The sequence below is a fragment of the Maniola jurtina genome, chromosome 12 (genome assembly GCF_905333055.1).
Source record: "Maniola jurtina chromosome 12, ilManJurt1.1, whole genome shotgun sequence".
Lineage (NCBI taxonomy): Eukaryota > Metazoa > Arthropoda > Insecta > Lepidoptera > Nymphalidae > Maniola > Maniola jurtina.
The window spans coordinates 714,538-852,817 of NC_060040.1; the positions used below are offsets into that span (position 1 = coordinate 714,538).

Below are 138,280 nucleotides of genomic sequence, written 5' to 3' on the forward strand. Positions count from 1 at the left end.
ATCCAAAATGGCGGAATTTTTTTTTCCATACATTTTGTATGGCGAATATTGAATGCCTCATTCTCCTAGAAAGAGACAGAAAGCGATACATTGATGTATGGGAGATATGTTCGGATGCGCGATATGAGTAGGGGAAAATTATGATATTTCAGAAAAACAAGATGGCGGCCTATATGATTTTTGCAACTCTATTGTTTTTCGACCGATTTCGTTGAAACTCGCAATCTTGGAAGAAAGTAGTAAACGATTAATGGAAATAGTGGAAAAATTTGGAAAAACAAGATGGCCGCCACACAAACTTCGTCGGTGTCTATCTCGGAGGGTATAAAAGATGAAAGACTGGTTTCTCGGCAAAAGATGATCAGGATCCGAAGGTCTACTCGGTGGAACAAACTCTGCATGCTCGCGGACCACTTTAGTGGTCCGCGCACCCACGCACCTCAATTACCCCGTTTTTAACCTCAACTACCCCGTTTTTACAAAAAATGATATGGATGTCGTTTTCAGAGTTTTCCGGCGTGCTGATTTTGATAACGACATTTATTTTGAAATCCAAGATGGCGGACATGCACTTTTTAAGAAAAAAATTGATATGGGTGTCGTTTTGTGGGTTTTTGTGGTGAATTGTGTATCTTTAATAAATAAATTTGGTTAAATATAATAAAGTTAACATAACCACGTCACGTGAGCTGCTTTAGCAGCTCGCGCACCGAGCAAAACACTAGTTTAAGTATACAAAAGAAACTATTAATAATACGTTACTTCACATATAAAAATTATTTTCCTTTTATTGACTTAGGAATTATTGTATGGTGCTAAGAGGTTGATTTTTTCTCAATAATTAACTATTTTACACAAAATAAATATATCTTATGTTGGTATATACGAAATGGAGTATATTATATTAATAATTTAGTAATAGGAAATAAATACATTTGAATTGCATACTCTTTATTTTAGTCGAAATACCTACACAACACAAATCTTTGATTATGCAGTTGTCTGACCGCCGACGATTAGCGAGAAATGAGTTTGCGGGCAACGAGAAGGTAGTGTGTCGTTGGGATAGTTTTGTCACTGGGCTATGAGCGAGTGTGCGAGTGCGACGGGTGCATAATCGCCCGTCATACATTAATTATAATAAATCCCTGCGCAAACTGCGTGGGCGTTTGGACTGCCAAGAGAGCGTCGCTCAGCGAGTTTTCCTTTGATAGCCCTATCGCTGCGACAAACTAATGTAAAGAGAGTTCTCGCGGCAGTGTGCACATTCAGCGATTAATTAAATTAATACATTTTATCTCTTTATTGACACGCAATCATAGATCGATTATACGTTTCTTGAGCGAGAAAAATAGTCGATAGGTAGTCGCTTCCTCGGCGACGGTGGGACAACTACCTTAGTGAGAAAATTACTGTAATTCACCAATTCTTTTATTTTACACTGTGATTATTCTAAGATAAGAATCTTAGTTTGAACATAATTTTTAATTTGGTTGTATCATCATTATGTTAGGCTATTAGTGATGATCACAATTACATTGTGTGTACACTTATTTACTCACATGTACATAATATATAGAATGGTTATAAATTCTTGCATTTATGTGACTTGTATCAAAATTGTCTATAGTTTAGCTTGTATATTAATTAGTGTTATAAAATTCTAACAAATTAACACGCTCAAATGGTGCAGTTTGGACCAATTATTATATTTATATCAATATCAAAAATACATAATAGTAATTTGCACTTTATCATATAATTAGGTTTAATTTCTTACTATTGGTACCGACTGCATTTTTTTTCTGGGATTACACAGGTTGGTTATCCCACTTCTGATAGCGGTAACTTTATGACAAGCTTTCATAATTAAATCGTTATTTAATATACGAAAACTTGTTCAAATCGATGGTACATTTATTTATAATACTAACTTTCTACTAACTACGGGTTAATTTTATATTACAGAAGTGAGATAACTATGAGTCTAATATATCTTAATAAAACCTAGTAGCATGACAGGTGGTTAAAATGCGATACGGTTACCGTCAGTATTGATACCTTCATGTTTAAGGTTTAAGGTAAGACGGTCAAAGTTTAACAGTAACCTTAATGTAACTTTGACCACTTGTCACGCACTTGTTTCTTGGAGATAATGAAACATGTTCAATTCCATAATCTACGAAATCAATTGCTACTAACTTATACGGGTATAGTCCAAAACTATATTTTCAGTTTGCAAATAAAACACCCTGATTTCAGAATATAGTACATACTTTCAAATATAAATATTACCTACCATACAAATTTTAAAATTATTTATCAATAGCTGCGCTAAATTGTAAATAAATATTATATAGCTGTAAGATTTAGAAATACTACAAATAGATCTGATATTGTGTTTGCTATTTTATAATTACGCAAATATAATATGAAAGGATAATAATATATCTAAACACCAACTGTTGGTTTTTATTTTACTTATAAAAGAACACATTCTATTTTCACTCTTCTCAAAAAATGAAACTATCACTTGCTTCAAAACAGGTAAGTTAGTACCATGGACCAATGGTTTATACTATCTCTATGGTTAGTACTTACTTTACATAAATATAACATTTGACATCTAATTAACATTGCTAGAATTTGAACATCAAATACTTTAGCGTAAGAGTGAAGTCGACCTTAACTGCCTTGTTTTAAAGCTCATGTTCGTCCATACATTCACACGTAAATCTACTTACAGCCGGCGCTAATCTGAAAAAGCATAAAACCCGGCCAAGTGTTCGTCAGACTCGCGCACTGAGGGTTCCGTAGTCGGGTATTTTTTCCAACATTTTGCACGATAAATCAAAAACTATTATACATAAAAATAAATAAAAATCTGTTTTAGAATGTACAGGTAAAGCTCTTTCATATGATACCTCGCTTGGTATATTTATCTTACTTTGAAATATGAAACACATTTTAATTTTTTTTTAATGATGTAACTAACACATTTGTGTGTTTTGTTTCCATGAAACTAAATGATGTGAATAATGTTGAGTTTGATTCGTTATTAAAAATTACGTTACGCCTCGGCTCTCCTTCTGCGGGAGTGCATTGCGCTTTAGTTACATTTAATGTAAAAACGTCAAAGGTCAGTATTTGCAAGAATCTCTATTTATACAGTCTTTAAAATCAATGAACATTTGGATCATGCCTGTAACACTAACCTTCTAAACTATGTAGATAGATATGTATTAATGCTTAGTAAATAAATAATACTTAACTGTCGTTATAACAAATCGCCAGCGTGTATCATGTAACCGTGTTGTATATTTTGGATTTTTGTCTTATTTCATGTTTCTATTTTAATAGTCATCACCAAACAAATCATTACAAAAAGAGTTAAGTATATGTATTTGAAACCAGTTTGTCAAGAGATGTTGTATTACAGTTGACGTCTTAAAAGAACTCTGACCTTTAACATGCGTTGTAGGTAATTTATCAATATATTTGGTTGCGTGGCATGGTGGAGGAGCCTATGCTGCCGCGCGATTGCGTTGTCAATCAACCTAGCGCTTCGCGCGATGTAGGAAAGTTCTGTACCCATTTGCACTCCAAAGCTCATTTTATCCGCCAACTGTATTTATACATTTAACATTATTTTAGGTCGGGAATGCCATACAACTTGTTTACTGACAATGGTACACAATTCGATTCTATGTAAAACTATAGAGACTAGAAAAGAGGCATTCTTTTTAGTTTAATTTTCTTTGCTTTCATGAACATCATTTGATTATTACTGAGGTTTATTTTTTAGTCTGAATACAGTTTGCCGATTTGATACCATTGTGATTACCAGACAATAAATATTTATATTATACATAAATTATTATTTATTATTCTAAGCAATTCGGTTCATTGAATTATTAAATATACGAAAAGACATTAAATTGAACAATTTGAGTTTTTGAAACTAACCTGTAAAGACAAAAATTATTTACACTCAAAAATTGTAGCTTAAATGTAAAATTGGCACTAGGGTTGGTAGTTAAAAAAATCTAATCATTAAATTAATCATATAAATAAAAACAAAAACACATCTCTTGATAAACTTTGGTGTACCTACGTACGCAAAAATACTCTATATTATGCAAAGACATCTGTTACACCGAAACTTTAAAATTTATATTTCCTTAATATTGTTTTCTATAGAATTCTTTAATCTTTATAGAATTCTAAACAATTCATGTGACGTTCGGTGTGACGATAGTCTGATACAAGATTTATCATGGTGTTGATTCGGTAATGCACATTTAAACTAAACTAATTTGACAAAACTAAAAGTACATACGAGTAGAACCTACGGCACTAGGTCAGAGTGAACTAAAGTGAGGAAACTCGGTTTTGATCTGGATCCTGAATCGACATATTCTGTCAAATATTAGGCTAGGGGTGACGTGAAATCAAGGAGACGTCGTCGTTCTATAGCCTCATCATCATCAGCCTGTGGACGTCCACTGTTGGACATAGGTCTTCCCTACAGAGCGCCACCACACCCGGTCCTCAGCCTTCCTCATCCAGCCACTTCCCGCCAGCCGCTTATATCATCAGTCTATCGTGCTGGAGGGCGTCCCACACTACGCTCTATAGCCTGCCTAGCCTCGAATGTAGGTAATATTTGATGCCTGCAGTGTAGGTTTTATAAGTTTCCTGACTGACGCGACTATGTATTTTTAGTTTTGTCAATTTAATTTAGTACTTTACACAACTTTTGCTGGCGAAAAGAACAGCATTATTTTGATTCCTACATACTGAGAATTGTTAACCTTTAATTGCACCTTTAAAATTTAATTAACGTATCATCCTTACAGCAAAAAACGAAAATCACCTCTTGATTTTTTAGGCACGCTTAACAATCGGCTTTTCAGTATTTGGGCTTAAAAATAATGCTATCCTTATCGTAATGTTCGCTAGGAAAAGGGACAGAAATATTTAGTCATTGCCAATTTGGTATGCTAAACCGAATCAATACCACTGTATGCCATAGACAAGAGATTGTGCCCGTTTTGTAAATAACCAATAGTAGAGTGTGTAAGCAATAATAGCATTTTAAATTTTCAAATAAAATCACTTTGTGAATAATTTTATATTGTTTTGTTTTCTTTCACTTCTTGAAGTATGATTTATTTTTGTGCAAAAGGCATATCAAAGTTTTATTTCCTATATTATCGCAGCCAGAAATCGAACTTGTAACGTAAATATTAAGTGTTTAAAGAAATAAATAAACCTCTATTTATTTATAACAATTTATTAACTTAAAATTAAACTACTTACTTATCAGTTTAATACTATGTTCCAATCTATTTAAATTACAAATGCGTGTAGTTAAATAACAAAAATAATTAAGTTATAGTTTAAAACAGTCTATAGAAGCAGAGATGCAAGTTATTTTCCACACAAAAAAACTCACGATCATAAAGGTAAATTCAACAACCTCATACTAGGAACTAAACAGGTTTTTCAAGTTGAATTGGGTATTTTCCTACTTTTGAATTTGATAAATATTATTACTTTATTATAAACTAGGATAAAAATAATGACGTACGCTGAAAAAAATATTAAAATCCAACAAAGATTTACAAAGTTACAGGCATTTTAATTTTGGAGTGGGAGGGTCTTCTATCTCTTTCTCGCAAAACGAAAATTTGTATCAAACCGCAGGAAGCTACTATGGCATTAGTGACGGAGTGACGTCAAAATGCTATATCGCTATCTCTGTCTAATCAGAAATATTTAAATGCTTATAACTTTTTTGTTATTTGATCGATTTAATTAGTTTTTTTCAGTATTCGTCATTATTTTTATCCTAGTTTATAATAAAGTAATAAAAAAATTGGAGTAAAATACCCTATTAAAGCAAAAAAAAAAAATACAGTCTCTTTTGTCTATGTGATGTCCAGCTGGTCGATTGCGGAAAAGCTACATCAATCATTATTATTACAAACCCAATTCTCAATTGCTATGTTTGGCTGAATTTATAGTATTCTAGTTGCAACAATGCTACAATAGCCAATTGTGAGCGAACATCACCCAATCAGACTTTAGAGGTGATTGCGGTCGTGACACTGTAGTTGTCACCGTAATCGAGCAGCAATGTCATACTAATTTTGACAGATTCATAGAACATGATATTAACTGTTTAGGATGACCCTCTAATTCTAGTGTGTAGAATTATTTTTACTAACAATGACTATAGAGGCTCTAGAGAAACTTTTCAAGTTAACGTTAACTTGCGTGAATATCATATAATATTTATAAGGTACGCCAATGTACCTGCGCAGAAATCTTGTTTTTCAATGGCGCGAAAATATCTGCGCCAATCATTGCGCGCGTCCGTGCGCTATTGGTTGTTGCCTACGCGCCATGTTTTGTACGCGTGAATTATGAGTCTCTGTTGTTCTTGTGTTTAAAACTTTAAATCTTAACGTCAAACTATAAGGTTTGTATTTCCTTGTTGTATACTCGGTTTTAGTCGGCGTTAATTGCCACTTTTGTGCGCAAACAAATTTTGCCGATGTGACTTATTAAAGTGGTATTAATGTACAGTTTTGACAGCTATACCTACGCACAGTTAACATGGAAATAAACCTCAGGGTTACACACACAGTTACATTATTTAGGAATATACTTCAGCAGTTTGACCTCGTGCGTCAGCCAGATAGCTAAGGTGAGGAGAACTAGCGAGCCAGACTGGTGGCTCGCGGCGAGCGGAGTCGGGACGTAGTGCAGTAGTGTGAGGATGCCGAGACCCACCTGCAAGTTACCAGGAAGCCTTTATTCCACTCTTTATATAGGCACAAAGTATGGAGGTAATAATGACCATGGTAAACTGGTCTGGTGGGAGGCTTCGGCCGTGGCTAGTTACCACTCTACCGGCAAAGCCGTGCCGCCAAGCAATTTAGCGTTCCGATGCGATGCCGTGTAGAAACCAAAGGAGTATGGGTTCAATGAAAACTGCCATGCCCGTTAGCCCGCTTCCATCTTAAGACTGCATCATCAGTCATCACTTACCACTAGGTAAGATCGCAGTCAAGGGCTTACTTTTATCTGAATAACAATAAAAAAAATCAAGAGATATCACTGAAGCAAGAGTGAAATTTTTGGTTTTACAAAAATCTAGAAATAAAATGTTCTAATACTAACCTGTAGCCAAGCCATAGCCCCCACGCCGTTAGCCACCCGCCTAGCCACCGGCGACAGTGGCTTCCCGCGCGCCACCAGCCACAGACAAGTGGCAGCGATCAGGGTGCTAGTGCCCAGGACTCTATGGTCGAACTGCACTGTAGTGGGGTTCTCAGTAAAGTTGCGCAGCGCGGGGGAGAACGCGAGGATGTCGTCTGGGAGCCAGTGGTCGCCCATTTTGGGGAACGAGTTGTACACCAACCCTGCGTCGAGACCGGCTACGAAGGCTCCTACAAAACAAATTAGATGCCTTCTTGCAGGCTGAGATCTACAGAACGCACTTTGGTCAGACTTAAGATATTGTTAAAGCAAGATACCGTTATACCGCTGGCATAAATCTGTCTCGTTTTAACCGAAACTTAAGTATAGACAAAGTCAAAGTGCGTTCTGTGGATTTCAACCTAAAAGTCACTTAGATCCATTTTTATCGATTTTGAGTTTGTAAGTTCAAAATCCATACTAAAAACTAAAAACTATAAATGCGAAAGCGTGGCCTGACTGCTAGTTTTTACGGCCCATCCTTTCGACGGAATTTAGTACAGAGATAGTGGAGTCATTTAGTTGAAGGTGAACCATACTTTTGACATGACAGTTCACACAAAGCAAATAATATGACAAATGAGTCCTCAAAATGTATGCATTATATCTAATGTTTTGCGTGGGTATAAAGAATTTATTCATCTATCTCTATTGGCAACAAATCAAAGTCGCGACACATCAGTCACCCAGACAAGTAACCAAAACCAACATACCGGAGACAGCAGTGAAAAACGCCATAGCTTTCACAGTATGCGCAAACGCAGTCACACTGCGCAGCTCCCTGATCCTCTGAAACGTCGCCTGTACAGGGAAGGGGCGAAGCACTCGCAGGGCTCCAGCCAAGAGGCCTGAGTATAGGATGAAAGCCAGACTGAGGTGCGCCGCTAGACGGTACTGGGATACTCGGGGCACGTCCGATGGTCCCTGGAATCTGTCCTCCAGACCAGATTTCACCATGTACCAGCCCATTAGACCCTGGAAGAATTAATATACAACTTTACATTACTAACACTTTTATAAGTGACTCGTGCTATCTCGCTAACACGGCGCGTAGGCAACAACCAATAGCAGAGGGACGCGCGTTATTGGCTGAGATATTTTTGCACCATTATGCCATACCGCACAAGCAATTTCAACCAGGCGCATTGCTGGAGCAAGTCAAATCCTTTTTAACCGACTTCAAAAAAGGAGGAGGTTCTCAATTCGTCGGAATCTTTTTTTATCATTCACATAATCTTCGATTGTATATTATTTAGGATGTTTTTATGTACCTATAGAGTATGTAGATTTACCTGCGCGGCGACCAGTGCGCAGTAGCCTCCGACCCTGATCTTCATGGCTTTGTCCAGAAAGCCCCTCGCCCAGAAGAACGCCGCCGGCAGGAACACGGCGGCGCCGATCGCGCGCCCCCACGTGCGGTGCGCGTACTCCATCCACCAGATCCACTTGAACTCCGACAGAGTTATGTTCGTGTTCTTGCTGGAACATGCCAACATCCCCTGCTGAACATAGGCCTTCCCCGCGGAGCGCCGCTACAAACCACCGAAACATCCAGACTCACCAAAATGACAACTAAACTAACAGCATTATAGATAGCTACCTCAAAAAAGCTACTATTTATTTTCAAACTCGCTTATTCCCGCGACTTCGTCCGCGTGGATTACTCAAATTTCAAACCCCTTTTTTGCACTTTTAGGGGTTGCATTTCCAAAAATCCTTTCTTAATGGATGTCTACCTCATAACAGCTATCTGCATGCCGAATTACTGCCCTATCCGTCCAGTAGTTTGAGCTGTGCGTTTCTTGATAAATCACTCAGTCAGCTTTTTCTTTTATATATTTAAGATTTAAAAATATGGTCAAGTGCGTGTTGAACTCGTGTGGAGGGTTCTGTACCATGAACATGAGATTGTACGCACAATATTGAGTTTATCATGTTATTTTAAGACCATACACTCCATACCTATAGATTATTCTGGAAGAGGGACGAGGATGAGAAGAACCTATAGATAGGTATTAGGTACTGACTATTTGTACTCTGGGAACTGCTGGTACTTCTGGAACTCGCTCTGCCACTGTTCCTCTGTCCTGGGCAGCTGTTCGCCGAGCAGCCTCCACGTCACCATGGACAGCCCCGACTCCGTCAGGCGAGTCACACCACCTGGATGAAGGAAACATTTTGGTAACTCGAAAAACTACAAAACCGTGCAAAAACGCCTTCAGCACACCGACGCATTCGTAAGGCCTGGATTGGATGCGTTTTCGTACGAATTTGATTTGTACGACGACACATATAAACGCGAAAGTTTGTAGGTATGGATGGATGTATGGATGTTTGTTACACTTTCATGCAAAAACTACTGGACTAATTTGACTTAAATTTGGATTGTAGATAGATTATACCCTGGAGATGGATTAACACATAGGCTACTTTTTATCCCAGAAAATCAATGAATTTCCAAGGAATTTATAAACACCGATATCCACGTTAACGAAGTCGCAGGCTTCAGTTAGTAATAATATAATTTTGCACGAACAATCCTGGCACCTTGCTGAAGAGTTGATTTCCAGGATAAAAAAGTAGCCTATGTCCTTCCCTGGGATGTAAGCTAACTCTGTACCAACTTTCATCAAAATCGGTTAAACTGTTGGGCCGTGAAAAGCTGACAGACAGACACACTTTCTTTATAATATTAGTATGGATTGTTATTGCTCAAACTTTAGGCTATTTTTATAAAACTGAATTTCAGACTTCTTTAAGCTTTTGTGCTGATTATGAATCAGCCATAGTTACTTTAAAGTTTTGAGCCACTATTTTCTAACTAATCCAGCTAATGCCTATTTTTTTAAATACCTACTTCAAAATCCCTGTGACTATCATTCTACAGCAGACTGCAGTCCAAATTAGTTCCCATAGACTACTTCATCATTTATTATAGTGATAGAAAGGTCAAATGCAAACTTAAACAGATGGAAAGGTCATTCAAAAAAAATCTTTTTCTTAAATCAAAACAATCTGCGATTAAGTAAAATTTCTTTATTTCCAAATGTAACATATTAAAGCATTTTATTATATTTAAATACAGATTTATTCTTACTACTGGCTACTGTGCTATTTCTAAAATGCCCAGCCAGAAAGGGATTATGCCTACACATGTAACTTGTGATTAATGATATCAAATCTATACATATAATAAAATTGTAGAAAAGTGGTGTCTGTACAATGGAAATATATAAAAAAAAGTAGCAGGGGTTGTTATTATATCGATGTTGAACCCGAAATTGTAATCAATTTTTTTTTGTCTGTTTGTCTGTTTGTCTGTGTGTTTGTGCACGCTAATATCAGAAACGGCTGATTCGATTTAGATACGGTTTTCACTAATATATTGTAGTAAGCTTCACTTAACATTTAGTGTTTATTTCATGTCAATCGGTTCATAAATAAAAAAGTTATGTCAATTTAAAGAATCACGGCTAATTTTTTTAACGTACAGAGTACGTACTACACGCCTCGCGCCTGAGCGTCCGTGCTGCCCGAAAAGTCACTATTCCACGCGAACGAAGTCGCGGGCACAGCTAGTAAATGAATAATTGACTAAAATGACATCACATTTCACTATTTCATACAAACCCCCATACTACGCACACATTTTGATGTTTGATAAAAAGGTTAGTTGGCTTTGCCATTCATACTTAGGCAAAATCTTACAACGCCCCCGCTTATCGGTGCACCTAGGCTCCCTACCTTAACGCCGGTACAGAGTGAGGGACCAGAGCTACTTGCTGCCATTAGTACTTGTAACCACTACGTGGACAATATAGTAGACGCAGTACACAAGCAGCAGATATCCTGCAGCCATACCTAGCACCACCGCGGTGAACACCATGCCACTGCATCCCAGCAGCCAGTACCCAACCAACTTGTGGTTCTTGGGCTGCGGTGATGAGGAGCAGAACCGCGCCAGAACGCCGTTTGACTTGATTAAGTTGCTTAGCTGAAATAGAGAATTCCTCAATGACTTTAGGATGGGTTCAAAACTAGTTGGGCTTTTGTCGATTAAATATGTAAGATAGCTGTAGCAATTTATACTTATGATTTTAATCTTATTTTAAGACATTATAATGACTTTATAATGCTACTCCGGTTTCATTTTTTCTTAAAAACAATCTATACTCAGATTTTCCTTATCTGACTTAAAAGATACACAAATTACAAAACCTTTCTCAGGGGAATAAATTCTAATTGATCTTGACAAAATTTAGAACAGAGATAGCTTAGATTATGGACCCAGGCAAGAAACTTTTCAATTTCGTTTTTATTTCAATCAGAGTTTATGTTAAATTCAAAGAAAATATTCTCAATCAAATCAATTTATTACTCTAAAGTTTAACTAACCTTATTCCCTCTCCCAACTCCAACATTCTTGTAACATCTTACAGGTGTGATCAGCTGTCTAGAGACCAGCCTCCCGTGTAAGCTGGTGTTGGACACCAGGAGTTTGCTTGGCGCTGATTTCAGCGTGCAGCGGCTTAGGTGCAATATGCTCAACATTGTTGATGAGTCACTTTGAAAGAAAATAAAACTATCAAAGTTAAAATTAATGATTTAAGGCCTTTTAGGCTTATTTCGTGGTTTAAATGACATAATATACCTAAGTAACCAGGATACCAAGTACATGCATGACCACCGAGATAACCTAGCGCATTTATTTTAAGTGATTAATCCAGGAAGAAAACAGTAAATAAAGTATATTAATTGACTACAATCAATATCGATAAAGATATTCCCTAGTCAGATAACGAAAAAATTTAATCAAAAATCAAACAGTAAACATTAGTTACGTTATGTTGCGAAATAACAACTCACCTAATCAGCGGTTTTATGGCAAGTTACAATTGTTTAATAATATATTCCTTGTGATGTTGTTTTAAATAAAATAAACTTATTACTATACCATATTCGTCTTTATTTTATTGAATTAAGACTTTTTCCGAATCAAAACAAATCACTAATCAGCTGTGAATATCTTTTTTTTTATCTCTCTCGTCTGGCTTTACAAAGATAAGCCAATGTCAAGTTTGTAGTTCTTGTCTTCGTTTCTTCTCTATGGCTCTTTGTACTGCGGCTTAAGTTTGTAGTTAGTTATTTGTAACAAGTTAGATAAACTATACAAGTATGGACCCCGTCTGTGCCGGCGCTCGCCGACATACGCACGGCACCCCCTTAGAGCACTTTCCAGTCAGTTTTAACAAGAAAAACAATCCAAAAAGGCAGAGCACGCCCGCCAGCTAACACCAACACAGACGATGTCTAGCTGTGAATACTGAATTGTGAAAAGTAGGTAAGTAATCTGTGGAGCAAACTTCAAAATCACAAAATCCTGACAAGCTGACAAGTGACAAAGACAAGGGAAGTTTTTGATTTTTGACGTATACCATAGACAAAGTTTTTTTTACTGATAGATCTTTTATTCAATGATCTCAATTAGTTAGTTAGTTTTACCTAACTAAATGCTTTAAATGATAAAAAATTCGACACAAAAATTACAGTTATTTTCAAATGATCGTTCGATATTTATGTTTCCATTTCTCTGTAATCGTTAGACAATGCTTTGATGTTGTATAAAGCGTTTTTGAATTCTCCTTCTTCAAGTCCTTCTCCAACGAAGTGATGTACGAATGCTCGTTTCGCGTACATTAAAGAAAACTTTTTGCAAAGACGTTCCCACGCTATGCGAATGGCTGAAGAGTTGGATACCATTACCACTGCTCTTTGTAATGCTGCTAAATCTCCACCGGGAACTGTTGAAGGGGGTTGATAATTTACACCAATCTGAAAGTAAAATCAATGTTGTTACTTAGGTAAACTTAAATCTAAATAGCGGTGATAGTAGATAAGTAGACAAGACATTAACATTCTAGTCCGCAGGTCGGTTATTCAATTTCGGGCACGCACCTCTAACTTTTCGCAGTTATGGTCGTTTTAAAGAATACCTATAAAAATATCACTTGCTATGACGACTAAGAAAAACATGAGTTTTCCATGATTTTCTTAAAAGTAATGTGATTTGTGAAGTCTGCCAATCCACAAAAAAAATTGGTTGTCTGTAAAGTCGGTTTACTGACGATAGTTGAACGTGACAACAAAGGCCTAACGTAACGCCGTACCTAACGTAACGCCGCATGAGTCATGTTTTTTCGTGCGTGCAGCCGGCTGTATCGAATTATAAGACGTTGCCACGTCAAAAACCCTTCTCATTCCGAGAGGAGAGCCATGATTAGTAGTGAACTGGCGATGAGTTGTGGCAACTTTGATCAAATGTAAAATTAACTAAACAATAGCTTTGGTACAGTTCCCACCTTAAACCCTGTTGGAGACCAAGAAACAAAGTGGACGGACCGTAAGCTTTTAATTTGATTAATAGCTGAATTAATATCGTTCGGATTAACATCTCCTCTGAACAGCAAACAACATGCCATATAATTTCCTTTCCTAGGATCACATTTAATCATTTGGTTAGCTGGCTCAAAACAGGACATCATCAGCTGATGCGTGGTCATGGCTTCGTGAAGAGATTTAGACGGGGAAACAAAAGGGGCAAAAGTCACAAGTGGAAAATGGATTCTCGGATATGGAATCAGATTTGTTCTGAACTCTACAAGCTCAACATTCAAAGAACCTTCGAATCTTAATGATGCCGTCATACCAGATACTACCTGAAAAAAATAAACGCACTAGTGAGGTAAATTATTAATGGCTGATTTTGTTCCAAATACGAGTAAATAAAACAGGAAACTGCTTAACCTGAGCAATCAGTCTGTTCAAATTTGTGTAAGTCGGTCTCGGTACATCTAGAAGTCTTGCTAAAATGTCATATAAAGCTTCGTTATCGAATATGAAGCAGACATCTTCAGTATCCATACAGGCATGTGTGGTCAGTACTGAATTATACGGTTCAACTATCACTGGTGATATTTTTGGCGCCGGATATATCGCGAATTCAATTTTTGAAAGTTTCCCGTAATCCCTGGCTAGACCATCGAGCAAAAGGGCCGTAAATCCTGATCCAGTTCCTCCTCCAAACGCTCGGAATATTATAAATCCTTGCAAGCTGCTGCATTCTTCTACAGCTAATCTGACACGATTCAAGGCTAAATCAATCATTTCTCGACCAACACCGAAGTAACCACGAGCAAAATTACTAGCTGCATCTTCTTTACCAGTTAATAGGGAGGATGGACGAAATAGATTTTTATATGTGCCGGTTCTTATTTCATCTGTAGGAAAAGAAATGAACTATTTTGAGATAACTACCTAGTTACATATTTTCATATTATAATTAACAGATAAAGTATTAAAGTGACTACAGAAATACCTATTGGAATTGGTTCTAAATCAACCATTATCACTCTAGGAACCATTTTACCAGCTCCAGTGTGACTAAAGAAGGATTCGCAGCTGTTATCGTCACTGGATACTAATATTCCATCAGGTCGTATGCCATGTTCAATACAGTACAATTCCCAGCATGCATTTCCCACTTGGACTCCAGCTTGACCTATGTGAATTTGGATTACTTCTTTCTATAAAGTATGAAAAAAGATTTTTTCTTAGATTTTGTGAATGAGACAGGTCGAGATGGCAATCGGAGTATGAGGCGGAGGGACGCCCCGCACACCCCCACGTCACTGGCGCTCGCCCACACCGGGTTAACGCGGGAGCTGTGCGGGTATGCAGGGCGTCTCCACCCCAATTGCCATCTCGACCTGGCGCGTACTATAGTATGTAGGTAATTATTTCGACACCTCCCACGTAAGTTGTTGTAAGCCACAAAATTGCCATTTTGCGTTTTTTACATAACAATGTCTATTTTTATGTATTTTATATGTTCAATTAAAAAAAATCCTAAAAATGTTGTTTTTTAAAGTACTTATGAGGCGTATAATGTTGTATGTTTCAAACGAGGACGACGTAAAATAGCATATTGACCTTTACAACGTTTTATGTGGGGTGAAGTCGCACGTTTACGCCTCGTATGTAACAGATACAACAGATCACGCCGGACTTCAGATGAAATGTTTGTAACTCAAGACACTGATATGTCACGGTTGTGTTTACATTTTTTTATTTCATTATCGTATTTTAGTAACTTAATAGTGATGCCAAGCTAAACTATTGTATAGATTACATACAACAATTTACGTCGTTGAGGACACCCAAAACAGTATTGTATGATGACATACAACCGTTTACGTTGCAGAATTATAATAAATTTTGTGTTAAGTGATACATACAACATTTTACTTCGGCATTTATTTCTCAAAATTTTGTTGTATGATTACATGCTATATTTTACGTTGCTATGACATTGTTTTTTTTCTTACATACGACATTGTATACAGTAAAACTATGTTAAAATTTAGTTTGATGGCGACGTAAACTCATGATAGTCAATAAAATAACTAATCGGCTCATCATACCACTAGATTACTATATAATTAACAAAAAAATCACTACTTCAATATATAATTTCAGAGCCTACCTTTCCAATAAATAGGTTGGTAGAACCTGCCAGGTGGTGGAGTCCAATTTTTTTACGGCCTATCGTCCAAAAATAACAAATATTTTTTATGATTTTAAAGCTCATGGCCAGAAAAAGGCCAGAAATGATACTGTAGTCTTCAGCAGATGCACCTTCCTACTGGCAGATCTCTATTGTACAAACACGTGACTTATGGATCTTTAATTTCGTTTTAAAGATACCATAGAGCGGAAGAGGAACTCAAAAGTATTCACGAAAGATCTGTCTGCTAAACAGGGCATGCTGATACGACAAAAAACTGACAACACCTCATTTCAGCTAAACTTGAGCTCTTGAAATAAGTGGAGAAGTTCTATGGACAGTTATACACAATACAACACAAAGACTTGTTGAAAATTTGGCTAAAGATCCCAGAGCTAAATTGACGGGACACTATACCCAAGATATCCCAGATGCCAGTTTATAGGAGATAAGTATGGCTCTCAAACAACTCAAGGATAAAAATTCGCTCGGTGATATCAGAATCACAGTAGAATTCCTGAAAGCGGGTGGCAAACCAGTACTTAAGGCCTTTCAGCGATTTTCCAATCTTTTTCCAAGGGATTTTCAATCCCGTCATGGCGATAATGCCGTTATAAAAAATAATAAGTAATGGTTTATTTGTTGCAATGTGGGCACAAAAGGTTAGTGAATCTTATATTCAAATTAATCTAGTTCATTGCATAACGAAATTACAAAGTTACAAACATTACTCAAGAAGATTCATAGACTCATTTCGCTGCTAAGCCATGTCTATAAGCTGTTGTTATCGTAAGTCATTATGAATCGTCACAATAATAAGTTCGATGACTTTCAGCATCCCTAACAAGCTTGATTCTGAAAAAGCTTAAGCACTATAGGTCACATTCATAAGCTGCGACATGTTATGCATAATATAACTGAAGGCTATTATAATAATCTGCCACTTTGCTAAGCGTTTGTAAACTATGAGAAAGTTTTTGATTTGGTGGAAACTGGGGCTGTATTAAGGTCGCTATTGAGATGCTGAAACAACTGCCTGTTCATACAAATGCTGAAATTGAATCCTGTACGAAAACACCATGTCAGTCGACATATAGGACCAGACTAGGCCAGTCCAATTGCAGTGACAGGTTGCACATTGAGACGTAATTCTCTGAAACTCTTTACCACTGCTTTGGAAGACGTCCTTATGTTTAAGCTTGGATTGGAATGAACTTGACATTAACATCAAAAGAAATTCACCTTCGATTTGTCGATGACATAGTCACTATGGCAGAAACTCTGGGAAACCTCATTAGGTTTCCCAGTTTCTACATTTACAGCTTAATGACCTTTGCAAAGTTTCACAACAGATGGGCCTGAAAATGAACATGAGTAAGACGAAAATTGTGTCTAATTCTTATGTCTCGGCCCACCCAGTAATCGTTGAGGGCTCTGCACTCGAAATTATAGAAAAGTGTGAGCCTGGAACAGGTACCTGGACCAGGTAGGTAAGTGCAATTTCAAGAAACAGGTCAGCCAACGAATCCGACTCGGCGGCAGTGTACGGAAACTAAATTAGTCTTCGAACAGTGCGTTTTACCAGTGATGACATATTATGGATCCGAGATAATATGGTCACATATTATAATGGAATTCATAAGAAAGTTCAGAGTCACTAAGCGGGCAATTAGATAGCTATATTTGAAGTTTCTCTACGTGATCAAATCTGGAATGTGGATATCGGTAGGAAAATCAGAGTAACCGGCATAAATGGGTTGCGAAGCTGAAGTGTAAATGGCCGGGGCACATAATTCGAAGGACCCATAGACGTTGAGGTCCCAAGGTGCTGGAACCTCGCACTGTAAGGCGCAGCGTTGACAGACTCCCACTAGGTGCACAGACGACATCAAACGAGTCACAAGGAGCCACTGGATTCAGGTGGTGCAAGACCGTGGCATATAGAAGTCCCTACAAGAGACCTATGTCCAGTAGTGGACTTCCATTGGTTGGAAATGATAAATCGGACTACACATACTACTATTTTTTTTAATTTTATACGACGTACACTGTTGTATTTAACACATACGATGACACTCAACCCGTTTTTTTCAGCGTAATTTGTTGTAAGTATATTATACAACATTTTACAAAGATGAAACACGCCGTAAAATGTTGTATGAACAAAATCTCAGAAATGTGAAGTATTTCTATGAATTATCTTTCAGAATATGTTAAAGTACTGTAAACTATAACTAAATACCGAATTTCACAAAAATATATTGAAAAATGGAGCTTTAATTTCAATTTATATCTTTAAAACGCTCTACTGAAAAGTTGTAGTTTTGGGGATACAACAACTTACGTGGGAGGTGTCGATTTAATTGGTAAATCAATGAAACTTACTTTACCCATTTTTTTACGGAGAATTTGAGCTAAAATTAACTAGAATTTAAAAAACATGTTTTACGAGTTCGTAAACTAGTTACATATTTTATTGTTGTGATTTTTACTGATTAAAATCCATTTTAATCATGATAGTGATTTTAATAGTTTTATTTATTTTGTAATGTGTTAATATGACATGACTGATGAGCAAGGGATAGTTTTGACGTGGTTTTGACATCAATAGTGTCATCAATCATCAATATTATTTTAATTATAACTTTAGTAAACAAGTTGGCTGACGAATTTGAATTTCGTTGAAAACTTTCTGTGACTTGTAAGTTAATATTACTATTCATTCAGATATTTCATTTTAACTTATCATATTATCTAAAATAAGCTATAATTGTCTAAATGATATGCCCGCTCTCTGTTAAACTTGAGTGCAAAGCATAAAGTGCAAATAAATATTATTCATTGATAAACGTGAATCTATTATTCTAAAGTTACCCACATTGACCAATGATTAAAATCACAGATTAGTAATAAAATTCAAAACTGACAGACGGCATTACTGACTGACATTGACATTATTTATTGTCTATGGCTCGTATTTCATTTTGGATGGGATGCACTCTATAAATTCAGTTTTTTTTGGTTTTTTGTACTGCAATTGGTTAAAATAGTTCATAAAAATAATTTCAGCAAATCAACATTGAAAGTTTGATTAGGAAAGTTATTTATGGTTAGAAAACATACTGTTGAATTGTTAATTTGTGGGAATTATTAAAAACAGATGTGAGATGGAACTAATATCGAAGTAAACAAGTGGAACGAATTGTTTATTTTTAGCTTTTATCTATTTATACTGCTGATAAGAGGTACAGCTTCACACAATCTTAAAGCCGGTAAGTGTGAGAAAAGATGAATTTCGCTGGAAAAGTAGTTATTGTTACTGGTGCAAGTTCTGGAATCGGCGCCGCTACAGCCGTATTTTTATCGAAACTCGGCGCTAAGCTATCACTGACCGGACGAAATGTGGACAATCTACAAAAGGTTAATAAGGATTGCGAGAAAGCGTCATCTACGTTTCTAGTGCCTGCGGATTTGACGAAGGAAAGTGATATTGAAAAGATAGTCAAAAACACAGTCGATCATTACGGAAAAATCGATGTTTTGATCAACAACGCCGGCATAATAGAAACTGGAACCATCGAGAACACTTCTTTAGCTCAATACGACCGCCTTATGAACACCAATGTACGCTCAATATACTATTTAACCATGCTAGCTGTACCACACTTGATAAAAACAAAAGGCAATATCGTAAATGTATCCAGTGTGAATGGTATCCGATCTTTCCCTGGTGTGTTGGCATACAACGTGTCTAAAGCATCAGTCGATCAATTCACTAGATGTGTGGCTTTAGAATTAGCTTTGAATGGTGTAAGGGTTAATTGTGTGAACCCTGGGGTCATTTTAACGGAGTTGCAAAGACGTGGGGGGTTAAGCGAGGAACAGTATGCAGCATTTCTGGAGAGGACAAAAGAGACCCATGCTTTAGGCAGGCCTGGCAAGCCTGAGGAAGTTGCAGCAGCTATAGCTTTCTTGGCTAGTGATCTAGCCAGCAATATTACTGGTGCAAGTCTTCCAGTAGATGGTGGACGTCATGCTATGTGCCCTCGCTAAAGATATATTCTTTAAGTACTGTAATGTACTTACAAGTATAATGCGTCCAAACTAGAATAGGAAAGCCAACAACCTTTATCTATCAACTGTCACTTTAAAAATACGATTTTCAAGGAAAATAATTTGCATGATATGTAATAATCTGTTTCTACATCTATACTCTATCCATAGAGAGATGTTAGTATAAGTCTCTCTCTTTTACACTTGTCATTTGTATGGGATTCCATACAAAAACAAGAAAATCAGTGGGTGTTAACCATTTTGTGTCATCAACCAGTCACCAATGAAACTATGCTTTCTGTACTTACTCTATTAGAGAAGCTAAGTTATCAAAACTGATTTGAAATTCAATTCAAAAACAGTTTCTTTTGTGACTGATTGGTGACTCAAAATGGTTAACACCCACTCAGTTGTCTTTGTCATTATTTTGTGTGAAATTACATAAGAGAGAGAGAGCTCTTTTTTAACTAACTTTTCTCCATGGATATAGAAAAGTCTTATCAAAATGTACTAAATTTAAGATATACCAAATTAATATGGCGGAAATTCAATCCTATTCTTAGTATGGACACATTATAATGTATTTAACATTGTTCGTGCCATGAAAACTAAAGTGCCTTTATTTTTATATTAAGTGTAATTAACAGAATACGTTTTTATACTTGTTGTAAGGATACACCTTCGAAGTTGTTTTACACTTTTATAGCATTTACTTTCATTTGGTTTGATATAATATTATTATACAGATTTAAAAATTTAAATAAGAGTCTATTGTAGCTTTTGTTTTGTTTTTTTTAATAAATAAAGAAAGGATATTTTAAATATGGATTTATCATTATTTGATACAAGGTTGTTTATTAATGGGGAAAATTAATCTTTATGATTTACCTAAGTGCAAGAAAAAAAATCTTACATTTTTATTGAGCAAGAGCACTATTGCATAAAATAAATCATAAGATTAATTAGTTTTATACATAAAAGTTTACAGGTCATAGATATAACACTGCAGGTCATAGATTGCTCTTTTCAAAGATTTGATTTATAATCCATACTATTAATATTACGAATGCGAAAGTGTGTTTGTCTGTCTGTCTGTCTGCTACCTTTTCACTGTCCATCAGTTTAACCGATTCTGACGAAATTTGGTACACGGTTAGCTTATATCCCTAGGACGGACATAGGTTATTATCCTGGAAAATCAGAGTTCCCACGGGATTCCGAAAAACCCATCCGCTAAAGCAATTTGAAATTTGGTACGAGGTAGCTTGCGTGCCTGTTATTGGCATAGGCAACTTTTTATCCCGGAAAATCAAACAGTCCCCACGGGATCTTTAAAAACCTAAGTCCACGCGGACGAAGTCGCGGGCATCCTCTAGTTGTAAATAAAAAACAAATTGAGAAAGAAAAATCTTTAATTGTATAAAGTATTCAATTAGATATCTAACTTAAAAGTAATTATCACATAGTCTTATCAGTATTGATTGTTGTATTATGAGATAGTGTTTAGATCCAAACCAGTCTTGTAACTTGATAACAGTTGAAAACAACTACATCATGTAGAATTCTATTTTAATTTGAACAAAAATGTTATTTTAGACCTTTCTTATTGTATAGTTCACGAAAGCATCACTTACGCCATAGTAACATAGTGCGACATTTGGCATACCACGCTGCATTTTTTTTAAAATAAAAAATAGCGAGCAAACGTGCAGGTGGGTCACCTGGTGTTAAGTGATTACCGCCGCCCATGAACATTAGCAGCACCAGAGGTACCGCTGATGCGTTGCTGACCTTTCAGGAATTTGTTGGTCCGCCCTTGAATAACCCCATGTTGTAATCTAGTGGGAACACCGCCGATGGGAGTTGATTCCACAGTTTTCATGTGCGTGGAAAAAAGGATCTGGCACAACGTGCGGTCGATGTGCACCAGGCACCCAGGTGGCGATGGTGAAATATTGCTTGCGGTGGCGCGCGGTGCGGTTGTAGAAGAAGGAGGGTGGAATGGGTGAAAACTGAAATTATTATAATTACCTACCTATAGCAATGGCTATAGTCCATCACACCTGGCATATGTTCTTTGTTGTTGCCTTGTAATGTTTGTATTGTGGCATGCCGCATTGTTGCATGTTGCCTAGGTTAAAGCCTAGTGCCTAGTGCTTCATGCAGTTTCTTGTATTACAGACCATACACAAGTACGCGCGCACCATACCTACTACGCAGCCGCAGCTAGTATGGGCTGTGCGATAGATATGTTTTGGTGCACTAAATATATTATAACGGTTGTGCAAAAGGAAATCGCATTATTTTGAAATCTGCGCGTGCGATGCGAAATTGCAGGTTTCAAGGAAATTATAACACTACGCACAAACCACAACCGACGACCTTATTACAAGTAGGTACCTATAATAAAATTTTAATAGACTTCAAAAAAGGACGAAAATCTTTATATTTTTATGGTAGGTAGGTAACAGGTGATCGTAGGCACACTAAGACCGAACCTGACTGATGATAATGCATGTGAGAGTTTGGGCCTTTGGCCAGAATTATTGTCTAATACCTATCGTACCTATGTGCCATCCATTATTATTAGCCTTATTAAGGGACCTAAGGGCCTGCCAGACGAGGAATTAGTCCTTGGCGTACTTTTCTTGTCCGTTACAATAGATCACTCAGCAGCTCGATTGCGGTAGAATAACGGCTACAATGTCACGATCGCAATCACCTCTCATTGCTTGACGCTCGCTCGCTATTGGCTACAATGCATTGCTGCAACAAGAATAGCATTATAGCCAATAACAACAATTGCGATTGTTATAATGATTGATGCAGGTTTTACGGAATCGAGCTACAAAACTGCATCAGTACATACGTCGAAGTACCTACTAATAGGACAACTCAAATAAAAACGGTTTCTATTTCAACAGATTATTTTTTGTCCTTCGTGGAAATAGTTCGTCGTCTGCGCTGGTCCTTACGTACAGGACACATTTGCACGGTACCTAATTTTAGGTAAACACATGTCCACTGGGTAGTCCTAAGAGAAACAAAAGAAGCCGAGAAAATAGTTTCATCATCGCGAGTTGTGAGCGAAGAGTCTAAAGTTCTATTATTCTTACGTGGACCATACACGATAAGGTTTACGTCGAGTTTTTTTTATTTACAGACTAGCACTCTGCTGCAATCAGACCTGCTAGCCAGTGATGATGGTGCGCGCTCGTCCAGAAGTTTCCAATTCACGCTTGACCTAAAAGGTACCCATATTAAAAGTGGAAGGGAAAACTGATGCCGGAAGGGCGTTCCATATCCTAGCGGTTCGGATTAGAAACTAGGAAGCGAATCGCAGTTTGCAGTGGATTTGAAGCGACGTCCATTCAATGATAGCGATACACCGTCAAGTTTACTGGGCGCCGCTTCAAGTCCGATGCAAACTTGACGGTAAACTTGATCGTGTATGGTCAGCGTGACAGTTCTTCGTTTGACGTAGATACTACAAGCATTTTTTCACCCAACTAAAAGGAAGGGTTATGATTTTAACAGTCTAGTACAGATGTCCTATTTCACGAAGACTGTTTGGCTATGTTTGGATGAATACACACATACACGTTTTAATGTGCGTGGCGCTCAGTGTCACCCGCGACGCGGTTTACGTCACGCACACTACAACCATGCTGAACGATCATCGTGAAGTAGAACATCTAAGTATCTCTATATGCCTTGTGTTTATTACCATGATAACATGGTTCATACTATGATGGTGGTATGTGGTGAGTCATGGTAAGAGCAGCTGGTCGGCGGGCACGGCGGCGAAGAGCTTCTTGGTCTCGTCCACGCAGGCGGTGATGATGGTTGAGAAGGAGGTGGGTGCGATGTCGCGGATGACGGGCTCCCAGTGCTCGTTGATCACCGCGTGGATGGTGTCCGCTGGAAAACCATACATTGGTTATGGTGATATCAGGTGGTTCACTTTTTGTCTATTTCTGTCTGAAATTATCAAATGAAACGCACACAAAATGAATTAAACACTCGATTGAACCGCCCCTGCTCGCACTGTGGTACCTACCTACGCATTTAAGGTGGCTTTACGCCACAATTTACGAAAACCGTGCTTATATTATGTAGCTAGGGTAATTTGAAATTTCGTTACGCATATTAAGCATAGTACACTCGTGAAAAAATACGTAGATAGGTAAGTTCAACCTACTAAGGTGCGAACGGATTAAAACAATTTCAAAGAATTCTGCGGAATTAAGTTTACCATGTTTGGACCAGGGGAAGTTTACCACCTTCTATTGGACTTTTCTGTTAGGTAAGTATGTACCTACCTAAGTATATACCTACTTTGTAAAAAGTATTATAGTCACATTTTATGCAGAATAAATGTAGGTACCATAAGTAAGCATTGAAATAGTTTTAGGATTATGTTATGTTTATGAGTTATAATATGTATGAGTTATGACTTATTGACTTAGGTAACGAGTTAGTGAAGGTTATTCATACCACTCAGTAGGTAATTCTACTTAGTAGATAGGTAAATGATGCATTTATCTAAACTTCCGATATTAGATGTATTTGTCGAGTAAGCAAAGGTAATTGAAAATATGAGAATGGGCGATGTTATGTAGTAAATAGTAGGTAGAAGAAATATATATAAACTATATAGAGGAATAATGTAAATTCATAGAGTTATTTGGTAAAGAGTTGGGTAGTATTATTAGACAAACTATTAGCAAGCTGAAGTGGCAGAGGGCAGGTAATGCCTCTAGTAGAGGCGATGGCCGTTGGAGCCGGAAAGTTCTTGAGTGGAGACCGGGTATAAGCAAGCGTAGTGTGGGACGCCTTCCAGCACGATGAACTGAAGATATAAAGAGGCTGGCGGGAAGTGGCTGGATGAGGAAGGCTGAGGACCGGGTGTGGTGGCGCTCTATAGGGAAGGCCTATGTCCAACAGTGGACGTCCACACTCCAGAGGCTGATGATGATGATGAGGTGTAACATGTTGTAGAGTACCATTTCACTGGAGCAGCAGTTCATCAGCAGGCACGCCTTTGAACAGCTTCTTGACTTCTTCCACGCAGTTGACCAGCACCTGGTCGATCGCCGGCGGCGCTATCTCCTGCATGATTATACTCCAGTTGTCGTTTAGGAACCTGAGTGTGGTGTCGGCTGGAATGATCACGTGTATGTTTGTTACTGAGTAAGTATCACAGAAATATATCGAGGATATCTTCTTGGTAAGGGAATTGCGCAGACGAGCGACGAGGTTCTTTGGGGTTCTGTACCCTCAGTACAAAATTTTACTTGTCACCAATTTTAATAGTAATCGAGAGTCGAAACAAAATAACATTAAAGTAAAATGGACTTAATTGTGGCTTGATTTAAAGTCAAAAATTCAGTACCGTTGATTCTGATTTTCGCAACGTTTCCGCTTGGAGCGCTGGCTGTAAATATATTATGTAAGGGCACTGTACCTCAATAGGAAAATTGAACCCTCAGGATCCCTTCGTTGTTTGTCCGTCCGTCTGTCCGTCTGTTTGTCTGTTGTGTCTGTCAAGAAACTTACAGTTGGCCATGGTTGATGTGGTACAAGGACTATGCTCATTGCTCTGCGATTCTACACCTTTGAACATGTGTACCTTATATTTTGTAAACGACTCCTATTAGTGTTGTCTTATATGAAAATTGCGATGGTGAAGACTGAAGAGTAAGAAACTTATAATGTAGGGTTTTCTCGGTCGATGTGTATAAATAAGTAGATCAGAATATTATGTAGGTAGATTATACATATTATTTCCATAATAAAGGTAGGTAGGTATACCTACGTATTAAGTATTTAATCTATATTTTTCTGCTAATAATCATAACATAGGTAAAAGATAATCCATAGGGCAAGGGCGGCATACCTACTACTCGTAGTCATGGAATGGAATTATTTAACTAGCTAAGTAATTGACCTTTGATTGAAGGTAAACTAATATTATAAATTTTAAATTGATTGATAAAATATAAGGCTTTGAAAAACAAATAAACGTATTAAATGGGCCCTGTAGATTACTTTTTAATTTTGACAAATTTTTACCAATAAGCCAAAAGAGCCAAAAACTGAAAGATTTTTTTCCTGCCATAAAGCTCCATTAACTATATAATTGGCAGCTTTATTGCTAAGCTATTATCTAGCCTATAAGCTAATAAGTGCTTAATTATATTATTCTAACTTAAGCTTCTACTTATGAATAACTAGGGGATGCCCGCGGCTTTGCCCGCGTGGATTTCGATTTTTTTAAATCCCGTAGGAACTCTTTGATTTTCCGGAATAAAAAGTAGCCTATGTCCTTCCCCGGGATGTATCCCAAGTCTTTACCAAACATTAAAATCGGTTCAGTGGTTGGGCCGTGAAAACGTAGCAGACAGATAGACAGACACACTATCGCATTTATAATATTAGTATGGATTTCTAAATCTAATTTACAGCTGAAAGATGACGGACCATTGTGCCTATGCAAAAGGATTTGGGACTCCACCGCATTATTGTCGGCAGAAATCATCAACACCATGACGTCCATCGCCAGCCCACTACTGAGGACGGGTCTGCTCTCAGAGTGAGAAGGGGTTTGGCCATAATCCACCACGCCGGCCAAGTGGGGATTAACTGTCGCGTAGGTACTATATTATTATGTAAGTGCTACGACCTTAAAGGTCACCCGCAAACATCAAGGGCGTTGTCTTACCCACTGTATGTATTTACACTGTGACCAAGGTAACATTACCTAGCTCCTTGTTTCCGTTAATAAACAGGTTGGTGAACTTGAAGAGTGCGCGATTATTCAATTATTCTCTTCAGTGGCCGGCCATGGTCTTGTATGACATTTATTAGGTAATAGATACCTAAGCCGACGCTTCACGCTTGTGGCAAACAACAAACAGCAAGCCTTGACAAACACCATAGCGTCGACTTAGAGTGAAAACCTCGAGAATGCATTTTTGCTCAAATTTATTTTATTGCGTTTCTAGGAAGAAAAAACCTCGCAACGCACATCCTGATCTGACTAATTTGTTCATTCGATACTCGTAACGCCATCTATGACATTAAATGAGAAACTCGTAAATACTCGCTTCTGTCAGTTTGGCGTGAAAACCTTGGAACGAACGTTTCGTTTCTTATTTAAAAAGGATCACAGTTCTGGATATAAAAGCGGGTTAAATTTCCATCTTAATTAATAAAAAAAACATAATAGATGCCATACGAAAATTTTACAGCACGCAGTTTTTTCTTCCTCCTGAAAAGTTACTTCTTTTACACTTACGAGGTTTTCACTCTAAGCCGTCGATAGATGGCTTGCCTGCTAACTGGAACGCTCTAAAGCACTGGCAAACGCTTGCTGTTTGTCACACGTATTTGGCGTAGGCATAAGATTACTTACCTAGTGTTTCCATACTGTGTCCATCTTGTGCTCTTGCCTGTGTGGTCCGTCACAAATCGCAATCCAGTGGCCATTCACGGTTTCGTACGAAGACGATCACGATGATAAGGTTCTAAGATTATTTACCTAGGTCCTTGTTTCCATTGAACAGGTTGAGGAACTTAAACTGTACACTGTCCAGTGTCCATCTTGCACGAGTCCTTATGGTTCGTTACAATCCAGTGGGCATCCACGGTTTCGTACGAAGACGATCACGGTGACAAGGTTCTTAGATTATTTACCTAGGTCCTTGTTTCCACTGAATATGTTGGTGAACTTGAACTGTGCACAGTCCATCTTAAGAATAAGAATAAGAATAAGAAGTGTTTATTTGCTAGAATATGGTATAATATACAAGTACATTGGTCTTAAATATTATGTGGAACCGCATATTCTGCCAAGCATGGCGTGCAAAATTAATTGAATTTATTTAATGTAACAAATGTCAACTTATTATTATATTGACATGTCAAATTATTATTAATTATTGCATTCTTGTACGAGTTCTTGTAGTTCGTAACGATCCAGTGCTCGTTCACGGTTTCGTACGAAGACGATCACTTACCTAGGTCCTTGTTTCCATTGAACAGGGTGAACTTGAACTGTGCATAGTCCATCTTATACGAGTCCTTGTAGTTTGTAACGATCCAATGGCCATCCACAGTTTCGTACGAAGACGATCACTTACCTAGGTCCTTGTTTCCATTGAACAGGTTGGTGAACTTGAACTGTGCACAGTCCATCTTATACGAGTCCTTGTAGTTCGTAACGATCCAATGGCCATCCACATTTTCGTACGAAGACGATCACTTACCTAGGTCCTTGTTTCCATTAAACAGGTTGGTGAACTTGAAATGTGCGCATTCCATCTTATACGAGTCCTTGTAGTTTGTAACGATCCAATGGCCATCCACAGTTTCGTACGAAGACGATCACTTACCTAGGTCCTTGTTTCCATTGAACAGGTTGGTGAACTTGAACTGTGCACAGTCCATCTTATACGAGTCCTTGTAGTTTGTAACGATCCAGTGGCCATCCACAGTTTCGTACGAAGACGATCACTTACCTAGGTCCTTGTTTCCATTGAACAGGTTGGTGAACTTGAACTGTGCACAGTCCATCTTATACGAGTCCTTGTAGTTCGTAACGATCCAATGGCCATCCACATTTTCGTACGAAGACGATCACTTACCTAGGTCCTTGTTTCCATTAAACAGGTTGGTGAACTTGAAATGTGCGCATTCCATCTTATACGAGTCCTTGTAGTTTGTAACGATCCAATGGCCATCCACAGTTTCGTACGAAGACGATCACTTACCTAGGTCCTTGTTTCCATTGAACAGGTTGGTGAACTTGAACTGTGCACAGTCCATCTTATACGAGTCCTTGTAGTTTGTAACGATCCAGTGGCCATCCACAGTTTCGTACGAAGACGATCACTTACCTAGGTCCTTGTTTCCATTAAACAGGTTGGTGAACTTGAAATGTGCGCGGTCCATCTTGTACGAATCTTTGTGGTCCGTCACGATCCAGTGGCCATCCACAGTTTCGTACGCGTACTTGATTAAGATGTTGAGGTTCGCTGCGGACAGACATTAAAGTGAATTATTTGTGTTACGCACTTAGCTTCGTTAAGTTCAAGGTCCGTATTTAAAACGGATGGCTTGCTTGTTGCTAGGTAATTATTTATTTTGTTAACAATGGTATGACATTTTATCACGTAAAAAAGAAGTTTATTAACTTAATTTTTGTGTTTAGGTTTCCGCACTGAACTCGTAAATGAACCCTTGTGGTGCGACTTAGGGCGTCCGTCTGTCTGTTGCACCTGCGTATCTCAGTAACTGCTATCGACTTAAAATTTCGCAAAAGGCAGCTTCTCCTAGTTTAAGTTTTAAGTTGACATTACAAATATTCACTCGTAAAGGAACTTATCTAAGACGGAAATATTTAAAAAAATCCCACTGTCCTCAAACGGGGACATCTGAATAATTATACTAGTATTTTTATCAATGACAAGAATACCTACCTAAGTACCTAACCATAAAATCGGTGAATACTCACTGATCTTAATCTTGGCGTCTCCGTTGCCCCTGATGGGCAGGATCAGCACTTGTCCGTCCATGTTATAGTGCGCCTTCAGTGTCACATTGGCTGTGAAGTCAAGCGCCGCTTTGCCCTTGTCTGGTTGTATCCTGGGAAACAGCGAATCATTTTAGTTAAAACTAGTGACCCGCCTCGCCTTCGCACGATAGCAATCTAGAATGTAGATTATCCATAAACACAAAACTTTATTAAATTATACATATAAACCATGCTCTTGAATCACTCTATCTATTGGTGAAAACTGCATTAAAATCTGTTGCGTAGTTTAAAAGATGTAAGCGTACATACAGACAGCGGGAATTGACTTTATTTTATACTACTTATGTAGAGAAGAAAGAAAACGTTTGATTTTGTAAGCGCAGTTTTACTCAAGTAGAGTTGGAGACCTCGCTTCACTAGATACTCGTAGGTATGCATATTGTGGGAACTTGAATGCGAAGCTATCAATGGTTTGCAATTTCCATGCAACTTAGTAAATAATAAGCACAACACAATGACAAAGTTGCATGAAAATAATCGATTAGGTATATCATTTTTTGTTTTCTCCCTATGTTTTATATGCATCACATATCTAATAATAATTTAGGTACCTAAGTTTATTTGTATATTCGACTTTTACTTTATTTCCCCTTATTTTTTTTTATTTTCATAGCAACATATTTGTATTACTTATTTTAGTACGTACACTTTGTATGAAAATTAGAATTCTCTACCTATTACGGTTCACGAGATACAGTCCGCTGACAGACAGACGGATAGACGGACAGCGGAGGCTTAGTAATAGCACATATCGTAAAACTGTGGTAATAGGGTCCCGTCGGCACCGTTTGGGTACGGAACCAAGCCCTAAAAACTATCAACTTACTTATAAGAATTGATTCTAAATCCCGCCAACCCGGTCACCACGGTATCATCGAAGGTGATCTTCAGCGCGGGGTTGTTCACCACTATGCGCCCGAGCTCCACGGGGTCCAGGGGTTTGATTCCCAGCTCGGGTATGCCGTTCGCGAACTTGGCGCCCGCTGAAGCTATGACCTTCTCCACACATTGGTTGAGGTTGGGGTCCGATGCAGAGCATGCCTTCATGAATGACGCTGTAAAGATACAAAAAAAACATTACGATACCTACTCTATCTGTTGAAAAGCGATAGTATAGCGCTCTCTGTGTTACGTATCTAAACCCATAAACAAGAGACAACAAGGACTTCGTCTGTGTCGGTGTTAGCTGGCGGGCGTGCTCTGCCTTTTTGGAGTGTTTTTTTTTGTTAAACTGACTGGAAAGCGCTCTAAGGGTGTGCCGTGCGTATGTCGGTGAGCGCCGATACAGTCGGGGTACATACTTGTATAGTTTAACTAACTTGTTACAAATAACTACAAACTTGACATTGGTTAATCTTTGTAAAGCCAGACGAGAGAGAAAAAAAGAGACAACAATCTCAATGGCCATTAATCAACCAATCACAAACATGTTTTTAAACATTTGAAATTCAATTATTCCCAGGGAGACAGGTTCGAATCCTGCCGGTTCCGAAATTTTGCTATGTAGGTACGGTCTACTTATTTTCAAAGCATTTATTCTAAATAGGTAACATTTTTACTCTTTTGGATGGTCAGAATCGTTAGATTTCTAAGATACTAGAGCGGTGATAATTCATTACGTAAACTTAAAACTAAAGCTACAAGGGTTCCAAACGCGCCCAGGTCTGAGAAGAGACAAACTACAACAAACTCAGCGGGACATGTATATTTCAAAATTACTTATTTAGAAAAACTCTATGAAAGATGGGGGCCTCAAAACAGCTGTTCTAGTTGGCTACTAAATTAAATACGGACGGAAGTACAATACGTAAAGTTCCTTGCATAAAGAAATCGTTAAAATTATTTGTTTTGGAGTCTTGGTCTGGCTGCCACAAGTACCTACCTACGTAATTTAACTTCTTTAGGGCAATGGACGTCAATTATATGCTAAGTGCATACAGCCATTACAAGTTACAACGGTCATAAATTGCGTAACACAGACAAGTGCTAAGTGATGATACGAGTAAAGTTAATTGTAACTAAGCTCCTTTTATTGCTCTATTATGAGATTTCCTTATAATTCACACGCTAAGGTTGATGGATAAGTGTTCAACATGATAATGGATTGGTAATTATTATTATTATAAAACTGTCTCGTGCTTTTTATAATAACTAAAGGCTGAAACAAACAGAACGCGAGAAGTATGCTGTTAAACTTACAAGGAAACTAAGTATGTAGGTAGGTAAGGTACTAGGTAGGTATCTACATGAAAATATTGTTCACATTCAATACATAAGTTGTGCTTCTACAGTCAGATTTTTGAGAAAAATAAATAATTTTGGAACCACAGTATAATATACCTAAGTATACATACCTACTTACTTATTTGTCTTTGATTGGGACGAAAATCTTTTTTACACTCAAAAAAAAGGATTGTATACCTAATATTTTCAGGGCTCTTGTATAGGTATGTGTAGTTAAATATAATATGTGAATTACTTTATTCCAATCTAACTTCTACATGCCTGAACAGATTTGGATGTAAGAAAGTATCGGATATAGTTAGAATTCTTACATCAACCCGATTTACATACTAACTTTTAAACTTTAAAGACAACCTTATTACCTAACTTTTAAACTTTAAGGCCAACTTTATTACCTCCAAAAGCTATATAGTCGCTGATCATTCCTCCCTGTGTTGGGGACAATTCGCAGATAAACTTTAAGCTTTTAGAACTCTCTCTCTTTTACGGCTTTCTCTCAGAGCAGAATAGAAATATTTTTACTCAAATAAACTTTTATTAGTATGTCCCTACTCTTGAATCGCCAAATGCATATACCCCTGATTCGGAATGCCTTGCTTCATACGGTTCCTTGTATTATAAACCGTATACATATTGTACACGCGCGTTCTGTGAGACGTCCTGCCATACAGTTTCCGTCGCGCCGCGCTGCCGCCTCGCTTGGTGAGTGTTTCAGGTTTCAGGCTTAGTTGCATTAGCAATCACGGTGTGTAAATGACACGTGCAATCTCGATCGCAGTGTTACAATGCTTCCTTCGAGCGCGGCAATGGCGGATTTATGCTCGACCGAATAATAACCGATGCGTTTCATCATCTTCAACCCACTACTGACAATGGACACTTCTCTCAAAATGAAAAGGATTTAGGCTTTAGTCCACCACGCTCAATAGCATGCTCCAGATCATTAACCCAACATAGGCTGCGTGTGGCCTAGTTGTGACAACGCATAATAATAATCGATTCCGATTGTTAAGCGTCGTTAAATCAAGTTGGTAACTGGATGGGTGACTGACTTTTGGCTAATCTGCTTCCTTTTGCAATTTCTCGAATTTTTTCGAGAATTTTTCGAATTCTCGGTCTCAGCTATTATCTATCACTAACATCTGATAATAACTGTAAAAAACCTAAGAGTCGAAATCTCATTCTTTTAGTCGAGCTGTATGCGGAAGGATCTGGGAATCCACAGCATTAGAATTTTAAGAAAACTCCTATCATTATATTATGATTAATGGAAAGCGGTTATGACCTTCAGCAATGAGGAGTACGACAAGTAAGAGGCTTATAGAATCTTCAAAGAAATCATGAGAAAATTGATCTACCTAAATTGTGAATGGATTATTACCAGGGTAATCACTATCTTCCATTTTATAAATGCGAAAGTGTCTTGTTTGTTAGTTTATTGGTTTTTGGTTTATTCTTGAATCCCGCCGCAGCAGACCAACGGATCCTTATTTTTTATCGTGAGGAAAATCCGTCAGGGATACCACTGGCCACGAGAGAGCACAGTGGTTATGTCGGACCCTTACCAACCAAAAAGCTCACGAAATTTCATCCCACCGCTGACGACGGAGCACGTAATTTGGCACGCGTTAGATATTATAACATAGACATAGCATTTTCGAAAATTCAACCCTAGGGGTAAAATGGAGGTTTGAAATTTGTGTGGTCGCGCGGATTAAGCCGCGGGCAAAGGCTAGTCATACAATAAGGAAATTGTGAAAATAATATTACATCTAGGTATGTAGATGCAGAATAGAGTTCCTGTATGAGGTAATTTTTTTATTCATGTTAAAGTAGGATTTTGCAGTTTTAAACAATAGTTGCGTGTACAGAGTTAGAGTGATTTTACATAATAATAGTAATAATCTGATCTTATAGAAATACTTGGAATTTTTTTTTTAAATTGCTTTTGGATCTTTGGAATGCCGGACTACATAGAAGAATCAGCAAGAACCTCGGCGGTTGCTCTTTTTAAAGATTCGAACAATGTTACGCTACGGTTGCTACGGTTCTCAATTCGGTCCATATTTTTTTTAATTTCTAGACTTGCTTGGCTATAATCAGACTTGCTGGCAAGTGATGATACAGCCTAAGATGCAGTGCGCTTGCCTAGAAGATGCCTAGTCACCCTTCACTTGAACTGTGAAGGTACCTTATAAAAATGGAGGAGAAAACTGATGCCGGAAAGGCGTTCCATATCCTAGCGGTTCGAATCAGTCTCCTAATTCAAACTCAACGAGTGTAAAATAAAGATTCAAATTCATTATCATCATCATGTTCAACCCATTGTCGGCTCACTACTGAGCACGAGTCCCTCTCCCAATGGTTTGGAATGGTTTGAAAAAGCCGTTTAGCCAAGTGCTGATTGGCAGACTTCACACATCAAAATTAATATGAAGCTAATACAAAAAACTTCTTTGAACAAAAAAGGCGTCAACTGCAAAAAATATTGTTTTTGAGTTATCTCCTAAAGACGCTGTGATTTTCAAAAACTAATGTCTTAAAACGTAGAATCAAGGTTTTTAGTTTATTCTTACATTTATTAGAGATAACTCAAAAAAAAACTGCATTTACTCACATCTAACTACCTACTTTTTGGTGAATGTGCACGCATAGGTAAATGGAAGGGGGCAAGACCGTCAGCAATGACAATTATACGGGGCAGATCGCATTGTCAATTTTATCACTTAAAATCAAGTAGTACCTACTCATACCTACTCAGATTTTTATCAAGCAAAAACAAGCATTGCTAAGAAAGTGAATTAGGTCAACCTGTTCAAACATAGTCATTATGGTAATTTTAAAGTTTTTCATAGATAAACATGTTTTATTTAAACCGGATTTTATGAGATTTAGAGCTTTACGGTTATAAGCAAAACTGTTTTTAACGGTTATTCAACCTAAAAGTCTATAAAGAAAGAAATATTACTATTCTAATTGTGTTTTATTATTCTAAAGCTTTTTGAGTGCTTTAATATTTTTATCAGAAAATCCTTATTTATTATTAAACTGTATTAGGGTTAGGGTAAGTACCTAATTACCTATACCCTAACACCTAAGTAATTGGTATGTATGGTATGTTTTTCAACAATACCTACCTACCTAGGTACCTAAGTCCTCAAAATAGGGAAATTAATTAAGTACAAAAAACGAAATGAAATCCTTCATTAATTAATTGAATTAAGTATATTATTATGTTCTTAATATTCTATCTTCACTTGCGACATTCTAATTATTTTAATAAATTAATATTTATTTAAAATAAATTAATGATAAAATAAAAATAAAATTTTAACCAAAGTTATTAATCAAAATAAATAACAAAATTATAAATAACTAAATTAAAATATTAAAAAATTATATTTGAAAAAAACTCACGCAATTTCCCCGCTCTCGCACTTGCTACAAAAGCGACAATCGCCAAAAAGCACAACACACGCATTTTGAAATTAAATAAAAAAGTAATAAACTAAATTAAATAAAGAGACTTAGCCTATTTCGGTGAACGTCAAAGTATCGACTGCGCGCTGTCAGTCGCCGGCTTAGATTTATATGTTGCGCAAACGCATGACTTATTTTCGCTACAAAAAAGTCTCCGCACATCTAATTAGCTAGGCTCTACATTTTTTATACTATTAGCGAGCAAATGAGCAGGCGGCTCACTTGATGCTAGCTAGAAAACCACCAGAAGAATCCTTGCCGACTTTTGAGGATTTTTTACCCGCCACATGGGAGTCAAAACTTTTTCTGTAAATACTTAGAGGTGTTAAAAAACTGCGCTTGCGCTTTTATCTGTAGTATTTGATGTCACCGCAGTTTTCTTATTTGAAAAGTATGTACCTACTCTCAAACATAAAATTTTGTGATGGCTAAATTATGGTCGTTTCAGTTTTATTAAAATCGTTTCTTCAGTACTAAGTAAAACTAAAAGTTATATAACTCGCTGCGCTTGTGCTGTCAAATTGACAAGCATGTTACTGACCAACCAAGAACTCCGTTAAGTTCGTTTACTTGCCAGCTGTTTATGGACTACTGGGATTTCTTTTCTCACTAGTTCTGTGAATAAAAAATTACTCTCTTGCACAGGACTACTTACCTACTGGGATTTTTTTTTTACTATTTCTGTGATTTATTTTGTCCAAACTACTGGGAATATTTTTTTTGATAGTTCTGTGAAGCAGACAAAAATGTTTTGGGTTGTCCCCATAAAATGGTTCATCGATTCCCGGCAACCACCTTGTCTGGTGGTAAGGATGAAAGTTTCTAATACCTACATAAAGTGTGATAATAGGACAGCAAAAGTGCATTTCAATTCAAGCAACTCCTTAGAACACTAAAATCCCAAGGTATAGGTTTTAGTTAACAATAACTGGGTAAGATCATATTATTAGGTAGGTACAAATAGAATTGACCATATTATAAGATGGTATAGTTATTAGTTTTCTTTCTTTCTTCTTTCTTCTTTCTGGGCTAGTTTCCGCACTTAAACGTTTCCGTCTGTCGTACTATTAGTTATTAGCTTATTAAGTACTTAATTTTGCGGTAATTAATTTGATTTTTTTATTGTTATCTGAACGAAAATAGACAGCAAAAACAACTTAACAAAAAATACGAAAGAAAAATAAAAATTGTGTTTGTGTGTTTTGTTGTGCTGATTCCAAAAATAACATACCTACTAGGTGAATCGTTCTTCCGTAACGGTATTCTATAAGAATAGCACTCAGATTTTTATTTTTCAATTTTATGTTGGACTTGCTGACGCCCGCGACTTCGTCCGTGTGGATTTAGGTTTTTTGAAGTCCCGTGGGAACTCTTTGATTCTCCGGGATAAAAAGCAGCCTATGTGCTAATCCAAGATATTATCTATCTCCAATCTGAATTTCTGTCAAATCCGTCCAGTGGTTTTTGTGTGAAGGAATAACAAACATACACACACACATACACACAAACTTTAGCCTTTATAAATATTAAGTGTGATTTTCTGATTGTCAAATTACATTAATTGTGTGAGAAGTGGTGATAATTAATTACGTTAACTAAAGCTTTTTGCAATTTGCTATAGCGAATCTGTCAAAACAAAGAAATCTGTACAAAAGCAACTCATAGTATGCGATATGCACCGCCCGCCCTCTAAAGAAGCAGGAGAAACAGTATACCTAGTGTTAGGGCGGGCGGTGCATAGTATCGCATACTTACTGCACGTTGTACACCAACAGATTTCTCTGTTTTAGCGGATTATAGCGAATTGAGGTTATCCTACTTGTAGTTTCTTGTATTTCAATTTTATCTCGTTTACATATTAAGGTAATCGCAAAACAAATAAATAGTATTTTTTAATAGTTCAGTATGAAGTTTTATTTTTAACCCCCGACCCAAAAAGAGGGGTGTTATAAGTTTGACGTGTGTATCTGTGTATCTGTCTGTGGCATCGTAGCGCCTAAACTAATGAATCGATTTCAAATTAGTTTTTTTTTTGAAAGGTGGCTTGATCGAGAGTGTTCTTAGCTATAATCCAAGAAAATCGGTTCAGCCGTTTGAAAGTTATTAGCTCTTTTCTAGTTACTGTAACCTTCACTTGGCGGGGGTGTTATAAATTTTTAATATTTTACACTTGTATTATTATTCCGATACATGTAAGTCTTTGACTGCAATGTGTGATAAGTGATGATGCAGTCTAAGATGGAAGCGGGCTAACTTGTATGGGGTTTGAATTTTTTTTAACCCATATAATATTACCCTTTGTTTTCTACACGGCATTTTAACGGTACGCTAAATCGCTTGGCGGCTGGGTTTGGCCGGTAGGGTTATAACTAGCCACAGCCGAAGCCCCTCACCAGAAGGATTTGACATTTTTTGTTTTACTGATAATAATAGGTCGTAAGTTATTAGGTACGTTAAATCTGTTCTTAAATAATTGAAATAGGTACAACAATGGGTCAATTAGATGATGTCGCCAAAATATAATGAAATTAAAGTAATAACCGGCAAAAAGCGTAACGACTCGAATGCAAAGATGTAGCCTACCTACTTAAGTGATTTACGAATGAGTTATGACAAGCCTATTTATTAATAACTAGATAATGCCCGCGACTCCATCCACGTGGATTTCGGTTCTTAAAAATCCCGTGGGAACTCTGCTTTTCCGGGATAAAAAGTTGCCGAAGTCAATTTCCGGTGCGTAAGCTACCTCTGTACCAAATTTCATTTAAATCGGTTAAACGGATAGACCCTTAAGAATCTCGTAGGAACTCTTTGATTTTCCGGGATAAAAAATAGCCTATGTCCGTCCCCGGGATGTAAGGCTAACTCTATAAAGATTAAAATCTATTTAGCGGTTGAGCCGACATCATATTAGCGATATAGTATAAGTAGCTAAATAATATACATAATAATATGTATAATGCATACAAATTGAGATCACACTCGTCATTTTAACTTTGAGTCTCAACTATCATGACAAAAGTACGATTTTATTATTTTAAAGGTGAACAGTACTTTTGACATGAAAATCCACACTACAGTTATAATAGTGATTGAATTCTTATTTTGTACGGACTATATCTGCCTATATACCTAACTAATAATAACTGCACTCTGGTCTCTATTATACCTATGATGTACATATGCGTTGACCCCAAGGAAAATTAGCATAATATAATAAACTGTGTTGTGGATTTTCCCTCTCTCAAAACTTTTTCCAACTTTGACTGAGAGTATAAAATGCATTGAATAAAATTGCCTGTTCAACCAATTATTCTATAATTTGCATAGGTATTATTATCCTTACTTACTTACTAGTAATAAATAACCATTGATGTAGGAGGAATATAGATAACCCATTGCATGTTGTGAATTTTCCCTTTCTCAAAACTTCCTCCAACTTTAACTAGGTTTAGGGTAGGTAGGTTACTTCCGTTCAGGTTTTGGAACGCGGAAGAGTGTTTCTACGGGGTGGTAAGTACCTAATCTCACAGAAGGAGTCGGCGAAGCGCATGAGTGAGGATAATGTGGGCCATCCGTCAAAATTCAAAAAGAAATCCAAAATTCAAACTGTTTTGATGCAAGTAAGAAACCAACTTCTGAATTGTCAAAAGCATCTACCACTGGTTCGGAATGCGTCTACCGTCGCTTCGTAGGAGGTTCGGATCGTCCATGATCGCCGCCTACCTCATTGAAAAGGGCTTCCGAGCGATATAGCCTGTCATCCGAAAAGAAACTCTTTTAGGGTTCCATACCTCAAAAGGAAAAACGGAACCCTTATCACTTTGTTGTTTGTCTGTCTTGTTCTTCGCCCTAGCATACATAGCCTTCAGTTTTTAAATACTTGTGTTAGATGGATTTGTTGATGTAGACACGTCCTAACCCTATCTGACAGTTTTCGATGTGTCTATGCTTTGGTAACTCTATGGACTCTCTGGTGACGTTTGACAATGGCGGGGTTTTGTTAAATATTTGATAAGTAAAGCTGTACCTATATTAAATCGTTTAATTTGAGTTTACCTTTAACACTAGGTATATAGGTACTTATTTGTTTGATGCACTAGGAGTTACCGAAGTCATCATCGGTGTTTATGAACCAATATTGACAAGTTCAGCGTTAGTAATACGTCTGTTTACTTTTTACTGTGGACACGTCTTGTGTATTTCCGCGAGATGTTTTTGATGGAATTTAACGCCGTTTTTAGGGTCCCCTAGTAAAATAAGAAAGCCTCATCAAAGTCAAATTAATTTATTGTATTATACATTACTTTTCTGCGCGTACAATAGTACCTACAAAACAAATGGTTAAAATAAGTTATAAAATAAAATTATCATTAAAAAAATTCAAAACAAAACCGACTTCAATATTAACAAACAATACTGTAAGCTCACTTATCACTTTTAGGTAAACTTATATTAGGTACATAAAGAATTACATTATAAATATTTAAAATGTAAAAATAATAATTATAAAATATCTGCTACGTTTTTAATATTGTTGTGTAGAGCCTAGAGGCGGCATTCATTGTGGAACGACAGAGCGCACGGACGTATTGTGATTGTATTCTGTTAAAGCTGTGAAATATACAAAGTGAAAACTAATGTCGAGATTTATTTAAAAATCCTGATAACCTGAAGCTGTGGCTACAATACAAAGTAATAAAAAGAGTTAATGCAGTTCTTTAAATACTAACATTTTTTGAAGGCCCTCCGAACAGGAGGCTGGAGTTTTTTAACCACTGAGTTAAATAACAACCGGGATTACCTATGTATTTATTTAATTTACAGCCACATTCTAATTATTGCAAATACCTACAGCTATATAATTATTTTATTGATGAATTGATGATTGAGAGAATGCTTTTGTCTTCAGGCCATTCACTCCGCTAAGATCATAAAGCCACTGTCAAATCGAAGATCGTCAAATCTTTCTAACTCCGGGTACATTAACCTTTCAATCTATACTTCTATACTATAATATATAATAAATAAAATTGGAGTGTCTGTCTGTAATTTTGAAATAACTACTGCATATTAAGGTCATATGGTTATTTGAACGATACTATAACTGAATCACACGTTTTTTAAATTTTTGTCTGTCTGTCTGTCTGTCTGTTTGAAAAGGCTAATCTTGGGAACGGCTGAACCGATTTTGACGGGATTTTCACAGACAAGTAGAGAATTGACCAGGGTATAACATAGGCTACTTTTTTAACCGACTTTCAAAAAGGGAGTTGTGTTTTTCTACCTATGTACACCGAAATCTCCGAGATTTCTGAACCGATTTGCGTCATTTCTTTTTTAATCGATAGAGGAACTTGAGATAGTCATACCTATTCATCATAGATTTTTTTATGGCCGTTACTTTAAGTTTTGCTTTTAGAAAGCAAACGGCTTGAGAGATAAATCACTCTAAATGTTAAAAGAATGGTAGAACAAAAAAATAAAGAAATGAAATAAATTAAATACTGAGAAATACGTCTTAAAACAAAATTTCTTTGAGCCTATCCATAAACAAACAATAAATTAGCTTAAGTTTTTAAAATTGCGTTAGGGTCGGTCATAAATTTGATAAAGTCGTCAATTTTAACTTAGAAATCTTTGTAAGTGTAATAAACAATGCCATATATTGCAACCAGATTGCGCGAAAGTAAAAAAACACCATGGGAACATGAGAAATAATTGTGAAGCCAAAATCGGACCATTCAGGAACACCGAGGTGTGTCAAAAGGCGGAACTTTGAAACACCATTTCTTCTGTCCACCAATAAAAATTCAGGGGTGCGCAGGAGACAATCAAAAGACGAATCAGATGCTCTCGTGTGTTTTTCTGTTACAGGAAGAGGGAGAAAGTCGAAAGGTAGAGAAGGGAGACGATATTAGCAAAAGGACAGTCGTCGAGAAGGATTCATTCGGGCCCTCAGCCTTCGAGACTCATCACTCTATTCGAGATTATTTCGACATTAATTTCGATATTTCAAAATTAAAGTTTTGAGAAAAGAAAAATTGTAAAATTGAAACAATAATTTTAGTATTGTTAAAATTAGTAACTAGTAAAATTTGATAGTGTAAAATCTTAATTAATCAGTGTGTGTTTTGAGCCGACAGAAGCTGATATTGGGTGACGTATTATATTTTGTATTATTTTGACTAGATTATTTTGAAATCAGCTCCACAACCCTAGTTAATTAAATTAATTGATTGATTTAATTAGAAATGAATCCAGATAATGTATTACACACTTTGTATTTTATATGACGTAAATCGGGGATCCACAACTTGGTTTTAGCAGAGGTGGGTTCTAGAAATTTTGTTTGTAATGATTTACATAATCCTTAAATTATGAATACGAGGCTATAAAAATCGTATCTATACTCTAGACCGCACAATGAGTTAACTCCACGTTTGAACATAAAATTAAACTTCTTAAACCAAAGTGGTTAAATGAGACGAAATAACTAACTGCGGAGCTGGGATCTGAATATATCTAGATTGATTGTATAAAACTGTGTATAATGTGTGTCCTTAAAATTTACTTTATTATAGAAATAAGAATTGTAGATAATATCTCTATTAAATATGTGGGCATGTGTGTATTTTTAGATAAAAATGATAATATCTAGAGCCGAAAGGGTTTTTTGTTCTGAATATTTGCTTTTCCCTTTCAATAATTAGTATGGCTTAGGAAGCAAGTATTCGGCCGGGAATTGATTAATGTAATAAAGTTACTTAATTCCCAGTCTAAATAATAAATTCAGTTTCTCTTCTTTTTTTCTAAATACTCAACTGTATGAGTAAATAAACAATTATTTACCAGAAATAAATGCACTTGGGTATAACTATCATCTTTTATTTGCTATATTTAGATACATTTTCCTAGACATTTAATAATGGAGATTCAATTTGTTTGGAGGCTAGACTATCGTATTGTAATATTAACAAAGCCAAAGATACAAAGAAACCATGTATCGAACTAACTTGAGCTCCAATATTAAGATTTTCTCATATGACCTATTTACCAATCACAATTTCCTATTATTAAGTAAAAATTAGGTTAGGTTTTTTTTCAGCAGTGCACCTATTTATAATACTAGCTCTTATTCAGCATTAAATAGGGATTAGAATTGAATTAGCAGTCTAATGCAGTCTGATGGAATGACTCTTGTCGTTACAATTATTGATTTGGTAGAAAAAATCACTCAATAGCTAAAATAAGGTGGTGTACTAATAAACTACTAGCTACCGCGGTATCAACATAGTCTTCATCAACATGGACAGCTTTCACCGGCTCACTACTGAGCGCGGACTTCATAGAGAACTCTCAGACCTGTAGTTTTCCTCACGATGTTATTCTCTGCACTAAACAAGTGATGTTTTAAATTAATTGTAATGTATACAACTACGAAAGATTTAGGAATAGTTGCCAAAGTTTCGAACCCTGACCTTCTAGTAGATAGAGAAATGACTTAACCACGGTGCCATCGCGGTTAATAATCATTTCAAGAAATGTACGAGAGGCAGCGAGCATCGATGGCTGCGAGCGGACAAAAAAAAAGGGCAGGTATAAACCTTTTTTTTTGTGTGTCATTGTTACGCCGAGGTTTTGGGAGATCGAGCGACGACACTGTATTCTGGTAAAACCTAGGGACATTCGAAAGCATAATTCGGGAGAATTATTAATTTGATATCCATGACTTATAAAGTCGGATTTAATTAAAAAAAAGGCACACGGTCGATTAGGTGGCTCCTGGCGGCAGAGTTCCGGCACACCAACACACGCCATGTCTTATAAGCAGCGACTTCCCGACTTCTAAATTGGCCAATTTAGACATAATATAACAAATGAATATATATACCAAAATATACCATGGTAAGGGGCGAGCCCAGAGCTCATTGAAAAGAACCTAGGTTTCCGTACCTAGGCAATTGAAAACGCTTCGCAGCGAAACAAGGGAAGTTGACTGCAGCCCCAATAGAAATGTTTAAATGCCGAATACCGGCGCAGGGATTCCCCCGTGCTAGAAGGAGCTCTGGTCAGTAGAAGATGGCCGAATCGGCATATACATGTATCAACCGACCTTTCATTCAAGCCAGAACGTATAAATTAAACTTTTTTTTTCCTCCTCAGGTTTTTTCTCTTGAGAGAGTAGAATGAGTCAAAATAATAATTCTATAAGATAAAGTTCTTCTTTTAAACCGCGAAAGTCTGGTAGTTTGATTGGGGACGTCTACATTGTCCACCCGACGTATTGTGCCTGCCAATATACTTGGCATTACGTGTATTAACATATAACTCCAAATGCTAAAGGTGTCCCTGAGTTTAGCCGTTTTATTTATAATAATTTCCTCATTATAGCCAATCACCAAATATTAAACAGAGACGATCCACGTACCATCACAGAAATATGATGCCGAGTGACCAGGGATCTATGTACGTATTCGAAATAACGATATGACTAGATTTACATTAACATAAAAATAACACAACGTAGAAATTGTGATTGGGTATTTGAGGGAGAAAAATTTATAAACTTACATTACTATTTATAAATTATAAGTTTTAAGGACACACTGCATGTTGTTTTATATATATATGTTGTACATTTACATTTATTTATGTATAGGGGGAGCAGGAGCAGAAATAAGCTATGTGTCTTATAAATGTACAATTTACAGGTTTTCAGAGAGGATATTACAAAGACCGAGTTATTTATCCCGTGCTTATTTCTTAGACTTAACAAATTTTGCTTAAAGTCTGGGAATTCATATAATCAAAGCACTTCGCGCATGTGGTTGCAAATTATAGCAGTATTGCACTATTATTCTAATTACAACTTTGCATATTACTAAATTTTACACGGAAAGTAAAAAATTAAAAATATTTAAGATAGTACCAAAGTTGGTAAAAGAAATAGGGTCAAATTGAAAAAAAAAAAAGATGTCTTCAGGTAGGAAGGGACGTAGAGCAAAGCAAGTAGGTGCGGGGCAAAGCGATGTTAGTACCGTAGAATCGAGCGAGCAAACAACGACCTTAGGGAATGCTACATTAGAGTTGATTTTGAAAAAAATCACCGAGTTCGAAGCAAAATTACAACAGTTAAATTCAAATACCGGTTCAAATGAAATCGCGAGCGTTTCTTCACACGAGTCGAACGGGATTAATGAAAATGAAAAATCTGATAGGCAGGGGTCAAATCTTGAAACCGCGAGCACAAGTACATTATCTGAGACCCGGAATTTATATGTTGTACAGCCGTCAGTAACTAAACCAAATTTCGACGGAAAACCATTCACTAACCCCATCGTTTTTCTAAAACGATTAAAGAAATATATAAGGGCGGTAAATGGATTAGATCGCGAAATAGATATAGCGTTAGGTTGCATCTCGGGGCATGCTCGGAAGGTTATGGACTTGTATTCGAAGGGCTGGACTACGTTCGCTGACTTCGAGATTGATTTTAGACGAAATTATTGGACCGAACAAATTCAGGAATCTATAAGATATAAATTGATTAATGCGGTATATTCAAGCGATTCGGGAATGTCGATGTCCGAACATTTTGCTGAGCAAGCAGAATCAATGCAGTCATTAACTATTGCGTTTAGTGAGAGAGATTTGGTCAATTCTATTATGCGACATTATGCTATAGATATACAACGATTATGGTTTACTAGAACAGAGGAAGTTAACATCATGAACGGAGCGAAATTTCTTCGAAACATAGAGCAAAATATTGTTGAAAAACCCAGGCAATTTACGAGAGGTACTGTTAGTAATAATTACAGAGGTAGACGATACAATGAGTCACCATCGAGACGACCTATTGTAGCAACAATGTCAACAAGAAGTTGGAGAGCTAGGGGAAATTCGACGAGGGGACGCGGCTATCGTGGTCGATTAGGTTCTAGGGTTAACTTTAACAGGCCTACGGTATCCGAATCTAAACAAATTAGGCCGGCTATCACGTTCGTGAAAGAGGGCGAGAATCTTACTGTGTCTAAGAATGTGGGGGAGGGTTCATCAAAAAACTAGAATGCCCAACACAAACGAGGTCAAGTCAGTTAGTCTTGTGTGGCACGGGCGTCAGAAAGACCTCAGATCACGAAGGGACAGGTGTAGTCTATAGAATCTTAATTAATAGTGGATGGAAGCCAGGACAGAGTTTGGGGACCGGAGATAAGGGACTTAAACGGTTGTTAACCCATTATAGCCTGAATTATTTTAAGGTCTCAGAATTGAGTTTTTCTTTGATATGTTGTTCTTATGTACCCTCTTAGTCATATCTGATCAATAGAATTTTGGTTCAAGCCTTACTTCTGGAAATAACCATGGATGCCGCCTGGCACCGCTAGGCTAATACCTTGTCTTTTCAAAATGTCTCATAAATTCCTTTTAACTGATTGTTACCTAAATATTTTAACACAATTTGATAAGAATTATTAAGGGATATAGTCTTTTATATTTTAAGGTTAAAAATTGATTAAAAGTTCCAGTATATTATATGAACATTTATATTTATTTCCATGAAATTACGTATTGTTTGTGTGAAACTGTAGGTTGCAAGCCGCACAGAGCCCCACGTTGCATTTATTGCACTACAGCCTAGTCTGACTATGGCAAGACTCTAACCCACACTTGCGTCGTGACCCACCGGGTACCAATAAATGATTCCTGCCGTCATAACGTATGCTGTCAGAGACTCGATTGCCAGTTCTGGATGTTTTGGAAGCTGATGGACGGCCAGCACCTCGTGGCTCAGATCTAGATGCCAGTACCACTTCACATCTAGCATTGAGTTGCCGACCTGTGAGATTATTTATGAAACCACCCTCATCTTCGTCGGCCGAATCTTCGTCAAATAGGATTGCAGGGTCTGGAGGTTCAATATAAAGCAACTGAGGCTCGAGTTCGTCGTCTTCTTCAAGTATGGCAAGTGCCTCATGTAATGTACAACCCCTGTTGAAACAAAAATGCCATTACACATGGTAACACATAAAGATACATAATTTAGATTTGTAGTATACATAATATGAAAAGACACGATAACGACCTAGCGGTTCCGTACGGCACCCGTATCTTTTAACTTGTTAAAAACAAAAAAGTAAAACAATATACAACAGTTTTATTGTATGAGCAAGTCAATGAAAGGCTTGGCATCAAGTTTAAATGCTTAAAAGTATTACATTACTCAAAATAATTAAAAATATGGTCCACTTACTTGAACACTGCATCCATTATTGGCAGATATTTTACAACACTGATTTACCGACGCTCGTACAGGTCACAAAAAGCGTATGGGTCAAAACAAACTAAATGAAGTGATTTCTACCTCTCTCAAGCATGGCATAAACAACAAACCACTTGATTTTACTTCTTATTACAAGAGCAGGGCGCAAAAAACTAAACATATGAAATTGGGTGTCAAGTGGCACCGCTAGGCTATAATGGGTTAAGAGGCGGCGTTGATTATAACGAGTATAGTAGTCAATTTGAAATTAGGAGTATAGGAATCTTATTGGAAAACCAGTTTGAAAATGTAACAGAGTGTAATGAGTTAGGCGTGACTTGTGAAACTTGTATGAGGAGAGGTTTGAATGTGTACACAATGTATCATGAATTAGATGAACAAACCGATGTGAGTGTTGATTATTCTTTACCTAGGTTACCTGAAGTATGTGTTAGATTGTATGGAAGAAGTATGAGTGCACTCATAGATACGGGAAGTCAGATTAGTGGAATAACTAGGGAATTGTACGACTCTATTCTAAGAGAACATGGGACATTGCCAGAGATCGCTATTCCAGCAATTCAAATACAAGGCGCGTTTGGATCGCGAAGTGAAAGCACAAATCGGTTAGTGCTAATAGAGTTTCAGTTAGGTAGTACTTTAGTTGAAGCACCTGTACTAGTTATGCGACGTCTTCCTAGGTCATTGATACTAGGATACGATTGGTTAGAGCGGGTAAAAGGAATAGTGAACTGTAATGGTGAACACACTTTGACTATTGAACATATGGGCGTTAGGTCTTGTGTTAGGCTGAATTCGGACTGCAAAATCGAAAGGTTAGGGGGAGAGACAAACGCAGCCACGATTAATTTAATATTAAATCAAAACTCTAGGCCAGTGGAACAAAGTGTATTAGACATGAATTTAGATAATGAGAAATTTAAGGGATTTAAATTAGATGACGCGAACTTAAGTAATGAACAAAAGGAATTATTACTACCTGTGTTAAACAAACACTGTAAGGTATTTACGGAAGGTTTAGGTTTGACAAACAAGTACGTACACGTTATTGAGCTGTTAGACGAAACACCTTTTGTAAAACACAGTTATCCGGTACCTTTGGCATATAGAGAACAGGTAAAAACCGAATTAGAAGAGTTAGAAAAACTAGGCGTGATCAGACAGGAAGCGACTCCTTACTGTAGTCCTCTCACTTTCACTAAGAAGCGAGATGGGTCAATAAGACTCTTATTGGACGCACGAGAGTTGAATAAGAAAATGGTAGGTGACGCGGGCGCGCCTCCACTCACATCTGAGATTTTACAATCCTTTCATGGAGTAAATTATATCAGTTTAATTGATTTGAATAATGCCTATTTTCAAATACCTTTGCATAAAGATTCTAGGAAGTATACTGGGTTCTCGTTCATGGGGAAGACGTATACTTATAATGTTTTACCTCAAGGTTTAAAGACTTCTGTAGCAGGGTTCTCGAGAGCAATGGATTATATCCTAGTAGGAGTACGAGAGTTTTGCGTAAACTATTTAGACGACATAGTCATATTCACTACCGGGGACATAAGGTTACACTTAGAACATTTAGATCGAGTGTTAGATAAATTAGAAACCGCAGGTTTAACTGGAAGGTTAGAGAAGTGTCGGTTCTTATGTGTAGAGGTAAAGTTGTTAGGACACATAGTAAATACTAACGGGGTACGTATGGATCCTGAACGGGTTAAAGCCATATTAGACTTCCCTATACCTCGGACTATAAAACAATTACGAGGATTTCTGGGATTAATAAATTATTTCAGAAGATTTATTTCAAAATATAGCGAAGAGGTTAAACCACTGTGTGACCTATTAAAACAAAATACGAAATGGTCATGGACAGAGGAAATTAACGATTGTTTTGAAAGGGTCAAGAAATTGTTTATAGACACGATACTTCTTGTACACCCAGATCCTAAGGGAACTTATTATTTACAAACCGATAGCAGTAATTTGGGGGTTTCGGGTTATGTCTATCAATTGAATGAAGCTGGTGAAGAACAAATATTAGGGTTCTGTAGTAAAGCATTGACAGAGACAGAACGCAAATGGACAGTTACTGAACAAGAACTATGGGCCATCATTTTCAGTTTGTCAAAGTTTGAAACATATTTGAGAGGAGCGAATTTAGTCATTAGGACTGATCATAAAAGTCTGATTTTCTTGCAGACGTGCAAACTATTGAGTGCTAGGATGATACGTTGGGTACATTATATAGGGCGATTTAATTACACAGTCGAACATGTGAAAGGTAAACTAAACATTGTAGCAGACGTATTGTCTCGACACTTAAAGGGGACCACTGATGTATTAACTAACAAGGCCACGGGGCCTGAAATGAACCTATTTAAAACATCATTAGGACGATTAGTGCGGGAGCGATGGAGAGAGATAGGTAGTTATCAAAGTCGCGACAAGACTGTTAGTGAGATAATTAGACGCGTGCAAACAGCAGACACTTCTGAATCAAAGTACTACGTGCTTAAAGAAGGGATTCTTTATAGAAGAGACATAAAAGGGGATATCTTAAGGTTATATGTTCCCGAGAACATACTAAGGGATTTGATAGTTAGCATACATGAAGAAGTAGGTCATTTCGGGCGATACAAGGTTTATGCTCTGATGAAACGTCAATATTATTTCCCAAATATGTCTCGTATAATAGGTCGTGTTGTAAGAGCTTGCGAGGCATGTCAGAAGTCAAAACATGCTTTGGAAACGCACACGGGGCCGATAAAAACTGTAATAGCGAAGGAAATAGGAGAGAGAGTTTTTTGCGATATTTTTGGACCTTTACCGGCAGGACGATTTGGTTTTAAATACATATTCGTAATGCAAGATGCTTATAGTAAGTTAATCAGACTATACCCACTACGCCAGGCTAGTGGGAAGGCTACTTTAACTTGTGTAAAAAAGTTTCATAAGCAGGTCACAATTAAGACATTATGTTCAGACAGAGGCGCGAACTTTACTTCAAAAGTTTTCGAGTTAGGTATTCGCCAACTAGGTATCGAATTAACGCACACATCTGTTAGAAATCCGCGGCCAAATTCGACAGAGAGGGTTAATAAAGAGTTAGGTAGATTATTCAGGACGTATTGCGACAAATCACATCGATCATGGGTAGATCTATTATCGGATATAGAAGATTGTTACAATCAGGTAATACATACTACAACTGGATATTCGCCAAACGAGATTATATATGGAAAACGTACTCTGCTATCGACTGATTTCAACACTGACTCATCGGTGAGGGCAGACTTACAAGGTGAACCGTTAGAACAGATTCGACAACAGGCACGACAAAACATAGATAAGGCGGCCGAAAGTAGGCAATTACATTATAACAAAAATCATAAGTTAATACAATTCGAAATTGGAGATTTAGTGAAACTTAAGACTTTTACGAAGTCAGATGCGGATAAAAAGTTGACAAAAAAATTCATGCGCTTATATGAAGGACCGTACATAATAGGGGCAGTTCCATATAATAATGTATATACATTAATAGACGTTCATACTGATAAAGTTAAGGGTAACTACAATGCCATTCATTTGTTTAGGTACTATGTAGATAACTAGAAAGATAGGTAAAACCAGAGTATTGAAAGGAACAGAAAACAGGTAGTTTGGGGTACACTAAACAAAGAGATACCTGAGTTAAGTAGTTATGGTCATGCCCGAGGGGATAATAGATAGGCGTGGGAGGTTTAATACTAACGTTCTAATACAGATAAGGAGAAAAATAGATTTTGAAACAACTAGCACAGCTGCAGGGACAAAAGGGGGATTACTACGTGTATTAAAAATCTATTTTGGGGGAGTGTGAGATAGTCATACCTATTCATCATAGATTTTTTTATGGCCGTTACTTTAAGTTTTGCTTTTAGAAAGCAAACGGCTTGAGAGATAAATCACTCTAAATGTTAAAAGAATGGTAGAACAAAAAAATAAAGAAATGAAATAAATTAAATACTGAGAAATACGTCTTAAAACAAAATTTCTTTGAGCCTATCCATAAACAAACAATAAATTAGCTTAAGTTTTTAAAATTGCGTTAGGGTCGGTCATAAATTTGATAAAGTCGTCAATTTTAACTTAGAAATCTTTGTAAGTGTAATAAACAATGCCATATATTGCAACCAGATTGCGCGAAAGTAAAAAAACACCATGGGAACATGAGAAATAATTGTGAAGCCAAAATCGGACCATTCAGGAACACCGAGGTGTGTCAAAAGGCGGAACTTTGAAACACCATTTCTTCTGTCCACCAATAAAAATTCAGGGGTGCGCAGGAGACAATCAAAAGACGAATCAGATGCTCTCGTGTGTTTTTCTGTTACAGGAAGAGGGAGAAAGTCGAAAGGTAGAGAAGGGAGACGATATTAGCAAAAGGACAGTCGTCGAGAAGGATTCATTCGGGCCCTCAGCCTTCGAGACTCATCACTCTATTCGAGATTATTTCGACATTAATTTCGATATTTCAAAATTAAAGTTTTGAGAAAAGAAAAATTGTAAAATTGAAACAATAATTTTAGTATTGTTAAAATTAGTAACTAGTAAAATTTGATAGTGTAAAATCTTAATTAATCAGTGTGTGTTTTGAGCCGACAGAAGCTGATATTGGGTGACGTATTATATTTTGTATTATTTTGACTAGATTATTTTGAAATCAGCTCCACAACCCTAGTTAATTAAATTAATTGATTGATTTAATTAGAAATGAATCCAGATAATGTATTACACACTTTGTATTTTATATGACGTAAATCGGGGATCCACAACTTGGTTTTAGCAGAGGTGGGTTCTAGAAATTTTGTTTGTAATGATTTACATAATCCTTAAATTATGAATACGAGGCTATAAAAATCGTATCTATACTCTAGACCGCACAATGAGTTAACTCCACGTTTGAACATAAAATTAAACTTCTTAAACCAAAGTGGTTAAATGAGACGAAATAACTAACTGCGGAGCTGGGATCTGAATATATCTAGATTGATTGTATAAAACTGTGTATAATGTGTGTCCTTAAAATTTACTTTATTATAGAAATAAGAATTGTAGATAATATCTCTATTAAATATGTGGGCATGTGTGTATTTTTAGATAAAAATGATAATATCTAGAGCCGAAAGGGTTTTTTGTTCTGAATATTTGCTTTTCCCTTTCAATAATTAGTATGGCTTAGGAAGCAAGTATTCGGCCGGGAATTGATTAATGTAATAAAGTTACTTAATTCCCAGTCTAAATAATAAATTCAGTTTCTCTTCTTTTTTTCTAAATACTCAACTGTATGAGTAAATAAACAATTATTTACCAGAAATAAATGCACTTGGGTATAACTATCATCTTTTATTTGCTATATTTAGATACATTTTCCTAGACATTTAATAATGGAGATTCAATTTGTTTGGAGGCTAGACTATCGTATTGTAATATTAACAAAGCCAAAGATACAAAGAAACCATGTATCGAACTAACTTGAGCTCCAATATTAAGATTTTCTCATATGACCTATTTACCAATCACAATTTCCTATTATTAAGTAAAAATTAGGTTAGGTTTTTTTTCAGCAGTGCACCTATTTATAATACTAGCTCTTATTCAGCATTAAATAGGGATTAGAATTGAATTAGCAGTCTAATGCAGTCTGATGGAATGACTCTTGTCGTTACAATTATTGATTTGGTAGAAAAAATCACTCAATAGCTAAAATAAGGTGGTGTACTAATAAACTACTAGCTACCGCGGTATCAACATAGTCTTCATCAACATGGACAGCTTTCACCGGCTCACTACTGAGCGCGGACTTCATAGAGAACTCTCAGACCTGTAGTTTTCCTCACGATGTTATTCTCTGCACTAAACAAGTGATGTTTTAAATTAATTGTAATGTATACAACTACGAAAGATTTAGGAATAGTTGCCAAAGTTTCGAACCCTGACCTTCTAGTAGATAGAGAAATGACTTAACCACGGTGCCATCGCGGTTAATAATCATTTCAAGAAATGTACGAGAGGCAGCGAGCATCGATGGCTGCGAGCGGACAAAAAAAAAGGGCAGGTATAAACCTTTTTTTTTGTGTGTCATTGTTACGCCGAGGTTTTGGGAGATCGAGCGACGACACTGTATTCTGGTAAAACCTAGGGACATTCGAAAGCATAATTCGGGAGAATTATTAATTTGATATCCATGACTTATAAAGTCGGATTTAATTAAAAAAAAGGCACACGGTCGATTAGGTGGCTCCTGGCGGCAGAGTTCCGGCACACCAACACACGCCATGTCTTATAAGCAGCGACTTCCCGACTTCTAAATTGGCCAATTTAGACATAATATAACAAATGAATATATATACCAAAATATACCATGGTAAGGGGCGAGCCCAGAGCTCATTGAAAAGAACCTAGGTTTCCGTACCTAGGCAATTGAAAACGCTTCGCAGCGAAACAAGGGAAGTTGACTGCAGCCCCAATAGAAATGTTTAAATGCCGAATACCGGCGCAGGGATTCCCCCGTGCTAGAAGGAGCTCTGGTCAGTAGAAGATGGCCGAATCGGCATATACATGTATCAACCGACCTTTCATTCAAGCCAGAACGTATAAATTAAACTTTTTTTTTCCTCCTCAGGTTTTTTCTCTTGAGAGAGTAGAATGAGTCAAAATAATAATTCTATAAGATAAAGTTCTTCTTTTAAACCGCGAAAGTCTGGTAGTTTGATTGGGGACGTCTACATTGTCCACCCGACGTATTGTGCCTGCCAATATACTTGGCATTACGTGTATTAACATATAACTCCAAATGCTAAAGGTGTCCCTGAGTTTAGCCGTTTTATTTATAATAATTTCCTCATTATAGCCAATCACCAAATATTAAACAGAGACGATCCACGTACCATCACAAACTTTGCGACATTGTTTTATAAAAAACTTGGAGTCCAACTCCTCAATCCTGATGCTGCAGAGGATCTGACCAATCCACGCGGGCGAAGCTGCGGGCATCAGGTAGTTTTTTAAATAAAATAGGTAGGTAGGTACATATTAGAAACATAAAGGCCTACTGGCATACCTAGGGTGCTCTTACTGAAAGTCAATGAGTCGTCAAAATCTAATTGATACTAAATAATAAAACCGGCCCAGTGCGAGTCAGACTCGCGCACCGAGGGTTCCGTACTCGGTATTTTTTCCGACATTTTGCACGATAAATCACAAACTATTATGTATAAAAAATCTGTTTTAGAAACAGGCAAAGCCCCTTCATATATTGATACCCCACTCGATTAGTTATCTTACTTTGAAAATTGAAACACATTTTTTTTATGAAGTAACCACAAATTCACTGTTTTCAGATTTTTTCCTTTACTTGTGCTAAAAGACCTGCCTGCCTGCCAAATTTCATGATTCTAGGTCAACGGAAAGTACCCTATAGGTTTTCTTGACAGATGAAGATGCCCGCGATGCTGCGTGGATATTAGGTAGGTACCAACCTATTTAAAAATTCTGTGGGAACTCTTCAATTTTCCGGAATAAAACACTAGCCTATGTTCGTCTCTGTGATGCAAGCCACCTCTGTGTCTATAGTCAAATTCGCTTTTTAAACGAATGGGTCGTGAAAAGCCAGCACACGGACAGAACTATAGGCATTCATACTCTCGCATTTAGGTAGATCTATAATAATAAGTTCAGTATTCCTAGTAAGAATGGAAGTGTGGATTTTGAGACTTTTGGAGCCCACAATTTTTTTTAATTTTTTTTAAAGAATATATAATAATATTCCCCTAATATATAATAATATTCCCCTTCCCCGTCCAATTAAGCGTAAGTACCTCGTAGGAGGTACGACAATTTTGTGCAACGGGTGGGGTTTGAACCGGCGACCTTTCGGCACGGTAATATTATGTATCAGTATTCCAACTTCATACAAACGGACGAAACGCGAGCTATACCTACGCACCTCGATGTCGGCAGGCGCTCGACACGCAGACAGTCGCGACTGTGCCGCAGTGACGAACGGGCGGTGTTTTGTTTTTCTAACAATAACCGCGCGATTTTTTCGTTGTATGTGAAACCCGATCAAAGAAGCCACAATTTCAGCTCAGAATGTCGGTATTTAAGGTACCGGGACTACAATAAGATTAATTCGCAAATTTTTTGATTGTACCCAGCGATGATTTTGTGGAATATATAGAAAAAATGGAGAAAATATTCCGAACTTCATTTAAAACCAAATATATAAATTGTAAAGTAGCTGTAGGTATCTATAACCAATTAAAATATATTCATTTTTCTCCATCTTGTCCATGTTTCCCAAAACAATTTTTAATTAAAAGCTTTATACTAGAATGCGGATTTTTTAAACTTTAAAATTTAATAATTCGTAACGTTCGTTTAATTTCCTACGTCTCAGTCGAGGCGCAAATATTTTTCGGTCTCAAATGTATAAGACCGATTTGTTATTCAATCATAAACATGGTTTTTTAATTAAATCTACCAATTAAAAAACAACACGCATTTTTATTGAACATTTCCTATGCAATTCACAAAGTATTTTATTTGTTTATATAAAAAAAGTATATTTACAATCACAAAACTAGATGGAAACACAAAGTAGGCAAGTGTAATTAAACTGCTGGAGGCGGGCAGCCCTACCGCATGTTTACGTACCGCGCAACTGTAGGTATCTATTTCAAAGATACGGCCGAGTTAGAATACTGTATAGATAATATTACCGTGCTTTCGGTTTTCAGTCCGCTAATAACCGTTGAGCTATCGAGGCTATAATTTGAATGCGACAGATACAGTAACTTTGATATTTGAATAATAAGTAGTAGGCAAGTATGTGCTTTTGGGTAGTAATTGGTACAGTAATTAATCTAAATTCATCACGAAATAGCAAAACGATTGGATACGATCATGATACGATAGAAAAAAAATTAAAACTGCGTCGTTTACTTATCTAGATTTCTTTGGTTTTGATTGAAACCGTTAATTAATTTTTGTGTAATTTTAACAATTTTTAAAAACGTGATGAAATTATTTTTTGTTATTTTATAGTTACTTGGTTTTTTTTAACATTCTTATATCAAGTGATTTAATGTTTTGCTCTCGTCACGCTTGATGACTAGATTACCTAAATCTATCCTTCTTACATTTTTGCCAAAAATTAGTTTTGTTATGGCTCTATAATCTTGTTACCATACTGAATATAGCTAACTTCATCTTTCATGTTGCCCTAAAATTATGTGTATCTAAGCAGTAGCGAGGAAAATTACATACCAAATATTTAAGTTGGGTGCACATTCAAATGATATAGCCACAAATTCACCATGTTTGGATTTTTTCGTTTACTTGTGCTATAGGATATTGCTACCTGCCTTTAATGATTCAACAGACACAAAGACAGACAGACAAATAACGAAATGATCCTATATAAGTCTTTTTTTTTTTTGTTTTGTTATGGAATCCTACAAAACACTCTAAAAATATTTCATTCGAGAATAATGTAAGGATATAAGTATTCTTACAGTAACCTCTCAATCTATGTTTACGATAACATATACCTATATCTTTTGTAAGATAAACTATTCTTAATTATAGAAAATTGGTGATAATAAATCATCTACGTGTTAGGCAAACTAGAGGCTTACGACTCCTGCTTTGAAAAGAGCAACCGCTGAGTTTCTTGCTCGTTCTTCTCGGAAGGAACCAATTCCGACCAGTGATACCTAGGTGCCAGCATTTGACGATTTAAAAGTACTTACTTATAAATAAAAAATCTTTCTATATCTTTATATATTACAAATCCTATGTTATAGGTAGTAAGTACTATTCTAACATTTATTTCTTTAATTATAAATGAGTTTTTTCAGTTATTTATGAGTAGATTACGAGTTTCAACGAGAGAATTTTCAAATTAGGTACTTATAGGATTTTCCCTCCCACCTGTGACCCTAGAATGTTATTCTTATCTACGAGGTAGGTACGTAGGTAGGTACTTATTGGAAATTCCACTTTTCTTGACAATGAAACAATGAAAAGGTCATGAAGATCATGTAAGGATCACATCGTTACCTAATTGCGAGTGACATTACAGAGGGCAAATTAAGGCGCAGGCCACACTTGGTGGCCGAGCCCATCTTAATCCTTTATTTTTGGCGGACGGACGGACAGCGGAGCCTTAGTAATAGGGTCCCGTTGGTACCCTCCAGGGTACGGACTAGGGACCCTCCCTCGAGAGTTTCCTCACTCTAGATCACTCTGCCATTACTCACGAGTCACGACCTCATGTTTAAAATGCACAGTCCGTGACACTGTGGCATCCGAATGTCGCCGACGTCACTGCGGTTCTGTGACGCACTATCCAAATGTTTACGGCCTTTTGGGTATCGACCATGAGACTAATGAGGCAAAGTCAAGGCACTCACTACAAAATACACCAAACACATTCGGCATTAGAATATATAAAGCTTTTAGACTTTTGACATCATTATGTTTTTTAGGGTTCCGTACCTCAAAGGAAAAACGGAACCCTTATAGGATCACTTTGTTGTGTCTATCTGTCTGTCTGTTTGTATGTCTGTCTGTCCGTCGTGTCTGTAAAGAAACCTATAGAGTGCTTCCCGTTGACCTAGAATCATGAAATTTGGCAGGTAGGTAAAACTAATAAATCTAAAAACCGTGAATTTGTGGTTACATCATTAAAAAAAATTAAAATGTGTTTAAATTTTCAAAGTAAGATAATTATACCAAGTGGGCTATCATATGAAAGGGCTTTACCTGTACATTCTAAAACAGATTTTTATTTATTTTTATGCATAATAGTTTTTTATTTATCGTGCAAAATGTCGAAAAAAGTACCCGAGTACGGAATCCTCGGTGCGCGAGTCCGACTCGCACTTGGCCGGTTATTATTGCATAGTGCGCTTGACGACAATCGTGCTTTGAAGATTCTTCACTCTTGTTTCGAAGGTACAATTACCTAAGTTATACGTAGCAGGAAACACGGACGCCGCGCCGGAAGGACGCGTTCATTCAACGTTTTTGATATGTATACCTAATAAGTATTGCGCAAAATCAAGTGCCTGCTCTATTTCCTTACTCTCCTAGTACGATAGTATGGCAATCAGACACGACCGGAGAGAAATCAGGCGCAGGGCCGAGGGCTTCACCTGCTCTCCGCAGCACGGGGATGAAACACTGCCAATTTACTGACGTGGCCCAACCCGGAAATCGAATCAGAACCTATCGGTGCCTTCAAAAGAGTGAATAGGCAGTTAGGCACCTATGCAAGCGCGCTCAGCTTAGGCTGCATCATCACTTAATTTGGTGTGATAACAGTCAAGCGCATGCCTATTTTAAAAAGAAATATTAGGCAATAAGCATAAGGCAAAGCACATTAAACTCCAGTTCGTTAATCTAACTATTACTTCACATCTTAATAGTTAATTAGATGAAAAGCCCTTATATCGAACGCCCTTGCAGTCACGTAGACAGCCTGTCTGTCGGCACGTAGCGCGTAGGTACGCCTCTCTAATGAACTATAAACTATTACACATTACAAATTGTTTTGATAAATCATTATTGCAATAAATAATTTGCAATAAATAATTAATTAATTAAGATGTCATAACTCAATCATAATAGTTATAAGTATTATAGTTTATTTTATTTTATTTTTATCTTTTATAATATGTGGTTAAAATTTATAGTTAGCCTCAAAGGAGTGATATCCAGCGCCTTAAAAAAAATTATGGATGACGATCTCATTTTTGCAGATAGTTTGAATTATTGTTGGAATTTTGGAAACCAGGTATAAGTATAAATTCATAATACAGCATTTAACTAAGATATTTATTTATTTTATACATACCAGAAACTTAAAAATTGAAACATAAACATTGTAAGGAAGGGCACGCACAAGATTTAGCGCTTAGATAACTGCATTTCATTGTCTTTAGCCTAATTAGGAGTAAAATATGAACCTTATTAACTAGGTATGTACCCAACTAAAGAAAAGTAAAAAACGTTACCCGTTTAATATAGTCCAAATTAGAAGATTTATATAAAATCATCATCCGTGTCAGTGGCGTCAAATTACAGTAATTTACGACCTGTTTGTAATATGATAATGCGGATTTTATTACTCTAAGTGCCTACACCTACACGTGTACAATAAATTGTATATTATTGTATTGTATAATATTAATTTATTGTTGTATATGTGATCCACTCTCTTCATATGCAATCTCGCCTGGTGGTAAGTGATGATGCAGTCTACCTACATAACCATTTGTCAATAACATAATGTTGTGAACTTATTTAAATTAGGTAAAACAAAAACTTCCATGTTTAAAAAGATTCATACTGAAGGTTAAAAAATAAATTAACAAGATTCAAATTTCAAATAAATATATGTCCATTAGGTACATTTGTTTATATTTATAATGTAAATAAAATGCCTACCTAAAATCGAGATCACTTTTTCAAACCGCAGTGGTTCAGTTGATAGAACTTGTGGATTTTTATCAAAAGTAGGTACGGGTTCGAACCTCGATAACGTAGCTGCATCTATTATACCCTATTTATCAAATTCTCAATATTTTTTTCTCCTAGAGGGAAGTCGGGGGGATATGGGTTAGTTGAGGGAGAGGTGGGAGAGGTGGGGAGAGATAGGGGAAAACGGGGAGAGATGCGGTAGATGTGGGGGGACGTTAAAAGATTAATCACGGTTTGATTTATTACTCGGCGGCAAAATAATAACCCAACATGAATTAATTAAATGGTGTTTGCTTATCGTAAGTTGTAACGTTTTGGTAGTATTTATTTATTTAATATTTAGCTAACCATACTAATATTATAAATGCGAAAGTGTGTCTGTCAGTCGTCTACTAGCTTTCCCATCCATGATTTTGATGAGGTACTCGGTTACATTATGTAGGTACATCCCGGGAAAAGATATAGGCTACTTTTCACCCCGGAAAATCAAAGAGTTCCCACGGGATAATTCTTAAAGGCCCGTCCGTTTAACCGATTTATATGAATTTTGGTACACAGGCAGCTTGCGTCCCGTAAATTGACATATTACGCAATTTTTTATCCCGGTAAGCAGAGTATCCACGGGGTTTTCGAAAAACCTAAATCCACGCGGACGAAGTTGCGGGTATCATCTAGTTCTAGTAAATCATAAAATAGACCTTTTGAAAAATATTAGCAAAATCTTCTTTACATACCATTGCTTAAATTTCTTGCTGCATTAGGTATGCACAATAATAATTGAGAAGAGTTCGCCATTACTTGATTGTAGATGATGCCCGCGACTTCATTTGCTTGGATTTAGGTGTTTTAAAAATCCCGCGGGAACTCTTTAATTTTCCGGAATGAAAAGTTGGGTATGTAAATTTACGGTAGGTATGCAAGCTATCTCTGTAGGTATCTTTTGTCTGTATAAAGCGGTTAAACGGAGAAACCCGTGGGAACTCTGGTTTGGTGGGACGCTGTAGCTAGTGTAGAAACCAAAGGATATGGGTTTGATAAATACTGCCATATCCCTTCCAGGTTAGACCGCTTCCATCTAAGACTGCTTCATCACTTACCACCAGGTGAGATTGCAGTCAAGGGCTAACTTGTATCTGAATAAAAAAAAACTATTGAACCAATTTTGATAATTCTTTTACTATTAGAAAACTACTATATCCAAAAGTAATGTGTATGCTATTTATATAGGTCCTAGGTTTTTTATGAATAGATAGGTCTATCAAACACCCGAGCGAAACCGGATCCGGAACCGGGCGGATCAGCTACGAGCAAAATATTTATTCGGTCGAGACTCGAGGTTTATACATATTTTGTAACAAATAACTTATTTATTACTTATTAATTACAAAAACCGCTCTGACTCAGTAATGCGACCATGCAAAAAAAAGTCAAAGACTTAGTAAGAATGTTTTGTTTAATCAAATTTTTTAGGGTTCCGTACCTCAAAAGGAAAAAGGAACCCTTATAGGATCACTTCAATCAATCATTTAGGTATTTTGCTCTAAATGTAGGTTAACAATGATATGACAATTATTTTTTATATAGTATCACTTGCTAGTGCTTCGTAGTCTGTCTGTCTGTCCGTCTGTCGTGTCTGTCAAGAAAACCTATAGGGTACGTACTTCCCGGTGACCTAGAATCATGAAATTTGGCAGGTTGGTAGGTCTTAAAGTACAAGTGAAGAAAAAAATCCGAAAACCGTGAATTTGTGGTTACATAGCCAAAAAAAATTAAAATGTATTCATCAACAAATAATTGGTATTTTCAATTTTCAAAGTTAGATAACTATTAGGTACATTCTAAAACAGATTTTCATTTATTTTTATGTATAGTAGTTTTAGATTTATCGTGCAAAATGTCGAAAAAATAACCGACTACGGAACCCTCGGTGCGCGAGTCTGACTAGCACTTGGCCAGTTTTTGACGCTATAGGCCTGTTGATCTGGAGTCTTCCTTGACGTCACAATCACAAACCTGCGGTTAGATACACATTAGTTATCTGAACCTACGTTATATAAAGTGTATGTAATGCGTTTATTATCGCTAGTCCGTCCATTTTTACATTAGTTAGTGTATCTACCGTCAAAATGAAAATACTAGTGATTTTTTGTGTCTTATGTAGCGCCTGTGTAAACTGTCAGTTAGGTAAGCAGCAATTTTTTTCAATACAAGTTTTATGTGAAAAGTTTTCGCCCGCGTGGATTTAGGTTTTTCGAAATTCCGTGGAAACTCTTTGGTTTTCCGGGATAAAAGTTTCCTATGTGCTAATCCAGGATATTATCTATCTCCATTCCAAATTTCAGCCAAATCCGTTGAGTAGTTTTTGCGTGAAGGAGTAACAAACTTTCGCCTTTATAATATTACTGTGAGTGTGACAATGAGAAGGATTTAGGCGATAGGCTACCACGCTGACCAAGTGAAGAGTGGTAGAGTTCACATGCCTTTGATCTACTTAAATTGTGGAGAATTGAACTACCTACCTACTCGGCATGCGGGTTTCCATTAGAGGTCCGTGAGCGGTATCTAAAACCCCCTGTACAGGCTATCACTATCTAACAAATTATAATTTTTAAAAGGATAGTACCTAAGTAAGTAACAAGATAAAAATATATAAGGAAAACCATTTTCTTTCCAACTCGTTTAATAGGTATAGATAAGTGCCTACGATGTAATAATATAGTTATGCTAATCGATATATAATTAAGTTACATACATTACATAGATAAAGGTAAAGGATACCTATCTAAATCTTTTTCAAGGAATGCGCCATCTCCATAATATTTTAAAGGAAGTTATATATTTTTCCCCTTTCCTTATTTATTTAAAAAAAACAACCAGTCAAGTGCGTGTCGTACTCTCACACGAAGGGATCCGTACAATGTTACGAGTACAAGAACACTTTTTCATTTTTTTTTTGTGATGACTGATGAGTGATGATAGTTATCACAAATTCACGGTTTTCGGATTTTTCCTTATAAGTACTTGTGCTTTAAAAGATATTGCTGCCTTTTATGATTCTAGGTCAACGGGAAGTAAGTTCATTCCTTGACGGGTCTTGATTGACACGACATACAGACAAACAGGCAACGGAGTGACTCTAAGGGTTCCTATTTTCCATAGAGATACAGAAACCTAAAAACTTTGTTTTGTGCTATCCACAGCTCCTTTCATCGAGCCATGCCACGCGAAAGATACTGCTTGCCTCAAGAGGTCTTCACAAAAGGCCGTGGGCGTGGTGGCACAAGGGGTCCCATCGCTGGGCATACAGCGCCTGGACCCCCTGCACGTCGAGAACGTGGACGCGAGCAAATCGGGCCTCATCCTGCACTTCCGCAAGACTGTGGTCAAGGGCCTGAAGCACTGCAAAGTGTTGGATATCGGGTGCGTCATTATTATTTTTCAGACCCTATTACTAAGCCTCCGCTGTCCGTTCGTCCGTCCGTCTGTCTGTCAGCAGGCTGTATCTCGTGAACCAATTAGTATACTTAACGATAATATCTTCTGTAGGTAATTAGTCATGATTATAGTGGATAAGTGGTATTTTAAGGTTTCGTTCCAAAATTGCAAAAATAATCCTTATGGCGTGAATGACTGTGTCTGTCTATCTGTCTAATGGCACCTCCTTAGATACTGTAGATTAAAAAAATATATTTGTCTCTCTTATACAGAGTGTAACCAGAACGCTTGTAGAAATTTAGCGTTATTATTATATTACCTTAACACAATCCAATGCAATCATTTGCATTATCTTGTAGTTTTAGTGGTTTAGTATTTTTCAAACCCGCATTGTAAAGCGTGCAAAACTCGGGTTAATGTTCCACCTACGAGACATTAACTTCGAGTAACGTAAGTCTTCTTCTTTGTCGTGTCACTCTTGACAGAGCGGTCGAGGTCATCATGAAGCAACGTCTTTGAGGGCAGATGTTACACGCCTCACGAGCATTCGCCACTTCTCCCTGCTGGCTGACAGCCTGGTACACTCGTGCAAGGGACCGCCCACAGCAGATTTAATTTGGTCGGTCCATCGCATGGGCGACCTTCCTCGCCCTCTGGTGCCCTCCACCTTGCCCTGCACGACAAGACGCTCTATGGAGTTACTCTCACGCCGGGAGACGTGTCCAAAGAATTTCAATATGCGACTCTGTACTAACGCTGAAAGCCGTTGTTTAATTCCGAGTTCTTGGAGTATAGAGACGTTGGTGCGAAATTCGGTCCATGGGACTCCTAGCATCCGCCTCCAGCACCACATCTCCAGAGCATCAATCTTCTTCTTTTCGGTCAGTCGCAAAGTCCACGTCTCTGCAGCGTATAAAAAAAAACGTACCTAGGTCACGTTACGTAAATAGGTCACTCGGAGTAAATACTGTGTTGTGTGGGGCATTGACCCGAGTTCTGCACGTTAACATTTGAAAAATACTAAATCACTACTTCAAGGTAAGGTTTACTAGCATTGAATTTGTTTAGGTAGTAATATAATGACCCTAAGTTTTTGCTAGCCTTCTAGTTACACCTTGTAGATAAAGATAACGCTGGACTTCGTCTGTGGTGGCGTTTGCTGGCGCGCGTGCGGTGCTTTTTTGGAGTGTTTTTTTGTGAGAAGTGGCCGGTTTTTGTGTTCTGCTGGTGTTTATTGGTGGTGGAACTGACTGGGAAGCGCTCTAAAGGGGCGCCGCGTGTATGTCGGCGGGCGCCGGCACAGACGAAGTCCATACTTATACATATAGTTTCCATAATAACTTGTAAATAACTACAAACTTGACATTGGCTAATCAGTGTAAAGCCAGACGAGAGAGAACAAAAAAATAGGTAACGCTTTTCTTCCAGGCGCCCTAAAAGTCATGAAACTTTCGTCACCCTCCTCTGTCCAAACGTGGAGCTGGTCGGCGAGTACAACCTCGGGGGAAAGCTGCTCTTCATGGATATTAGGGGACAAGGGAAATATAGGATTAAGCTGCGTAAGTATAGAATTTCATGATCATCATCCATTGCTGGCCCGCTACTGAGAACGGGTCTGTTATTCTCTTATCAGTGTGCCTAGTGGGAGATTTTTAACCTATTCGATCGCATAAAGTTAACTGCGTTTTGTATGGAATTGAAACAGCGCCATCTTCTTGTCACTAGATGGCGCTGTTTCAATTCCATACAAAATGCAGTTAACTTTTACGCGATCGAATAGGTTAAAAATCTCCCACTAGGCACACAGAATGAGAAGGGTCTAGCCATAGTCCATAGCTGCAGTTCACGTGCGGATTGGCATACATGATGATTTACATACCTTTGAGAACATTGTAGAAAACTATCAGGTGTATAGATTTCCTCATGATGTTTTCCTGCAGTGATATTTAATTGTTTTAAATGCACATGACTCCGAAAAGTTAGAGGTCCGTTCCCGAAATCGAACCTCTGGGCTAAATAGGAGGCGGATGTCTTAACTATTTTTTTGAGTATTATAAGTAATCCTTAGTAAAGTCACAAGGTTATCCTAAAAGTTATTTCATTTTATTTTATAAAAACTATTTGGCGTGCAGCGTGCTCCACGTTACAGCGATGACGCACTCATTCGATCCGAATCCCTGAAAATACGGTTTTGAAAATTCTGACCGAATTTGGACATTGCTTACGCACTAATCCGATCTCTGATTCAAATCCAAGTTATTCAGTGGACATCATTGATATATTATGTAAGTCATTTGTCCGATTTGAATCTGAGGCACATCCGAGATATTCTCACGGATGACGAAGTTCATCCGATATCAACAGATATCGGATGATGGAAGTCGGATATAGTGCGTAAGCTAAACCCACGATGTATAGCGTGCAAAACTCGGGGTCAATGCCCTGCCTACGACGCGGCATTGACATACATTGCGAACTTTTAAAAACATAGAATTTTCTTATTTTCTCACTTTTTCTTGAGGTATCCTATCAATAATCATCAGTACTAATATCGATCTTCGTTTTTGCCAGCGTTTTACTTTCACCCTGTAGACTTAGTTAAATAAATTGTGTGGCAGGTGAAATCAGAGTAACAGTGGTAATGCAAGTCGGCGAGCGGTCGTATAACGGCGAGCGGTACTGGACCGTGGACAGCTGGAAGCACCACTCCGACGCCACCAAGCCCGTCCACTACCAGTTCCAGAACCTGTTCGATGGCAACAAGGAGATGTGTGAGTTGATAGCACAATCATGTTCTGTTGTGTGCTTCATATTATCAGATATTACAATAAATACAAGGGTAGTGATAGAAGAGATACGAAAGTCGAAACACAATAACTTCAGAGATTAAAAACTCCTCTAAAAATTAAACAATATAATAATAAGTATTCTACTGGTCCTATAAGCAGTTATATTATGATCCAAACATCGCCGATTCAGGCGACTTCTAAAGTTATTCATTAAAGTTATAGTAAAACTCGGTCGCGCTAAGTTTACACCTCGCTGGAATGCAGCGCCTCTCCCACTTGCCCGCTCACCTCCCCGCGGTCGTCTTGTCGCGTCAGTACGGTTCGCATGTCGTACCTAAACGTCAGTGTGACGTAATCGACGCGAGGTGCAAACTTAGCTTGACCGAGTAATTATTAAAGTTATAGCTATTTTTTCTGGCGATCCCCCGACACGACAACGTTAAGAAACCAATTTTAAAAGCTAATAAAAAACTTGTGACCGTATGTTTTTTAGTATCGAATGATCTGCGGTGTGATGCACTAACTCAGTGTCTAACACAGAATGAAAGCCAGTAGCCACCGAGCTTATTTTTTAATCCATTAAAGGTTTCGTACGAAAAAATTTTTTAATATCACCCCGTGAAGCAGCAATGTAGAACCAACGAATCACAGTCGCTATATCATTCAGTGTAGAAGACACTCATGAATTAGCGAATCACCTAACTGGTCTGGACACTTCCTAAAAAAATAGTCTTACAACACGATTATCTCTCCTCACTAGGAGTCCAAACCATCAGAGACTGATGTGTAAATTGTAATGTGAATAAAACCATGATGAAAATACCCGACTGAGTTTGTTATGGGCTCTTCTCAGATTTTGACTTTGACTTTGAAATTTCCGTTTATGTTTCAGCTAAAACGATCCACCAGGTCGCCAACCAGAACTGGCACCAGATCTACGAGGAGGTGGCGCCGCCCATCGTGAAGGCCATCACCGCCCACGTCGTGGCGGAGATCGCCAAGCTGTTCCAGCACGTGCCCATCAGACAACTCGCTTTGGATTAAAAATACTTCAATGATTCTCGCTTTCGAACTGTTGTACTGCTTTACAAAATAAAAACAATAAATAACATTGAAAAAAATTATTGATTTTAACGTTACGTGAGCCTCGAAAGATTCCTATTTTAACAAAACCTAATTATACCAACTTTGTGAACGTAGGAAAATAGATAAGATTATGAGTATGATACAGATAGCGTACGAGTTGAATGCGGTCGGGGCCTGAGGTAAAGGGCGGGAGCATCTCCCCCCGCCTCGTCTCATGTAGGGCAGTTGTAGTGTTGTGCTGTCGCTATCGAACGTACGCTTACCGTGTAACGCGGTTATACTTGAGTTCAGCCCCGTGTTATTCACCCGACTCAAAAGAGGGGTGTTATAAGTTTGACGTGTGTATCTGTGTACCTGTCTGTGTCATCGTAGCGCCTAAACAAATGAACCGATTTTAATTTAGTTTTTTTTTTTTGTTTGAAAGGTGGCTTGATCGAAAGTGTTCTTAGCTATAATCTAAAAAAAAATTGTTCAGCCGTTTAAAAGTTATCAGCTCTTTTCTAGTTTTTTTGTTACTTTGTAACAGACCGTTAGGTTCATAATATTATGTCAATTGAAAAATGTCAAGCTGTCAAGATGGACGTTGCCTGGATACATAATTATTTATTTGAAAATGATGTTCCAAGAAAATTATTGGCAAAAAGATGGTTCGTAATTGAGGTCAGCGATGGTGAGGATAGTGACACCGATACAACTATGTCTGTCATTTCTGAATCTGATGATTAAATTTTAACGATTTTTAGTTGATTTCGATTTATAAAATAATTATTAAAAATGTGTAAATATCATAATCTTATTGTTTTCATTATGTTAATAGTGTAAAATGATAAACTTGAAACATTGTTGAAATTTATCGACAATAGTTATAATTAGGTCACAGCACTACCGCATTCCTGAGCTCTGCATTCAACTTGTTCGCCATCTTTAATTCTAAAACAATTTAACTTTAGGCATAGTTTATTTATTAGGGTTCCGTACCTCAAAAGAAAAAACGGATCACTTTGTTGTCTGTCTGTCTGTCTATGTGTGTCTGTCTGTCTGTCCGTCCGTTCGTCCGTCGTGTCTGTCAAGAAAACCTATAGGGTACTTCCCGTTGACCTAAAATCACGTATTTCGAAAAAAAAATAGGAATTTTTCGGGATACGGGATCATATTATTTTGTATCGATTTTACTTCAAAACTCCGTCTTTGAACCCCGATTTTCATAATCCTTTTATCCTTATAATAGTTGTACTATCAGATTGATACCATGTAAGTTTGGTAAGGATTTGATAAATAGTTTTGGAATAAGAGGATGGAACTCCTCCACGGGTAACAGGAAATCGATCGCGATCAGTATAATAGCTATGGAATAGGTAGGCTAACTAGTTATATACTTAGCAATAAAACTTTCACGCTAGGCCTGTTGATCTCCAGTCTTCAGGTTGCGGTCACAATCACAAACCTTGCGGTTAGAGACACATTAGTTATCTAAGCCAACGTTATATTATAAGGTGTTTGTAATGCATATTTTACTATCTCTAGTCCGTCCATCTCCACATTAGTTTGTGTATCTACCGTAAAAATGAAGTTGCTAGTGTTTTTTTGTGTCTTAAGTAGCGCCTATGTTAACTGTCAGTTAGGTAAGCAGCAATTTACATCTTTATTCAAACTTTGTCTACAACCGCACCGCACGCCACTGCAATGTCACCCTCACCACCTGGCTGCCTGGTGCACATCGACCGCCCGTTATGCCAGATACTTTTTTCCACGCACATGCAAACTGTGGAATCAACTCTCTTCTGCGGTGTTCCCATTAGAATACAACATGGAGTTACTCAAGGAGCGGACCAACAAATTCCTGAAAGGTCGGCAATGCATTGGCGGTTCCTCTGGTGCTGCTCTGGTTTTCGTGGGCGCCGGTAATCTCTTAATATCAGGTGGAGGTAGGAGGCGGACGTTATTACCATTAGGTTATCACCAGTTTGCTGTCCACAGCTTCGTTCATCGAGCCATGTCACGCGCAGGACAGGGCCTGCCTCAAGAGGTCGGCGCAAAAGGCCGTGGGTGTGGTGGCGCAGGGGGTCCCATCGCTAGGCATACGGCCCCTGGACCCCCTGCACGTCGAACACGTGGACGCGAGCACGTCGGGCCATATCCTGCATCTCAGCAAGACTGTGGTCAAGGGCCTGAAGCACTGCAAAGTGTTGGATATCGGGTGCGTCATTATCATTTCTCGGGGTCCCGAAGTGTGTCAACGGGACTCTATGCCTCTGCTGACAGTTCGTCCATCCATACGTCTGTCAGCGGGTTGTATCTCGTGAACCGTAATAGCTAGAGTTGAAATTTTCACAGAATGTGTCGCTACTAGAACAAATATTGCCGCTATAATTACAAATAACAAAAATTTAAAATTTCCGCCATGGAAAAAAATATGTCTTTTGTACGGAACCCTTTGTATGCGAATGCGATATAGTTTTGTTTAAGGTTGTTACGCACTTGTTATAGTTTTGTTTAAGGTTTCGTAGCAAACAAGGTACCCTTACAGTTTCGCCATGACCAACCGCGTGTCCGTCCGTCCGTAGTTTATTAGTAGGTACTTGCTATAAATTATTGGCACAAAACAATACTTATGTAAAAGCCTATAAATAAAGAATTAAAAAAAAACAATACTTTTTTAATTTTTATAACTAGGTTAACTAATTAATCTAGAATTGTTATTTCATAATAGTGTGCCCTATGTCGACGGCACTACGATGGTCTACGGAAAAACTCAACCGAGTTTATGTTTACACCGTATTTGTACTAAAACTTTTAAACATTTTTATAAGTAAGTAAATAAATAAAATAAATAAGTACATGGGCTTGCGCTTGACTGCAAACATACTAAGCATGAGAATATGATGCAGCCTAGTGTGGGGCGCGGTTACCCAAAAAATGCTTATTCACTCTTCTTTTGAAGGTTCTATTAAGTAGGTATATAGGAACTTATAAAACTATAAACCTTCCTTTTGAATCACTCTATCTATTGATGAAATCCACATTAATCCGTTGAAGCGTAAAGAGGGACAGATGGCGGGAAGCGACTTTGTTTTATACTACGTAGAGATGTAGATAACGTTTTTCTTTCAGGCGCACTAAAAGTAATGAAACTTTCGTTACCCTCCGCTGCCCAAACCTGGAGCTGGTCGGCGACTACTACATCGGGGGAAAGCTGCTCTTCGTGGAAGCTATGGGAAAAGGAAAATATAAAATTACGCTGTGTGAGTATTCGTCATCATCATCACCAACCCATCACTGACCCACTACAGGAGAAGGGGTCACCTCCCAGAATGAGGTTCCCTGGTGTACGGGAGCTGTGTCCGTAGCAATAGGAAAATTTCCCCTCCGAGCGGTGTTGTGCTCGGGGCGCAAGCTGGGCCAAATGTTGTATAGAAGCTGCTTGTAGATATATAGTTAGTGCAGATCTCAGACAACTTTGTGAGTGTGATTCAGATTCGCGTGTTCTTGTACTTCAGCTTTAAGGTACTCGTGCTGCCATCTAGTGAGAGCGTCGTAAGTAGTCAGGCTTGGGTCCGTACCCAGTGATTTGTTGATTGATTTCTTCGAATGAGTGAAAAGTGCTATTTGCTTGCGTATGTGGAGACCGCCACACTGGTTTAGACAACTAAATACGTATACGTGAGTATAGCTGTTTTCTATACTGATTATTCAATTTCATTTGTAATTATTGTTATAGCAGAAATCATGGAAACAGTGGTAATGCAAATGGGCGAGCGGTCGTATAACGGCGAGCGGTACTGGACGGTGGACAGCTGGGAGCACCACTCCGACGCCACGGAACCCGTCCACTACCAGTTCCAGAATATGTTCGAGGGCCGCGAGAAGTTTTGTGAGTTAAAAACATGATTATGTTCTCTTGTGTGCCTCATACATAACACACATTGATAGAATTCGGGAGTCAGAATGGGAGGTCTGGTAACAGGGCGTTACCAGAACGCAAGCAACAAGTGTAAATTAAAAATTTATAACTCCCCCGATAAGTGAAGGTTACAGTAATAACTAGAAAAGAGCTGATAACTTTCAAACGGCTGAACCAATTTTCTTGGATTATAGGTAGCTAAGAAGTAAGAACACTCTCGATCAAGCCACCTTTCAAACAAAAAAAAACTAAATTAAAATCGGTTCATTAGTTTAGGAGCTACGATGCCACAGACAGATACACAGATACACACGTCAAACTTATAACACCCCTCTTTTTGGGTCGGGGGTTGAAAACGAAGACAGGTGATAATACTGATGATTACCTACTGATAAGATACAATAAAAAACTGCGAAATAAATGAAAAAAATCCTATATTTTTAAAATTCACAATATATTGCAAATAAAACACTCCAGTTACAGTAAACAGAACTGCGCCCTCTTAAATTGCCATCTCGACCTGTCGCGAACTATACCTACCTATGGAATTTCACACAGGAAGAAATAAAAAATATTTACATTGGATTTTCATTGGATTGGATTTTCATAAGTATACTCATTTTCTTGGAACGTTTTGAGCGACAATTACTAGGTCAAACTTCAGGACGGTTGACACCCCTAATCTCGATGGCGCTCCGAGCAGGAGTCCGGACGTATAATCTCATGCCAGAAATAATAAGTTTCCCATTTTCATTATTACGAGCGCAATAACATTTTGTTGGAATGTTTTTATCGATAAGTAATCCCTTATTAATAAGTTAGGTTCATGGAATTAAGATATCGCTACCAGTGGCGCGGACGTGCACGCATAAAAGCACTGATTGACCTAGTTGTAATAACTTAACAGGGCTCTCTCCGTCACTCGCTTCATACAATTGTAGTTCCAATTTCATTTGAATATTAAGCATCCAAAGTCCATGAAATTTTGCAGACATATTCTAGAAACTAATATCTCTGTCTATTATTTGTCGTCGGTTTGGCGTAAAAACCAATTTGAAAAGCCAATAAAACACTTGAGGCCGTTTTATCATCGAATGATTAGTACTTATGACACTTCCTAAAGAAATGGTCTTACAACACGATCCTCTCCCCTTCACTAGGAGTCCAAGGCATCAGAGACTGGGAACCAATAAAACCTTGATGACATGATCTTTTCTCTTTCAGCTAATAGGACCCACCGGATCGCGAACGAGAACTGGCACCAGGTATACGTGGAAGCGGCGCCGCCCATCGTGAAGGCCATCACCTCCCACGTCGTGGCGGAGATCGCCAAGCTCTTCCAACACGTGCCCATCAGACAACTCGCTTTGGATTAAAAATACGTCAGGAAACCCGATCCTCGCTTTTGAACTATACCCTGATGTAGTAGAAAATACAGATCATTAATAAATAAAAATATATTTAATTCATCGATGTATTTTATTCAATTTTCCGTTTTTACCTTTAGGAACAAACCTGCATGCCTCAGAGTTCCCCATAGAACTTGCAGTTTTCCTTCCTCACGATTTTTTCCTTCACCGTTAAAGCAAGTGATGATTCGAAATGTATACAGCTCTGAAAAGTTAGAGGTGCGTGCCCGGGATTGAACCCTCGACTTCCGATTAAAAGCCGGACGTTCTAGGCTATCTCCACTTTGTTGTCCACAGCTTCCTTCATCGAGCCATGCCGCGCGCAGGACAGGGCATGCCTCAAGAGGTCGGCGCTAAAGGCCGTGGTAGTGATGGCGCAGGAGGTCCCATCGCTGGGCATGCGGACTCTGGACCCCCTGCACGTCGAGCACGAGGACGCGAGCACGTCGGGCCTTATGCTGAATATTAATTTTACAAATTCACGGACCGAAAAGTGACATTTTTAGCAGTAGATTATGACATCAGCAGTTTTGTTGGCCCATATAAGTAAGCGAATAGATCATAACTTCTCACTACCGCCGCCACATCCTTGCGCGGCCTTCCTCTTACAATCTTTATATCTTATACTTATAGTATTTTATGTTATTTTTTTTGTAAAACCAGTTAAAATGTTGCGAATTTTATCCTTATTTTGTTTAGTCCTCGCTACTCATTCTGCATCTGGTAAGATTTTTTCTATATGATTTAATCATTTTACTCACACTTGTTCGGAAATTGCTTCTTTACAGAATAAATGTAATGGAGCAATTCCCCCTCTGTAATGGAGTCCCCATTACAGAGGAATGTAATGGGCTCATTACTATCTGCACGATTTTATTAATATTCTGATTTATTACTATTTTGTTAGGGTTCCGACTTCCGTACCTCAAGAGGAAAATCGGAACCCTTATAGTTAGTTTGTTTGTCCGTCTGTTGTGTCTGTCAAGAAAACTTATAGGGTACTTACTACCTGCTGATCTAGAATCATGAAATTAGGCAGATAGGTAGGTCCTATAACACAAGTAAATGAAAAAATCCGACAAACCGTGAATTTGTGGTTACATCACAAACCGGTAATTGCTTTATTTCAGGCCTGGACTGTACCTAATGTACTATTATCCGCATGTATTAACATCCGAATTACAGTTCTCTACCTTAAAATGGCTAACTGCAATCATTGTCACGATAAGTTGCTTGATGACTACGGAAGAAAATAAAACAGTGATTAAAAGTATTTGAAATTTTACATAGAATGTGTAGGTTTTTCTATAACAATAAAAATTAAAAAACATAAAATAGGGTAATTCTTGTACAACGGCACGAAACCCTCAGGCGTGCGAGAGATTATTATTTTTTTTAATTCAACTTGTTACACTTAGCGTCCTTCATAACACCATGCAAGGCCGGCGACTCCGTCTGCTTGGCCTCGTCAGCAAAGGCCGCGATAATCGCGATGGCGCACGGCATTCCTGAGCTGGGCATCAAAACGCTGGACCCTCTGAAGATCCCTCTCATCAAGAGCGATCACGCCGGCCTCAAGCTCGCCTTTAGAGACTCCACTCTTACTGGCATTAAGGATTGCACCTTAGAAAGTATAAAGTGAGTATTTTTATAATAGCCCAAACTATTAGCAAGCTGAAGTGGCAGTGAGGTGGCCATGCCTGTCGTAGAGGCAATGGCCGTTGGAACTGGGAAGTTCTTGAGTGGAGACCGCGTATAAGCAAGCGTAGTGTGGGACGCCCTCCAGCACGATGAACTGACGATATAAAGTGGCTGGATGAGAAAGGCTGAGGACCGGGTGTGGTGGCACTCTTTAGGGAAGGCCTATGTCCAACAGTGGACGTTCACAGGCTGATAATGATGATGATGATGATGATTTTTATTTTTTACATGCTTTTTATGGTTCCGTGTCCGAAAGGTGCCAACAGGACCCTATTACGAAGCCTCCGCTGTCCATCCGTCTGTTTGTTTGTCAGTGGTCTGTATCTCGTTAGCGTAGTAGGTAAAGAGTTGCCACAGAGTGTATATTTTATATTGCCGCTATAACAACAATAATAAAAAATCGGTCAAGTGCGGTTGAACTCGCACACGGTGGATTGCGTACCATCGTACAAGAGAAATAACATCTTTTAATTTTCATGGAGGCCATAATTAAATTTTTACTATTTTTATTATAGCGGCAATAGAAATACACATTCTGTGAAAATTTCTACTCTCTACCTATTACGTTTTACGAGATACAGCCCGCTGACAGACAGACGGACGGGCGAACAGCGGAGGCTTAAAAGGGTCCCCTTGGCACTCTTCGGGTACGAAACCCTACAAAGAATTAAAAAAAAATGAATTAAAAAAAATATTTTCAAGGTTTTCCCTATACAAGCTAAAAGTTTCCTATAATAACAACCAAATCAAGCATATAACCTACATTTACTTTACGGTTTATTTATTTTTAATTTTTAGGAGAGCAGTCGTGTTTTTATTTTATTAAATAAATAATTTGTGAGAATTAGTCGATACTAATTCAAGAACTTAGCTTAGTATCGACTAATTTGTGAGAATTAGTCGATACTAGAGCTAATTTCTTAAATTGAACCCTTTCAAGTAAAAATTTTTATATAGGTAAATCTGTGAGGATGATACTGCCATTGTCGCATTTAAAATGCCATTTATAGAAGCCTACGCTATCGTATTAGTTTACAAGTTGCGAAAAACCATTAAATTTGAATTTCGCGGACAGACCCGTCGCATCCACCTTAAAATAATTATTACTAACCCATGATAAAAAGTTGAGCGTTAGTAGCTCTACACGCGTTTAAGTCTTTACTATGTAAAGTAAACAAAAAATACCTAGTAGGTAGGTGCAGTGGGTTAAAACGAAGTACCTAAAAAAAAATTATGCAGGAAACACTTAATAAAATGTTATTATTTGTTAGGTACTTACTTTGAATGGGTACAGTAATTAAGTTGTTAAGGTCTTAAATTGTAATATATTTTTATTTTATTTATTCAATCGTAATCAACAGCGTTAACAAAATTATTATAATACTTAATCTTACTAGGTTTACTTAAAATTAAAATGAAAAAATATTTTAACAGAATATACTAGAAACTATACAAATCGTAATTTCACTAATTTTCAAGTAACAGTTGACAGGAAGAGGACAATATTATGGCTTTCCTATTCTTAGTTCGGACGCATTATATGGCAATCAATCTCATACACGTTAATACCTAGTACCTATAATAATAATAATAACTAACTTATATAACTTAATAAGTAGGTAGGTACCTTCACCAATGTAATTAAGTAAATGACATTTTTAATATCCTAACAAGGCTATTAATAGTAATTATACTAATCACCTACACGAGGTAATAGTTTCAGCGTGGGTCATTTAGCGAACATTTTCCTTTTGCATAACGAAATTACAATTTTTCACGTATTTTAAACATTTCATTTAGGACCGACTTTTTAATCGTCAAATTTTTAGTATAATCCTATACTTTATTATATAATTCTATACTTTATTGGTAGTCTATTAACCAAACCGGTGAAATGTTAAAAAAAATCATTTAATTATTAATTAGTCATAATATTATCCTGGACTGAAATTTTTAGGCAACCCATATGCAATATAATATTTATTGACATGTTAAATTGAATATAAAATATGATTCATCCATTAACCAGCTCGTTGAAGATCGTTGTATAGCGGTATCTTAGACCATTTTATCTGAGAAATTTTGAGGGTTTGACAGTACGAGTATAATATGATATCTGTCAATACGTCAAATTATTTCCTCAGTTATAAGTTATTTGACACCTACCTACACATAATTTATATCTACAACTGCTCTACGATTGTCTTGTCTGAAGTCTGCAGCGCCTTAACTCGTTCATTAAAAACAACCAATGCACTTGTTCCATAGATTAAGTATAAATAGAGAACGAACAAACATAAATACTGCATGACGAAGTTAAATATTAGCTGAGCTACCGTAAATATTGACTAATGAATAGGGGATATACCACTTACCAGTAAATAGGTTGTTTGACCTTGCTCTATGTTGTAGGCACTAGGCAGGTACTTAAGAGTAGTAGTTGAGAGTACGATTCTACTAAAATCTACTATAACTATTTCAATAAATAAGTATAAGAGTCGGGGGCTCGATCCCAGGCACTCACTTCTAACTTTCAGAAGGTTTAAGCAATTAGGTACACTACATATGACTGGCTCGTTGGAAAACCTTGAGCACCGCCGCAGAGATGTAAGCTCCCTTTGCGTGTTTTATCGCCTTTACAATGGCGAGCGCTCTGAAGAGCTGTTTGACCTCATACCACCTTCTTTTTTCTACAACTGCACCACACGCCACCGCAAGCAATTTCACCCTCACCACCTGGGTGCCTGGTCCTGGTGCACTTGGACCGCCCGTTGTGCCAGATCCTTTTTTCCACGCACACGCAAACTGTGGAATCAACTCCCATCGGCGGTGATCCCACTAGATTACAACATGGGGTTATTCAAGGGGCGGACCAACAAATTCCTGAAGGCCGGCAACGCATAGGCGGTTTTTCTGGTGCTGCAAAGTACAAATATTAAAGGGCGGCGGCACTTAAGATGACCCGCCTGCTCCTTTGCCTCGCTATTTTATTATTACCTATTAGCAACTGTTAATGTCATCTAGTAGCGACACTTTGCATCGAGCAACCGCCGAGTTTCTTGCTGGTTCTTCTCGGTAGGAAAGGCATTCCGAACCAGTGGTAGATGCTCTTGACGATTCAAAAGTACTTTTAAAAGTCTAATTGAATAAAAATATTTTGAATTTAAATTTGAATCTATCGAAACTCGTCAGAGAGTCGGGCGCAAACCCGAAAGACCCAGGTTTGAATCCTGCCGGTTCCCTAATTTTTGATATGTATTTATTTAGTAGGCATCATCCCAAGTTTTCGGGTTGCAGGTACGATGCAGTGAAGCAGAAGCAGCTGCTGACGCTGAAGTGCAGCGTGGTGCTGAGGGGGAAGTACAACCTGGACGGCAAGCTGCTCATCCTGCCCGTGCAGGGCGACGGGCCCTTTTCTATTGACATACGTGAGGAGCTACATAATACCTAAATCATCAGGTTCATTTTGAGGGTTCCGTACCGCAAAAGGAAAAACTCAACCCTTATAGGATCACTTGGTTGTCTGTCTGTTTGTCTGTTCATCTGTCCGTCTGTCGTCAAGAAAACCAATAGGGTACTTCCCGTTGACCTAGAATCATAAAATTTGGTAGGTGGGTAGGTCTTATAACACAAGTAAAGGAAAAAATCTGAAGACCGTGAATTTGTGGTTACATTTAAAAAAAAATATGTCATGAACAAATAATTTCTATTTTTAATTTTCAAAGAAAGATATAACCCTGTATGTATAAGACATTGTAGAAATTCGTAGTAATAATGTAAGTGACTATTATGTTATTTTTTGGCAGGTGACGTGAAAATCAAAGCGACCCTCGACTTGGGAACCGTGACTGGCAAAGATGGCCTCCCGCATTGGCACATCAGCAAGTGGCGGTACACCTTCAAGGTTCTCACTGGCGCCAAGTTTGACTTCCAGAACCTTTTCAACGGAAACCAAGCCCTTGGTAGGTATAGGATAGTTTGTTTCATCACGAATATCAACCGATTGACGATTGCTGGTTATGGATCTCTTGTAGGGATTTTACCGCCTGGATCCTGCAGTTTCCTGCGACTCAATTGGCATCGTCTGTCTTCTACTGGGGATTTCAACGATTTCCGGTGCGAGGTCTCTACTTGCAATTTTAGCATCTTGGGAACCAAAAGTCTATCGGTTTTTCGAAGTAAATATGAGCCCAGCCCATTTCCACTTCAGCTTTGCAACCCGCTGAGCTATGTCTATTACTCTGGCTTCCCCTACGAATTTCCTAATTTCTCAGCATCACCTAAGATCATGTAGAAAAAAAAAGACCCGGGAGACGTCTAAATCACTATTTCTCGTTAATTCAGGTCAACCAGTCCTGGACTTCGCAAATGAGCAGTGGAAGGACGTGATGGAAGAGGTGGCTCCGCCGGTGGCTAAGGCTATAGTCTCCGACATGGTGGACGCGATCGAGGCTTTGTACATCGCTGTGCCAGCTACAGAACTTGTTGTAACTTAATGGCATTCATAGTTGATTGCAAATGGATTCATGGTATAAAAGTAAAAATTGCATAAAGTAAATAAGTTATTTCAATCAATCAGCCTGTTTGGGTCCACTGCTGGACAAAGGCCTTCCCTAAGAGCGCGCCGTGTACACGATCCTCCTCCTTCCTCATCCACCCACTTCCCGTCGTCAGTCCAACGGGTTGAGGTCGTCCCACACTCGTCGTCGTCCAATACTCGTACACGGTCTCCACTCCAGAACACGAACAATTAGTAATTTAGGTAATATCATTTTAAAGAACCTCAACTGAAAATATTATTTAGTCAATCCCTTCGTGACGATAATTTCAATACCTTTCATCTTAAGTAGGTATGACAAACGAAAAGTGACTGGGAAAGTGCTGCATATTCAAAAAATATCCGTATGTCAGGCCTAAAACTAGTAACAGTTCGGAATATGGGTATTCCGAATATTTGGAACTTAAGAATCTCTTTATTTTCATTTCTACCAAGATCATCAAGATGTATCAAGATAGGTTATTCCAGGTTTGTTAAACTAATTTTGGGGCTGCCGTAGATACTGACATTTTTTTTGAATTTCCGCGCTAGTTAAAAAAATGCTAGAATCCAGAGCCGTAAAGCCAGTTAAAAAAGCCTTACAAGACTTGACAGGACTTTGTCTGTGGTGGCGTTTGCTGGCGCGCGTGTTGTGACTTTTTGGAGTGTTTTTTTTGTTGAAAACTGACTGGAAAGCGCTCTAAGGGGGTGCCGTGCGTATGTCGGTGAGCGGCGGCACAGACGGGGTCCATACTTGTATAGTTTAGCTAACTTGTTACAAATAACTACAAACTTGACATTGGCTAATCATTGTAAAAGCCAGACGAGAGAGAAAAAAAAAAAAAAGACTTGACATATTTTGACACTGACATATTTTTCCACTGTTGTTGTCACCGACCAGAAACAAAAGGTTGTTGTTTTGAGTTGTTCTGGTTTTCCCAGATTTTCTTTATAATTTGAAAATGCTTTGCCCTGAAGTTTGGAATTTTCCACCGCCAAAAGTAGTGACCACTTATCAAAAATGTTTAGCGTTTGACGCTGTGGCGCAAGTTGTAGAACTAAACAATTTTTATAAAAGTGCGGTCATAACCTGCCCCGATGAGCTGCACACGCCGCAAATCGTCGAAGATGCTTTATTAGAGGACAGTGATTACTATAAAGTTACAAATTGCCCCTTAACAGAATTCCTAGATCCAGTTTTCATTCAAAATTTTGTTAAAGCAGGAAGATTATATTGTTTAACAACGAATACTAACTGTATCATACAAAACTGTGTCGCTGTAACTCCAGACGGGATTTTAACACTTCACATTCTAGAAAATATCTACCAAACCTTAGGTTTAGAGGGAACGAAACGTCCGCACAAGTTTTGGGAAGTAAAAATCTTTTTGAACAACTTAAAAAACATGGATAGAGTAAAAAGAGCATTAGAAAAGTTAAAATCCTTTGATTTTAACATATCTTGGGTGCCCGATGCAGAAAATGTGTGTCCATCTTCAATAGCAAAGTACTTTTGTGATAAAAGTTATAAAGTTTCCACTCACAATTTGATAGTACAAAAATTAACACCTACTATTAAGGAAGTACCTGCATTAGAAGGTTCAGATATTGATGAAATTGTAGAATGGATTGGTATGTTGGCCCACAATGCTGATTTATCTCCTACAGAGGGTTATATAAGCTCATATAGTGAACCAGAATGCATTAATCCTATTAAAACATCAAGAATATCACTTCTCATAGTAAAAGGATTCATAACACCTAACATTATAGTCAATACTTGTAAACTGTTAGCTGATTATGTTAAATCTAGAGAATTAGAATCCTACTGGGCGTCTATAAGCATTCAGAGTGTGGAAGAAAGTCTGTGGCAGTGGAATGTCAGTAGCCCCAGGATGTTTCAGTCACAGAACGCTTCTTGTAATATATTTTTTACTCCTGACAAACATATGTTATATTCTGTGGGACAATTAAAATATTCATAGCTAAATGTAATGTTTAATTTTTAAATCCAAACTAGCAGATCTGAGCAGTGAGCCAAGCCATACCTATTTTTGTTCAGATCTGACTCACAAAACTAATTACACAATATAAAATTGTTCCAAAGAACAAAACCTGAATGTAAGCTGTTGAAACTTTACTGTAATAATATTATACTGTTTTGATTGAAATCACACATTTTGGCTTCAATTTTAACAGTTTTGTATTGAAAGGAATCAAGTCTGTATTCAATAATAATAATCGAAATCATGAACTTAATTTCAGTACAGCAAGTGCAGTGGTTTTAGATCTGCACTTAGATTAAAGACTCGAGCAGAAGAGATTACACAATTTTGTTCGCCAGCTGAAAATTGCTGAAAGGCCAGCAACACATTGGGAGTTCCTCTGGTACTGGAAATGTTCATGGGCAGCGGTAATCACTTAACATCAGGTGATCCGCCTGCTCGTATGCTTGCTTTTTTAAACAAAAATTATTTTAAAAAAGCTCCATAATTATTTAATGTTGAAAAACCTCATCAAGTTAATTAGAGTGCATAATATTCAATGACTCCTCCAACATCAATGTTGTATGAATATGCCTACATAGCAAAAGATAAAACAAAACAAAAATAAACTTTAAGTGTTTATTGAAAAAAACCAGTAGCCAATATGATACTTTACAATACCACTATGCCCTGAACCAAGTACTTACAATATAAAAAACAAGATAACATAATTTTCTCTTTGAAATACACTGGGAATGCTAAACATAGGCACTTGAAGAAAATGGTGATTTAAATATAATTTACTTATTTTAATCTTTTTTTGCATTAACTTATTGAGTCATTATTATGATAAATACACATACTCATAGTACATCAATAATGGTTAAGACCCTTGAAAAACCAAACTTATGATTTTACACACAATATATTAAAGTATAAGTAATATAAATGATACAAAAAGTAGATACTATATTCATTGAATGCTTTTATTATGCCATTGCCTATGATGGAAAATTCACTCAGTATGCATCATACAATGTAAAGCTATAATAATATGTTTGTGATATCTATAAGCTATCTCTTTTACATACAAGTAATTTAAAAGGGACAGCTAACATACCAATTGTTCAACAGTAACATAATATTATATATAACAGATTTAACACTTTTCTAGATAAAGATTTGAGTATACTTTGATTCTATATTTTTTTTGGGATTAAATTTTTCTTTCCATAGAAAGTAGATTTATTTTTTATAGGTCATTCATGTTAAAAATAGTGATTAATGCAACTTGCACACATTAAATATATGTAAACTATTATTAGTTGAACACCATCTTTAAAATAAATTGATAGAACTGACATTATTGAATTTGTCATTTTAGTTTAGAAATTGTGTACAACAAATAAGCAACATTTTCTTAATAGTAATGAACTATAACATCTCAGTTATATGTTACTGTTGAACATAGAGATAGCAAACATTGGGGCCAACATTGGCAATCTAAGACTTGGCCAATCCAATGACTCCACAAGCGATGCGCGCTCCAGCGTTTCCCGTGGTCTTGCTGAGCTCATGGCCGCCGATGCCAAGGTCATCAGGGTCTGCGTGGACGACCAATGTACGGCCGATGATGCTGTTGGGCCCACACAGGGATATCTGAGAGTCCTGGATGCATACCTGAAATTGGATTAGAAGGATGTTTGTTTTATACATTTAGAATTTAGATGTAGCACACGCGTTCGAATTTATAAACGGCTATTGATTGTTTGCTGATTTGTTGGTTTGTCCTTCAATAACACTGCAACTTGTTGCAATTTTTGCATGCATATAGTTAAAGACCTTTTTAATCAGAGTTCCCACAGATTTTCAAAAAGCTTATTCCAATTGCGACAAAACTTTGTACAGTAACAGCACTTAGGAGCATGAAGAAACCAATATTGTAAAAAAATAGTTGTTGTTGGCACTTGCGTAGTTTCTGGCATAGTGCTAATAACGTAGAACATGATCACTTGTTGGGCCATGTACGATAGGTATGTCAAAAATTTATTTTATCAGTTTGAGTTTAAAAGCTAATGACTCGCAGTTAATAATTTTTTAAACAGCCAGCTGCTGTGGTTTAGGATCCCAGTGCCTCAATTGGGAACCTATGCCAAAAATAAACCATTTCTTAGGAATTAGGTTTTCCTATTTCGGGGGGTTGACGTGACATATAAGCGAATATATATAGCATACCTTAATAACTCCATTATCACTGGTAGCCTCAATGTTGCCTAGATCACCAACATGACGGATGGCCGCATCAGGGGCACCATGATCCTGCTTCTGGGGGTTGAAATGTGCCCCTGCAGATGTGCAGCCGTTTGTATTGTCCCCAAATTCGTGCACGTGGAAGCCATGTTTGCCCTGTAATAAAGAATTTTTTAATTATTATTATACATATAGTTACTAGTGACCTGCCCTAGTTTAACACGAGTAGCTTATAACAATTTTTGAAAATAAAATATAGCCTATGTCACTCGGGAATAATGTAGCTTTCTACTGGTAAAAGAATTTTCAAAATCGGTTCAGTAGTTCCAGATATTACCCTGTACAAACAAACTTGCAAACTTTACCTCTTTATAATATTAGTAAAGCCAGTCTTGTTCATAAAAAATCCTTAATGAAGGTTTAAAACGTTCATTAGCTAAAATGCTCATTAGGCCTATTAAACGTTTCATAAATTTCTTTATTCATAAAGGTTCAATCAACCTCTCACAACTAAATTCTCGCTATAGGCAATTTCGCTTTATTATGTTGTCGTTCTGATGAATTCATAGACAAAATGGCAAAAAGACTGGGTTCTAGTGACGCATGTGTGACAGTTGACAGTTGACACTGACATTTGTTTTCCATTTCCGTAATTAATTATTATCGTTCGGAGTTTTGTTTAGGCTTAATTAAAAATGGAAACAAGAAGAAAAGTGGCTAAAAAGAGAGAAAGAAGTGAGAATTGGTTAAGTGAAGACAAGGTTAGTACCTACAGCAGTTCTCTACAAGCTACACAAGTGTGTATTCCGTGTACTTCCTTTTTTTAATATGTTCACGTGTTTATTTCTTTCCGTAGAATTTATTAATGAAGTTAGTCAGGGAGAGGGTGGCTGTGATTGAAAACAAAAACACGGACACTAACACTAATTCCAAAAAGCAGGCAGCGTGGGCAGATTTGTTAAATAGGTACCTATGGTTTTGTTAAAATCAATACAATGCATTAAAACTTGTAAATAAACATTACCTACATGTCGTAATATTATTGTTCACAGTTTTAACAGTATGTGTAAGGGAAGCAAACGTTTCCTTCCACAGCTAAAATCACAATGGGGCATCATCAAGATGCACGAAAAACAATTAAAATCGTTAGAGCGGAAGCAAATCATTGCTACAGGTGGCGGCCCACCGCCACAGCAGGACCCTCTAAAGATTGAAGACACCAGTACATGGCTTTCCGATGAATTTGTAATCGACACAAATGAATTTGATTCCGATCAAATCAATCAGGTGAATGTTTTACAATATATTGTGTAGGTTTATGATCTGCCCATTGGTGACAAGGGTTGTTTCATGTGAATGAAGTAACGTATAAGTCTTGTTGTTGTGAGAGATATTATACATCTTTATTATTGTCTTAGTTGCTAGTTCATGTACATAATACTTAACTAGGATGTTATTTGCCATCAAATAGTTTTCTAGTGTTTCATTCTGTACTCTTACATCCATATATCATCATCATCATGATCAACCCATTGCTGGCTCACTGTAAATCATGGGTCTCCTCTCAGAGTGAGAAGGGTTTGGCTTAGTCTACCACGCTGGCCAAGTGCACATGGGCAGACTTCACACACCTTTGAGGACATTATGGAGAACTCTCAAGCATGCAGGTTTCCTCATGATGTTTCCTTACAGTTAAACCAAGTGATATTTAATTATTTAAAATGCACATAACTCTGAAAAGTTAGGAGGTGTGTGTGTGTGATTGAACCTCTGACTCTGATTAGGATATTAGTATATTATGTGATTATTTCCATATTAATTCATCAATAATATAATTTCAGGTCAAGGTTGGAAGGCTGTCACCAGATGAACATCAGGAGGTACATCAGGAGGATGGAATTACACAAGAGGTAAATTAATATTTAACAACATGGGTTGATCAATGAATTTTGATAGTCATCCCAATTTGATAACACTTTTATTGCTTCAGGTACCTCCTACTAATCATGAGATGAGCAAAATAAATCAAGAAAATGAGGACAAGGTAAATATCATAATGAGTTCATATCGAATGCTGCACAAGTACCTACAGGTTCATCAACTTCACCTAAAACACTTTCATTGCTTCAGGTCCTACCTATAACTAATGAGACTGACCAGCGGAAAAAAGAAAAGGAGAACAAGGTAAATATTGAATGCTGCCCAAGTACCTACAGGTGAATCAACTTCACCAAAAATTGCAGGTGCAGCTTTCTCCACAATTTTTTCCTTAGCAACCGGTTTCTTCCTTTTTCCATCCCCTGAACTTGGCAACTGGTTGGCACTTCTTAGCCTTTTTACCACTGAGCACTCATAAAAATTATTACATTAGAACAATAAATAACCAAACCTCAACTACAGTAATTAATTTACATACTATGAGGATGGTTTTATCATGTATTCATTAATTTGTATTTGATAACAATTTGAATATGTACCTAAGTCTTTCCTATGCCAATGAGTTGATTTTAAAAAGTAATATTATTCTAGGTTGTGTCTTCTCTGACCAACCGTTTAAGAAAAAAGAAGACTGGAAAAAATGAAAATGAGTACAAGGTAAAACAAATATTTAAAAGGATCAAGGTAGTGGCAGCAGCCTTTGAATTTGAAATGTTTCAGAGTTAGTGCTTTTATATCCATCTAGACCTAAAATTGATGGGAAATTCGATCATAAATCATCTTTTGACTTCAAAGTACACAATTTTTTTACGTTATTGTACAAATCCATAAATAATCTTAATAATCTTATAATAAAAAAAAAATAAAAAATAAAAAAAATTATAAATTATTTATGGATATTATAAATGCGAAAGTGTGTATCTGTCTGTCTGTCCGATTCTGACGAAATTTGGTACAGGGTCAGCTTATATCCCGGGGACAGACATAGGCTTCTTTTTATCCCGGAAAATCAAACAGTTCCCACGGGAGCTTTAAAAACCTAAATCCACGCGGACGAAGTCTCGGGCATCCTCTAGTAGTGGGTATAATTCAATACCTATATTATACCCTAATATTTTGTATGTTACAGACATCTACTGCTGCAAATGCAATTGCAAGAGTGGAAATCGATTGCAGGAGGGAGCTCCACAGTGCTCAAATGGCGAATGAAAAGCGGATAGCTCGAAATTTAGATTTGAAAGAAATGTTGTTACAAAAAAAAATTGAATATTATGAAAAAAAATATAAAATGCTTTAAAATAACATATTTTTTTAATTAATTTATTAGCTAAAATGTTGATCAATAAATGCTCGCAGGAAATCACTGTTTCCTACTCTTCCTCTTCCAGCCTCATTAGTTTGTGCTTGCAAAGTCATTCTCCTGAGCAATATGGACATTATTATCATTTTCTGAAATAACATACATTGTGCATGTGAACAGTGACTCCATACAACAAGTTTTGAAACCGTTGCTCCCATACGCCAAAGCAACGTTCTACACAGTTCCGTGTAGCAATTTGAGCACGATTGTAACTTTTTTTCACATGAATTCTGAGGTCTAAGTATGGGCATGAAGAGATATGTTTCCAGTCGGTACCCTGCATCTCCTAAGAGTCACCCCTTAAACTTTCCTCGCTCAAAGCGCTCTTTAAGGGTGGACTCGTTAAAGATACAGGAGTCATGGGTACTACTTCGCCATCTGGCAAGAATTTCTATGATGCGAAGTCTAGCATCACAAGTTACCTGAAAAAATATGTCTGCATTTACTAAAAAAAAAAAAAAGTGGAGGACCCAGGGCCATGGAGTCTTAATGCTGCCTGTCTGTCCAGCGTGGAGATGTATAGGTTTTGTTAAACTTATTTAAAAAAAAATCATGTAGGTACTTATTAGGTAAAAGTATGTATTAGGTACAGTACCTGGACATTCATAGAATAAAATCCTTTTCTGTTTATGTAGTACTGAACTTCACTTCAATCAAATTATTATCAGCTGTCATCTGAAGACAAGACGGCGGCCATGTTGTTCTTTAATAAGGGTTTATAGTAGGGTTCAGCCTGTTCTATGTTATGGAGCCGCTATTGAATACTTATAGAGCATTATAGCACTATTGAACATTTATGAATAATGTTTTTGAGAACTTTGCAAATAACAAGCTAATAAAGCTTCTATAAATTTTTATGAATAAGACTCTATACCAGGAAAACCCTTGAATTATGTGCTAAGAGTCTTGAGAGAAACAACAAGAGAGTGCTCAGGACATGTATCTTGTTTAGCATAAGGTGTAAAATGGATATTGTACTGTATTGTGATGAATAAATGTCGAAACTTAAGCAAATCTGTTTGACAAAAGATTTCTGTTGCTTGGTCCTTAGAAAAGACGGATTTAAGAAATGGAGCCATGAAATTACTAGCTGTTACATTATTTAATTATCTCTATTTTCAGTCTCTATCTTCATCATCATCATCATCATCATCAGCCTGTGGACGTCCACTGCTGGACATAGGCCTTCCCTATAGAGCGCCACCACACCCGGTCCTCAGCCTTCCTCATCCAGCCACTTCCCGCCAGCCGCTTTATATCGTCGGTCCATCGTGCTGGAGGGCGTCCCACACTACGTTTGCTCAAACGCGGTCTCCACTCAAGGACTTTCCGGCTCCAACGGCCATCGCCTCTACGACAGGCATGGCCTGCCCACTGCCACTTCAGCTTGCTAATAGTTTGGGCTATGTCAGTGACCTTGGTTCTCCTGCGGATCTCCTCATTTCGGATCTTATCCCTCAGGGAAACTCCTAACATAGCCCTCTCCATAGCTCGCTGAGCAACTTTGAATTTGTGAACAAGGCCATTTGTCAGTGTCCACATTTCAGCACCATAGGTGAGGACGAGTCTCTATCTTATCTATTTCCAAACATATAACCACAATACAGAATATTATCTTATGTACAAGTGGGCACGTGGGATACTGTGTATATAGTATGTAAATGATTAAAATATACACAGTAACAACACATTAATTATAAAATAAAATCAAGTCATTGTAATGCAAGGTCATACAAGGAATGTTAGTAAGGCAAGCTGTTGCATCATTGCTCTTTATTTTCCACTAGGATTTATAATTGTATTATAAATACGAATGTATGACCGTCTGGTTTACCTTTTTATGGGCCATCTGCTTAACCAATTTTTTTAGTGGAGACGTCATAGGGATGCAAGATCCCAGAAAATCAAAAATTCCCAGAGGATTTTTTAAAACCTCATTCCACACAGACCAAGTTGCGGGCGTCACTTTGTCATTATGTAATAATCACACTAATATCATAAAGGCGAAAGTTTGTATGTATGTATGTGTCTATCTTTATTACTCTTTCACGCAAAAACTACAGAACCAATTTGGCTGAAATTTGGAATGGAGATAGATTAACACCTAGGCTACTTTTTATGTCGGAAAATCAATGTTCCTATGCGATTTTAAAAAACATAAATCCACACAAAGTCGCAGGCGTCAGTTAGTCTGTAATAAATTGATTCAACTAAATCTTTAAGTCTAAAGTAAGTGATTATTCAGAGCATTGTGAATATTGCTAGATAGATAATCTTTTTATATAGCCTTTTATGTTCTTGTTCATAATGTGTGTGATGTGAACAATGTCACCTGTGAATGAACTGTATTCAATAACTTCTATAATATAATACTTAAAACATTTTACTACTAACCTTGGTGAGACCTTTGACCTCTCCTGACAGGACCACTGGAGACTTCTCATCCTGTAAATTAAAAAGTACTAAGTACTAAGTAAATTAAAATTTAATAACTAGAATACTAAGAGCTGATAACTTTCAAACGGCAGAACCGATTTTCTAGAATTATAGCTAAGAACACCCTCGATCAAGCCATCTTTCAAACAAAAGAAACTAAATAAAAATCGGTTCATTAGTTTAGGAGCTACTAGGCCACAGACATACACACGTGAAACTTATAACACCCCTTTTTTGGGTCGGGGGTTAAAAACTGAAAGATATGATAGCCTAGTTATTAAGACATCCACCTTCTATTTTGTAGGTCAGGGGTTCTCTACAGTAATAGCTTCTAACATAAAAAATGTAGCAAATAATAAGTTGCTTTTATAATATGCAGCCATCATTGTGAAAACAGTTCAATATCTCTCACAATAGGTTATCATAAGCCATAGTTTTTAAATTTATATCTGTATACTTCAATACATGCTAACAACATAGTAGAGCATCTTCTATAAATCCTGTTATTCAGGAAAACTACCAAAGTACCTGCCTACTTACTTTGAACCTTCTAGAAAGAATAGCACTTGTTATTATTACATACTACGATAAGAAACGGGTATGTATTCAGAGGTAAGCATTACCTACTGTATTACGTCAGGAATTCTTCACAAGGTTAAGTGAGGTTAAGATAATCAAGATTTAAAAATTACCTTCTGGTCGAAAAACACCGTGCCGCTTACGTCGCCGTTCAATACGCAGACCGCTCGAGCCGGCATTATGCAATGCTTTTACTTTTACAAACAAGATGCAAGATCAATGAAGTTCGAAGCGGAGGTGAGCTGAATGCAGCAGAGGCTTCGGAACAGCTTCGGAAATAGCAACTACAACTTACACTACACTTTTTCAAGTGAACTGTGAAGCAAACAAAATAAATTTAAATATTTATGGATCGCAATTACTAGGAAATTTTACAGTGACCAATGACAGAAATGTCAATGTCATTTAGCGAAGTATTTTTAGGCTTGTACCATTGTACCATGCTGTCGAGAAATCGATTAATGAAACATCGATTTTTGAATAACCATGTATTGTGTTTATTTTTCAAAAGAGACATATTTTAAATTTATAATTTCTAATCCAGTGAATCTATTTAAAAAATGACAATTAAGGGGGAAATTTATGAGTTTCGTTGCTATAATAGATGATAATAGCAATTTATAAAGTTGCTTTATTAAATTTAATAGATGAGCTTAGCCGATACCATACCAATAATATTATTATGTAGGTACTTAGTTACCACAGATCCTTTACGAAAATGCGTGCTTTACATTATGTTAATCAAATTACATATTATATCAAATTACATAACTAGTTGCTAATTTATTATCATATCGTATCGTTTAGTGCGGCCATTGAATTCTAAGTGAAAAATAATAAATAAAGCTAGTAACTAATCGACTTTACACTGTGCTCGATCGTGCGATTTTATGGAAATGACATGCGCAACACTAAAAGCATAGACAAGCTTTTTCCTTAGAACCGTCGCTTAGAACCTAGAATGGACCACTAAATAATCTGTGTAAATCCAGAAGAAAAAAAAAGACTTTTGTTTAGAAATTATTAAAAAGGACTTCGTCTGTGGTGGCGTTTGCTGGCGCGCGTGTTTATGTGACTTTTTGGAGTGTTTTTTTGTTACAAGTGGCCGGTTTTTGTGTTCTGCAGTCTGCTGGTGTTTATTGCTGGTGGAACTGACTGGGAAGCGCTCTAAAGGGGCGCCGCGTGTATGTCGGCGGGCGCCGGTATAGACGCAGTCCATATACCTAGTTTCCCTAACTTGTAAATAACTACAAACTTGACATTGGCTAATCAGTGTAAAGCCAGACGAGAGAAAAAAAAAAATTAAAAAAGTTTAAAATTCAAAACAGAAAACTAAACTTGTGTTCAAAACAAAACGAATTGATAATTAATGTGCCGGCTTGTTGAAACCCGAAATAATTTACTGAAGTAGAATATAGAAGTGAAATAATTGTTCTGTTTTCCAGATAAGTTTATCGTAATAAAAGCATGGAAGAAAACGTGCCTGTAACATCGCCAGCATCATCGTCAAGTGTAAGTATTTTTTACTGTAGTATCCTTTTTTCTCTTATAATTGGTATTTCTTAGCTTTAAGCAGTTTGGACTATAGGCAGACTTGATGATTGCCTCTAAAGTTAGAAGATTTCTCCAGCAAGAAACACTTCTCATTAGGTTTTGGCATCCAACGTCGGTGGCTCTGCTAGGCCCTAGCAGCTAGGGAGAAGTTTCTGAAAAATCATTATGACTATGGAAAAATAGTGTTAGTGTAAGTTATAGAAAAGTTCTACATTTAAGTACTAAATCTCAAGGTGGCCCCACTATAGAAAGTATGAACACTATTTTAGCAAAATGGTATTATTCGCTGGGAAGGGGTTCATATTTTGCACTTTAGATAAACTGATTTGTTGGTCAGTCAGTTTATCCTTTCATGTGTAGATAAATTGAAGGGTTAAGTATTAAGTATTAAGGAATTAAATATTATTAATAAAAGCAATTTAACTTGATTACAGATGGTGCCAGAAAGTGAAGTCAACACTCAAATTATTGAAGAAGGACCTAGGGTAAGATTTCTGTTTACATCACTCATTATTGTTTGTTTGTTGGTTTTTCCTTCAATCATGCCACAATGGAGCAGCAGATTCATTTTTAATTTTTACATGAAGATATGTCGCTAAAGACCTGAAGAGTGATGTATTAGCTACTTTTTATCTCGAAAAATCAAAGAGTTCCCACTGGATTTTAAGAACCTAAATTCATGCAGATGAAGTTGCCGACATCAGCTTGGTTTATATAAAACTTAAAACCTATATGAAATATTGCAATTGTCTTATATGTACATATACATAAGAACTTGGTCTGGTTCGATTCCCAATTATTGTTTGAATTGAAATAATTATAGTCAAATTGTATTATTTAATGCTAGATGTTGTCTGTGGCTTCACCCCTATGGAGTTTGATTTTTAAAAATCCCATGTGATTTTCTGGAATAAAAAGTAGCCTATGTCTATTCCCAGGATGCAAGCTGTTTCTGTACCAAACTTTTGCGGAAATAGATTTAACCAATGGGCCATGAAAAGCTAGCACATAAGCACACATACATTTTTGCATTTATTAGTATGAAATATGGATGTTAATTTATGTTTTCATAATTTGCAGATATGTCCGCTATGCTCTTCAGAAATAAGGCTGTTCTTTATAAATTATCATGAAAAGTTGCTGATGTGCGAAAATACAGAATGCGAATTTCCATTTGGGTGCGAGGACCTTAAGTTTGTGCGATACGACAATGTCGACGATGAGTGTGACATAGTGTCCGAACCATCACAAAGTGGGCAGTCTTTACTTAGCTCTGATTTTTCTACTTCAGGCTGGTCGGATATAGATAAATACATACGAATCTGCAATTCAGAAAAAGGTCCAGGAGAACTTAATAAATTTGAAGTATCCTCAAAGGAACTGAAAAACAAAAAAAATAAAAATAAATTTTCCATAATAGAGAAGGAAAAACAAATGCAAAAGAATATCAAAGACTTGAAATCATTGTCGATGGAACTAAGCGACATGTCGAAATCTCGGGTTACAATCACAAACAAAAAATGGATCAATAACTTGATGCATTTGCAAGACAGGTCGGGCTTAAAGTTACTAGAGCCGCTGGAAAATAAAAAGTGTATTAAAAAGGAAGTCAAAAATGAATTGAAGATTGACATAGAGCCAGGCAGCAGTGGAAGTGCATCAGCCATTAAAATAGAGATTGCTAAACAAAGCGAGTGTGAGTCTCAAAATGGATGAGTTCTTTAAAGAATAGGTTTAACATATTGCATCACTTTGGTTCTACCATGCAATCCATGAGCAGTGCCCATATCAAGAAATTATCTATCTATCATCATCATCATTCCATTGCCAGCTCACTACTGAGCATGGGTCTTGTCTCAGAATGAGAATGAGAGGTGGACATCTTAACCAATAGGCTATGAAGATTATCTATCTGTAATATATGTATAAGAAGACTTTCTGATTGATCTATCGTTCCAAAGTCCAAATTGCTCGCTTGGAAACTTAAAATTTTACTATAGGTTTTCTTGATGATGTAGGCCCTCATTAACTCAACAAATCAGGTATTTTCCTTGACTATGTTACAAAGGGAACCTCTGTGCAAACAGCTTTCTGGATGTTTATGAGTTAGTCAGTAATAGTCTGAACTATTCTTTTGAAAATGTTTAGATGAGGTTATTTTATTTTAGTTTCTACTTAGTTATAGTCATAATTTATTTTTTAAACACACCAGAGTCTGATGGTAGTTTTAGTTTTTTTTTTTTTTTCATTTTTAGTTATGTCAAAAACAGGAAGGGTCTTAAGTTTATGTTTTGTTGTATGTTTTTCTTGTTAAAAACATAGATTGTGTATGGAAGTATAATTAGACATTGTCGATATGCTGACGGGCAACGGCTTATTATTCTGCGTTATTGTAAAAGTAGACATTTCCATAGTGTTACAGTCTAATGTACGTTATTTTGGATGCTAGAGATATTATGTCTTGGTATATTTTTGTACTTTTTTCTAGTTGCTTAAAATCGGCGACATGCAGGCGCCTTGTTTAAGATAGTATATCTAGGCAACAGATACCATTTCTATTATCTTATTTTAGAGTTCTGGGGTTGAAATCATAGATGACTATATTGTACTAGTGATAGTTAATGATTGACATGGGACTGTATCATAGATACATGTACTGTATCAGGTAAAAATAAATGTTGTGATATTAGATGTATTTTTGCTCATATTAATGTTTAAACTTAGTTAAAAGTTGAATAATATTTTTAATAAAAAGGCTTTTTATTTTGTATTTTTACTAAAGTTCAAGATACATTGGCGCAAAAGCGAAGAAGCGTTTCCCATACATATTAACAAAGTACTCTGTGGCGATGCGTCTGGTTAGATTCAACAGGTACCGCAGGTACTGAGATATTTCTTTCATGGTAGAATTTACAAGTACTACCACTTTTATAAGTCAGCAAAATTCGTTTGCGTAGAAAAGCTCAGCCTAACAAATACCTACTAAAACAGAATGTAGGTACACCAATGAAATACAGACCTTATTGCTTGACGCTAAGATTTTCATCAAGAATAATTAGAAATCGTGCTATCTCGCTTATATGCGCGCACAACACATGAAGGCAATAATCACGGAACAGAAAAAACAGGCAATAATGGACGAGCGCGCGCTATTATTATTAGCTGAGATATTTTCGCGATATTCAAAAATGAGGTTTCTACGCTGGACATCGGCGTGGCTTATGAAAATGTTAGTACTGTACTGAGATAGTACCTAATAAGCACAACCGGCTAGATCCCCACATACATACTACTCCTCACTTCAGAAGTTGAGACTACTGGATACACATGTGTTGGCCTTGTACCTACGGATTGGCAAGCTAGGGAAATATCTAATTTGGAACATTTTGGAAAAGACGCGTCCGCGCCGCTTCATTTCGATTGCGTCGATATGCCTTGAGCCTAAAACATTTTCTTGGCAATCATATTTTATCAGGTAGTCAGTGATAGGAAAAGGAAAAGTGACATAGAATCTGAGCGGACTTATAGAAAGTGAAATTGTATCTAACCGAGCAAAAGTCCACTTTACCATTGAGCTTAGGTGCAGTAATAGTTGTCTAATATTAGGTTTTGGTTGGCATATTATTTCTATGTAGGTAGGTAGGTACCTATACCATCTAAGTAGTACCTAGGTATCTATAATATGCGACAGGTCGAGATGGCAATCGGGGTGGGAACGCGCGCACACCTCGGTGCGGGTGACGTGCGGGTCTATCATAGCTGCTTACAGATTGGTAGGTAGATAATTACAAAGCATCAGTTTCTTTTCGCGTTTCATATCGGGCTGCATCACCACTCGCCATTATGTGAGATCGCTGTTACGCGCAAACCCGTTAAAGACAAAATTTTTGTTACAGTCGATGAAGAAAGTTTGTAAGTACACATGGTCGTTTTTAGATATACCTACATACTTACCTACTTTAGTTTCCATTAGTGTAAAAGAAACTCGTAAGCGACGCGATTTGCCCGGCGGGCGCTTTAGACCTGGTGTTGAGTCTAAATCGTACTAATTTTGAGTCGCGCCTAAGTACCTATGCATTCACCACATAGTCCTCGTGTGCCTGGGTTAAAAATATCGGGGTTTTCCCTTATAAGAAATCGAACATTTCTTTAACTCGATATTTCTAATCCTATCTATCCACTAATTAATTTATTCCAAGTACTAATTCAAGTCTATAATAACTGGTAGTAAATCTAGTGATTCTAGTAGATATGTTAGTACTAGGTAGGAAATAAAGTCGGAACTCGGAAGGCCGCAGGACGTAGCTAGAGAGATTTTTGAACCTGACTTTCGCTATGGCCGTATCAGTTGCCGGCTTTCTACGTCGAAATTAGTAAGAGATAATATCGGATGCAGTAGAATTGGCTTGGCATTTTAAATTTTAATAATTACTCCTGCTCCTACTTATTTTATTAAGCTAAGTAGTTAATAAGTAACTAGCTTATGCCCACGACTTCGTCCTCGTGGACTTGGTAGGTACATAATTTTCAAACCCCTAACTCTTTTTACCTATAACTTCTAAATGCCTGAAGAGATTTGCATGTATGGGGTATCGTTAGAGTCCTTTCATCATTCCGGGTGGCACCAGCTTTAAATAAAAAAAAACCATAATAGAGCACCTGTATCTTTACTCATATGATTATATGGTGCCATTTTCCAATGTGAAAAGTTTTGCTTTTTGGTTTTTTGGCAGGGCAGTCGTGTATATTTGACAACAAAACAATTGCCATGCATTAAGAATAGATTTTACCTTTCGTAGTTGGGTAAAAAATAATTTGTTTCTTAGTGGAAATCGTCCTAGCTAGCCGGCAGTTATCTGCCGCATCTAAACCAACCAATAAACCAGGAACTTATAAATGCAACCGCGCTCCATCTCAGCGCATTTGTTCCGTGGACGCTCGGAAGAAAAGTCGCGTGATTATGTTTGTATAGTGTTGTTACCGGAAGCTATGAAGGTAGGTAATTATTATTGGGCACTAATATAATTTAGGACAACGAGATTACCTTAAAATGGTGATGAAGAGTACCTACTAGATGCTCACCTATTTTCCTACTAATTAGTTTTAATGGTATTTTAATCCACACTCCTAACCGAACCTAAGTACGTACATTCTATATCGATTCTTCATACTAATTATCACTGCTAATTATTATTGCAAATACGAAACTTTATCTGTTAACAAGTGTAAATTAAAAATTTATAACACCCCCGACAAGTGAAGGTTACAGTAACCAGAAAAGAGCTGATAACTTCCAAACGGCTGAACCGATTTTCTTGGATTATAGCTAAGAAAACTCTCGATCAAGCCACCTTTCAAACAAAAAAATCTAAGTTTTTAACTTAGTTTTATTCGGTTCATTAGTTTAGGAGCTACGATGCCACAGACAGATACACAGATACACACGTCAAACTTTTAACATCCCTCTTTTTGGGTCAGGGGTTGAAAAAAAAATTAAAATAAGAATGTAACATCTCATCTTGTATCTATCTACCGAAGATAATGTTTGTCTGTCTGTTTCCTTTTCACGGCCCGTTTTGCTTAAGTTATATTGACAGAGTACGGGGCAAGCTTATGATGGAAAATATCCCGGAAAATCAAAGTTCCTACGGGATTTAAATAAACTTAAATCCATGTGGATAAAGACTAGTAGTTGCTTAGTAAGTATATGTATAGGTAGGTACTTATATCCCAACATATGGATTAGGATATACTCAACAAGTAGGTACTTTCTTATACAACTAAATTAGGTAATTGATGGTGTAGGAGTCGGGACTGATAAATAGGTAATTCTAAGCAAGCGGAATTTTTTTTTATTTTATTTGTATTGTGATTCCATCCAATCGAAATAATATCTTTTACAAGACTATTATAGACTGCCCGAATAAAATCAGTGTACCTAATCTTTTCAGGGTGTATATGTATGTATGACTTTCTTTATTCCACCATAACTTCTAAAAGCCTGAACAGATTTAGATCTACCTATAGGATATCGTTACAATTCTTACATTATCCCGAGCGTCACTGGTTACTCTAGTTTTTTAACCAGTGGTTGATGCGTTACCAATAGAAAAGTCATGAGGATTTTTAAAAAATAACTGTTATAATTTTCAGATGTTCACACGGCCCGCAGTTAGCTGCATGTTGCTGTTGTCAACCGTTTACGCAAGCGACACCAAGGCTTCTGGTAAGAACTACAATGACTGCTTTTTTTACTAAAGACACATAATATTATGTATTACATTAGTTCCGCTTCCCTATTAAGAGGGCTCTCTCCGTCACTCGTTTCCACTCGTTTCATACAATCGTAGTTCCAATTTCATTTGAATATTAAGCAACCAAAGTTCATGAAATTTTGCAGACATATTCTAGAAACTAATATCTATGTCTGTGGTTTTCCAGATTTCTGTTAAAATATTCGGCTTCAAAGTTACGCGATCTTAAAAATTTCATACAAATCTTTGAGCCCCTGTAATTTTAAAACTACACATATTTAGAAAAATCTAAAACACCACAGACACAGATATTAGTTTCTAGAATATGTCTGCAAAATTTCATGGACTTTGGTTGATTAATATTCAAATGAAATTGGAACTACGATTGTATGAAACGAGCGGAAACGAGTGACGGAGGGAGCCCTGTTAAAGTCTGAAATAAGTAACATGCAAAAAATCGTTTCTAACACGGTCTAGGGTTGTAGAAGAAAATGCACGAAAAATTGCACACTGCATTTTTTTAAATTAAGCCAGCGTGATGGACTGTGACTGGTTCTTATCCAAGAGGCGACCCGTTCTCAGTAGTGAGCCGGATATGGGTTGATCATAATGATGATGAAAGTCTGGCTTTTCAGATTCATTGATTAACTCAACCGATTTTATCAGGTTAAAGTATTTAATTCATAAACTTGTATCATGCGATGTCTAATTAACTCGACAAACCAGGAACTTGTACGTTAACATTGCATGTTCTTCCTGCTTATGTCTTCATCACGCTGTCTCACTACTGAGCACTCACTGAGTCTCCTCTCAGAGACAAGGGTTTGGCCAATATCCACCACGTTGGCCAAGTGCAGATTGGTAGACTTCACATACCTTTGAAAACATTATAGAGAACTCTCAGTAGTAGGGGATTCGCCGGTTCTGCCCCAGGCCCTGGCCCCCTCCCATGCCTCGCTGCCTCAGCCCCCTCCGTGCCTCGGTCAAGATCGAAACCTAAAAAAAAAAAAAAAAAAAAAAAAAAGGTTTTGGGGTACGCTGAATCGATTGCGCTCACTCCCGACGTCGTATCTCTAACGGTTGCAAAGTTAGCTTTTCGAAAAACTAATCCCTAGTTCGTTATCTAATTGCTTAATCACCTACTAATGACGCTCTATTGTTCGCTGGCTCGTTGCTTCATTCTATGGGTTTTAAAGGAAACGCATGAATCATAACTACTCTTTATTAGCCTTCAAATATTGATTTAAATAACTCACATAAAAATATATCATTCTCTACTGTATTTCCATTGAATAAATCTAAAAAATCTGAACTTGTATAGTAACCCGTAAACATGAAATACAAATACATTATACAATATTCTCCACAAACTGATGTGTAATCATTCTGTATCCGCCTTGTATTGAATTGCCATATTCTTGTGTTTCTTTCCAAGAACTGCTTATGATATATTGGTGGTGCTCGTCCAAATGAATCAAAATATTGTCCAACACCATTTGTATCTATATATATGGCTATCTAATGCGATCCTGGTTTATAATCGGGGTCTAGATTGCTTATTAAATAGGCGGGTGTTTCAACATAAATCGGTAACCGGTTTGCGGCATACACATTGTCTTGCAGACTTGGGTGGATTCTTCTTAAATATGTCTTTATCCCTATTGTATTCATATTACTTCAATACTACTGATCTTATCGCTGCCGAGGATCATACATGAATGGGACGTAAGACCATGTTATTTCAGATATATTATAAATCATCATCATCATCATGATCAACCCATCGCCGGCTCACTACAGAGCACGGGTCTCCTCGTGAGAAGGGTTTTTTGGCCATAGTCTACCACGCTGGCTGAGTGTGGATTGGCAGACTTCGCACACCTTTAAGAACACTATAGAGAACTCTCAAGCATGCAGGTTCCCTCATGATGTTTTCCTTCACCATTAAAACAGTGTTATTTAATTAAGTACTTGAAACGCACAAGACTTCGAAAAGTTAGAGGTGCGTGCCTGGAATTGAACCCCGACCTCCGATTAGAAGGTGGACGTCTTAACCACTAGGCTATCACAGCATAGTCTTATTAAAAATAATGGTCCATAACTTAAATAAAAACAAAAAATATTTCTTGTATCAGTGTTTTATTACAAACCTTAATAATAATGTAGGTACAAATTATAACTTAATCTATTTACAGAAATTAGGTTTCTTAGCTGCTATAGTCCACGCTTACATTACGATTTTTATCAATTTCAATAACATTGTCAAACTCTGCATATACGATGCAGTTTATCGTTTCAGGAATAGCTGAATCAAAGCGAACTTCTAGCCTCACACTACCGTGCTTTATAAGATTCCAATGACTAGAGTGAGCTGATAAATCAGGAGTTAAATCGAATGCTAAGAGACAATAGCCTTTTGCATATTGTTCCCTAGATATTCCGTTCCCTTCATTTAAAAAATGGATTCCCGTGCCTGAGAATAACGTATGATAGGCTGAACTGAAAGTATTATCATCGAATGATGGTTGCAAAGCTTTTGAAGGTATTTGTTGGCCATCAATATATAAACTAAATGTATTCATATGATAATTTTCAAAGTTGAATGGATTTTTCGTAAGAGTTCCATTAAATGCTGCGTTGTTAACAAATCCGACAATACATCTTTTAGGAACTTGACCAAGAAAAATATTATCGAGTGTTTTACCCTGAACCCCTGAAGGAATTGTTAAAACTTTAACTTCCGCTCGAGTTATTGGATATTTTGCAGTAGTAGATGCTAAAACTTTTTGATGTGCAAGTAATACAGTCAGAGCAAGTAGTACAGGCGCGTGTCGATTAGTCATTATTCATTCCAGGTATTTGAAATTCCGTAGGTCCGTCATTAGAAAATTCCAACAATACATCTTTATCTAGGTAGTTAGCTTATCACGTTCCTTTTGGCTTTGTTCAATAATTGTTACAATCACTAACCACATTTTTGAAATATTGATTACAAAACCTTTTTCGATAATATGCTGTTTAACTAGTTGTTATCGGTGCAAATACATTCTTCACTAACGATAATGGCATTGGTTTTACTATATAAGCTCAAAATAAATAATTTCTGTCATATTTACTACCTCGTTTCTACTGAAGAGTACTGAGAGAGTACAGTTTGACTTTAAATCTATATTGTGTTCATACAAGTGTTTATTAGCAGTGTGTGATTAAGAAGTGTCGTGTGATAAACAATGGAGGTGAGTGTGTAATTTATTTTCTTTTAGTTCCCTTTAAATTAATGTAAATATTTATGATATCAGTATGATAGTTTATTTTTATTGTTACAGAATATATCGTACTCCCCTTGCAACAGTCAAGAAAACAATACATATAAGCAATATTACTTTCCTGTGAATTTGGTAGAAGAAGAAACACAAAATTTGCTCATAGATCATGAAATGCCATCAAAGAAAATGAAAAGGAAATCTGAAAATATAGACATTTTTTTCGAGTCATCCCCAAAAAATAAAAATAAAACTAGTTCAACAGTAGCTCGAGCTAACAAAGATGGCAGTATATCATATATATCGACGAACTCCAACGATGGTGCGACAGCCACACATCTCATTAAATTAGAGGTGTATGACCTAAAAAAACTAGCCAAAATACCTCAGTCTCAACACTGGAAACATGCTAATGTAAAAATCAAATATTATACAGAAAAGGCTAATGGAAATTTTGCGACCACGAATGAGATAATTTATAATATTACAAAAGAAATCGCAGAAACCGAGGGTTGTAAAAAATACTCATTTAATAATTAATAACTTAATCTGTCATTAGTAAACTACCTCACATAAATACTTCACCATAATTTAATTTGTGAGATTAATTCGACGTAACACTTATACAAGCAGTATAAAAACACATTGTAAATCCTATAGTAATGTCAGTAAGCCACCTGGTGCTGTTAATGAATAAGTCTCCCTCTGTAGTCTTATAAACTGTTAGCAATGGAAGATACAATTGACAGCTGTGTTAGCACATTTTTCAACACTTCAATTAATGATGAGAAACTCATTGAGGCTTTAGATTATTTTGACTTACTGGATCCAGCATATGACAATGAATTGTATAATATATGTGAAGCAATTGATTCAATCATGTAAGTATTTAAACATTATTCTTTTTAAAATTATATAATGTGTATTATTGATTGTTTTTATATGCTTCTATTTTTAATTTCTAGCCCAACTAAACAGAAACTTCAAATTGGTGGAGCTTTAAAGCGGTCCAATGATTTCACCGTGAACAACTCTGCGAAAAGAGTGAAATATAATGAGGGAGCCTCAACTTCATCTATTCAACACTCAGAAAATAACTCCACTACACCATCTGCATATTCAGAAGGTAATAAAGTGAAGTGTGATATTTGCAATATTTTTATAACCAAAAGGTATTTTTCTAATCATTTAAAAAGTAATTTACATAAAAATAATCATTTAAAGTCGCACCCATCATTATCGAATGTTTCTGTAATTGATTCAGCTTTTGGACAAAGAATAATAACGTACATGATAAATAGTAAAAATGATGATTTATCGATTTTTAAGACCCCTGAATCATTTTTGAATTCAATAAAAAATGATATTTTATTCCTAGTTCAAGAGTCGATCAAAGAACATACAGTTTTTAAGGTAAACTTCATTTTACACGCAGACTTTATACAACAAACCAAACAATTGACAAATTCATTTGACTTTCAAACATCAAACTATATAGTTTTCCGTGGAGACGATCTAAATATTTTCCTGTCATCATTATGTGACACTTTTAAAAATAAAATTAGTTCTTTTGAAAGAAAAGACAGTGGCTGGAGTTTAACAAACATAAAATGCTTACATATGAATGTAAATAAATTTAACCCGCTTCGTGGTACATCTTATATTGATTTACCTCAAGATATTAGAGCAAAAAAAGCGGTGATAAATGTTAAAAATGCTGATTATATGTGTTTCAAATGGGCATTACTTTCTGCTTTATATCCTCCTGCTAATAACAAAACCGATAGAGTCTCGTCATACAGCATGCATTCAGATAAACTTAAATTTGATGGTATATCATTTCCAGTCAAATTAACGGATATACCTAAAGTTGAAAAGCAAAACAATATAAGTGTGAATGTTTTTGGCTTAGAATATAATAAAGAAAAGAAAAATCATAGTATTGTAGGTCCCCTCTATTTTACAAAATCTCGAAATAGTACTCATGTTAATTTATTATTGATCTCAAATCAAACAAACTCGCATTATTGCTATATTAAAAACATGTCACGACTAGTTAGCAAGCAAATTTCAAACCAAGAACATGCCATTTATTTATGTGATGGGTGTCTTTTACATTTTCCTACACAGGAGAGATTAGAAACCCACCAACAAAATGATTGCGTTCATATCATTACAGAATTACCAAACAGTGAACTATCTAAAAAAAATTGGTTTGGACAACCATCATCAAACAATAAAATAAAGTTTGATAAGTTTAATAAAAAGTTAAGAATACCATTTGTAATATATGCTGATTTTGAAGCGTTTTTAAAACCAATAAATTCATGTTCAAACGATCCCTCTAAACCTTTTACTGAGAATATTCAGAAACACGAAGTGTATAGTTTCGGATATTATATTAAATGTTCATACGATGATAGCCTTTCAAAATATGAAACATACAGCGGTCCAGATTGCACTAAAGTATTCATGGAACGACTCTATGAGGACATAAAACTAATATGCAGAAAAAATAGTTTTCAAAAACGCCCAAACCCACTAACAAAAGATGATGAAATAACTATTGCAAATTCTCATAACTGTCACATATGCGAATCAAGACTGAATGGAGAATCCATTCTGGACTTTGACTGGCATACTGGAAATCTAAGAGGTGTAGCACATGAATCATGTGTGGAAAAATATCGCGCTCCCCGTCATATTCCTGTAATTTTACATAATCTTAGTAATTATGACGCACATTTCATTGTTCATTCATTAAATTTTACGGAAGGTGAAATCGAAGTAATACCTCAAAATAAAGAAAGATATATTTCGTTTTCAAAAATATTAAATGTTAATAACCAACAGATAAGTTTGAGATTCATAGATTCTTTCAAATTTTTGCCGTGCAGTCTTGATCAATTAGCAAAAAATCTCAATGACGATCAATTTAGATCGTTAAAAAGAAACTTTCCTCATAATGATGACTTTAGTCGTTTAAGAAGAAAAGGTATTTATCCGTATGAATACATGACTTCCATTGAATGTTTAAAATCATCATCACTCCCATCTCAACCTCAATTTTACAATTCGCTGTCTAATTCCCATGTTTCCGATGATGACTATAATCATGCAAAAGATATTTGGAGTCATTTTTCTTGTCAAAACATGTTAGATTATTCGAATCTGTATTTGCAAACGGATGTTTTGTTATTAACGGATATATATGAAAATTTTCGTGATATTTGCATCAAAACATACGGATTAGATCCAGCTCATTATTACACAGCTCCAGGTTTAAGTTGGGATGCCATGCTTAAATATACTCAAATTGAGCTAGAGTTATTGACCGACTATGATAAAATAGCTTTTATTAAAACTGGGATCAGAGGAGGCATATCTCAATGTAGCAATCGTTATGCAAAAGCAAATAATCAGTTTATGGAAGATTATGATAAGGAAAAACCCAAATCGTATCTAACATATTTAGACGCTAATAATCTTTATGGTTGGGCCATGTCCCAGTATCTTCCAACAGGTGGGTTTGAATGGGTAAACACTGAAACAAACTTTAAAGTATCAGACACATCGGATATTGGCTTTATTCTTGAAGTCGATTTGGAGTATCCTAATGAACTTCATGATTTGCATTCCGACTTACCTTTATGCCCTGAAAATCTTCGTATCGGGAATTCTAAAGATATCAAGTTAGTACCCAATCTTAATAATAAAACGAAATATAAAATTCATTATAGAAATCTAAAACAATGTCTTAGTATGGGTATAAAGTTAACTAAAATTCATAGAATATTAAAATTTAACCAAAGTCCTTGGTTACAAACATATATAGATTTAAATACGAATATGCGAACTTTGGCTACTTCAGATTTTGAGAAAGATTTTTACAAATTAATGAACAATTCCGTTTTCGGCAAGACTATGGAAAATATCGAAAAGAGAGTCAATGTTAAAATGTTAACGCATTGGGAAAATCGTGGTAAAGTCTTAGGGGCACAAGACTTAATTGCTAAACCTGAATTCCATAGCTTAGCCGTTTTCAACGATAACTTGGTAGCAATACAGTTGCGCAGAACCAAATTAACTTATAACAAACCAATTTATTTGGGTTTTTGTATTTTAGACATTTCTAAAACTTTAATGTATGAATTCCATTATAATTATATGATAAAAAAATTTAACAAGAATATTAAGTTATTGTATACAGATACAGATAGTTTAATTTATCAAATTTTTACAGACAATTTTTATGAAGATATAAAATGTGATCTAATTAATTATTTCGATACATCCGATTATCCACAAGATAATATTTACGGCTATCCAAAAATAAATAAAAAAAAGTTAGGATTCTTTAAAGATGAAAATAATGGGAAAATTTTAAGAGAATTCGTAGGATTAAGATCAAAAATGTATGCACTGGATGTGGACCATAAAACTTTTGCAAAAGCAAAAGGAGTAAATAAAAGTGTCACAAAAAATATGACCATGGAAAATTACAGATCGTGTCTACTTGATAAAAAAATTCAGTATTGTAATATGCTAAGATTTCGATCCATCAAACATGCGATTTTCACACAAAACATTAATAAAACTTGTCTGTCGTATAATGACACCAAGCGGTATATTTTACAAAATGATATTGACACATTAGCTTGGGGTCATTATAAAATTAGTAATAATGAGGTATTTTAAGAAATGTAGTGTAAGGAATTTTTAATGTAATTTGATGTGTCTTTAATTTATTTATTTTTTACTTGTAAATATTTTAAGGAATTTTTATTGTAATTTGATGTGTCTTTTATTTTATTTTTTTACTTGTAAATACTATATAGTTTTAAGAAATTGATTTTAACTTTCGTCTTTATATGTATTTTATTACAACTTTCCTCTAGTTCATTTTTGTAAATAGATTTAAAAAAAAAAAAATGTTTAATGTGATTTATTTCTTTTTGATTTTTATTTTGTTTCATAGAACTTTTATTCCATTGTATATAATGTATATTAAGTAAAATAAAATGCTATACTGTCACTGAAATGTCTCAGTCTTTTTTTAAACCTTTCAAGTAACACACGTTACAATGTTGTGTTTTATTCATCCATTTACTGCAATCGTAGCTGGTCCAAGTGGTTGTGGAAAATCAAATTTTGTTACAAATTTCATAAAATATGTGAAAGAAATTTGCAGTAGAGACTTTGCTGAAATTACTTGGTGTTATGATGAAATGCAACCACTATATAATTTATCAAATGTTAACTATCATCAAGGAATTCCTGATCTTACAATGTTTGATGGCAAAGATGCTCACCTTGTTATAATTGATGATCTTATGAGAGAATCTGATGGTCGTATTGTAGATATTTTCACTAAAGGTAGTCATCACAGAAACTTAAGTGTTTTTTATATTACTCAAAATTTATTTCATCAGGGAAAAGGACAAAGAGATATATCTTTGAATTCAAGTTACATTATTTATTTTAAAAATCCTCGTGATAAAACACAAATACGATACCTATCAAGACAAGTGTCACCAGAAAATTCAAAATTCATTGAGGATGCCTATAAGGATGCGACAAAAGAAGCACATGGATATTTGATGATTGATCTGAAACAAGATACAAATGACATGTGTCGAATTAAGTCAAAAATATTTCCCTCTGATGAATGTTGCGTCGTATATATCCCACCAAAAGATTATAAATATTTAAAGAATCATCAAATTCCTATCATTTACAAATAATGCATCGAAGCCTAAAGACACATAAAGAGCTGCTACAAGCGTTGCATACACTTAAACCTAAATATCAAAAAGCATTATTAAAATCCTGTGAAGAAGAAGAGATAAATTGCATTTGTGAGTGCATTCACAACGTATTACAAGGTAAAGTTCCACTAGAAGATAGACGAAAGAAAAAGTTAAAAAAATTTAAAAGTATACTTCGCACTTTGGTTCGCAAGGGAAAAAATAAACTAAGAAAAAAGATATTGATTCAAAAAGGAGGAGCATTTTTACCTTTAATTTTGGGTTCTATTTTGAGTGGATTAGTATCATCTATAGTTTAAAATGGAAAATGCTAAAAAAATGTTGCTTGTTGAGCCTAGTTTTATAGAAAAACTAAAGCAGCATACCAATACTGAAAATCCTATGTCCCGATTAGATGCAGAAATGCAAAAGATTTTAAATAGTAATATCGAAGATCGGAAAAAATGTATTTTATATCTACAAATTCTACAAAGATACCTACATTTTACCGAAGGAGAACGACAACCTATCGAGTTGCCAATCATTACTGACAATATAAATGAAACTAAGAGTTATAAAAATAACAACATGGAAAATAAAGACTTAGTATCGTTCGAGTCACCAACAGCTGAAGTGAAGGAAAATAAAAATTCGAATGAACATAGTCAACCACGTTACTCAACAACTCAAATACTAAGTCTTATACCAAAATCATATTTGAAAAAAGGTGAGCTGTTATTAAACTTGATTTCTTTGAGTAAAAATACAATTTATTGGGATGGTGATGATGGTACAGTGATAATTAATAATGAAAAAGTCCCTGGAAGTAATATTGTTGATCTAATTAATGATTCGTTGAGACCACTAAAAAAAAGTGATCCAATAGGTTGGGAAAAGTTTGCCAAGGCATTACATGCAATCAAAGTACCATTGACTTACATCGGAAATTCTAAGAGGTCGGATTTTATTCATCAACTTCAGATGAAATCACTCGAAGGGAACTCTACATCTGATGAAAGAACTTTAAATACTCCACAAGGTAGTGGTGATAAATATATTAAAAAAATTAGGAAGAAAATTGATTGGGAAAAATGGACCCCTTATTAGAAATTAATAATATATATTATAATCCAAAACACCCAGCTGGGTTTAGTAGCATTGATAAATTATCAAAGACCATGAAAGGTAAAATGAGTAAAACGGATGTAAAGAAATGGTTACAATCACAAGAAACCTATACTCTTCATAAACCTGTTCACAGAAAGTTTTCTCGGAACAAATACATATTATCAAATCTCAATGAATTATGGCAGGCTGATCTTAGTGATATGAGAACTTATTCGAAATATAATGATGGTTTTAACTATATATTGTGTGTTATTGATGTCTTTAGTAAATATGCTTATGCTAGGTCGATGAAAAAGAAAAACTCTGAAACAATAATAGAATGTTTTGAAAGTATATTTAATGAATCTAATGCGACTCCTACACACATACAATCGGATAAAGGAACTGAGTTTGTTTCTAAAGATGTTAAAAAGTATTTTAAAAGCAAAAATATAAATTATTACACTACAAATAATCCTGATATAAAAGCAAGTATTGTAGAAAGGTTTCAAAGAACTCTGAAATCTAAAATGTGGCGCTATTTTACATACAAAAATACATATAAATACATAGATATTTTACAAGACTTGGTATATTCGTATAACCATAGTTTTCATTCTAGTATTAAGATGTGTCCTTGTGATGTTAGTTCTAACAATATAATGACTGTTTGGAGAAATTTATATGATAGGAAAGCAACTAACAAACCATCATCACAAAATTCACTACCTACATTTCATGTTGGTGATAATGTTAGAATTTCAAAATATAAACACATTATTCAAAAAGGTTATGAATCTAACTGGAGTGATGAAATATTTGTTATATCTTCAATAATAGATAGATCCCCACATGTAGTTTACACATTGAAAGATTTACAAAACGAACCTATAGTTGGAACTTTTTATGAAAAAGAATTACAAAAAGTATTTTATGACCCCTCCTCAAATTATAAAATAGATAAAATCATTAGTTCTCGATACTCCGGCAACAGAAAAGAAGTGTTAGTGAAGTGGAAAGGTTATCCTGATAAATTTAACAGTTGGGTTTTAGAGTCTAATTTAAATCAAATATGATAAAGGAAAACTTTTATTTGACTTTACTTAGTAATAGTTCAATGGAATACTTCCCGGAAAACAAAACAACTATGTTTTCAACGAAGTTACCAAAATCCCTTATATTAGAAGGTGAATGGTTTGTTGGAGTTGTAGAAATTCAATATCCTTGTACGGTATTTACTGTTCAAGAACATGAAAATGTTATTAACACATCTAAATGGGTTTTGATGCCTGATGATGACACACATTCATTAGTGCACTATAAAGGACGGATTCCGGCCATGAACTATGACAGCATTCAACATGTTATAGAAACTTTAAATAGATATACTTTTGAAGAAATAGTATTTCATTATGATGAAATAACCAAACACGTATCAGTATCAATTTTGGATAACTCAATTGACACACTTAAGTTGTCAACCAAATTATGTTTACAACTTGGATTTGAACCAAACAAAAATCTTGCAGTAAATAAAATTGGGAGCTATCCTTCTAATTTAAAATTAGGGTTGCCATCTCAATTGTTTGTTTATTGTGATATAATAGAACCGCAAATTGTGGGGGATGTAATGGCTCCTCTTCTCAGAATTGTACCTTTAGATACGGCAACATATGTATATGGAGCAAATAAAATGCATATTTTCTCACCACCTCACTATTTACCTGTTATGCGGCGGGAGTTTGATACTATTGAAATAGATATAAGGTCAAGCACAGGCAATAAAATCCCATTCCAGTTTGGAACTGTGTGTATTAAACTTCACTTTAGAAAATTATAATGGATCCTTATCAAAAGATAACTTGTCCTTACGAGCAATATTATTCACATCAGGCTGGGTCAGGTATTGGAGTAATTTATAAAGGTGTACCATATCAACGTGGTCATGGTATTGGGAGTTTTCTTGGAGGATTGTTTAGGTCTATTTTACCACTACTCTCTAGTGGTGCTCGAGCTGTAGGAAAAGAAGCATTAAATGCAGGTGTTGGTCTTCTATCGGATATGGTTAGCGCACGACCTTTGGAAGATTCTATCAAAACTCGTCTTAAGGAAGCTAGTTCAAACTTAAAAAGGAAAGTTCATGACAAGATAGACAGAATTAATATGTCTGGCTCAGGATATATAACTAAAAGAAAACGACAATCTTCATTCATTCAACCGCTGACAGCTAAAGTGAAAGCTATTAAAAAATCAAGGCTCAGTCAAAATAAAATAAAAGATATATTTTCTAATTAATTATGTCTTTTTTACATAATCATTCATGTGAGTGTATTAAATCAGAGTTAGATTTGTTTGCTTTGCCATCAACGCAAACAAGTATAGAAAATGGATTATGGATTCATTACAAACCCATTTCATCCCTTGCTGATGATGGACCGATAGAATTTCAAATACCTGGAACGAGCGAAGACTACATAGATTTGTCTCATACGTTGATCCATTTAAAAGCTAAGATAGTGAATCAAGACTTATCAAAACTTAGTTCATCTGCAGTTGTAGCTCCAATTAACAATTGGTTACATTCAGTCTTCAGTCAGCTGGATGTATACTTGAATCAAAAACTCATTTCACCTCCAAACAATACATACGCTTACCGTGCTTACATTGAGACATTATTAAACTATGCGCCAGCAGCAAAAGAATCTCACCTGACTTGCGGTCTTTGGTATGAAGATACTGCGGGGAATATGGATTCAGTAGATGAAAAAAATACAGGTTTTACTAAAAGACAGAGTCTTGCAGCCGAAAGTAAAGAAATAGAAATGATTGGACACTTACATGGTGATATATTCAACCAGGAAAAATTTTTGATTAATGGTGTTGAGATGTGTGTTAAATTAATTCGCTCAAGGGAAACTTTCAGTCTTATGGCTTCTTCAAATGATTTAAAACTTAAAGTGTGTATCACGGATGCAACCCTTATAGTTCGACGCGCGCGGATCAATCCGACTGTATTACTTGCACATCAAAAAGTTTTAGCATCTACTACTGCAAAATATCCAATAACTCGAGCGGAAGTTAAAGTTTTAACAATTCCTTCAGGGGTTCAGGGTAAAACACTCGATAATATTTTTCTTGGTCAAGTTCCTAAAAGATGTATTGTCGGATTTGTTAACAACGCAGCATTTAATGGAACTCTTACGAAAAATCCATTCAACTTTGAAAATTATCATATGAATACATTTAGTTTATATATTGATGGCCAACAAATACCTTCAAAAGCTTTGCAACCATCATTCGATGATAATACTTTCAGTTCAGCCTATCATACGTTATTCTCAGGCACGGGAATCCATTTTTTAAATGAAGGGAACGGAATATCTAGGGAACAATATGCAAAAGGCTATTGTCTCTTAGCATTCGATTTAACTCCTGATTTATCAGCTCACTCTAGTCATTGGAATCTTATAAAGCACGGTAGTGTGAGGCTAGAAGTTCGCTTTGATTCAGCTATTCCTGAAACGATAAACTGCATCGTATATGCAGAGTTTGACAATGTTATTGAAATTGATAAAAATCGTAATGTAAGCGTGGACTATAGCAGCTAAGAAACCTAATTTCTGTAAATAGATTAAGTTATAATTTGTACCTACATTATTATTAAGGTTTGTAATAAAACACTGATACAAGAAATATTTTTTGTTTTTATTTAAGTTATGGACCATTATTTTTAATAAGACTATGCTGTGATAGCCTAGTGGTTAAGACGTCCACCTTCTAATCGGAGGTCGGGGTTCAATTCCAGGCACGCACCTCTAACTTTTCGAAGTCTTGTGCGTTTCAAGTACTTAATTAAATAACACTGTTTTAATGGTGAAGGAAAATATCATGAGGGAACCTGCATGCTTGAGAGTTCTCCATAGTGTTCTTAAAGGTGTGCGAAGTCTGCCAATCCACACTCAGCCAGCGTGGTAGACTATGGCCAAAAAACCCTTCTCACGAGGAGACCCGTGCTCTGTAGTGAGCCGGCGATGGGTTGATCATGATGATGATGATGATTTATAATATATCTGAAATAGCATGGTCTTACGTCCCATTCATGTATGATCCTCGGCAGCGATAAGATCAGTAGTATTGAAGTAATATGAATACAATAGGGATAAAGACATATTTAAGAAGAATCCACCCAAGTCTGCAAGACAATGTGTATGCCGCAAACCGGTTACCGATTTATGTTGAAACACCCGCCTATTTAATAAGCAATCTAGACCCCGATTATAAACCAGGATCGCATTGGATAGCCATATATATAGATACAAATGGTGTTGGACAATATTTTGATTCATTTGGACGAGCACCACCAAAATATCATAAGCAGTTCTTGGAAAGAAACACAAGAATATGGCATTATAATACAAGGCGGATACAGAATGATTACACATCAGTTTGTGGAGAATATTGTATAATGTATTTGTATTTCATGTTTACGGGTTACTATACAAGTTCAGATTTTTTAGATTTATTCAATGGAAATACAGTAGAGAATGATATATTTTTATGTGAGTTATTTAAATCAATATTTGAAGGCTAATAAAGAGTAGTTATGATTCATGCGTTTCCTTTAAAACCCATAGAATGAAGCAACGAGCCAGCGAACAATAGAGCGTCATTAGTAGGTGATTAAGCAATTAGATAACGAACTAGGGATTAATTTTTCGAAAAGCTAACTTTGCAACCGTTAGAGATACGACGTCGGGAGTGAGCGCAATCGATTCAGCGTACCCCAAAACCTTTTTTTTTTTTTTTTTTTTTTTTTTTTTTTTTTTTTTTTTTTTAGGTTTTGATCTTGACCGAGGCACGGAGGGGGCTGAGGCAGCGAGGCATGGGAGGGGGCCAGGGCCTGGGGCAGAACCGGCGAATCCCTTACTACTACTCTCAGGCATGTACTCGTAGGTTTCCTCACGATGTTTTCTTTCCCCGTTAAAGCAAGTGATATTTATATAATTTTTAATTGCTAAGCGATGCCGTAGGTCAAGTGGTTAGTGGTTAGAGCGTCGTCGGGCGCAAACCCAGAATCCGCAGCTTCGATTCCTGGCGGTTTCGCAATTTTTGATATATATTTAAAAAACCGGCCAAGTACGAGTCAGACTCGCGCACTGAGGGTTCCGTACTCGGTAAACTACCGTTTCCGTACTTCCGTACCCTATAGGTTTCTTGACAGACAGACAGACAGACAACAAAGTGATCCTATAAGGGTTCCGTTTTTCCTTTTGAGGTACGGAACCCTAACAAGTGATATTTAATTGAGCTCTGAAAAGTTAGAAGTGCTTGCCCGGGATCGAACCCTCGACCTGCCGAATGAGGCGGAAGTCTTATTACATACTATACCACGGCTCCGAGTAGGTAATATCAACTGAAATTTTATAATAATCACATTACATAAGAGACACCGGAAATCATATAAAATTAACGACCTTTTCATTAGTAACTAGGCCTATTTACCAAACACAACTTGCGGTTAGGTACCAAACATCCTAGTCATGGTAAAAGTGTAAAATGTTAACAAGTGATCACCAAATACCAATTGCGTCATGTGTTCGTACTTACTTGCTTCCACACTTAGCCGCTTAGGCCGAGAATCTCAGCTACAGTAGAGTATAGAGCGTAGAGAGTAGGACGACAGTTTCGTCCACGTTGTTAACTATTTTTTCGCAACCAGGGACGAAATGAGCTTAATAGACCTATAATACCTACTTCGTTTTTCGTAACTGATTATTATCAGTCAAGAATTTTTTATCTGGGTTCGTAACGGAAAATTCTTAAATATAGAAGCGGTTTCAGCAGTATGTTTATTAGTTAATTTCTCCCTTTATGGACACCAGCGCTGGGGCTGAATATTTATCGAAATGCATGAAGAGAAGTATCTTACATTTTCCATGTTTTGAATTGTCAATGTCAGCACTCAGCATACGTTTGTTTTGGTTGGAGGCTCCAGGCACAGCTATTTAAAACTACAGATGTATCTACTCAGTCAAGTAAATCAGCACTACTTTGTAACTGGGGACTACATAATAATGCAGATTTTTATAGATTTCTTTATTAAGTTTTGAATAGTAAACGAATCTTGATACGTGTGGTAAGACTCTTTGAAAGTAAATTAAAACTCGTTTAAAAATATAGAACTGTTAAAATCGAAAGCTACTGCGCGTAGGTACTTACTCGGTTTAAATATAATAAAGATTTTATAGCATTACTATGATGCAAAAGTGAACATAAAATTATACAGTTATTAAATAAAATCGCGCAAAACATAGTTCTGCTTTCTTGACTTTCAAATCTCATAAAATTTACCTAGGTATGTCAGTTTGCACCTATGTGCTTTGCTTAGATTAATCAAAATCGGTTAAGTAGAATACGGGATACGGCTTGACTCTGAATAGGAAAATAAATAAATACTCGACTCATAAGGCTACATCGAGTTTGACAGATAATGGGTCTTCAAAACCTATGCAAAGAGCAACCGCCGAGTTTCTTGCTGGTTCTTCTCGGTAGGAACGGCATTCCGAACCAGTGGTAGATTATTTTGACGATTCAAAAGCACTTGTAAAATTAATTGAATAAAAATATTTTGAATTTTAAATTTTGAAATTTTATGCATTAGCACCAAATTGTTAATTATAACAGTTCCAGATTTGATTTTTTTAAGAAAATTCGGTTTTGAGTGCCTACCATTTATTGTTTTGCAGATGTCCTAAGAAGTTTATTTTTACTCCACAGGTATATCCCAGTTCTGGACGGACGACTACAAAGTTTTCGATCAGATTTACGGAAAGACTTCTGATAAGGAACTGTACGGAGCCCTACCAGCAGGTATCACCTACGGTTTGGATTTCAAAAAACCCATCGCAATCGAGGCTTCGGAAAAGAGAGAAAGATATTTAACCAATGGAAAGGACCTACTAGAGTTTGACCCACAAGCTTACGATGTTAGTGATAGATATGCGAAATTGTTTGCCAAATCTCTACATTCCGAGAAGACTAAACCTTCACCTGCTTTACAATTCATAAGTTTCTCTGACGTCAAACCTATAAGCCAAACTACTGATCCAGAAACGTACAACTATTTGAAGCATTTAGAGCACTCCACTAAAGAAAAGTATGTTATTCCGAAGAAATTGAAAACTAACTTCAAATCTTATACCGATGTTGATTCGGAATCTGAAGTAGACGAAGCATATAAAAGTATTCAAGATATTTTGGATGCCCATGAAGCGAATAAAGGGAGTACATCTAATGATGACGAAGAAGATTTTAATGTAAGACCTAAAGGGAAGAAAATAACAGATGAAAGTGATGGATTAAAGTATTCAAGAAGCAGAAACAGGAGTAAAGTGAGGTTCCTAAGCGGGAATAGTATTAAATCTAGATGCGTTACAGGCAGATGTAGAACGCCTTCAGTACGCGTTAGTTCAAGGCCGTATATAAGGAAAATAAAACACTATACGTACTCCAGGCGTTGAACTTAACATGAAAATCATATGGAGATGTTTAGTTATTGTTAATTTTTTTGATAATACTGAGATTTTAATATTTAAGTATTTATTAATTATGAAATAATTTAAATCTCTGTTGAGTACAGTTTTCTATGTGTAAATATATTGTTACTTTTAACATAATTTCTGATGTACCTATTCGGGATTGTGTCGAATAATTTAAATCAAAGTTTGTTATTTTTACCACCGTATAATAGATTAGAGTGCAATAGTTTTTGCAGAGTAATTTACTTTTATCGTTATGTAGATGTAATTTAATATTGTAGTTTTATGAATATTTTTTTGTCTTTATGTATCTCTTTAAAAATTACATTAGGAAAACAGTTTGAATAAAACACCTTTAAAATTAAATAATATTATAATTTTAAATCTTATAATTTACATCATCTGGTCCTTACCGTAGTTAAATAAAAGTAAATTTTTTCAACAATACTTTGAAAAACTTCTTATTTTACTGCATCATCACTCGTTGCTATGCTATAAGCATAATGTTCAATTGTGGTGGAAATAAACACAATTTTGCGTCCTCTGTGTTTACGTCTAGCACAATTTTTATAAGTTACCAAAAAATTGGTAGATTGGCAATCGACTTTCCGTTATTTTTCGGATAGCTGGCAACCAATCCTCGAAAATTTCATATTTAGCGAATTTCCACATTATTTAAAGATCAACCAATTTTCTACAATCTTCATGCAGAAGTATTTCTCTAGAAGGAAGAAGAAAACCATCTTTTAGTGGTTTACGTTAGTGGGCATTCTCAGCCTCAAAAATATTTTATTTTCCTTCTAGTATCATCTGCGGTTGAAGAGTTTATCGACTGTTAGCATCATTACTTCTATTTCTTGTTGTTTATTTATACTTTTCTGAAAGGTATTTTTGGGAACCCATAATTTACTTAAATAGAAATATCTTCTTTTGCAGCATCACTGTTTTCTTTGAGAATTGTTAGTATATAAAGTTAGGATTAGTTTCGCTCTGCCGATTGACGTGGTTGGCGACTGGATTGTTTATTTTCTTCTTTGTCTCGTCAACTCCCTGAAGCAGGAAGTTGGGAGTGTTGTCCTGCTTATGTTGTCGTTTGTCCAGTTCCTTGGCTAGCTCCTCTACGAACTGCCCACCCGTCTGCCTGAAGAAAAGACAAATTAGTTTCAAAGTGGCAGAGAATTGAGCTGATCTTATTTTGGTAGGTTTGTCGGAGTGTGATGCCAATAAATTCTGTATAGTATTTGCGTTTTTTGTATAAATAATATCAGTACTAATAAACTAAAAAATAAAAACTAATGTACCTACATAATTATGTGCTTAGTGTTCTTAAATCTGGAAGATGCTCTTTTTTGTAAATACCCAACTCAGATAAGATAAATGGCAGAAAATAATAACCTAAAAAAAATAGTGTTTATTTTTTCTTGTACTTTTTGTTGAGAGTTGTTATTTGGTCCTTTAGAAATCCTTAACCAGTGTCAGACCAGCCCCACGGTTGTGTAAGAAAAAGGAATCATCATTATCGTGATCGGTAGCAAATTCTGCTCCTTGATTGGCTGTGGGAAAAGTGAACAGGGAATTCTAGCAATCAAGGGGCAGAATTTGCTGTTTGTTTTTCTGTCACAATTAGGCTGGACTGTAAAATGCGTGGTGCCTCAGAGAATGAAAACGTACCGCCCAGTGGCCCTGCCACTTTCCACGTCATCGTCACGATCTACCAAGATCTTGACCAGAGTTGTGGAACGCATGGTTCCTCAGTGAATAAGAACGTACCGTTCAGTGCCCCTGCCGCTCTCGACGTCGTCGTCAGGGCCCTGGTACATGGAGTAGCCACGACGAGACAGTTCCTCGTCGGGCGTCAGACCAGGGTTGTGAAACGCGTGGTTCTTGTCGGGGTTCATTTTGAGCTTTCTGCAAATAAAAATTCCAAAAATTAGGTGGAATCCGCTTCAGTAAATATACCAATGAATAAAAATTGGCCTTAAGTTGGAACTGCTTTAATGCTTACCGGTTAATTCGCATAATGGTTAATGTGTGAATCTTCAGGAAGTGACGTAACCACTTCGTCTCCAACCTGAAAGCTACAAAGCTCTTAGGATGGATGACATATCCAAGATTTGGTAATTGCAGGATGAGAAGACGTAATTATTCACAAGAAAAATGGTGAAACAAAAGTGGTAGAGTAGACGGATTTATATACTCACATGTTAGGTAGAAGGGTCAGAAAGTTTCAAGAAGATATCGAGGCCAAATCGAAGTAAAAGATGTTGTTGAAATGTTATTGTAATATAAGAAAAATAGAGCTTCTGTTACTTCTATATAAAGCGAAATACTGCTCACTGACCAATCACGAAATCTCAGGAACTATGTATATACTTATAAACTTGAAATTTGGAAGGTAGGTTCTTCCTAAGGCGTAGGTATCAGGCGCCCGCTGGCGCTGAGGTCCTGACCTTGAGGACCTTGCAGCGTAGACTGGCAACCCGCGAGCAGAGCACGCCGCTGATCAGCAGCAGCAGTAGCAATGCCGCGCCGAACACGCTCATCACTAAGATCGTATTATTGCAGGTATAACTTATACTTACTGAACTCGCAGTCGCCCGCTGGCGCTGAGGTCGCTGACCTTGCGGCGCAGACTGGCGACCTGCGCGCAGAGCACGCCGCTGATCAGCAGCAGCAGCAGCAATGCCGCGCCGAACACGCTCACCACTATGATCGTGTTTTGGTCCTGAAATACCAGGGCTTCATCATTAAAATAACGTTTTTACCTTATTTGCTATCATTTATTTAGATTTAAGATGAATAGGTATAACATAGGTTTCCATAATTCAGCAAGATATTTCAAAAAATTATGCTCAACCATCTGCTACGGCACTTTAAACTAAATAAATTACTTCACTCGGAGGCGGGAGCAATATGGTTTTACATGGTTATGGTCGAACAGCAATCGATGCGAGCGCAATGCTTTTAAAACATACATATTATATTCGATGCGTGACAGAACTCGCAAAATGCAATTGGAATTTTCTGTGATTTGTCTAAAGCATTCGATTGCGTTGATCACGAGACTCTCTTAGCTAAATTGAGCCACTATGGAATCAAAGACACTGCGTTTAGTCTCATTGCGTTTTATCTCAGTGATCGTATACAAACTGCAGGTGTAAATGATGTGAAGGCATCCGGATCAGCCGCATTAATAGGTGTTCCTCAAGGCTCTATCCTAGGTCCTTTCATGTTCTTGACATACATAAACGATTTAGCATATTTCATCCAAAATACTTGCGGCAACTTTACTATTTGCTGATGATACGTCTTTGATTTTTAAAGTACCTAGATAGAATTGAGAATAATTTTGACGATTATGTAAATAGAACTATATCGCAAGTTACTCACTGGCTTACTGTTAAAAATTTGCTTTTAAATGCAAAGAAAACTAAGTGTGTCGAATTCGCACTGCCCAATACAAAACGATAAATGACATTAATTTTTGATGGTAGAGGAGACCACCGTGTTCCTGGCGATAACTTTAGATGCAAAGCTACAATGGAACGCCCATATATCAACACTTGCTGGTAAACTCAGCTCTGCTGCTTACGCTGTTAGAAAGATTCGACAGATAACTGACGTGGAAACTGCAAAAATTGTATATCCATCCCATTCCATTCCGTTTCATTCTACTCTATTCATAATAAACCATTACGAATTATTAGGGCGCTTGCCTAGAAGATGCCTATTTACTCTTAACTTGAAGGTAACCATAGTCAAATTGGAGGGAACGTTGAATCTTTTTGCTTATGTTCCCATTATCAATACTATAAACACTCAAACTAAGCATCATGATAAGCGGATAACGTGTCAGCGTCGTAATCAGAGTTATCTCAAGAATTTTGTGATACCATCGATAGATAGTGACGAATTCTCACACGATAGAAAAATTGTCACAGCGTCTATGAAACGAAATATGTACCCATTTTGCTGTAAAAACATCACACTTCAGTCTAAAATTATAAAAGCGAAAGGTTGTGTGTATGTATGTATGTTTGTTACTCCTTCAAGCAAAAACTACTGGACGGATTCGGCTGAAATTTAGAATTAATGTATAATATACCCTGGATTAACACAAAGGCCACTTTGACAGACAGCAGAGTGACATTAATAGCTCCGTTACTAACTCGCGACCCAAAAAGAGGGGTGTTATAAGTTTGACGTGTGTATCTGTCTGTGGCATCGTAGCTCCTAAACTAATGAACCGATTTTTTTTTTGTTTGAAAGGTGGCTTGATCGAGAGTGTTCTTAGCTATAATCCAAGAAAATCGGTTCAGCCGTTTGAAAGTTTTCAGCTCTTTTCCAGTGACTGTAACCTTCACTTGTCGGGGGTGTTATAAATTTTTAATTTACACTTGTTATTCTTTGGGTACGGAAATCTAAAAAGCAACCTTACAAACGAAGGCATATTTTTAGAACTTATTAAAATGAAGACAGTCTACAAGATGTGAGGTTTACTTTATCCAAAACCAAAGATACTGAGAGGTACTACGATTATGAGGTTTGTGTAGTAAGCAAACCCTACCCATTGCTTGGTTTGTTTTTAAATAACTACCTATAGATAAACGTCGTACGAGTAGATTTATGACAGTAATTAGAAAGAACTTTGTAAAAGTTTATTTTAACAGTAAAAACTGTACTTACCTATCGTTTATCACTTAGCACAAATCATTTACTCATATAACTTAGGATGAATCATTTTATTGTGACTCTTTTGCTATCTTTCTTTCGACCAAAGACCATAAACTTCTAGCATGCTACATTTTTCCCCTTACAAACCTTAACAGTTAACACCTAAATTACCTATAAGGTACCTACTAAGAAGATGTATCATAATACTACAAATAGCTGGCAAATAGTTACTGTTCTATTTCTAAAGTCTACACCTAGTACCTAGGAAAATCAGAATTATTTATTTATATTAATATTTACCTACTCACCATGATATTAAGTTATATGACACATGGTCTTCCACCGGAGCGCCAACACGCACTGAGTCGTTATCTTCATCCACTGATAACAAAACATTGATAAGTGATAAGACATCTCAGCCACGCGTGCGTCTTTGCTGTATTATTTTATTTTATTATAAGCCAGCTGCATATTTACGCCTACAAAATAGTTGAAGCAATAACTTTAGAAATAATTTTTGCACTTTCTTAAGGCACTTAGTATTTCAATTTTTCAGCAAGACAAAAAGTTATTTAAGTACTAGCTGATGCCCGCAGCTTCGCCCGCGTGGATTGGTCAGATCCCCTGTAGCATCAGGATTGAGGAGTTGGACTCCAAATTTTTTATGAAACAATGTCGCAAAGTTCCTCTATCGATTAAAGAAGAAATGACGCAAATCGGTTCAGAAATCTCGGAGTTTTCGGTGTACATAGGTAGAAAAACACAACTCCCTTTTTGAAAGTCGGTTAAAAAGTAGCCTATGTTACTCCCTGATCAATTCTCTACTTGTCTGTGAAAACCCCGTCAAAATCGGTCCAGCCGTTCCGAAGATTAGCCTTTTCAAACAGACAGACAGACAGACAGACAGACAGACAGACAAAAATTTTAAAAACGTGTGATTCAGTGTTGGTATCGTTCAAATAACCATATGAGCTTAATATGAGGTAGTTATTTCGAAATTACAGACAGACACTCCAATTTTATTTATTAGTATAGATTATTATAATATTATCGTTAACAAATATATCCGTTAATCAATAATAATCATTATACCTACTCCTACTTGTATTGTATCACTCCTATTGTATCACATTGAATTTAAAAGAGGTGACTACTGATTTTCTTGCAAACTTTTATCAGTAGAATTTGCTTGCCAAATCATGAGACAGACAGACAGACTTGTCTGTCCATAATCTCTTAAGTCCTGATAGGCCTATTAGATACATGAACATTTATTTTTTGATTTTGGAATGAGTCATTTGTTTAGTTTTAATTAAGAACTAGCTCATGCCCGCGACTTCATCCGCGCTACTACTTATACAAATTGAAAAATTGAATTTTCAAAAATCCTCTCTTAGTGGATTTCTACGTCATAATAGCAATCTGCCTGCCGAATTTCAGCCTGATTCGTCCAGTAGTTTGGGCTGTGCGTTGATAGACCAGTCAGTCAGTCATTTACTGTTATGTATTTAGATTCAGATGACTAAACACAGGTCTTTTACTGTGCAATGCTGCATTATAAGAATTCCTTTTGTTACAAACCATCAATAGCTCATCGGTGGGGCGGTCCGGAATGCGTAAGGTCGGTCGTAAGTTCAACCTCATCAATTGACTATGTATCTACCTGTATTGTAGGCTACTTTTTATCCCGGAAAATCAAAGAGTTCCCACGGGATTTCAAAAAACCTAAATCCACGCGGGCGAAGTCGCGGGCATCGGCTAGTACCTAATATTTTCAGGATCCGATTTTTAACAAAAGCAAAGTCGTGAGTACAACTTTAATTTAAAACTGACATCTCCATTATCGAGACAAAAGGTCTAGATTAACAAAAGAACTTGAACTTTGATGCACAATTTGATATTATTATCTTTCGGACATCATTGTTAGTTGTAATTTTCGATTCCAATAATTGGGTTCAGATTTTATGAAATAATTTAAATATGTAATTTACGAAAAGTACGTATTAATTCAACTGAGCGATTCTCAATAGTTTTACTAATTATGAATTGATGCAAGGCGCTCTGTCACTCGGTCCATACAAACGTAGTTAGATTCTCATTTGAATAATACCTAAGCAATCAAAGTCAATTACGTGGCTTTGGAGCGAGCCCGCACAGCGAATAAAAATCGCGCGCTTTTTTTTTCAATTCTGTAACACTTGCAATCATAGATATACCTAGAGATGCTTGCACTGCGATTTAAATTCGCGAGGAAAAAATCTGATTTGATACAAATTTCACGCGGTGCGATTTAAATTCGCGCGAATATTTTGTGCAATATGGAGTGTATGGCGCTCACCGCATGCGCAGTGCGTGTGCAGGAATTCCGTATGCGGAAAATAAATCGCGCCAATAAAAATCGCAACAGTAAAAATCGCTGTGCTGGCTAGGTCTTAGGCTGAAATCTATAGACGGCACTTTGACTTTGCTCAGACTCAAGACACTGTTAACATGAGACAGATATTTTATAATAATAATAATAAATAAACTTTTTATTTAGAGCAACAAGGACTCAATATTGTTAGTACTTAGTACAAATCTTATTCTATGTTACTTATTTATTACTTTAAAACCTACATCTTACTTAATCAAACCTAATTTAAACTATCTTTTTAAGATTTATGCAGCTGTAATAATACAGACTCGTTTTAACAGTATCTTAAGTCTGAGCAAAGTCAAAGTGCACTCTATAGATTTCAACCTTAGATTCGATCGCGTCGATCCATATTCCATAGTAGAGCATATTTTGACGATTCAAAAGTACCTACCAGTAAAAGTTTATTTAAATAAAAATATTTCTATTCTATTCTATTTTATTCAGGAATTTCTTTCGAGACATGCAGGTAGCAGGTTCTATAGAACAATTTATTAGACTGATGAATTATACTCGTAAATGTCACTTGAATTGTTGAAGCCCTGAATCTAACCCCAGTCCGTTGATTCCATGCAGCCTAACCCCTAAGCTATCACAGCTTGTCATACAATAAAAGGTCTGATAAGGCATCTGATTTGTAGCCGAGTCATATATCTACATGTCAGAGATAAGATCTCTTGGTGACAGTTGGCGGTACAAGCAATGAATCATGGCTTGTGTTGCTCATTCGAAGGTCGGAATTTGATCGTGAGCACATGTTAGGGGTCGGAAGGTCAGAGGTCGGTAAAAACGGTAAAGAGTTTAATATCTGGCGCCTTGCTCTATCATTGTCGAAATTCTGGTGCGTTTTCATTGTTGTTGTACGGAATTCCAATTTTATTGATTTAAGAATCATAAAAAATATAATTTGGAATGAAATTAATAAATGAATGTAGGTGCCTATTTAATATGTAAATATTTACTTCCCCGCTAAACATGCCCTGATTATAATTTATGCGAAAATGTGTTTTTGTGGTTTGTTTTGTTGGTTTGTCCTTCAATCATGCCACAAAGGAACAACGAATCGATGTGATTTTTACATGAATATAGTTAAAAACCTGGTGAGTGATACAGGCAACTTGTATCCCAGAAAATCAAATAGCCCCGAGGGATTAAAAACCCACGCGGACTAAGTCGCGCGTATATCATAGTAGCTGTTCTACAATAGATTTCATTATTTAGAGGCTGCTTACTTCGGCGTGAAGTTTTTCGGTACACCGTGCATTGAGAATTCGTTATTCCGTGATTCGCCATCACATGTTTTCGTTGTTACGATATGAACGTTTCGTTGGTCCGTGCTTTCATCAACACATAATTCGTTATTGCAAACTTTCGGTGATATCGGCGTAGTTCGAAGTCATAGAGCGGACTCAACCCTATCGAAAAGTCGGACGATAAAACCGTATGGTTTAACCGATCCCGTGTTACAATGGACACATGCAGATCTACAATGGTGTTGTTATAATGAGATCAAACTGACACAGCAATGCCATCGCGCCAGAAGTGGCGGGTCACGTTTGTTTTGAAGAACACAAAAGATTTGACTTTAGGAATGCAGAATATTCTATTGATATACGATATATTGTTATGGTTTCATAATGATATTGATGGTTCATAGTTCAAACTATTTTTTACGTGTAGAGAAAAGTTTAAGTACCCAATCATCTGTATACAAAAGAAAAACTGACTGACATATCAAAGTACTCACATCGGGGAACCACAGTTTCTAAAAATTTGAGAATTTGAATTTTCGAACCTAATTGCCTATCCACTAAAATACACAAATCAGGTGCAACGTTGCAGCATGCGATATGCAACGCCCGCATCCACTAATTTATAAGTTCAGGTTAAAGTAAAAATAGTTTAATTAGCCAACAAGTGTAAATTAAAAATTTATAACACCCCCGACAAGTGAAGATTACAGTAACTGGAAAAGATCTGATAACTTTCAAACGGCTGAACCGATTTTCTTGGATTATAGCTCAAAACACTCTCGATCAAGCCACCTTTCAAACAAAAAAAACTAAATCAAAATCGGTTCTTTAGTTTAGGAGCTATGATGCCACAGACAGATACACCTACCTAGTTCCTTTACGCTACAATAACTGAATAGATATGGCTGGGGAATAGAAATAGCTGCCCAGTTACTGCAGTAGTGAGCTGGCGATGGGATCATGAAGCTTTCACTAATATGACTAATACCTACTCATAGCACAATCAAAACAAACTTGTAAGAGATTGCTTTAGCAATAAAGCCGCCTTTGCACGTCTTGTATAGTTTCTTCTGTTTTGTTGGAGGATATAATTATGTAGATATATGTTTGTGTGTGTAATAAAGAATTCTAAATAAATAATCAAACCTTCATTATTTTACTTAGTAGGTAAGTAGTGGATTTGTCTTTCGGGAATACTTATAGGAGCTAAAGGTAATACCCGTTAAGCTGGCTCGTCCGTAAAACATGAAGGGCGTAGTCTCACTGTATCTATGTATTACGATATGCTAATAGCTAATAGTATGAAACATCGGCTTAAGCTTCAATAGCCCGTGGCAAATCGCCTTCGTTTTAATTTCTTAATAGTGACCTTTGCAAGAAGTTTAAGTACAGTCAGCCATAATATTAATATTCTATTATCTATGTACTTTTAAGCTTACATCCCGTGCTCTGGTCATTTAAATACTTACACCAAGACTTGCCTTTAGCAATAAGGCCACCCACCAAGAGCAATCTCCACCAGGCAACATTTGGTGAAAGAAGACATAGATATACACAGACCATACATACACAGAATCTTATATAGTAATATAATATATTGTGTAAATAAATGTGTATGTAGAAATGAATAAATAATAATTAATTATATCAATAAACATAATAAATGACATTTTTTTTGATTAACTATTAAAATAACTATTTAAATCATAAATACAACTATTATAAATAACCTGTATCACTGTACTGACTGTATCAAGTAAACAGATAACCATCATTCCTCACATCTGTACATCTGGTTTCCGCCCACAGGCTCTTCAGTGTTCACCGATTTGGTTCAAATCATAACGAATGTTGCACAGCATTTTGACATTTTAATCATGTTTCGAAATGGGGTAAAGATCATAGACATGCACTTATTTGAAGCATTTAGTAGGTATCTACTTATTCCGCATTTGTTATCAATTAAAATCTGTAGATATTACCCACATATTATTAGCTAAACTAGGTGGTATCTGCAGCACTTCGTTCGCGATCTGTCTTTTCAAGAGGGAATGGGCATTTTCTAGGTAAGCGCGTTCCATCTTAGGCCATATTATCATCACTTTCCATCAGGTGTGATTGTGATTAAGCGCTTGCCAAAAAATGTTACTATGACTTCGCTGTCCATCCCTCCGTCTCTCCGTCTCGCGTCTGTTTGTCAGTGGGCTGTAGCCTGTATCTCTTGAACCGTAATATGTAGAGAGTTGGTATTATCTTGCCGCTATAACAACAACATAACAAGAAATCCAAAATGGCTGCCATGAAAATTAAAAAAAAAATAGGTTTATTTCTTGTACGATGGCATGGAACCCTTTCGCTGGTATCGCACCCTTATGGGTTGATTATGATGATTTTTTTTTTATTCACTATAGGCAAGCGCTTGACCACAATCACACCTTTTTTTTTATACACAGGAAATGCCTAACGCATACCCTTCCGGAGTAAACGGAGGGGTTATGTGGGGCTTGCACCCACTAAAACCTGTGTACCACAATCACACCTGATGGAAAGTGATGATGTGGTCTAAGATGGGACGCGTTTACCTAGAAGGTGCCTATTCACTCTTGTTTTTTTGTTATTATTTTATTATATATTATAATGAACTGGAAGATAATGATGATTTTAGTAAAATGTGGCAGTGTTTTGAAGGTCGCTCACAGGCGTATAGGTGCTATATTGGGCATTGAGCAATATAAAATCGTGCCGGCCATCACATATCATACCACATAATATAAAATAATGGCAATAATTACAGCAACGCTCGTACTTGGGTTACGAGTGTACGCTACTCACGACTCATCATCGTTTTTTTCATTTTTTGACTTGTACGCTTCAACTTAAGAGGGCTCTCTCCGTCACTCGTTTCATACAAACGTAGTTCCAATTTCATTTGAATATTAAGCAACCAAAGTCCATGAAATTTTGCAGACATATTCTAGAAACTAATATCTATGTCTGTGGTTAAAATATTCGGTTTCAAAGTTACGCGGTCTTAAAAATTTACATACAAATCTTTGAGCCCCTGTAATTTTAAAACTACATATTTTTAGAAAAATCTAAAACACCACAGACACAGATATTAGTTTCTAGAATATGTCTTACATAATTTCATGGACTACTTACTATTCAAATGAATATTCATGGATTGCTTACTATTCAAATGAAATTGGAACTACGATTGTATGAAACGAGTGACGGAGAGAGCCCTGTTAAGTGACCGTTAAAGCAATTAACTAATTAGTTAACATCATTAGTCATGGTTAATCACTAGTAATTTGTGTCTGTCAATATTTACTACTTAATTTTTTTACATTAACTATTATCACAGGTACATATAAAAAGTTCTGATTCACTGTAAGACTCAGCAACGCCCAGCCTTGGACCAAGATTTTCTAAACAATTCCAGTTTTCTTTTTAAATTCCAGGGATGGAAAATAAAGAGGATTTACCTTTCACAAATTACATCGGCAGGGGTCAGGGCCCATGGTTGAGCTTGAGAAGTCATGTTGTATGGACTATACCTATAATTTATTTACATAGACATTATCGACATCAGACTTTTTCAAAATCAATTTTAACAACATCACTTGTGTTCGAATAAGTCATAACCCTACCAAGTTTCTCATTTTTATTTTATAACTAGAGGAGGCACGCGACTTCGTCCGCGTGGATTTAGGTTTTTAAAGTTCCCGTGGGAACTGTTTGATTTTCCGGGATAAAAAGTTGCCTATGTCAATTACAGAGACGCAAGCTACCTCGGTACCTTTCATACAAATCAGTTAAGCGGATGGGTTTTTGGGAATCCCGTGGGAACTCTTTGATTTTTCAGGATAAAAAGCCTGAACCAAACGTCAGATTCGGTTAAACTGTTGAAAAGGTAGCAAACATACAGACAGACAGATAGAGAGACACTTTCGCATTTATAATATTAGTATGGATTGTGCGTAAATACATATTTTATGAAACCATGTTCTTCCAACAAAAATCTGAATCTTGCAACCATACGTAAGTAATATTTTATTGCACAGATGCTTAATCTCAATAATCGAATCAGAGGTCGTGAGCTCGTAAAATGCCAAGCTAAGTCTCCGTATTTAATATAGAGCACTTCACTTGACTGTCGATTCACTCCCCTGCCATTATGCCATGCAACCACTTTATGTAATTTTGTTGCATCATTGTTACGCCGGTTCCACACTCCACAGGTCACGTTGGTCCCACGATGGCCCCAATACTATTCGCCCAACGCCCAACGTGTGGATCGGGAAATTAGCATTGGCACCAACGTAGGGAGTTGACCACTCTGCGTCGGTTTTTTCAAAGGAATCTGCGCCAACGCTCACACGTTGCAGCCAACAACATCAGGCTTGTAGTTATATTAACGTTGGCTCTAAGTAGATATTATTTGTAGGTCAAATATCTCGTCATTTTTAAGAAAAAATATAAATAAATTGAATAACTACTCTATCATGCAGTATTATAAATCACAATCATTTCAGGACTCATGCTATTTGGACTTCATTTACCAGTACTTACGGTTTAATTTCGTTTAAATTCGTAACCGTGGGAGATACCCTCATTATGTAATTTTAGGTTTTTGTAGAGATGAATCATTTCACAGGTAGCATGTGAAATATCACGAGAAAAGCCTTTTCATATTATGTAACTTGCTACTTTACCTTTGAAAAATCACGATGCAAATGTCACGAAGATTGAAAGTTATTAAATAGGTATGTTTAACTAATTCTGCTTATTTTTTAATCGACCTGAGCTAAAACGCTAAAGAGTGAGCGATCGAGAACACTTGCATTCGCTGCGTTTTAGATATAGGCAAAATATTAATATATAAAAATTAATGTAGCAAACGAGTGTAAGTGCGAAAACTGAAAAAATTTATTGCGCGCCTTCCGTCTGCTTGAGGCCCTTTGTCAAGTATTAGTGGCACCGGGTAACCAAACCCTTAGGTATGCCTAACTAGTTATGTGTGGCACAACTTAAAAAAAAAAGTTCTAAAAATCAATTCGAAGTGATCTGTGAAATCACTGTGAAGAATAACATTAATTTTACCAAATGAAAAGTAGCAATTATACCCATCTCTGGTATTTAGGCGGTTCGAATTTGGAACACAAATCACCCGTCCTCCTAAACTAATGGCTAGCTAATGCTCTTTATTGGAAGGTTACCGTAACATGTTAGAATGGTCTTAACTATGATTAATATGTTTTAAGCGCATTTGTAAGTTTAACGCACGAAAACGTAAAATAGCTTTTAGCGAATAGCTCACTATATTCAAATCCTTCATTCTCGGTATGTGAATCTATCGAAACATTTGCGTTTGTGATATTATTCTTCATTTGCTTGTAATATTAGTGATATTGTGCGGGAACTGCACTTTGACGACCGCCCTGGCGCTGTAGTCTTATTAGTGGGAGGATCCGGGTTCGATTTCCGGTCGGGGTTTGGAATTGTATAATTTCTAAATTTCTAGACTGGTCTGGTGGGAGGCTTTGAACGTGGCTAGTTACCACCCTACCGGCAAAGCCGTGCACCAAGCGATTTACAATATCTACGAGGTTTAACTGCTTGAACAATAAGCTATAGGTATCTACTTCGTTTTATATTTTTGTAACTTACCTACCCATATTTTTTGTGTAAACTGAGTTCGTCTGTAAATAAGTTTCAATTTGCAAGTGTTATCTGATGTTTGGTGGGAATCGCATGATACTGTGACATTGTTAGAGTCGCCCAAAAAACTGCAATCATCTCTGTAATATGTAGGTATATTCATTGTTATTCACTGTAAATAAGACAATTAAACCAGATTCGTAATATCAAGTTTTTCAATGGCGTCCATTTTGATGATATATCTGTGGGAGAATAATTATTAAAATATTAAGTTTATTTGAGTAAAAATTTACTAATGCATGCTCCAAGCAAGCAAGTTGATTCTGTACTCATATTTATGTCATAACATACCTACCTATTATATTAGGACCAGATTAACCGTTCATTCGCTTATTATTTCTGTTTTTAGTTAAGGTGCACTATCACGGGTATGCCCGCGAAATTCTTTGATTTGGTATTAGTTTGCAAATTGCGAAATAGCAAAGAATTTCGCGGGCAGACCCGTATAGTGCACCTTAAAGGCGGTTAAACCATAATAATATTTTTCAAGATACTTTTTCCTAAATAACCTCTGAAACAATAAGAAAAATGGTTGACACACACCCGCAATATTTTTGAAAGACCTAGCCCACACCGGTCCACGAGAAAACAATTCGAGCCCACTTTACGTGCCTGAAGTTTTCTTTTCAAGTTTTATTTTATTACTTTGTCTGCGTGATTAATATACATGTATGTCGGCGACAATCCCAGAATATACAGCCATTATTGTAATTCATAGATCATAACAAACATTAATTCAAGTTACAATGATAATTATTTACACTCTAGCCTTTAAAATCACATTAATAAAATTAAGTATTCAGAAACATGTCTACTCTTCCACTCTTCTTCCAAAAGTTAGCTTTTCCCGCCGAGACACGCCCTCTGGCGTGGTCAACGTGATTTGTCGAAAATGGAGTCAATTAACATTTTCTATATTTCTTAATTAAATAATTATCTAGTTAAATAACATAATAAACATCTTAAGAATAATAAGATATTTAATTAATATCGAAACAAACAACAGAAGTTACTAAATTCTATTAGGACAATAATTCTACAGTATTGGCGCCAATTCAGTATGAAAAAGAGATCTTCAGGAAACTCACTAGGCGGCGCTAGGATCGTGGAGGTTTTTAAACAAGGAGGTTCTATATATGAATAAATCTTAGACCGAAAAAGGTTATTATTAAAGAAGATTCTATATAATAATTTTATAAAGCAAACACGCCCACATGTACTTACCTATAGTGTAATACCTACCCATGCCAAATTCCAGCTTCGTAGTCCTATAGTCTCTAAGCTAAGCCACCGGTGGACGGACAGACAGACGTAGGACATGGCAAAACTATAAGAGTTTCTTGTTTTATGGAACCCTAAAAATGAGAGAGGCAAAAGAAAAAGACACAGAAACAGTTAAGTAATACCTTCTTAGATTATAAAAGCGTAAAGAAGATTCTGCCCATTTTTAAAAGCCAGAAAATGGCGCGGCCACGGAACTCTTCTTGTACGAGTCAGATTCGCACTTGACCGGTTTTTTAGTTTCATTGTGTTTCTTCTTATTTTGGGTGCAATAAAAACCTTTTACTTATCTATCTAGTACTTAGATTCAAAAGTGTACAGAATCCTCTTCATTGTGAATGCCAGGAAATGGATAAAATATGACACATCATTGATTTAAAAGTCCTCTCCGTCACTCGTTTCATACAATCGTAGTTCCAATTTCATTTGAATATTAAGCAACCAAAGTCCATGAAATTTTGCAGACTTTTTTTTTATTTTTTATTTAATTAATTAATTATTTAATTAGAACGGACCTTTTAAGTCCAATTACACTAATTAAATTAAGTTACACATTAAAAATAAATTTGTTAAGTCAATAATCAGATATGTCAACTACAAATTATCACAAAAGTGCAGGATCTGACATATTCTAGAAACTAATATCTATGTCTGTGGTTTTCCAGATTTCTGTTAAAATATTCGGTTTCAAAGATACGCGGTCTTAAAAATTTTCATACAAATCTTTGAGCCCCTGTAATTTTAAAACTACATATTTTTAGAAAAATCTAAAACGCCACAGACACAGATATTAGTTTCTAGAATATGTCTGCAAAATTTCATGGACTTTGGTTGCTTAATATTCAAATGAAATAGGAACTACGATTGTATGAAGCGAGTGACGGAGACAGCCCTGTTAAGGGGCTTTAAATCACTGTCCGTCACTTTCTTATGGATCGTGAGCACAGATTGGCGGGGTTCGCGCAGGCGTAAAGTGGCGCGGCCTTATCGGTGTAATGCATCCTCTTGTTGAGCCTTGACCGGGAATCGAAGCCGCATTGTTGTGCGCCTTACCGCCCGAAAGCGATAACTTTGTTGATTTATTTAAACCCATTAACGATTACCTTTTTTTTTGTACGTGGAAATCCTCATGGACATCCACTGCGTAGAGCCGGGCTCTTACCGGCTGAAAACTCTTGCTGTCTCTTTGTCGGCCATGTACCATCCTTGCAGCCTACAACACAGCAACACTTTTGCCCCTTAAACTACCTTTGCTCCTCCTTTTCTCTTCTTCATCCTTGTCCTTCATAACTACTTCGTTCGGCGTAGTTTGCAACAGTCATCCAATTTTCTTCGTTTGCTTTTACAGGTTATCGCGATGAAGTATATTTGAGGACTCTCAGACACTTTGGTGAGCGCTGTGGACACATAAGTTTCGTCTAGGGCTAGTTTTTATTTTTCACCCAACTGGCTAATAGAACGTACTTTTAAAGCGGAATTTACATTACGAAATTAGTTTCACGACATTTATTTCATTACTAGCTGTGCCCGCGACTTCGTTCGCGTGGAATAGTGACTTTTCGCGCTTTATATAGCCACGGACGCTCAGGCGCGAGGCGCCGTGATTCTTTAAATTGACATAACTTTTTTATTTATGAACCGATTGACATGAAATAAACACTAAATCCTAAGTGAAGCTTACTACAATATATTAGTGAAAACCGTATCTAAATTGAATAAGCCGTTTCTGAGATTAGCGTGCACAAACACACAGACAAACAGACAAACAGACAAACAGACAAACAGACAAAAAAAAAATTAATTACAATTTCGGGTTCGGCATCGCTATAATAACAACCCCTGCTACTTTTTTTTTTATATATTTCCATTGTACAGACACCACTTTTCTACAATTTTATTATATGTATAGATTAATTGCATGTGTAAACGTAAATTTCGTAATGCATGCATTACATTACATTACATGTGCAATTGATAATGAAATTAATGTCGTGAAACTAATTTCGTACACACACACACACACTATTTGGGATATATTAATATATTAATGTCAATTATAGAGACGCAAGCTAGCTCGGTACCTTTCATAAAAATCGGTTAAGCGGATGGGTTTTTGGGAATCCCATGGGAACTCTTTGATTTTTCCGGGATAAAAGTAGCCTATGTCCGTCCCCGGGATGTAGGCTAACTCTGTACCCATTTAAATCGGTTCAGCGGTTGGGCCGTGAAAACGTAGCACAGAGACAGACAGACATACTTTCGCATTTATAATAATAAGTAAGTATGGATGGATAAAAGACCCTATTGCCATGCTACATGCATAAAAGTATTACCTATATTTTTTGCACATTGTATTATAATTAATATAATATACCTGGAAATGAAATAATAGACTGTTAATTGAATTACTGAATGCGCTATTAGTTTCTAATGCAGCCTTAAACCTAAGATGCTGTCTCACGTGCCTGTGAGATAAGGAGGCGTGACCTTGAAAAGATTTAATTCCTCATTGTTGCCACACTAAGAGCTTGCGATATAAATTACAATGCGTGTGAAAACACCACAATGGCCTGTAAACGGATTATGTTACCTGCTTGCGTCAGCTTAAGATGTACTTAGGTAGGTACCTACAAAAAGTGGTATTGTTACATTTGTGACCCCTTTCAATTTTAAGGTTTATACATTTCTTGAAGTAATAATGCAATGGCTTCCCAGATCTTTCCGCATCGGATAGACTGGACTAAAAGAATGATAATAAATAGGTTTTTCTATTTACTATAGGCACACGTTTGACCACAATAACACCTAATGAAATTGACCATTTGGCCTAAGATGGAATGTCGACGACATAAGGATGAAAACTTGGCCAGCTGCGTCATTCTGTATGGTGATAAAAAGTAGAAGTGTGACGAGATTGAAAAGCTCCTGAGCGCACTCTTCGAAATAGATCTTATAAAACTAATTTAAGCCGACAACCTTAAAGTTTACAGTTATTATTAGATTTTGAGTAATGAGGGACCGAAGGCTTAAAGTCATTTCCGAAGCTCGGAGAGCATGTAGGCAGTGTCCTTACTTTGCGACATTGGTTTTCCTTGAGTATGGCAGTTTAATTTTGTCGTCCAGGGGTTGTTTAACTAGCCAAATCTGAAATGTCCACCACTAGACAGATCTAGTGAATAAGTAATTAGTCTCCGAATTGCCTAATATATCATACGGCCTAGTTTAATTGTTCGATATCGCCGACAATAGGAAAACGAAACAAAGGGTGTGCCAACATCCTCAGCCGATCTCCGCTCCCGGCCGGACATGCAAATAATGGAACAATTACACCATTGCTTCACACCAAGTAACGCGACGTGTCGATTGATTTACCGTCATTCGTCATGAAACTCGACTTTTGTATACATAAAATAGTTATAAATACAGGGTGTAGCCAGAAATCTAGCAAAAACGTGATAATAATGATGATGATACCATAAAAAATAGGATTTAAAAAAAAACTGTATTTCTTAAAAGTTCACAATATATTGCAAATAAAACATGTGACTAAGGTCAACAAACGTTCCGTAAATAGGTCACTCGTAGGTGGGGCATTGACCCAAGTTTTGCACGCTGTACAATGCGGGTTTGAAAAATACTAAATCCCTAAAACTTCAAGATAAGGCTAAGGTTAAGGTTATTAGCATTGGATTGTGTCAAAGTAGTATTATAATAACGCTTAGTTTTTGCTAGCGTTCTCGTTACACCCTGTATAGGTAATACCGGCTGCGTAGACGTGGTTAGTTGAAGTCAGCCCGACTAGGTTCGAACTCATCCGGGGTCCCGTTTTAAAGGAACTCTGCTCGCGTATAACCATGATAGTACAACCGGACCCATATTTTGTATATTTTTATAACTAGCTGTTGCCTGCGACTTCGTCCGCGTCTGTCTGCCTTCCACATACTTTCTACTAAAAAACTTTCATACAACTTTGTCCTGACAATAACGAACACAAAAAAACGGCCAAGTGCGAGTCAGACTCGCGCACCGAGGGTTCAGTACTCAGGTATTTTTTCCGACATTTTGCACGATAAATCAAAAACTATTATGCATAAAAATAAATAAAACTCTGTTTTAGAATGTACAGAATTTATAGCACTTTCATATCATACCCGACTTTGTATAGTTATCTTACGTTGAAAATTCAAAATACTAATTAATTTTTATTTGTTCATGAACACATTTTTTCTTGTGATGAAATTCGCGGTTTTCGGATTTTTGCCTTTACCTACTTGTGCTATAAGACCTACCTACCTGCCAGATTTTATGATTCTAGGTCAACGGGAAGTAGGTACCTATAGGTTTCTTGACAGACACCACTGACAGACAGACAACGAAGTGATCTTGAGTAAAGATTAATTCATCAAAGCGAAACTAAAAGTAAGTGCATGCTCACGAACTAGATGGCAGCGCATGTTGTACATCTCGCGCTGAAGTATGACGTGTGTCAGAGACATAAATGTTACACTGCATGGTAAATTAAGTACACAGATATTCCGCTGCCATAATTGATGATGTCTATATTTTTGAAAGTGTCTCTTGTACACTAATAAAAAACAATGTAAGTGTCACCGTAAAATTGTAAATACGGTAGGATTATAATCTATTTCGCCGTTCGCGCGATTGTGAAGCTCTCTATTGAGAGATCTATATGTTGCAGCGAAATTTTATTGACTAGTGAAACAACTGATAATATTACCCAATAGAACCTAAGTGCCAGAAAGCATATCTTTGACCCCCATTAAGGTGGGCAGGACGTGTTTCTAGATGTTTTCGTAGGCATACAGAAAATATTTTTTGAACAATTGCACCCAACGACTTCTTCACTAAGAGAATTTATTTATTATTATTTTTTATAAGCTTCTGATGAATATAAGGTTATAATAATGATAATATTACAATGTCCTTGGTGACCATTAAATCCAGGTGAAAATAATTATAAACTCGTTCTGTGTCATTATCCTTAACGAATTGTGGAGGTCGAGAATCAATAATTGATTTGTACATAATAACTGCTACTCCGACCAATATGGCCCCCCGAAATGTTTATTGTTATAATATTGATACGAAAAGTTCTAATTTGGACACAATTTCGTAAATTATTTCAAAAGGAATTAAATATTCGATTTCGTGAGTTTGTTTCACTAGGGTATCATAGATTTGTGTTTAGAAACGAGGACAAGACGTAAAATGATCACACGAACTTTCAAAGAGAGCTGTCTAAAAATAGTTAAGTAAGTAGATAAACGTCGAAAAATGATTGGTGTACTGGACGTTTATGAGTTATAATTTAACGTAATTTTTCGCCTTTCAAAGCTGCAGTAGACCTCGATTTTAATAAAAGCCAATAAAGATGATTTTATCTCAGGTCGTTTTACAACCCAAAGTCCAAATCTTAAAATAAGTCTCTAACTCTATAATAATAAAGTTGCGCTCAAAATAAAAAAACGGCAAACACCAAATATTTTTTTTGTTATTTTTTTATGTTTTCCTTCCTTTTTTCTCCAACACGGGGGTCTAAGTAAGTTGTTTACGTATTGTAGGTAAGTATATGTAATGAAAAATTTGTAATTTCATAACTATCACAGTTTTTATTTTTAATTTTTAACCAAATTTTTTTTTGCATTTGATGAAAACGTGATCTACTTTACCACTTGTAGCTACGTAAAATAATTGTATGTAAATATTCGTAACGACTAATTAAGGATTAAAAGCCTTGTATAATTATACGACGCTTACACTACGCAGAGACAAAAAGATTTCAAAATGAGTTAAGTAATAGTGAAACATAAACCAGGACGTGTCCTGAGAAAAAATATAAAGTTTGGCATTGGATCTGTTACACAAACAAATAAAACATAAAAATACGTGACCCTTGTCTTGTCCACTATGATCCAGTTTCTTTTTGCTTTCAAACGGTATTGCATTTACATTGTAATACAGTCACAACTCAAAAGTCACATCTCGAAACTGGTTTTGATATAATAATTAGGGTTCCGTACCTCAAAAGGAAAAACGGAACCCTTATAGGATCACTTTGTTATCTGTCTGTCTGTCCGTCGTGTCTGTCAAGGAACCTATAGGGTATTTCCCGTTGACTTAGAATCATGAAATTTGGCAGGTAGGTAGGTCTTATACCGCGAGTTTGTGGATAAGTACATCATTTAAAAAAAATGTGTTTCAATTTTTAAAGTAAGATAACTATACCAAGTGGGGTATCATATGAAAGAGCTTTACCTGTACATTCTAAAACTGATTTTCATTTATTTTTATGTATAATAGTTTTTGATTTATCGTGCAAAATGTTAGAAAATATACCCGAGCACGGAACCCTCAGTGCGCGAGTCTGACTCGCACTTGGCCAGTTTTTCGAAATAATGTCTCTTTTCTTGTTGAGTGTTAATAAAAATAGTATATTAACAGATAGTTAGAATATATTAATATTAATTAGTTTTAGCTGGCCGGTTTGTTTTGGGAAAGTAATTAGTTCAGAGCAAAATTAATTTAATCGTGCACATAATATCGTAGGGTTCTGTAATAGAAATAAAAAGAGGTTTTAATTATAATAAACTTTTACTAGTGATTTTGATTCGTCAAGTGAATCAACCATACCCTTCCCACTGAGAAAATACCTGGTTACTAAAATAATTTTAATTTTTATGTAAAAAAAGCATATTTTACTCATATCAAAATTCCATCTAGATTCATCGTTTAGGAGGCGAATGTATTAATTAGTGATGTGCTGGATCATCACACTTAATATTATAAAGGCGAAAGTTTGTGTGTATGTGTGTGTGTATGTTTGTTACTCCTTCACGTAAAAACTACTGGACGGATTTGGCTGAAATTTGGAACGCAGATAGATAATAGGTATCCTGGATTAGCACATATGCTACTTTTTATCCCGGAAAATCAAAGAGTACCCACGGGATTTCGAAAAACCTAATTCCACGCGGGCGGAGTCGCCGGCATCGGCTAGTTTAAAATGTAAATCTGCGGATACGGATCATTGGCATCAAGATCTGCGGATACGGATACGGATCTTTACTTTCTTACTCAATCGGGTTACGTACTATTGGTAGATAAAGTAACCATTTGTGAGCGCTAATTCGCCAACAAACTGGCTGTGCACTTTGGCGAGATTTAAGTTATAAGTTCATGTGCATTGTGCATTATTATAATAAATAAATAAATAAAAAAAAACAATAAAAAATTGAAAAGTATTTTTTTGCTACCTTATCACCTACAAATAGAATGTAATCTATATATATATTAAAAACTAGCTGTGCCCGCGACTTCGTTCGCGTGGAATAGTGACTTTTCGCGCTTTATATAGCCACGGACGCTCAGGCGCGAGGCGCCGTGATTCTTTAAATTGACATAACTTTTTTATTTATGAACCGATTGACATGAAATAAACACTAAATCCTAAGTGAAGCTTACTACAATATATTAGTGAAAACCGTATCTAAATCGAATAAGCCGTTTCTGAGATTAGCGTGCACAAACACACAGACAAACAGACAAACAGACAAACAGACAAACAGACAAAAAAAAAATTAATTACAATTTCGGGTTCGGCATCGATATAATAACAACCCCTGCTACTTTTTTTTTATATATTTCCATTGTACAGACACCACTTTTCTACAATTTTATTATATGTATAGATTAATTAGGTAAAAGATCCGTAAAAGATCCACCAAAAAAGTCTTAAACACTATAGGCTATCACGGGTTTTTATTGTATTTATTTAACCCTAATAACACCAGTTCAGAGTTTTGTAACGTTATTCCCAAAAACCCTTTTAAGTTGATAACCCTTTTATATTTTACACAATATGCAAGCAAAGTAAACAACTTAACGGTGTGAAGGGCGATCATTTTTCTACTTCATTAGATAAGATTAAAGTGAAAGTTGAGCAACCACTCAGCAACAAGCTGCAATTAATAGTAATGCAACATTATTATAATTTATAATCGACTTATCAAGGTATCGATAACATGTGATTTACCTAGAAAGTATTTCACAAAGAACAACTATCTTATTTTGCTGTAATACGATAAAACCAGATAGATCTATGTATATGGTACAACGTGCAGCATTCGATATGTACTGCTCACCCTCCTGCTACTACACATGCAGGAGAAGCGAGTAATATGCATTACCGTGTCTTCTTATTAGGATTTCTGTGATTACCACCATGGAACTCCACACAACCTTAAAGGTGGTTCCGCACTCATCAATCCGAGTCCGTGAAAATACGTTCTGAAGTAGTCATAGAACTATTTGTATGACCTACTCGTAGCTTACGATATAGATCCGAGTTCCGTCATCCGAGTTCTGTCCGTCATCTATAGGTCTAGCATAAATCTTCTCTGGTTCTTCCACGGATCTCCTAATTTCTGATTTGATCACGTAATGAAAATCCAAACATATCCCCATCCATCGTTCCATCATTCCATAAAATCAGATAATTAAGATAGTAGTGAAACCAAAACATGTCGCCAATAAAATAATTAACTTACCATCATGATCAGGCATACAATGACATAAAATTTTCCTTATTCGATTCATTCGAATGCAATCTGCATCGATGTTACCTACATAATGAATTATGTAACATTGTACAACACGGGCAGCTGCAATTGATTCCACGAGACATCGTGTCGAATTCAATCAAGATGCGTCCATCATATTCGATTATAATCGATTCGTTGGTAAACGGGCAGGCAATGAAAATGTCATTACATAAAACTTGATTATTTATGTCTTTTAGGGTTCTGCTGTAAAATAAGGAACCCGACATAGGGAGGAGGTAATAAGGGGCAAGAGGACTGTCCACTTGTTCATCTGTGCCGTACAGTCAGTTGAGTAAAGTTAGAGAAACCTTTTACCGCTATAATCCATACTAATATTATAGACGCGAAAGTGTGTCTGTCTGTCTGTCTGCTAGCTCTTCACGGCCCAACAGTTTAACTGATTTTGATGAAAGGTACAGA

At 36.5% G+C, this 138,280-nt stretch overlaps 14 protein-coding genes and 2 long non-coding RNA genes across 29 annotated transcripts; 9 read left to right on the plus strand and 7 right to left on the minus strand.

Moving 5' to 3' along the window:
• Positions 1-6,352: 6,352 nt before the first annotated feature.
• On the minus strand, positions 6,353-12,302 carry LOC123870440 (cytochrome c oxidase assembly protein COX15 homolog). Of its 4 annotated transcripts, none has more exons than XM_045913749.1 (8): positions 12,131-12,302; positions 11,665-11,833; positions 11,131-11,263; positions 9,297-9,429; positions 8,562-8,748; positions 7,983-8,244; positions 7,192-7,460; positions 6,353-6,801 (listed from the first exon to the last, which is right to left on the minus strand). In XM_045913749.1, the coding sequence occupies exons 2-8, from the start codon at positions 11,818-11,820 to the stop codon at positions 6,661-6,663; spliced, it is 1,281 nt and encodes a 426-aa protein (XP_045769705.1). In that variant the 5' UTR covers positions 11,821-11,833; positions 12,131-12,302; the 3' UTR covers positions 6,353-6,660. The 4 variants fall into 4 exon arrangements, with proteins under 4 accessions (XP_045769705.1, XP_045769704.1, XP_045769706.1 ...); XM_045913748.1 differs by having other exon boundaries at positions 12,136-12,301; XM_045913750.1 differs by having other exon boundaries at positions 12,224-12,285.
• A 445-nt stretch (positions 12,303-12,747) lies between these two features.
• On the minus strand, positions 12,748-18,418 carry LOC123870439 (tubulin alpha chain-like). Of its 2 annotated transcripts, none has more exons than XM_045913744.1 (5): positions 18,218-18,418; positions 14,645-14,852; positions 14,074-14,546; positions 13,629-14,003; positions 12,748-13,101 (listed from the first exon to the last, which is right to left on the minus strand). In XM_045913744.1, exons 1-5 carry the CDS (start codon positions 18,224-18,226, stop codon positions 12,844-12,846), a joined length of 1,323 nt encoding a protein of 440 aa, XP_045769700.1. In that variant the 5' UTR covers positions 18,227-18,418; the 3' UTR covers positions 12,748-12,843. The 2 variants fall into 2 exon arrangements, with proteins under 2 accessions (XP_045769700.1, XP_045769701.1); XM_045913745.1 differs by having other exon boundaries at positions 12,749-13,101; positions 13,629-13,985.
• Positions 18,419-18,815: 397 nt separating this feature from the next.
• LOC123870441 (3-oxoacyl-[acyl-carrier-protein] reductase FabG-like) lies at positions 18,816-20,666 on the plus strand. Its single transcript, XM_045913751.1, has one exon. The coding sequence runs from the start codon at positions 19,121-19,123 to the stop codon at positions 19,883-19,885; it is 765 nt and encodes a 254-aa protein (XP_045769707.1). The 5' UTR covers positions 18,816-19,120; the 3' UTR covers positions 19,886-20,666.
• Positions 20,667-21,279: 613 nt separating this feature from the next.
• LOC123870445 lies at positions 21,280-43,800 on the minus strand. Its single transcript, XR_006797081.1, has 3 exons — positions 43,787-43,800; positions 35,607-35,611; positions 21,280-21,487 (listed from the first exon to the last, which is right to left on the minus strand). It is a non-coding gene; the product is annotated as an uncharacterized LOC123870445 (long non-coding RNA).
• LOC123870442 (circadian clock-controlled protein daywake-like) lies at positions 21,804-35,304 on the minus strand. Of its 5 annotated transcripts, none has more exons than XR_006797080.1 (7): positions 35,145-35,304; positions 30,310-30,538; positions 29,403-29,533; positions 28,786-28,923; positions 24,892-25,047; positions 23,538-23,806; positions 21,804-23,505 (listed from the first exon to the last, which is right to left on the minus strand). XR_006797080.1 is itself a non-coding variant. In XM_045913753.1 (7 exons), the coding sequence occupies exons 1-6, from the start codon at positions 35,206-35,208 to the stop codon at positions 24,896-24,898; spliced, it is 714 nt and encodes a 237-aa protein (XP_045769709.1). In that variant the 5' UTR covers positions 35,209-35,304; the 3' UTR covers positions 21,804-23,806; positions 24,892-24,895. The 5 variants fall into 5 exon arrangements, 4 of the variants coding, with proteins under 4 accessions (XP_045769709.1, XP_045769711.1, XP_045769710.1 ...); XM_045913753.1 differs by adding an exon at positions 28,030-28,071 and having other exon boundaries at positions 21,804-23,806; positions 28,828-28,923; XM_045913755.1 differs by adding an exon at positions 28,282-28,323 and having other exon boundaries at positions 21,804-23,806; positions 28,828-28,923.
• LOC123870446 lies at positions 29,631-46,239 on the plus strand. The gene is made up of 3 exons (XR_006797082.1): positions 29,631-29,768; positions 43,389-43,391; positions 46,154-46,239. It is a non-coding gene; the product is annotated as an uncharacterized LOC123870446 (long non-coding RNA).
• Positions 45,446-46,693, minus strand: LOC123870444. Its single transcript, XM_045913756.1, has 2 exons — positions 46,465-46,693; positions 45,446-46,202 (listed from the first exon to the last, which is right to left on the minus strand). Exons 1-2 carry the CDS (start codon positions 46,479-46,481, stop codon positions 45,842-45,844), a joined length of 378 nt encoding a protein of 125 aa, XP_045769712.1. The 5' UTR covers positions 46,482-46,693; the 3' UTR covers positions 45,446-45,841.
• Positions 46,694-61,139: 14,446 nt separating this feature from the next.
• Positions 61,140-66,295, plus strand: LOC123870595 (protein takeout-like). The gene is made up of 5 exons (XM_045913956.1): positions 61,140-61,209; positions 62,226-62,445; positions 63,889-64,019; positions 65,079-65,231; positions 66,142-66,295. Exons 1-5 carry the CDS (start codon positions 61,152-61,154, stop codon positions 66,291-66,293), a joined length of 714 nt encoding a protein of 237 aa, XP_045769912.1. The 5' UTR covers positions 61,140-61,151; the 3' UTR covers positions 66,294-66,295.
• A 1,519-nt stretch (positions 66,296-67,814) lies between these two features.
• On the plus strand, positions 67,815-71,664 carry LOC123870466. Its single transcript, XM_045913792.1, has 5 exons — positions 67,815-67,957; positions 68,313-68,532; positions 69,447-69,577; positions 70,054-70,206; positions 71,461-71,664. The coding sequence occupies exons 1-5, from the start codon at positions 67,900-67,902 to the stop codon at positions 71,610-71,612; spliced, it is 714 nt and encodes a 237-aa protein (XP_045769748.1). The 5' UTR covers positions 67,815-67,899; the 3' UTR covers positions 71,613-71,664.
• Positions 71,665-72,204: 540 nt separating this feature from the next.
• LOC123870594 (circadian clock-controlled protein daywake-like) lies at positions 72,205-77,904 on the plus strand. The gene is made up of 5 exons (XM_045913955.1): positions 72,205-72,368; positions 73,064-73,283; positions 76,644-76,774; positions 77,153-77,308; positions 77,691-77,904. The coding sequence occupies exons 1-5, from the start codon at positions 72,314-72,316 to the stop codon at positions 77,840-77,842; spliced, it is 714 nt and encodes a 237-aa protein (XP_045769911.1). The 5' UTR covers positions 72,205-72,313; the 3' UTR covers positions 77,843-77,904.
• Positions 77,905-78,793: 889 nt separating this feature from the next.
• Positions 78,794-79,873, plus strand: LOC123870589. The gene has a single exon (XM_045913946.1). The coding sequence runs from the start codon at positions 78,846-78,848 to the stop codon at positions 79,866-79,868; it is 1,023 nt and encodes a 340-aa protein (XP_045769902.1). The 5' UTR covers positions 78,794-78,845; the 3' UTR covers positions 79,869-79,873.
• A 620-nt stretch (positions 79,874-80,493) lies between these two features.
• LOC123870597 (superoxide dismutase [Cu-Zn]) lies at positions 80,494-88,828 on the minus strand. The gene is made up of 4 exons (XM_045913959.1): positions 88,545-88,828; positions 87,811-87,861; positions 82,104-82,274; positions 80,494-81,548 (listed from the first exon to the last, which is right to left on the minus strand). Exons 1-4 carry the CDS (start codon positions 88,608-88,610, stop codon positions 81,372-81,374), a joined length of 465 nt encoding a protein of 154 aa, XP_045769915.1. The 5' UTR covers positions 88,611-88,828; the 3' UTR covers positions 80,494-81,371.
• LOC123870592 lies at positions 82,650-85,861 on the plus strand. Of its 3 annotated transcripts, XM_045913948.1 has the most exons (8): positions 82,650-82,879; positions 82,975-83,084; positions 83,171-83,405; positions 83,960-84,028; positions 84,109-84,162; positions 84,249-84,302; positions 84,648-84,713; positions 85,186-85,861. In XM_045913948.1, the coding sequence occupies exons 1-8, from the start codon at positions 82,814-82,816 to the stop codon at positions 85,351-85,353; spliced, it is 822 nt and encodes a 273-aa protein (XP_045769904.1). In that variant the 5' UTR covers positions 82,650-82,813; the 3' UTR covers positions 85,354-85,861. The 3 variants fall into 3 exon arrangements, with proteins under 3 accessions (XP_045769904.1, XP_045769905.1, XP_045769906.1); XM_045913949.1 differs by lacking the exon at positions 84,249-84,302 and having other exon boundaries at positions 82,651-82,879; positions 83,954-84,028; XM_045913950.1 differs by lacking the exons at positions 84,249-84,302; positions 84,648-84,713 and having other exon boundaries at positions 82,652-82,879; positions 83,954-84,028.
• Positions 88,829-89,704: 876 nt separating the features above from the next.
• Positions 89,705-92,752, plus strand: LOC123870593. Of its 3 annotated transcripts, none has more exons than XM_045913953.1 (4): positions 89,731-89,802; positions 89,877-89,943; positions 90,420-90,470; positions 91,066-92,752. In XM_045913953.1, exons 2-4 carry the CDS (start codon positions 89,899-89,901, stop codon positions 91,699-91,701), a joined length of 732 nt encoding a protein of 243 aa, XP_045769909.1. In that variant the 5' UTR covers positions 89,731-89,802; positions 89,877-89,898; the 3' UTR covers positions 91,702-92,752. The 3 variants fall into 3 exon arrangements, with proteins under 3 accessions (XP_045769910.1, XP_045769909.1, XP_045769908.1); XM_045913952.1 differs by having other exon boundaries at positions 89,786-89,802; positions 89,843-89,943; XM_045913954.1 differs by having other exon boundaries at positions 89,705-89,947.
• A 2,104-nt stretch (positions 92,753-94,856) lies between these two features.
• LOC123870591 lies at positions 94,857-114,157 on the plus strand. The gene is made up of 3 exons (XM_045913947.1): positions 94,857-94,980; positions 96,139-96,211; positions 113,134-114,157. Exons 1-3 carry the CDS (start codon positions 94,882-94,884, stop codon positions 113,874-113,876), a joined length of 915 nt encoding a protein of 304 aa, XP_045769903.1. The 5' UTR covers positions 94,857-94,881; the 3' UTR covers positions 113,877-114,157.
• Positions 114,158-114,765: 608 nt separating this feature from the next.
• LOC123870596 lies at positions 114,766-118,945 on the minus strand. 2 transcript variants are annotated; one of them, XM_045913957.1, is made up of 5 exons: positions 118,877-118,945; positions 116,477-116,619; positions 115,900-115,965; positions 115,665-115,802; positions 114,766-115,035 (listed from the first exon to the last, which is right to left on the minus strand). In XM_045913957.1, exons 1-5 carry the CDS (start codon positions 118,877-118,879, stop codon positions 114,855-114,857), a joined length of 531 nt encoding a protein of 176 aa, XP_045769913.1. In that variant the 5' UTR covers positions 118,880-118,945; the 3' UTR covers positions 114,766-114,854. The 2 variants fall into 2 exon arrangements, with proteins under 2 accessions (XP_045769913.1, XP_045769914.1); XM_045913958.1 differs by lacking the exon at positions 115,900-115,965.
• Between the last annotated feature and the right edge of the window lie 19,335 nt (positions 118,946-138,280).

What these genes read in the sequence shown, in the direction of transcription:
- LOC123870440 (XM_045913747.1), bottom strand. An exon ending in GTTCACCGCGGTGGTGCTAG is followed by an intron (nt 9,430 to 11,130) that starts GTATGGCTGCAG and finishes TCCTTCATCCAG; the next exon opens with GTGGTGTGACTCGCCTGACG. An exon ending in CAGTTCCCAGAGTACAAATA is followed by an intron (nt 8,749 to 9,296) that starts GTCAGTACCTAA and finishes GGCATGTTCCAG; the next exon opens with CAAGAACACGAACATAACTC.
- LOC123870439 (XM_045913744.1), bottom strand. An exon ending in TTTAGAACCAATTCCAATAG is followed by an intron (nt 14,547 to 14,644) that starts GTATTTCTGTAG and finishes CTTTTCCTACAG; the next exon opens with ATGAAATAAGAACCGGCACA. An exon ending in TGAACAGACTGATTGCTCAG is followed by an intron (nt 14,004 to 14,073) that starts GTTAAGCAGTTT and finishes TTACCTCACTAG; the next exon opens with TGCGTTTATTTTTTTCAGGT.
- LOC123870441 (XM_045913751.1), top strand. Translation starts at nt 19,121, where the DNA reads ATGAATTTCGCTGGAAAAGTAGTTATTGTTACTGGTGCAAGTTCTGGA.
- LOC123870442 (XM_045913753.1), bottom strand. Translation starts at nt 35,208, where the DNA reads ATGCGTGTGTTGTGCTTTTTGGCGATTGTCGCTTTTGTAGCAAGTGCG. An exon ending in TTTAGAATCAATTCTTATAA is followed by an intron (nt 29,534 to 30,309) that starts GTAAGTTGATAG and finishes GCTGTTTCCCAG; the next exon opens with GATACAACCAGACAAGGGCA. An exon ending in AGACGCCAAGATTAAGATCA is followed by an intron (nt 28,924 to 29,402) that starts GTGAGTATTCAC and finishes GTCTGTCCGCAG; the next exon opens with CGAACCTCAACATCTTAATC.
- LOC123870595 (XM_045913956.1), top strand. Translation starts at nt 61,152, where the DNA reads ATGAAAATACTAGTGATTTTTTGTGTCTTATGTAGCGCCTGTGTAAAC. An exon ending in TGCAAAGTGTTGGATATCGG is followed by an intron (nt 62,446 to 63,888) that starts GTGCGTCATTAT and finishes CTTTTCTTCCAG; the next exon opens with GCGCCCTAAAAGTCATGAAA. An exon ending in CGATGGCAACAAGGAGATGT is followed by an intron (nt 65,232 to 66,141) that starts GTGAGTTGATAG and finishes TTTATGTTTCAG; the next exon opens with CTAAAACGATCCACCAGGTC.
- LOC123870466 (XM_045913792.1), top strand. Translation starts at nt 67,900, where the DNA reads ATGAAGTTGCTAGTGTTTTTTTGTGTCTTAAGTAGCGCCTATGTTAAC. An exon ending in TGCAAAGTGTTGGATATCGG is followed by an intron (nt 68,533 to 69,446) that starts GTGCGTCATTAT and finishes TTTTTCTTTCAG; the next exon opens with GCGCACTAAAAGTAATGAAA. An exon ending in CGAGGGCCGCGAGAAGTTTT is followed by an intron (nt 70,207 to 71,460) that starts GTGAGTTAAAAA and finishes TTTCTCTTTCAG; the next exon opens with CTAATAGGACCCACCGGATC.
- LOC123870594 (XM_045913955.1), top strand. Translation starts at nt 72,314, where the DNA reads ATGTTGCGAATTTTATCCTTATTTTGTTTAGTCCTCGCTACTCATTCT. An exon ending in TGCACCTTAGAAAGTATAAA is followed by an intron (nt 73,284 to 76,643) that starts GTGAGTATTTTT and finishes TTCGGGTTGCAG; the next exon opens with GTACGATGCAGTGAAGCAGA. An exon ending in CAACGGAAACCAAGCCCTTG is followed by an intron (nt 77,309 to 77,690) that starts GTAGGTATAGGA and finishes TCGTTAATTCAG; the next exon opens with GTCAACCAGTCCTGGACTTC.
- LOC123870589 (XM_045913946.1), top strand. Translation starts at nt 78,846, where the DNA reads ATGCTTTGCCCTGAAGTTTGGAATTTTCCACCGCCAAAAGTAGTGACC.
- LOC123870592 (XM_045913948.1), top strand. Translation starts at nt 82,814, where the DNA reads ATGGAAACAAGAAGAAAAGTGGCTAAAAAGAGAGAAAGAAGTGAGAAT. An exon ending in AGGATGGAATTACACAAGAG is followed by an intron (nt 84,029 to 84,108) that starts GTAAATTAATAT and finishes TTATTGCTTCAG; the next exon opens with GTACCTCCTACTAATCATGA. An exon ending in AAAAAGAAAAGGAGAACAAG is followed by an intron (nt 84,303 to 84,647) that starts GTAAATATTGAA and finishes ATATTATTCTAG; the next exon opens with GTTGTGTCTTCTCTGACCAA.
- LOC123870597 (XM_045913959.1), bottom strand. Translation starts at nt 88,610, where the DNA reads ATGCCGGCTCGAGCGGTCTGCGTATTGAACGGCGACGTAAGCGGCACG. An exon ending in CGGTGTTTTTCGACCAGAAG is followed by an intron (nt 87,862 to 88,544) that starts GTAATTTTTAAA and finishes TTTAATTTACAG; the next exon opens with GATGAGAAGTCTCCAGTGGT. An exon ending in GTGATAATGGAGTTATTAAG is followed by an intron (nt 81,549 to 82,103) that starts GTATGCTATATA and finishes ATCCAATTTCAG; the next exon opens with GTATGCATCCAGGACTCTCA.
- LOC123870593 (XM_045913953.1), top strand. Translation starts at nt 89,899, where the DNA reads ATGGAAGAAAACGTGCCTGTAACATCGCCAGCATCATCGTCAAGT. An exon ending in CGCCAGCATCATCGTCAAGT is followed by an intron (nt 89,944 to 90,419) that starts GTAAGTATTTTT and finishes ACTTGATTACAG; the next exon opens with ATGGTGCCAGAAAGTGAAGT. An exon ending in TTATTGAAGAAGGACCTAGG is followed by an intron (nt 90,471 to 91,065) that starts GTAAGATTTCTG and finishes CATAATTTGCAG; the next exon opens with ATATGTCCGCTATGCTCTTC.
- LOC123870591 (XM_045913947.1), top strand. Translation starts at nt 94,882, where the DNA reads ATGCAACCGCGCTCCATCTCAGCGCATTTGTTCCGTGGACGCTCGGAA. An exon ending in TGTTACCGGAAGCTATGAAG is followed by an intron (nt 94,981 to 96,138) that starts GTAGGTAATTAT and finishes TATAATTTTCAG; the next exon opens with ATGTTCACACGGCCCGCAGT. An exon ending in AAGCGACACCAAGGCTTCTG is followed by an intron (nt 96,212 to 113,133) that starts GTAAGAACTACA and finishes TTTACTCCACAG; the next exon opens with GTATATCCCAGTTCTGGACG.
- LOC123870596 (XM_045913957.1), bottom strand. An exon ending in AGCGGGCGACTGCGAGTTCA is followed by an intron (nt 115,966 to 116,476) that starts GTAAGTATAAGT and finishes TGTAGCTTTCAG; the next exon opens with GTTGGAGACGAAGTGGTTAC. An exon ending in AGCGGCAGGGGCACTGAACG is followed by an intron (nt 115,036 to 115,664) that starts GTACGTTCTTAT and finishes TCTTTTCTTCAG; the next exon opens with GCAGACGGGTGGGCAGTTCG.